Raw genomic sequence first — 144,179 nt, 5'->3', positions numbered from 1 at the left:
GCCATAACGCTTGTTAAAAAATTATCATGTGGTATTTGACCTTACATGACCGGTGCACTTAGACCGTGTCATGAGGGCCACGCCCTACAATTATTTTTCCATATTCTTCTTTTTAAATAATTTGTTATAGAGTCTACCTATTTATTCATTCTTAATTTAAACTAGTGCTGTGCTTTGTAAATCATGCAAATACTTTCACCTTCATCACTTGCATTCAGATTACATTTTGTTAGCTGTAATTATGATTTGTCACGCTGCCTAGGCTGCCTCATCTCGATGCTATCTAGTGCTTGATCACTGCTTTCCATCTAGTTAGGTAGTGAGTAAGTGGAAATCGGGATGTTGCAGTCGTGGCTGGATATAACCGGACCGTAACTAAGACGGAACGTAACGGACATTCCAGGGTTCAAGTACCTGACTACCTCCAGTGCACCTACCGTAGTGCACCTACCCTAAGTGCACCTACCTACGCACCTGTCTACCTACGCGCCTGTCTACCTACGTGCCTGTGTCTACCTACGTGCCTGTGTCTACCTACGTGCCTGTGTCTACCTACGTGCCGCGCCTATCTACGTGTCCTGCATCTACCTACGCGTCCGGCATCTACTAGCGCGCTGCACACCTACCCCGCCTGACCGCTGCCGAGCTGCCTGACTATACAGGGTAGTAGTGTTCTATAGCGGGCCAGAACTTAACGCGAGCTCGATTATTCTAAACCCACTCCCGGCTCTGCCGATCTTTTTGTAATACATAACTTATACCATTTTCTAAATTACTCTTTTTATTTCCTCACCTAGTAGACTACCTACCACTAAACCAAAACGTTACAGTGGATTCATCCACGTTATGATATCTCCGCTAGTCATTTAGTTCTCCATGACATCTACTGAATGTGTATGAGTCTCACTCCCGTGTGTGAGTGTGTGAATGTGCAAATGAGTTGTTGACACAAATGGTTTGTCTACGCAAGTTGAGCAAATTACTGTTCTAGTTAAATGTAACTGATATTTGCTTATCTTCGAGCTTCATTTCCGCGGGACGAAAGGGATAGTCCAACAAATGTAATTCGAACAAATTGAATTGGAGCTGCTAATATGGTAATGTGAAAGTTTGTTTTAACAGATGGAGTATTTGTTACATTTTCACGTCGTTAACGGATTTGCAATTTGGCACATTTTACATGCATAATTATTGGTTCGAGCGTAATTGAAATATTAATGTGTTAGATCATGTGGGTTATTTTACTGTTTTCGTGGGAACACTTTGAGGTAAAGTTTGCAGCTATTTCGAACAAATATTCATGCGTCCATGCCCATTGTTGGTTATGGTGACTATTCTCTCTAAGGAGATCAGCCAGTTTCGCACCATATATTTGTATTCCACTTTAGTATTTACCTGAATAGGGAGTAGCCCTATACAGGTAAACACTGTATTTAATGAAATTGTATAAATTGTATAATTGTGAAATTGTGTTTATACATCATTGCAAGAAAATTATTCTTACTACTGTCAAACTGTTGACCACACCTTTTTTTACACTAAAAAAACATTCATGAAAAACACAAATGTTTTTGCCATAGTCATATTTTCATGTCTGTAACAATGTCGGAAAACAACCCCAGACGCAATTAAAATCCAAATGTTCGTACATATGTTAGTTACCTACGAACTAGCAATTAAGTGCAATGTGTCTGCTACTCTCAAAGGAGTAATCCTATTAAAATCAAAGCTTTTGCTTAATGATATGTATAATTAAGGTTTTGGGTATTTCTAACGGTCCGTTTTCCGACAGCTAAATTTTCATGTTTACGGTTTGAATTTAACCTAAGCTCATTTCAGTTACTGTATGGAGATTTTAGCAGTTTTTTTTAGTCTCTATAATGTTTTCAATTACAGCAAGGATAAAATATTTATTATCTTGAATTTTCAAAATTTTGTGGCTAGAATTTTGTGACTCCTAAAATCACCAAAGAATACTACGAACGTAAAATTCACTTCAATACAGTAATACAAATATTCATTTTCAAAAACCGAAAGCATAAAAGCAAAAAACTTCGCTCCCGATAAAATGAAGATAACCAAACATTTATAACGGCGTATATCTTCCAAAAAAAGATAAGAAAAGAAAACTTCCCCTTAAACTCGGTAGCCGCTTTGAACAATTCATTAACCGCGAGAAATATTAGCATATATACTCGACGCCACTAAAATTCAAACGTTATTCATAAAAAAATATACCAAAGTGGGTTTTAGTCGGAAATTTGCATGCCTGCTTTGGTGTTTGGTACACGTATGAGAAAGGAGCGATTTGCCGGCAGCGTTTTTGTTATAATTGATCACTCACTCTTTTGATTATGTCGTCTGTTTTGAATTCTTTCGTATCATTATGAGTGCGGCATGTAATTGGCTAAATAAGACGTGACAGAATTTTCCTTATATCACTTGTGACGTCGGTTTTGTAACAAAAGGATGACTATAGCCACGTCATCATCATTACCTCTTAGCCTAGCCTTTTAGCTACTTTTTTTGGGTCGGCTTCCAGCCTAAATGCATGTAGCTGAGTACCAGTGTTTTACATGGAGCAACTGCCTATCTGACCTCCTCAACCCAGTTACCCTACCAACCCAACAACTATATCCCGCTTTTATTTTATCACTTGGACTGTTTTTCCGTACACAGTGCGAGTGTAAGTTATTACTCGTAATTTACCGTTACAATTCTGCATATGACCCGACACTGTGAGCCGTTAAATAATGTCAAAAACATAGAATTTATATTAAATTTAATAACTTTGCAGAGCAGTCGTGTAAATTGAAGTAGCTAGCTATTTTGGGAGGTGAAATTGTACTTCGAAAAGAACCTTTCGTTGGCCAAAATTTTTACACATTTTTTGTGTGATTGTTAGGAAAAAAGGATTATATGTTTACTGATATATTGTGTTTTTTTGAAAGTAAATGAGAACTTGCCTAAGGGCAGTACACCTGCCTTTTTACTAAAGGTTATTGAAAACATGTTTAGAGTATTTTTGTTTATTTTATTTGACTGGCAACAAGATGCTTGCCCGATTGCCAAAATTCTCTTGTAGAAATGAATTCTGAAGCTCAATTTAGATGCGCCATATTATGGCAAATACTAAAATGCCCATGGTGTCTTGTTTTTTACAGACGCCAACCTACCCGACTCTGACAAATTTTGCCAATCGAACATTAATCTTCCACTATTGTGACAAGGTTGAAAATCTATTGAAGAAATTTGACAGATCTGGGTAGGTTGATGTGCTGTCTGACTTAACCCTTAGACTATTCGTACTTTTTTTCAACAACATATTTTGGACGCACAATATTTTTTGTTAGCCGTTCATTTTCATTTCTATATATTATGAATTCTAATGAAAATAAGCAACATACACATACCAAGTCCATATTTGAGATTTATACTACTATCAAATGTATCCTTTGTCAAGATACAATATTTATACAGGTAACATATCCCTTTGTTTTATCATTCACTACAGATACATTTTTTATCACAGCGTTTGTTGTTATTTTTTCATTTGCCGTTTTTGCCTGAAGCTCAGTTGAGTGAGGATGTTTTTCCGTTGCCATGGTGATATGGTCTGTTGTACGAGTTTTACGACTTGTGGTGAGATTAGTTTCGTGGGCAGACTTCGGCTTGGATGAAAGGCAATTTGCTGTTCTGTAGGCTTCATAAGGTTTGCGAACAACGCTGTAGTTTTGTTAAAGTTATAATAAAGTTTTGGTCAAATAAGAACCAACATAGGCTTGACAAGGAATAAGTTTCTAAAACGAATAATGAAAATTAAACTAAGATCTTCTTAATTGACTGAAAGAAAAAGTAGTCGGTTTTTAATAATATATAACTTTTAAAATCATATCCTTTTCTTTCATCATTGCGGTACTTGAGTAAACAAAAAAACTTTTTTGTGTTAAATTACCGCAACCGTGAATTTTTTGCTTTAATTTATTTAACACGTTTATATTAAATTATTAGGAAGGCTGTAGACCCGAGCCGGTAAGTAATTAAGTTATGGTGTTGCCATGTGCGATTTATATTTAGCCATACAACCCGTGTGTGAATCGGACCTTTAAGGTCGGTTAATATAATTAATTAAATGAAGTGATTTTGGATGGTGGTAAAAATAAATTCATGAAAATTGTTTGGTTGCCTTGTAAGAAAAAATAAATTTATGTAATCAAATGATAACCAGATCAATAAAATAATGTTTTTTATTGAATTAATTAAAACAAAATATTTACAGTAATTTAAAAAAGTAAAAATAAACTTATATATATACAACTTAAAACTAATACAGTGCATCAAAAAATTGCTCCTCATCGCTGTCACTGGGTGATGATCAATAAAATTGTATTTTCTAAGCACTTAGATCCCAATTAGAAATAAAAATCTTTATATACCAAAGAAAAAGTGATCAAATAAAACTGTAAATGTCGAAACAATTAATAGAAATAATCACATGAAATGATACAAATTTTCATTATTTCTAAATATTCATTTTGGCAGACATACGTACCTATCGTAGTTTTGACTTACATATGTATAAATCACATTTAACATACTATTAATTTTTTTTAAAAGATAATGTAGGTAAAGGTTTGAAATTGTAAATAAATAATAAAACATTAGGCACACATAATATATTATAAATATATTTTTCAGCAGTGGGAGGGAAACCAGAGCCTTGATTGTGTAGTCTCTATTCAAACACCTGATATAGAAACTATTGTTGCTGTTTGCTGCAGAATATTAATATAATGTAGTGGGTGAACAATGCATCTATCTACCACAGAGTATAATGCAAATGGAGTATCACTTTCTTATTATGATTTGTATAACGTCTGACAGAGTATTCGCAGTACAGCAAGCCTTTAAAGACGGGTTTATAACTACTGGTAAACCATTCAAGAAATTGAACTCTTAGCTAAAGAATAATATTTTTTTGTGTGTAATATATAATTTTGGCATTAGTCATTAAAAATATACACCTACTACGTATAACAAAAATAAAGGTATTCAGAAACGCTAAATAACTCTGTCACCTATAATCTTGAATACTCATCAAACACAAACCAATCTTTGTAAGTAAACCCGTTACGAACCACCACTAATCAAAAATTGATGACTACCAAACTGAGTTAAGCACTCCATTTACTCTATGCTCTGTATCCTCATTGTAATTTACGAAATAATGGATACCGCAGTATGTGGTGGGGTAGCTAAAAGAGTAATTAACGCTAAAATTCTACGGTCCTAAATAAATTGATAGTGTTTTCCTATCGAGGGTAATTAGGAAGAATCAATTTACAGGGAATTGGGGCGCTGTAGTTTGTTATTATAGACCTTGAAGCGATATAGATGTTATGATCTTGTTTTGTTTGGGATCGAGTTCATTTGAAATTAACTAGTGGTTTGAAGCTGAATATTTAAAAAAAACCGAAACAAATATATCGTCCTGTGTGAATTCGATGATTAGTTGTTAATGTATGAATAATTTGTTCTTATGTCTTTAGCTTTGAAGAGAACACAGTGTAGTACGATCAAATATATAGACAGCTTGATGAAATGAGATTGGTTTTGCAAATGATTATTTTGGTGATTATCGTGGCTAGTCTTCCTTGTACCTACTACAAATGCTACATCTCAGGTGTATTTGAGGAACACTCTAAGACATCTTAGAAGTGAAACCGTAGACACAGTTAGTGATGTCCAAATAACGCTTTCCCACTGAGGAAAGAAAGATACCGGAGATACCATAAGGCAGGTAGGTCAGGCCTTGTAGGTCAAGTAACATACTATAGCCGTGATCAGTTACTAAAACTAACAAGGCGATTCACTCCGACTAGCTTATCCTTTAATCTGGTCTGAATTCCAACTGTACTAGATCTGGATAGTCGTATGGAAGTTTTATTTCTTTCTTTCTCTGATTAACTTAGCCAACTGTTACATGGACTTTCAATTAAGTGATCAACGACTTTAAACGGTCGCCCTGTATTTTTCTAGTCTTCGTTTTAAGAGTCGATCTGATTGAAATTGGGGTTCCAATAGTGACTTTTGCAGTTGGTGTTTTAAAACAAACAGCTCTCTTATAACTGAATTAATAGGTACATATTTGGTCAAGGAAGCTTTTAATAGATTTGTGACTAGTAATTTTCCCGCAGTTTCACCCGTGAAAACTACTGCCCATACCGAGATAAAATATAGCCTTTGCTACTCGCAGATAATGTAGCTTTCTCACGGTGAATGAATTTTTAAAATCGGTCCAGCAGTTTTAGAGCCTTAAAACAAAGAAACATAAAAAGTTCCGTCATTATTTTATTAGTACATAAATAACATTTTTATAAAAGTAAGGTTTTCTTCTGTTCAAGGGGTATTGGGTGTAAAACGCCATACTGTTAAGAAGTAGAACATGATTGAGTGTTTTCAGAAAATGGAATATAGCTTTACGAAGAAAGAATGTTGCGATGACAACTTAAAAAGATGGATGAAAGAATGAAACGCCTTGACGCGCATAAATCCTTACAAATACTTATTGTAAAAGTGACTCAGTTTGTCTGTAAAAGTATATGCATACATGATAAAGTGAAATATAGAATTTTGTTAAGCTACTAACATAAACAAATCCGTAAAATTAGTTTTATTTAAATGTCTAATATTAGCGTAAGTGACAGAAATCAATATAAACATTGTTTTTCAAATCTACTGAAAATGAGAGCCTAAACCACGAAAGAGAGAATAATGGTAGCGGAGATGCCATAAGGAAGGTATCTCAGGACCCTTCTTGAAGGCAAATGTAACGTTCTGCAGGCGTGATCAGTTACTAGAACTAACGAGCCGTTCGGTTTTCCTGTCAAATGATTGATTGTTGATTTTATTTTGAAAATAATGGGCAGATTCTAAACAAGGCGTATAAGGGTGGAGCTATTAACATTCCTCGTACTCGAACACCGCAATTTGTCGCGCTACTTTCTTAGAAGATTTTGTGTTATAACAGCTCCGCTAGTCATTTGGTTCTCCATGACTAAAACACACGCAAATCCGTTCAGCAGCGTTTGCATGAAAGAGCAGCAAATCCTATCCTGACAAACTTTAACATTTACGATATTAGTAGGATATAAAGTCTTAAAGACATCATAAGACACTTTGTAGAGACCTTTTACTTTCAAAGTAGCTCAACTTGAAATATGAAAGTCAAGATCTCACTCGTTATTCGAAACTTAAGTTATTATATGAAGACTTTGTATGACAATGTCTGTGCTGTAACTTGGATGAAATTAAAAAAATAGAGCTGACTTTGTTAGCGATTTATTTGCTGAACTATTTAATGTTTAACTACTAAAGTTATAGTGACGATAAAGGACTTTTGATAATATGTCTATCTCTGAGATTTTTTGTTTTAGTTTTGCTTAGGATCAATGCAAGGTCACATTTTTGCAGTCGTTCGATACGGGTACTCAAAAGCCAGTAAGTCTGACAACCAGTCTCCTTGTAAAACACTGGTACTCAGCTGCATCCGATTAGACTGGAAACCGAACCCAGCATAGTTGAGAAAAGGCTACACAGATGACGGCGAAAGGAGAAGTAAGGGTATCAAAACATCCTAATCCCTCATGAAAAGCCATATTAAATGAAGCAATAAACAAGCAATTGTGATGATGATGATAAAGGCATTAACCCAATAGGGACGAACACAATTTCCAACGATACTAGTTACGAACAGTTGGGATAGTAATTAAAAGTTACAATAGCATCTCTAGTGTGGCGTGGTTGCAGTTTAGTGGTTGTAGAACGGCTGCAAACTATTGAACCTCATGTTCTGAGCTGGAATTTATTTGATTTTAGCCGGATTATGAGTATTTATTGGGAATCTGAATTCATTGTTTGCTGGGTATTATGCAAAACTTATTGTTAGATTGGGTTAGGTTTTATGAATTTCATATATAATTTCATAAACCATAGACATAGTTGTAGTGTTCAAAACATCATATAGTATTTAGATTAAAAACAGTACTATTTGACGGATAGTTGATAAATAAATCAAATCAAATAAGAAAAACATATTTATTCAAAGTAGGCTGAAAAACGGCACTTTTCTAACGTCAGGATTGCATGAGACAGCCCCAAAACGCCCGCCCTTCACTCACCACTTCCTATGTGTTATTACTGGGCAGAAGAAGTGGCGCAAGAAACTCCCCAGTAACACATGTCAGTCGTGGATAGACTTGAATTTGCAGTTTGACTATTTCAACACTTGATCGCGTCATACAGAGTTTTCAATATCACCTAATACAATAAGAGGTATATTTCAAAGGAGGTCATACACAAATGGAAGATCTTTGAAAATAATGGATTGAATCCAGATATCATACTCTAATAGCACATAGCTCTATAATCCCTGAATATTTTTTATATGAATAAAATAAGGCTTATAAAATATACAGGAATTATTTTCGACTAGCTTCTGCCCGCGACTTCGTACGCGGATCCTGTCCCTTATGCCAGCGACTACGGGGTCAGCAAAATCAAAGATCTGAATAGTCTCAATAGACGTGACCATAGGGATAAAAGTAGCGATTCTAATTAGTCCGCATTTAAGTTGTGTGAGGCAAAAATATTACACGTATTATTACGTAAAAAAACATTAAATAGATGACAAAGTCGTGGTGACTTAGTGGAATTCGTGGTGGTTTAGTGGGTAGAGAACCAATCTCTCAAGTATGAGCGTGCGTCTTTGATTCCAGGTCTGGCAAGTGCCTGCCAATGCAACTTTTCTAAGTTCGTATGTACTTTCTACGTATATTTTGGATACCAATGACCGTTATTTGGAGGGGATGTTAAACTGTAGGTTCCGACTGTCATTGAACATTCTTGGCAGTCGTTATGGGTAGTCAGAAGCCAGTAAGTCTTACCAAGGGGTGTTGGGTTGAGCGGGTAACCGGGTTGTGGAGGTCAGATAAGCAGTCGCTCCTTGTAAAACACTGGTACTCAGTTGCATCGTGACTGGATGTCGACCCTAACATAATTGGGACAAAGGCCCTTGAGATAATAACGACAATAATAATGAGATATAGGCACCGCACGACATCTGAGGCTGATGACGGGGAGTAGCGACCCCGCGGGGCTATATATACTGAGTTCTCCAGGGAGTGTATACTGTCCCCCATCTCCGACCGGCCGGAGTGAACCATGACGGGGGTAGGTCTCACGCCTCTGGCTTGGCTTGGCCGTCCAGAGTGGAGTCGCTAGAGCAGGATTAGTAGCCCTGATCGGAGGGTAGGTGCCTCATGGTAAGCACAGGGAGCGCGTAATCTGCATTTAAAGTCCGCCGAGGTATCCTCACCCTTCAGCCGCTCATGTCCCTGTTGCCTTCTTGTTGCTATTCAGTGACTGGTTCCTGGGGGCCCAGTAAGTGAGGTGGCGAGTCTCCACCTGCCGTTTTTACATGTACCTAATACATTGTCATCCACTAACATCCCATCACAATAGCCCAAGTAGTTTTCGTCCATAGTTAGCAATAGTTTAGCTCAGACCCGGGCCCGGAAAACGACGTCCACCGGGGATTGTCCTTAGGTTCATTTCTATAGTGTTTAAAGGGATAATCGTCGGTTTTGTGTCACCATTTCATTAAAGTTGTCTCAAAAGGGCTTCAGCGTGTTGGCTTCGGCCCCACGTTTGCTAAAACGTCATATCTTCATATGCTTCATATAGTCTAGCAGGGCTCCTGGAGTTCCACATCAGGTATTTTACATCTTCAATTTTTATAAGTCAACAGAGAATGCTTATCAGATTGAACAACTTTTGCTAAAACGTCATACCTCTATATGCTATAGTCTAGCTGGGCCCCTGGAGTTCCACATCAGGTGTTTTAGATCTTCAATTTGTATAAGTCAATAGAAAGTGCTTATCAAATTGAACAACTTTTGCTAAAACGTCATACCTGTATATGGTACAGAGAAGCTGGGCTCTTGGGGTTCCACATCAGGTGTTCCAGATCTTAAAATTTATTATCTCAGCTGAAAATGCTCATCAAATGAAACAATTTTTGCCATGGCACCATATTTGTATCTCTTATAGTTTTATTGGTCTGTTGGAGTTCTGCACCAGGTCTTCAAGTTTCGAAGATAAATTATAGCCTATATGTTGACCAGGCTTAATACTGATACAACAAAGAAAAAATCATTGAAATCCGTCCAGTAGTTCCGAAGATTAGCGTGTACAAACAAACAGACATACAGACAAACAGACAGAATTTTTTTTTTGGATTTGTGCTCCACTACTGATTCTAAACCCCACCCAATTATTATTTTTTAAATATATTCAATGTACAGACACAGATTTTTTACAGATTTATTATATGTATAGATAGATATACTTGTACAAAAAACATGAATACATTATAATGCAAAACTATTAATACCGAAATAATGTTATCATGCTACAATACGGAATATTGTGTGTAGCTCAAAATATAAAAATGCAAATAAATAATGAAAACAAATATTGTATTGCATATTTGAATATTGATGCCATAAAGGTATTTAAATAGCAATGCAGATCAGCGAAAGATAAGCTCCTGGCTTTTTTGGTCATCATTTTTTCAGAGACTTTTAGAAAATACGATACACATAACATATATATGTTTACCTTTATAGACTTTCTTATAAATAACTTCTAAAGGTTTGTACTGAGCATGACAACGTAACAGACAAACATGTGTTGCTGGGAAGTTTGTTGCGCCACTTCTTCTTCCAAGCAAAAACACACAGGAAGTGGTGAAGGGCAAAGTGCTGATTTATCAGCCTAATTTGAATAAACGTTTTTGAGTTTGATCATAAGTGTCATTTATTTCGCTTATTTGTCTATACTATCCTGTAGAGGTACTATCTTGTACTATCTTTGATATAATGTAGCCTATCTCCACTATCCTATTTCTGTTCATTGTAATGTTCACGCTTGATTTTAAAAATCTAAGTTATATTAGTATTTTACAGTATATATATATGTACTGAAATGCTTCTCTCATAAACATATTCATAACAGTAGCAAAACAAACGAGACCACACACAGCGTAACTTTTTAACTGTTACAAAACAATTTTGTTCCAACATGGTTTATTTTAGACTCAATTTTGTCTGAAAACTGTTAGATATTAGCTTCAGCAAAGCAGTAAAATTTTTGTGTTCGTAAACTACTTAAATTTCATTAGGCCCTGTTTGGGCGCCAGTAGCATCGTATTGGCACCCAACGTGGGACCGGCTAGGGAATTTTTAATTCAATTTTCAACCTAGAACATGTTGGTATTTGAACGTTTGTTGATGGGTTGAAGTTTTAACCGGTATAAAAAAAAAACAAAACTCATTTATTCAAACTTGGCTGCAAAACAGCACTTTTCGAACGTCAAAAAAGAAATTACAAAAGACAGCCCCCAAAACGCCCACTCTTCACCACTTCCTATGTGTTTTTGCTGGGAAGAAGAAGTGATAACTTACTGCATCGTGATTGTTCTATCTATCCATCGTGACAACATAAAAAATAAACTAAATCTAACATTTAAAATATTAGGCTGAATTGACTGAATTGGAAAGGTATTAAGCCTTTCAAAAAGCATCAGTTAGCTAAATTAGTACAATAGTTTGCAAACAAAAACAAAACAAAACAACAAAAATACTCGACATAGCACATCAAAAAAATATATATCATATTACCATTTTTTCAGCCTACATTCAATCCGAGAGTATCAACAGCAAAATAATTAAACATAATATTTTGATTGTTGAAACCAATAATTTGTAACAGACCAAAAAACAGTTAATCCAGTATACTGTTGAGAGCTTATAGGGTCGCAATTTTAAACGGATCGGCGACCCAGAAAATTAATGTTACGTCGACAGTAAAAACAACTGTCAACTGATCTCCTTAGCTTTCTTTGTAAATGCTTTTATGTTTCTGGGGCATTCAAGAAGAATGGAATCTAAGTGTGTTGAATGGAGGGTAGTTTGAAGTTGTTTATGTTATACTTATCCGATATCGAATGGCAGTCAAAATATTGTTTCAATCGCTGAAAAGTAACCTTCATTAACCAATCCTGATGAATATATTTTTCTGTATTTTTTATATTTACATTATATAAAAAACAAAAACTACTATTTTTGTCATCAAAAGTAATTTTAACATGCAGTACCTATACAATTTATTTGTCATTAAAAGTAATTTTAATATGCAGCGTAATTTTATATATTTTATATAGTATATAAACACAATTGTTATATTTCTACTAAAGTCTATTAAAAGTGATGTATCAGAAATCGATTCAACACGTCAATAGAAACTCTAGTTACATAGTAGTGTACTAACTTTGTCCTGGCACTAAAAGTATGGCAATTAAACGTATCGTAACATGTAATAAAGGAATTCTTCGAGCCTCATATCGGTAGCAACTAAACGTATTTTATGTGAGAGAAAATGTTATTATGTAAAGCTACGTAGTAATAGAATATCATGTTTGATATTTTCTGAGGTTCATGAGACTTTGTATACTCAAACTCAACTGTGTCGAAAGGAGGGTTTAAAAAGTCTTAGAGCTTCGATAATCCTGAGTTAGGTTGAAATCACTTTGTGGAGAATTTAAAAAACCGGCCAAGTGCGAGTCGGACTCGTGCACGAAGGGTTCCGTACCATTATTTAAAATCACGTTTGTTGTTTGGGAGCCCCCCAAAATAATAATTTAATTCTAGTTTTCAGAAATACATCATCTGTGAAAATTTAAACTCACTAACTATCACGGTTCATGAGATACGGCTTGGTGATAGACGGACGGATGGAAGGACAGAGGAGCGAAAACAATAGGGTCCTATTTTATCCTTTTTGTACGGAACCCTAAAAAGCAATCCAAATCCAACCTACTTCTGTAGATAGTTCACTTTGAGCTATCTTTCCTTGCGATTCTAATTTCTACTTTGGTAGCACTTATTTCTACAATTCTTAGTCAGAGGAAGAGTTGTGTGCTTAAGAAATGTCTGACCTCGACTGAGTTACCAAATCTCTAACCCACATTATAAGAAAAATACATTCCCCCATTTAAATAATGATGATAAAGCCCCCGAAAACTCCTTGTCCAACTTTTACGACATGCAAAGCAATTTGGCTAATAACATTTATGTATTTTTCTCATGTTACCCAATCCTGGCTCACAAGAAAATAATTTAAAACATTCTCCCCCATTACCATGCCAATTCGGGTATGTTTTAGCCACTTCGTACCCATAAATGGCTATTATTAGGGATTTGTTCTTCAATAACGATAGCTTAGGAAGATATGTCTATACGGGAACATATTGAGCCAATTTCTTCTTATGTGTAGGAAATTTTATCTGGTTCGAAGAAATTCGAATGTCTTTTCGGATGGTATGTTTTTGGATTTTTGAGCTCCTATGTTTCACGAAGACCGATGAATTCTATATAGCATATATTACTTGCACTTTTATGCTAGTTGACGTGATTTGACGTTTTGGTTTTTATTTCTTCATTCAAAACTGTAAAAATTATCCTCTTGAAAGTGTTAACTAAGTTTTAAAAATCTATGAAGAATGATAAAGTCTGCTAACCCAGTGTAATTGAACATTTATAGCATACATAAATTAAATACATAAAACGAAAACAATCATAAGTATTGTTATGTTATATTTAATCATGTTAATGCCATTCATGCATTATTAATACATATTTTGTGTAAGCGCTCATTTCAATTAACTAGCATTGTAAATATAACAATACGGTTTGTTAGAAAAATGCCAATACTTTGGGAGTTTAATTAACTAAATAATGTTATGAAAAGAAAATAATTTCTTCGTAACAATAAAACGTAACAATAAAACGTAACAAAAGATTGGAAACTAATCTTTAACCTTTAACTAATCTTTTATTTTATTTTTAGTTTTGTATAAAGATAAGTAGTTTAAGTTTGTATATATTATGTATAGTGTGTACATTGTAGAAAATAAATGATCTTTTACCTAGTACTAATACTTACGAAAATATTATACCTGATTTATTTGATTAGCAAATTAATAGTAGGTGTACATTATACTTAGACATTCATACTTTTTTTTCTATTCTATGTGTGGTCAAATTCCAGGTACTGAATCCCCGACTCCCAGCAACCATATTGCGTCAAACGATCTATCTATAATCTATAACAATATTATAAAGAGGAAAACTTTGTTTGTTTGGTTGTAATGGATAAACTCAAAAACTACTGGACCGATTTTAAATATTCTTTCACCATTAAAAAGCTATATTATCTGCGAGTAACATAGGCTATATTTTATCCAGGTTCGGGCAGTAGCTCCCACGGAACGCGGGTGAAACCGCGGGAAAGCGGCTAGTATACAATAAAATCCAACAGTACATTAGCAATACGTATTTACATACATGAATTACAAATTATACAAAACCACCCCACCTTCCCCTAAAAATATTACCACCAACCATCAGTTACCCAGTAAGACAAGATAACCTCGACAATTTATCAAAACGCACTATCTCGAAGGAATCAGAGCTAAGATTAATACTCCGAAATTTGCTCTAATTAAAATCGGTTTCCTTCGAACAAAAGCTGGGGTAACCACAATTTATGCCGGCCGACTGGACCGAGAAATTAATCGATGCTTGTAAACAACCGCAGAGCGTTTGCTTTGGGAGAACAAAAACTGCAGTGGATTATAGCTCTGTGTTGCATTTGGATAATGCATCGGTTTTGGGAATGATACTTTACAAAAAACTGGTCCTTTTTGGGATTTGGCTCTTGGAGACGGCTGAACTGATAGAACAGAATATAATTTTATTTTGCAAATATGGGTAAATACAGAGGTGTTAAAATATTACTAAAGCTCAGACACATTTTGCCGTTCGGCATGCAAACATTAACATTATTTAATGTTTGAATGGCAAAATGCAATGATTTTCTCTACTGACCATATCACCTTCTCCTTCCGCGTTTCTCTTAACAATATTTAAAGAAAGGAGCAAAACTTACCATGGGACCCACTATTGGCCGACATTTTAGTTTACAGTGTGCTGTGCTCTCATTTCAGTTCCCAGAATTGCAAGTTTGCAAGGAAATAATTATGATGTAAAGGAAACTTCAACAAACTATCTACTTGTAAAGATCTTATTACTGAAAACATGAACTCAGACGCTGGATAAGTTTATTTGCTTAACGTGTGGTCACCTATTTACAAACTAATGTTACTTTGTAGGGACCTTGTAATCATTTATCTATTTTACTAATCTGTTTGTTTTTGTTAGTAACTAAGAACAAAAATATCCTTTATATCCCAATACTTATGTAGGTTTTATAAAAATGAGAAAATAAGAATCGATTTACGTAAATTTTCATGTGGAATCAGCTTGAACTTTAGAGCACCCACTTCCCGAAGGAACTACTGCCCGTACCGACATAAAATATAGTAAATGTTGTTTGGGAAGAGTGTAGCTTTCCAACAATGAAATATTTTTCAAATCGGTTCAGTAATTTCGGAGCCTTATGAGTTTATGTCACCTACAAAATGTTACTCTTTATAAAATTAGTATAGATTGTAGAAACACATATGTACATAGATCTTCAAACAACCCAACACATCGTTCAACACATTTTAACCCAGCCAAAGAGAATTCCCGAAATAAATTAACAAATGTCAACGATGGTAATTAGGTAACGAACGAACCCCAGTTCCCTGATAGACGTGAAGTTGAGGTGTCGTGTTTCTAATTGCCCGCAAGGTCGAGGAAATGCTAACAAACTAGAGTAAATATTCCCGATTTGTTTAAGGGAAGTTTATGAAAGTGGAAATTTTTTGGCCTTGATATTTTAGATGGGCTGGTGGCTCGTGGCTCATCGATCTATAATAAGGTGAAAAGGGATGGGTCATCATGGTCATCTTGTCATGACGAGTTCTCCCGTGTTTCTAAAGGCACAAGAAACTGGTGGGTCTCGGCTGTTCTTTGGATATCTGACAAGCAGTATCAAGTGGTATCAAATTGCCCAGGCTGAGGTGACCAGTAAAGCAGTTACAGCTTACGAGTAGATTATAATCAATACGCATCTTATTAAGAGGAAGGTGTTGAGATGAACACTGAGAAAGACAACGACCAAAGGAATGATTAATGGTCTTTGCGAAAGATGATATAACTGCAAAGAATGTTACATGTAAGATGTCACATAGAAAGGTATAGAAATTATATAGGTTATGCTTTTGTTATCCCCTAATAAATAAATTGGGATAAGGATACGAGATTGATAAGGTACGTATAGTTTAGAATTCGAAGTAAACAAAAATCGATACGCAGATACAAATACCGGCAAAAACACACAAAATCGAGCACCAAAAAGCGATATCGGTAAACAATTAGTACTTTAATAATACACAAATTAAACCACAACACATATGAAAGTTACAAGAAGATAAAACCGACCACTGACGCTGTCAGCCAATGGCCCAGTAATTGCATTGCGTTCTGTGGCTTAGTGATAAATATTCAACTACCTACATTTCGCATTTAAGGCTGCTGTCACACTAGCGTTCGAAAGTTGGTGTCAAAGCGTTCGAACGTTGCTGTGAAAGCGCCCTCACGAATACGTTCTTTTTTCATTGCATAGGTAGGTATGTTCGGATGGCATGTTAAACTGTAGGTCCCGGCTGTCATTGAATATCCTTGGCAGTTGTTACGGGTAGTCAGAAGCTAGTAAGTTTGACACCAGTCTAACCAAGAGGTATTGGGTTGCCCGGGCAACTGGGTTGAGGAGGTCAGATAGGGCAGTTGCTCCTTGTAAAGCACTGGTACTCAGCTAGGTTAGACTGGAAGCCGACCCAACATAGTTGGTAAAAGGTTCGGAGGGTGATGATTCGTAGGTAAGTCTTGGCATATGCATTTCATTTCATGCTTCGAAACAAATGACGTGCGTATTTTTGATATAACTAATAGTGGTGAGTTGTAGAGGCTTGAAGTTAAACGTATTGATCTCGCCAAACTTTATGGCGGTTCAGAAGTTCGTGCAAGACGCTTCGCAGAAGCATCTTATGTTATTCAGCGAGCAGCAGAGGTAAGCAAGGAGATCGAATGAGTGGTCTTGTGCTTAAGTTTGGGGAAGTAATTGGATGTTCCATTGTTTATGAAAACGTCCTATTATTGTGAAAGAGAACAAGCTTTTAATAAATATGGCAACATTTTGTATTTTTAATGTTGCCACATTGTACGATAAAAAAAAAACTCGTTTGGCAAATGAAACGCCTCGACGTGCTTTCGAATACGAGTTTATTCGAGCGTACAAAACGCTAGTCTGACACAGCTCTTAACGGTGCGTGTGTCAAGGCTGGTCGTCATGTATTATTCAGGGCTTTTGTTGTTCCCCTACTTAATTCTTTTTGTGTTTGAAACGCTTGTTGGTTCTAAAAGTGTATATTTTCCTTTCCTTTGCACGTGTGTGCAAAGGTTCTTTATTAGCGGACTTTCTAAACGATAAAAGATAAAGATAAACCGTCGTACCACAATAACTTTTAAACGTCTGTTGAACACTTGTCATACTCGAGAGGTTGGTTCTTTACCCACTAGGCCACCACGACTTTTTAACTACTGTGTCTTTAAAACAAACAGTTTTTTTGTGCAAATATATAAACAGAATATGTTAACCTATTTCGAATATCAATACGAGCCACAAAATAAACAAAGAAAATAATAAAATATTGTTCAAAGATGATCCGCGGAAATACACCATTATTTCTTAAGAGTATCATAATTTCCTTACGAGATAAGACACTTCTGAAAGTCGATAGGCTCTCCAATTATACGCATGAATGTATGAAGGATTTATTAACAGAAGGCCGAAAAGATTTATTGGTTTCACGAGTAATCTTGTACTTAACACTGCTTTCTTTGATTCTTATTCATACTCATATTTATATAAGGTCAATATGTCAATATATAATATGTCAAGACACCTTTTTCACACACGGTCGGTTAGCCCCATGGTAAGTTATTAATTAACTTGTGTTATGGGTGCTAACACAACTGATAAACTACATATAGTTACATATATACATATTTATGAATACATATTGTAACACCCAGACCACGGCCAACGCTCTGAAATAAATATTTGACTTAATATAATAATAGGCTAGTATTGTTCTGGTATGGACATATAAGACTATGTAGAACTGCATGAAAATTGTCTCAGCAGTTTTAACTAGATAGCAGTTTTAAATATAATTTTGTTGGATCACATTTGTTCCACATGTTATCATGCCAAAAGTGTGTTGATTTTAAAATCCACGGGAGATTAAGCATAAAATTGTATTTAAGTAGTTCATAAATAGAGGACTTTTTCATTCTACGAATATTAGCCAAGTTATTTTTTTCTGCCTCTTTATAATCTAAATACCTATTTATATTCCTCCTTCTCCGATAAGGAACTTAACATAAATTATTCAAATAATATTGCTAAATAAAAAACCTATTAAAGGCTTCATTAAAAATTCTTTGTAGAGCAAAAAGTACGTCTCAAGCCATAAGTTCCATACTTAATCAAAATTCATAACCGCTTTCTATTGAAAAAGCTTTAGATTTTTGCAGACACAGCGAAAAACTGCAAATGTCCGCTCAGAAAATGTTTTTTAAATGTTAAAATCTTTTAAGATTCGAATCGTAGTTATGCGAGTTCCTTTTTTAAATGGTGTGACAGTTAGAAATGGGTTCTGTTATATCATGCTTTTTGAGTTTTTTGTTTTTTTATATCATCTAGGCCTAGGCTCTGCTCAACTATGTTGGGGTTGGCTTTCCTTCTAATCGAATGCAGCTGAGTACCAGTGATTAACATTGAATGACTACCTATCTTACCTTCTCAACCTGTTAACACGGTTAGGACAACCCTTGGTAATACTGGCAAGAAAGTCCGACAGACTTTTTGACTTCTGAATACGCATAACGACTGCCATATAGAGCTGTTCTATTGACAGCCGGAATCCACTTCAGCGTGCATTCCAAAACACGGAGGGACTAGTGACGACAAGATCACATATCCTTGGACCAACCGCGCCAAGCGTTGCTTAACCTTATGATCGATTCACCCGTGCAGCTGCAATGCAGCCACGGGGTCCTCGAATTGTAATTACGACCAAAAACTATAAAATTAAAAATGATACAAGTGTCATATCACAAAGTGCGAAACTTTATCTAGAATCAGTCATTTTATATTTCAGTGTGCTTCTGTAGGGGACCTAACTAAAGGTACTTAAATGAAAAGTGGACTGTAACACTAAATATGTATAATGGTTCACTGGACAGTACAAAATGTTGGAAAACTAAGATAAGTTAAGTATGCGCGCGCGTCGTCGGCTGTGTCCGGTGATGGAGTGCGGCGGCGCGGTGCGGTCCGCTGCTGCTGGCAGCCGTCCCCCCCGCCTCGGTGACGCGACGCCCTCTGTCGGGCCCTGGTGCGCCAGCTATGAATCACGCCTTGTGTGCGTGAACAGCTTCGTTAGTTTTGTCTTGCTTTCTCGTAGTTATAAGTTAGTTGTAGTTACTTAGGAAGGGTGAGTACAGTCTGCGAACAAACTTGATGTAGATATCAGATACTGAAACTTAATTTTCTCTTAATATGAGTCATGTTTTTTATATTCAATTTTAAAATGATAGATTTATTTCGGACTTTTAAAATAACTTTTTTGTTCTTTTAGATTTTCTAAAATCTGTGATTTTTAACATGAAGAACAAATTAAAAATATAAAAGTGTTCATTCAGTTTTGAAATATATCCTTTTTCATTCTCGTTGAAAATAAATAGAAACCCAATTTAAAAAAAAAAAACAGGTCTTGAGCCTAATACTGTTATTTATACAAAGTAATATTACTATGTAATTTTACCACAAACGAACCACAGCCGACATTTCTGAGAACCATAGATAAAGTAGCGTTCACCAGTCATAGACCGGATTTCTCAATATGGCCGCCGGAAATTGGCTGTGCAGTGGTTATGGCCGAACAGGAAGTGACGATTTCGGCTGGATCAACCGCCATAAGCGATTATATTGTTTCTTTAATAGCTCTGTTAGTGCTTTTTAGGGTGAATGGGTTCAAGTTAGTAAATAACAATTAAGTCAGTATTAGTTAAGAGATATAGTTATTTGAAGAATTTCGAATAATGAGCATGAAATTAATAAAATTTTTTGAGTTAAGGATTTGATGGGTGCCATCATTGTCACAACGAGTTTTCCTGTGTGTTTGCTTCATTTCATATATGTAGGCAATGATATTATACGTAGGTACCTATGTCAAGAACTCGATTTAATAAAAAATATAGGTAATTATGTAGGAATTAACATAACAAAAGGTTTAAACTCAATCGTAAACAGAATGATTATTTTAAAACCGTGGTCCAAACTAATAATTAAACCTGAAATATCAAATTAAATATTTCATATGAAGTAATCCATGTGTGAAATTGTTTACACCATCCATCGCAAGATTAAAACGGTTAAAATAATTTACACATGCACGGTGCACAAACTTTGCAAAACGAATTTGTTTACCGGAACAGAATTAAGTAATTACATAATTGCAATTCGATTTATCGATAGTAATTAAGTATTGCATTTATGTTCCACTAGCTACTGCTAGCTGTTTTACTTGCTTTTTGAGGGACCACTTCGCCCAAAAAGTCGTGGTGGCCTTGTGGGTAAAGAACCAACTTCTCGAGTATGAGGGTGTGGGTTCGATTCCAGTTCAAACGAGTAAAGTAGACAACGTAGACAATGCAACTTTTCTAAGTTTGTATGTATTTTTTAAGTTTATCTTAGACACCAATGACTGATAAAAAGGTGAAGGAAAACATCTTGAGGAAACTATATATATAGTCTGAAATCTGAAATCAACAACCCGCACTGAGCAATCCTTCTCCGTCTGAGAGGAGGCCTGTGCCCAGCAGTGAGACTGTCAAGTTCTATCAAAATTGCGTTCAGCCGTTTGGGTCTGAGGAAGTTGCAAACATACACACACTCGTAAAATTTCGCCTTCATAATACTTACTAGCGCGGTTTCACCCGTCCCGTAGAAACTACTGCCCGTACCGGGATTAAATAAACCCTATGTTACTCGGGAAGAGTGTAGTTTTTCAACAGTTAAAGTTTTTTTTAATTGGTTCAATAGTTTTAGATGTTCAGACAAACAAAAAAAATCCACTTTATTATATCAGTATTGATAGTAGGTATAAATTACAGTGAATAACTAAATATGTTCGGTTTTTCTTTTTAAACTAAACGATTCATTTTGCTTATAATCGGCAACTTTTGACATTTATCCTATGAAGTTAATGCACCAAGCACAAAGTTTTTTCCAACAGATACATCATAATTATCATTCAAGGCAGTCCGTTGGAGTTTTAGTTCATCCAAACTAATGTTATGAATGCAAATTTGAGTTTGTTTGTTTGATAAATTTTTAAAGTAAAAGTGCTGACTTGATTGAGGTAAAACGCGTCCCGAGGGAACTACTGTTGCATATGGTTAATAAAAAAGTAACCCAATGTACGAATTGTTCTTTGAAGCTATAACATTACTGCCGAAGTCTATCAAAATCAACACACTCACAAAATTTTGTCTTCATCCTCCGAGCCCTTTTCCCAAATATGTTGGAGTCGGCTTCCAGTCTAACCAGATGTAGCTGAGTACCTGTGCTTTACAAGAAACGACTGCCCTATCTGACCCCCTCAACCCAGTTAACCGGGCAACCCAATACCCCTTGGTTAGACTGGTGTCAGACTTACTGGCTTCTGACTACCCGTAACGACTGCCAAGGATGTTCATTGACAGCCGGGACCTGCAGTTTAACGTGCCAGAACTCACAAGATTCAGTATTTATAATATTAAAGTCATTTGAAATAGTTCCTTAGATGCGTGGGTGAAACAGAGTGTACCAAATGTTCGATATAAATGTAAGAAGATTAAGGTATCAGTATATGTTCAGACTTCTTGGTCGTTTCCTCATTTCTTTATTTTTAATTTTTCCTGCCATGACGGGTTTCGCTTTTGTTTTCACCTTTTCTTTGGGAAAGTCAAAAAATTGGTATCGCCCGCGGTTCGTCGCGCGATAAAAATAAGAAAAACCCATAAAAGCCTCGCTAGAAGTGCTGTTCGTTAGTACCTCGACCATCCGGACTCGTTGAAAAGGCAGTACGAAACAAGTGCAGAGAAAGTGTCCCGCTGGCCGGCCGGCATTCGAGTGTCCCGTCGTCGGCAGACGCCTTCCTGTCCACTTCCCTGTTTCCCGGGTAAGTTTGCCTTTTTCACCTACATTGAGGGTCACGGGGTTTCAACGAGGACTTCAACGGAGTTTGCAGTAACGCCAGCTATTTCTCCAGCGAGGCCCATCCATTCTTCTTTTGGTGCCTCCTGTGAGGAACGAGTTTCCTCACAAAATCTCGTAAATATTAATATTTCTTAGTAATATTTTCTCAAAATAATATTTCCTATCGAGTTTTCGATCTGTTCCACTCGCAAAACTTCTTATACCTAAGAGTATTGTTGCTGCATTCGCCGTTGATCTCTTATAAGTAGTTCGTAGTGACAGTTGTGCTCGAAGGATTTTATTTTACTTATAAACCAATCAGTTAACTTTTTCTTTCTTCATTCAGTAGTCTCTGAGCAAGATGGAAGTAGAATTGAAATCGTTGATTAAAGAACGCGAGTATGCGTTCAAAAACATGCAAATTATTTACGACTTAGTTAAAAGTTGCCAAGAAAGTAAAGCAAAAATATCTACTTTCAAGGCCAGATATAAGTCAATAGAAAAAAATCGCGATACTTATGTTGAAGTCTGTAAAGAAATTGATAAAATACAATTAAAAATTAATCCGAAGTTCGTAATTGATAATCTCACCTTGTTGTCGTTTGACGAGTTATATTACGCGGCCGTTGAGTTTGCCGATTCGCTAGACTCTAGTTCGTGTGCGTCACTGGCAGTAGCATCTTGTACACAATCATCGATTGCTGCTGTAAAGCTACCTAAGTTGCAAATTCCAAAATTCGATGGCCAGATTGAAAACTGGCAGACGTTTAAAGATAGTTACGAGCCATTAGTGCATAATAACGCCTCGTTATCCGATATAGAAAAATTTCATTATCTAATTCCATGCTTGTCTGGCAGTGCGTTGTCGCTCACGAAAGGCGTTCCTATTACATCAGCGAATTACGCTGTCGTATATAACGCGCTCATCGATAGGTTCGACAGCAAGCGCATTCTCGCGACAACTTATTTAGAGAAATTATTTAAATTATTCCCAATTCAGAAACCATCGTTATCGAATCTATCCGAGTTAACCAATACACTGTATGAAAGTGTCAATGCACTTCGTGCTCTAAATATTAATGATTTAAGTGAATTTATTTTATTTTACATTGCGTCTCGACCTCTTGACTTTGACACTAGGCGAAGGTTCGAGTTAGAGAATAAGGACGAACTTCCCACGTTCAATAACTTTCTGGCTTATTTACAAAATTATATAAAAGTTCTGGAAGTAAGTCAGCCACCCGCGTTAGCTTGCTCTTCTAATTTTAATAAATCTAACGTTCGGATTAATAAGGTCGAAAATCATGATCGTCCGCGAACGTCATTAATTTCCTTAAATATTAAGCAACCTACCTCAAATAATACCAAGTCAGACCAGATAATATGCGCTTGTTGCAATGAGAGTCATTCTGTGTACCGTTGCGGAAAGATGCATTCAATGTCGGTTGATCAACGCAGAACATTAGTTAAAGATTTGCGTCTGTGTACTAACTGTTTGCGTCCTGGTCACGATAGTGTTAATTGCAAATCAAAGTTGTCTTGCTATATTTGTAAGGAGAGACATAATACACTGCTGCATATCGAACGTCAAAGTAAAGAAACACAGGCGGGTGATTCAAAGGTGACTGTGAGAGCGGGTACAAGCACCACGCTTACCTGCTCATCTACAACAGCTGAACCGTTCAAGAGTACAAAGATCTTAGGTACTGCTGTAGTGCGCTTGCGTCACTCAGATGGTTCTATGCAGTATGCTCGTGCGCTCATCGACAGCGGGTCGATGGATTCGTTGATCACAAATGAGTGCGCACGCAGATTAGGTTTGCGGATTAGAAAATGCAACTTAACCGTGTCTGGGCTTGGTCAAAATTTCGTTAATATCAAGGGTCACACTGTTGGTTCGATAATAACTCGGTTGAGTGAGTCACCACAGTTTGACATCTCTTTGGTAGTTTTACCAAAGATTGCGGGAATGATGCCTTCGTCATCGCTGCCGATGTACGTCAAGGATCATTTCGCACACTTAGATCTCGCCGACTGCGATTTCTATAAATCGGGTCCGATCGATCTTTTATTAGGAGTTGAGTGTTTTGACCAGATATATACTGGCTCTCGTTACACTCCCGGTCCCGGGTTACCTTGCGCGTTATCGAGTGTATTCGGCTGGGTGATAACAGGTCAGTTTCTTCATAACACGACAACTCATACGCCAGATCAATCCGTTACGTCACTCGTCGCGTCATCCAGTGCGCTCGACGATACCGTTCAATGGTTCTGGGTGTCTGAGGAGCCGCCGAAATGTAGAATTTCCGGCCCTGAAGACGACGTTCACGAAGCTTGTGAACAAATATATAAATCCGGTACATATCGTACTCCGGAGGATAAGTGTGTAGTTCCTTTGATGTTAAAGGATGATGCCCCTTCCCGTGGTGAGTCTTATCGCCACGCTTTAAATCGATTTCTCAATCTAGAGAAACGTTTATGTACTCAACCTGAGTTAAAAACGGAATATCAGGATGTCATGAAACAGTACAAAGACTTGGGACATATGCAGCCTATTGACTCTTTGTCTACTGGTCGGTACCATATTCCGCATCACTGCGTCGTGCGTCCAGAAAATACTACGACACGACTGCGTGTAGTCTTCGACGCCAGTAGTCGAGCTACAAATAATTACTCGTTTAACAATATTGTTCATGTAGGACCTAAACTTCAAATCGATATAGTCGATTTAGTTACAAAGTTTCGTCTTTATAAAATTATTCTTACTGCTGAAGTTTCTCCTGTTTGTAGCATTTACAGGCAGATTCCGATCAGGCCTGAAGAAAGGTGCTATCAACATATTTTATGGCGAGACAGCCCTACCGAAGCTCTCGTAGAATATGAGTGCAACACAGCAGTTGCTTATGAAGTAACCAGTTCGCGTTATTTAGCGATTCGTATTTCTCAACATTTAGCCAAACAATGGCATTTGCCTGCCGCGAATCTATTAAGTTTGAAAAGTATAATCTTACCGCGGCTAGTCATACCTCCTGATCTTATTGATATCTACTTAGTAGGATTTTGCGACGGTTCGTTAAAAGAATATGAATGCTACGTGTATTTATGCGCTGTTACATGTACGAATTCTACTGTAACGCATCTATTGATAGGAAAGTCTAGAGTGGCTCCTTTAAAGCCGTCTACAGTGAATAGGCTCGAGCTAAGTGCTGCGGTGCTTCTAGCGCGTGTGCTGTCTCACATGTATAATCTGTTAAAGGATAAAATTCCTATTCGTTCTATTCGTGCTTATACGGATAGCAGTACTACACTCTCTTGGATTAATACTGATCCTCATTTACTAAAAATGTACGTAGCTAATCGTGAAATCGTTATCACGGAAAACTTACATTCTCGTCAAGTTCAAGATGTAATTGCAACTTTAATTTCTAGACATTCCAATTCTATAAAACTTCAAGGAACCTTAGTCTGGTGTTTTCGCATTATTTCTAATTTTAAACGTCCCAAACAAAATTGGGACACTTCTCCTCGTTCTAGCGCTGAACTTAATAAGTTATTGAGAACTCTGGTTCAGTACACTCAAAGTCAATATATGACAACGGAATTTAATCCAGTGCTTGATAAGCAACAAGGTTACAAATCTATGCAAAACCTTTCACCGTTTATAAATGAGGACGGTTTGTTGCGAGTGGGGGGACGCATTGGTGAGGTTTACTTACTCACATCTACGTTACACCCTCTGCTTTTACCTAAACTAAGTCCACTGTCTCCAATGATAGTTAAACATTTTCATTTAAAGTATCTTCACTGCGGTCCTAGAACATCGCGATCGTTGATTCAACGTAAATTCTGGATAATCGGATTTGTTTTTCATCGCGGTATGTGTTATTATGTTCTAACCGCTTGTCGTAAGAATTTCTTAGGCGCGAATAAATGTCTTAAAGAGATCGTTAATGAACTTCATAAAAATAAATCTGCTATATACGATGGCTTAGCTTGTCATCAAATCGTCTTTTGGCGAGCTTGGCAACGTGATTATCTTCACACACTTCAACAAAAGAACAAATTGTTTCAAACCGCGCCTATTTTAAAAGTTCACGATTTAGTCATCGTCAACGAACCAAATCTTCCACCTTTGCTCTGGAGATTGGCTCATATAGAACAAGAGCACCCATGTGCCGATAATGTTGGTAGAGTTGTTATTCTCCGAGCTGCTAACGGCAAGACGCTTCGACGACCTATCGTCAAGGTCTGCCTTGTACTAATTCATTAATCTATACTAGATATATCTTGAGCAATATCGATCTCAGTATTTCATGTCGTATTGCTCATTCTTAGAAGTTAAGTTTTAGTTTAACGTATATTTTTCGAGCATAGCTTTCGTTGCGTTCGACTTATCCGTGAAACCCATGTGGCTTTCAAGTGGGGGGAAATGTTCAGACTTCTTGGTCGTTTCCTCATTTCTTTATTTTTAATTTTTCCTGCCATGACGGGTTTCGCTTTTGTTTTCACCTTTTCTTTGGGAAAGTCAAAAAATTGGTATCGCCCGCGGTTCGTCGCGCGATAAAAATAAGAAAAACCCATAAAAGCCTCGCTAGAAGTGCTGTTCGTTAGTACCTCGACCATCCGGACTCGTTGAAAAGGCAGTACGAAACAAGTGCAGAGAAAGTGTCCCGCTGGCCGGCCGGCATTCGAGTGTCCCGTCGTCGGCAGACGCCTTCCTGTCCACTTCCCTGTTTCCCGGGTAAGTTTGCCTTTTTCACCTACATTGAGGGTCACGGGGTTTCAACGAGGACTTCAACGGAGTTTGCAGTAACGCCAGCTATTTCTCCAGCGAGGCCCATCCAGTATAATTATTTTTAAACCGACTTTGTTAGGAATTGTCTTGTCCTTGACATTACTGGTTGTCTAAAAATAAAGATTTGAGAAGTCAATTTTTGATTCCAAGAGGAAAAGCCTCTTAGCAATAAGATTATATTTGTATGATTGTAATATAAATAAATAATTATACAATTTCTCGAACAAATCAGCCGTAATTTGATTTTTGTAATTATAAAATCGATCGTATGACCTACAAAATAGGGTTCAAAATATTTACCTTTTATTCATGAATGCATTTGTCTTGTTTCAGATCATTGGCGCAGAAATATACAGAAGTAAGTAGGAATCCAATTAGTGAGAATTTATCTTAAGCAGACTTTATTAATAACTTTCTGAGTGGCAATATCGTTAATTCGCCAATTAACTTTATTGGCGCCCAAATGGGACTCAATGGAAATGTCATGACAATACGAGGTGTGTTTGTAGTCAACATTATGCTTTCAGGTTTTATGTCATTCAATTATTTTTATACTACCTGTTTTTTTTTGCTTTTGAATACCTATGTATGAATTTCAGAAACTGATGAAGTATGGATATCTTTTTTTTTATTCAGCATAGGCTCGCGTTTGACCACTTTTTTCTTTAATATAGATATTTGAACTGAACCAAGAAGCACACCAGTATTTTTTATATATTTTTTTGCAAACACAGCCAAACTCTCACACCCTAAAAGCCTTAAAAAAAGAAACACCTCGACCATTCACTATTTATTAAAGCCTATGACTGCTTGCCGCGTAAAATGGAACGTGACTTTTCAAACATACCGGTCAAAAACCCACCAATCCTGAACTAACAGGGGAATTTCCAGAAAAATCCTTGCAGGAAACGAAAAAAAACTAGAAAAAAAAATGTCACACGAAATATCAGGGAAAAATCAGGCGCTACCGTATGAATAGTTCTTCAGGCTGCCGAAGTGTCATTGAGAGCGAATGAGACCCGTCCAATTCGAAAATGAACTGTATGCTGATAGTGATAGGGTTGGTTTTCGTATGGTGATGACAACTAATTATCACGACCGTCTGGCTTGAAAGAAAGAAGTGGAAGAAGCCAGTGAAATCATGCGCGACGATAACCTATAATTATAAGGAGACGATTAGTGGAGGGCTTCTTTAGTGATGTGCTAGTGGTGATATCGATATTATCGTTTTAATTAATTGTTGGTGTTGATGAATTAATTATAACTGAATAATGACTCAAAAATTGCTCGTTTTAGAAAAAAACAAAAAATTGACACATTCATATTTCATTCATAGATCTTCGATTTATGGACTGCTTCTTAAGCAGTCAGACTTAAATATATTAATTTTATGTTACTTATTAGAGGTATAACAAACTATTTACTATACTAAAAGTGTTAAAAACAAACTTTCAGTTAACACAATTAAAGATTTTGACAATCAACCTAATTTTACCTTATTTCTATTTTAGATCATCGTAGTGTTGTTCTTTTTTCCTCACACAAAATTATCACAAATCTATCGATATAGTCATGAGTGACGTGCTCTATCGATGTTCCATTGAACGGCCACTGACGAAGCTTGTTACATGAATACAAGTAGTACTATTGTAGCCCCGCTCTATTGATCTCGAACTTTGATTTCTATGATCTATTCAGAAGTTATTATGTTCTAATAGTTCAGTCTTCGGTATTATGCACGAAGTTCTTGGTATGGAGTATGTGGGTTCAAATGATAATTGATTTGTATTGTCTGTATGAAGGTTGATAGATAAAGGTATTTTAGAATTTGCTTCTCCTCTTAATGTCTTATCAATTATGTTACAGCAGACAAAGTTAAATGTTAATAAAATATTGATATTTGTCACTACGTAGCATATCTTTAATTATACTACCTTGCCATAACCTATGAAATAAACAAAAAATGGTCTTGTCAGACAGAAAGATCATACAGCGATCCGTTTTTTTTTTTCGGTAAACAGAATATGTCTAAGAAACGACATCATATCAAAAACTTGTATCAAATCCAAAACTATCAGTTCCAACCTAGTTTCAAAACACTTCATTTCCATTCGCCATCTTCGTTCAAGCAACATTGTACGAATTTAGCTTTTAGAACAACAAATTAATTTCGACTGGCAAGACCAAATTGGCAACCGAAAAGCGAATGCAAGATAAACTGCCGTTTGCAGTCAAACTTCCAATGTCGATTGGCAGGATTGTTCTAGAATTCTTAGGCTGTGTCCAGACTAGGCGTTTTGCTTACTGGTAATAGACGCCTATTCATAAGCAGAATTAATTTTATTTCGTTGGTTGTTGTTGACCGTTTAGGGTCCGTTCAGATAGACCGGCTCGGAGACAAATTTTTGACACGTTGAAAATCGAGTTCTGAGTATTTGTAGTAAGGTTTATTTTTGCATGTGCACTGCGTTTGACATTAAGAATGCCCGAAGGCGCTTGGTGTGAAATAATAAGAGCAGCTGACCGGCTCCGAACGCGTACTTTTTCTCGGTCACGCAGACGTTTGGCTCCGATTGCATTTCATGCAGCCGATCGGAGCCGATTAGAGCCGACTCCGGTCTGTGTGAAAAGAAAAATGCGCGCCGATGCTCTCCGAGCCGGTCTGGTCGACCCTTAATGGTAACTGAAAAAGGTAAATTTTGTATTGGTACACTGATATTGTCAATTTAATAGTATTAGTAGTATTAGGAGATATTTTCATTTTACCGTGTTAAGTAATTCTCTTAACTCCATGTCGATACCAGGAAAAACATTAATAACCCATATTGATACAATTTTGTACATACAATTGTGGAACAATTCATAATCAAATGATAATGTACTGATTTGTGGTAACTGATTTTAATATGTTATGACTTAATTGTTGTGTAAACAGAATTCGATAAAGGTTTGTCATTTAATAATATTGTGGTTTTTCTGTTCAGTGTTAATGACGTAAAGTGAATTTAATATGACTGTGGATTCATTTATTTGTCGATATGTTATTTGATTCCTTTAAATATTTATAAACAAGTCACAAGTATTGGATCGAAAATTATATATTAATAGCAATATGAATTAGCTACAATGTGATTAATAAAGGTCATGTCTAGCAATGAAATGGACTAGGTATTTAATCAACTAAAAGCGATAATAATTTATTCTAGAACGTAGGTGTTAGTAACAATTAGATATTGACATATTAACCTTTCTCACAATGAAGTTTACGATATAATGTAGTTAGTAATTAATTATAGTTTACCTTCAAACGAAGGGTTGAACTGGGCCATAAATTGTATACAGTCCCAGCATGGGTGCCAATAAGCCTATTGGCGCCCACCGTGGGACCTAAGTTGTAAGTGAAACCATTAATCATAGTAAACCATTACTTTGAATTAGTTGATACAACAAACCTTGCCAATAGTTGACCTTATTATGACTCCTTTATCGAACTTTTTGATAACGTTAAAAAAGTTTCTCTATTGTTGGTATTTTCTTTGTATTAGGTGACAGATATTAATTGGCATACACCTGCATAATTAATCTAGCAAGTATAATAAAAACCAAATAATAATGATTGTAGTTTCCAAATTAGCAGATATATTTTTGGTATCCCCAAAAAGACAAATCTAACTTCTCCTACACAAAATTCACCTAATCCATCAGACTTATCCTATTCATAACTATTTCAACAAACATCAAAATACCTATACATCACTCAAGGGATGCTAAATCCTTACTCACAAACAATATATCAAACAAACCAGCATTAATGTAATCTCAAGATAACATTATACGGCATCAATTATGACTAAACGCTAAGATACAAGATAACGTATTTACCTCACGTTATCTAATATATAAATCTGTATACTCTACACAGACTTATCTGGCTTAACCTGAGAAAGCAAACAGGATTTTCGAAATACAGAATAAAAAATTCTGAATATAATAATCTGGTCTATCATTTGAAAGTCTTTGGCACTAGTTATGGGTAGTCAGAACCCTGGCTCCAGTCTTATCTAGGGGTATTGCGTTGCCCAGGTAACTGGGTTGAGGAGGTCAGATAGGCAGTCACGCCTTGTAAAACACTGGTACTCAGCTGGATCCGGTTAGACTGGAAGCCGACCCCAACATAGTTGGGAAAAGGCTCGGCGTATGATATCTAACGTCTAATACATAATCTGTATACACTATATACAGACTTATCTGGCTTTACCTCAGAAAGTAAACAGCATTAGATCCGAAATTCGGAATTAGAAATCAGGTCTGAAGGTAATAATCTAGAGTGTTCTTTTAGGCAAAAATTGGATTTTTGGCACTACAGAAAATAGGGCTTCGATACCTAATGATATTTGATGTAGGCTTTAAGTAAGTATTGATAAATCTAATAATGTAATGGATTTAGCAAAGCTCAGATTTTTTTCATTCACCCTTGTCTCGAAGGTACTGTTTTCCTAGCCAAGATCAAAATTGTAGCATATTGTTTTTATTTCATTTATACTTTATTGCACTTAGAATACTTAGATACAATGTTTCATACACATTTAAGAAAGTTGATGAGCATATAACGGTCTTGAGGATAGATCCTATCTTTTCAAGTAATATTTTACCTATCGGTTCAGGCATTTTGATTTGTAAGCGTTGAATAAACAAACAAAATTACTTTAAAATTAGCACTAAGAATTTGTAGAAGTTATTTATGAATAATTTTATTCAGAGGAAAAGATGGATGGTCGTCCTAAATATAGGGCGAGGACCTTGTGTATGGTCTTGTGGTTGTAATTTACTAAGCAAGTTACTGGATAGTGATATAGTTCTAAACAGTGAAGTTTCAGCTTTTAACTGTAAAAGTTAAAAATTTCGCTCTGAAGGTTTCAGATTAGAGTATAATTAGAACAGACTCCATTTATCATCATCCTGATGACCTATTTAATATTTTATCTTTATTGGGCCTTATTTACTCATCACCATCAACCTCTGTCTCTTACATTGAGCCCCTGATGGTCATAGTTCTTGTAAAATGGCAAACCTTCTAAGGCTCTTGTCAAATAACTTTGCCGCTCTGAAGTTAACTACAAGAGACTGCGCAATAGGCAAAATGTCTGAACACTCATTATTTGACGAGTTCTCTAGTGTTTTGTTTGTACCTTTGAATAGTATTGTGAAAAAATATTACCTAACTTTGGACCAACAAAGTAATTTGACGGTTCCAATAAAAATACCTATTTACGTACACGTAACCTAACTCTGCGGTAAAACCAAGCTAAAATTTCACCAATTCTTCAACTCTTCATTATTCAAACAGGAACCCAAAAAAAGCCAACTTTAAAAATTGCCCGAACTCCAAAATGCAATCTGCAGTTAGTGCATCGGATAGACATTGTAATTACGGACAAACTAATGCATCCAACTGCATTGGAACTGCGACAGTCGAGTGACATCGCCCGAGTTCAGTAACTAACCTAATTACAATATCTGTTCGTGGATTTGGTGGTTTTCCAAGCTTTCCCGTTAAGTTTTACTAAGATTTTTTTATGTTTAAATAGTTATGAATTATGTCTTGTTCTAAATTAAAATTGTATTATAGTCTGGTACTGTTTGTTTAATGTTTCTTAAACGTTCAAACAAATTCCACGAATATTCGTTTATTCTTTGCTACTAGACATAATGTCTAAACTGTGACTAATTAAACAAAAGAGCAAATATTTATTTTATTCCAACTATAATTTTATCTTAGACTAGCCGTTTGCCCGCGGTTTCACCCGCGCCCCGTGAGAGCTACTGCCCGCACAGGGATAAAATATAGCCTATGTTACTCGCAGATAATATAGCTTTCTAATGGTAAAAGAATATTTAAAATCGGTCCAGTAGGTTTTGAGTTTATCCATTACAACCAAACAAACAAACATAGTTTTATTAGTATAGATAACATTTTTAGTTCTTTATTTAATTAGTACAAACGCCTAAGATCCACTACAATATATTGCCAAAATAAAAGCCTACAAAAATATATTATCCGCACTTTGTCTTCTATCAGTATAAGACGCAAAGGTCATCGTCTATTCAACCTATTTTCCCGAGCCTATTAACCTGCTGTAATTGCCCTACTAAGCCCAAAACAAGATAGAATATTCAGGTACACACACTAACACAACCTACACGTTTATATATTACTTTGTTGTATGTGTGTGTGTTTTAGGAGTTATTACAGCGTTTTTCTATCTATTCTAATATAGGAAAGACATGTTTTGTTTCTGTCTTTACACCATAAAGGCTCCGAAAGTACAGGACCACGAAGGAGAAAAGACTAGTACAGGACCGATTTGAAAAATCAATTTACTAGTGGACTCTTCTTGAGTAGTATAGCCTATATTTTATCCATGTATGGGCAGTAGTTCCTACGGGACGCGGGAAATCGGCTGGTGTCTTATAAGCTTACTTCTTTTGAGGCTTTATTACAGTGAGTTGCATCATTTAACTAAACCGTTTTCAGTTGTCAAATCGGCAAATTGACCGGCGGCAAGCAATCGGCTTTTGTTTAGTTATCGTTATAGTTAAATGATGCAACCAGGGCTTAGTTTTTTGACTACTAAGCACCTATTGTGCGATAAAAAAAATCGACCGTTAGGTCAGATTAAGTCAAGTTGTTGAGTGCTAAATACTGGAAAATTTAAACAAGACGGTAATAATAGCGGAACGGAATACAATAGCTGTTTAGTTTGGTATTCAAACTATGGCCCAGTGGGTTCAACTCAAGATATTAGTTTCGTAAACTTTGCCGTCATTGGTCACCACCAGTTGATGGGGTAAGACATATAGCTTTCGGTTTAAATTGCAAACGTACTTTGTGTGTAAAATTGAGTATAACTACTTAGTGTTGTATTTTTGAAAGTACATTTAATAGCTGTCTATTCAAATAAATAATGCATAGCCTTCTGGTTGTATTCTTGAAATTAAAATAATATTTGTGTATCTTTAAAAAAAACATACAATTCTTCTTCTGCCTATCTTCCTATGTATGTATCTATCAATAAAACCTATATGAAAGGTGAGTATAGACTACAACATTTTCTGGAGCGTTTCTGTGTAATGTAACGTTCTAGCGAATGGTACAATACAGGCAAAAGCTCAGTCTCCAAAGCATTTTCATGTAATGTACCGTTCGTGCGAATGCTCGGCTTTATGTTACGGGTACCTAAATGCTCACAACGAGTGTGCATTTACCAACATTTACCAACCGTGCATCGCCCGCACTTGGCTCGACGCAATGTTACACCAATATGCTCGTTGGTTTGTAACAAACAGGCGAGCGTGCTCAACGTTTTTTTCGTAAAAGTTACAAGTAAATGTTGTAGTCTATACTCAACTTTACGTCAATATTCAAAAAAATTATCAAAAAATTCCACCAGGGTTAAAACTAAAACTACACAGACATTCTACAACAGAACAAACCTTGAAACTAAATAGTTCTCCAAGTTTCACTAACAGAACAAACATTGACATCATCGTCGTACAATTTTCCCCAGCCGCCCGTGCATGAGACTTGTCTGTTAATATTTACGCACTGCCAACAGAGGGGAGTTCAAAACAACAGGAGAGACATGACGCCGTTTTACAAGCATCTCACACTGGATGTAATCATGTACTTGTAAAAGTAGGTATTAAAATGAACTTTTTAAAAAACCTGAAATTTAAAATGATCGATAAAAAAAACAAGAATAATAAATATACCTAATTATTACTAGTTTTTTAATCATTGATTATTCTAGAAGAAGGGCGACCAATAACTTAAAACTAAATTTTTTTGTTTTGTTGTTCCCTACTTGCCTCTTCTCAATCAGACAAGAAATGAGGTAATCGCCACTCTTGTTCATGGTGGTTTGGCGACTTCAGACTTTAAGTCCAGGTTTCCACTTGATATGTAGCTATTCCTTCACCTGTACTCAGTCTTAGATATACTTAGAACGTACATAATTATAACTTAAAGTTACATTAGTTCTTGCCTGATCAGGTATCGAACCCATATACTTGTGCTTGAGAGGTTGTCTGTTCCTCTATCGCGGTTTGCCACCCTGAAAACGGTGCCACACATTAGCACTCTCTAACTATTGACGTGGAAAATGAACCTTAAGGTACTTCTAAGCGGGTGGTAGTGTGAGACACCTCATATTCAGCAAACACGTCATCGCATCTTCACTGCTATGTACTCTAAGAGTAGCCCCACACTGCAAACTTTTAGTCGGCCGATAGTTCATTTAAGCTCCTAAATCAGTATGAAGATGAATGGTAGTACGCCCATTACAAAGATCAGGTATTTAGTTGGTATTAGGCTGATTTGAATAAAGATTTACTTTAAAAAGACTTCGTGGCTATGTAAAGGTCGCGCATCGTTCGATCATAAGGTTAAGCAACATCATAAGGATGAGTTACCATCTTGTCATACTGAGTTCTTCCATGTTTCAGAAAGCACGATAAACTGTAGCTCCCGGCTGTCATTTCAACATCTTTGTCGATACAGTTAGTCAGAAGACAGTATATCTTACACCCAGTCCTACCCAATACCTGTAGTATTTAGTTACCCGGGTAACTGGGTTGAGGACGTCAGATAGGCAGTCGCTCCTTGTAAAACATCCTGTTAGACTGGAAGCCGACCCCCAACATAGATAGGAAAAGATAACGCAGATGATGATTTACTTTTAAAACTGCCTATCATCTTCGTCAACTGTCGGCCGACTATTTAGTCTTCAGTCTGCAGCTTATAAGACTAGCAGAGATGCTGCTAGTGTGGTTAATTGGCACGTCTCTAGTTTGTAGCGAATGTTTTCAGTGTGAACTTTCGTTTGGTGTCTAACTTGAACCCGGCGGCGTTTTTTGTGTTGACTTGTCGCGAAATGGTCATAGCCTTTGGGATTAACGAAGCGTGCTCTTTGAGAAGTTTTTGATCAGTGAGAAGTTGCAAAATCTTTAACGTTTATAACAAGGTGTTAGTATTGGAGTTAAAAAAGACATCATTATTGGTTCTGCTAATAGTTTTATAGTGATGATGTGTATTAATTGTTATAATACTAATTGCGATTCTAAGAACTGTAATACTAGTTGTTTCCCGCAGTTTTAACCACGTCCAGTGGATAATACTTTCTATGTCCGATTAACATATAGCCCATGTCATTCGGGACTAGCATACCTTCCCAAGGGAGAAAGTTTCAGGGATTGGAGCATACAAACAATAATATAGATACAAACACATATATCCTACAGAATTTATCAATCTGTAGGATATGTATGTATATTTCAATAAAACATTTAAAATTTAACATCTACTTATTTCAATATTACTTGAAACTTTCACTATTTCAATTTAAGAACACTTAAAAGAATATTCTACCCAAGCATTATTTACACAAAAAATTACGAAACTAACAACACACACACACACATAAATGAATATAATAATGATTTAACAAGCGCCACGAAGTTTGGAATATTAACAAAGTTTGAGTAAGCACGTAAGTACCTACAGGCTTTGTTTTAAATGAATCAGCGGGGATAAAATTTATGAAATTATTTAGGGATGGAGTAGACTTAAGTAGGATTTATGAATGGGATGCATGTGAAAGAGTTAATTAAATAACTGTACTTAACGCGGTCATTTTGTTGATGGGTGACCGACCATTTTCATTATTGAATTGATTGACCAAACATTATTGAAGTCTTAGTAAATCCTTACGAGTAAAAGCCTAAAATACTGACAAACAAATCAATTTATAAGGAGACTCGTCCTTATTGGGGCTGCTCGATTGTTCAAAGAGAAACCACGACTCTGATACACAGGGCTTTAGAAGAGACAAGTGAATTCCACCAGGAGTTTTACTTGTATCCTGTGGGAAAGACTGCTAACTCAGATAAAAAGTAACCTCCCTCGATAAATGGGCTATCTAACACTGAAGGAATTCCCTCATTCCCTGAATTAATAGTTATTATAGGAATACTATTACAGATTAAAAATAAATCAATAAATCTACCGGTCAAACAATTGTACCAATTCATTACCTTTTATTCAATTAAATATTTACACAACTTACATTTATATCATCCATATCTACCATATTACATTGGTATATTAAGACAAGTCCCTGCAGTAAGCAATCTATAGTTTGCACAACCATTTCTATATTTGTCATGACATGTTTGCTGACGATATTGGCCCTTCAGACAGAATTTCAAATAGAAGGGACATATCAAATTATTGGACATGGAGACTGGACAAATATTAATAATTGACAAGAGAAGAGCAGGGATAGATTAAGTATCCTGGGAATGCAATAAGCTGTAGTAGGAGGGTTGTTAACACAGTCTATTTCATCACCTTTTTACATAAATGTGTTATAAACTTGACTGCTACATATGTGTTTGTCTATGGCACCGTAGCTCTTAAATATATGATCCGATTTGCATGCGCCTTTTTTCAAATTAAAAGCTTGTTGGTCACTGGTTCTTAATTACGTTTTATGACAATCGGCTCAGTCGTTTTAAAGTTATTACCTGTTAGCAGTTGCAGGAATCTTATGCCCGTTTTCACCAACCATCTCTTAACATTTCCCAAACTAAGTGTCACTTAGAATAAGGGCTCCCTCAATAATATAGGCACTTTTTTGGTGAAAACTAAATTCGTATTAAGTGTTCTCTCAATGCTCTTAGGGGATCAATAAATTAAGGTATTTGTTGGTGAAAATGGGCAGTAGTTACAAGATGGCACATATACATATATCCTGTTTGAATTGGTATTAGGGTATTACCAATATCTATAATCTCCTTTATGCATAGCACGGGTGCATTACACTATGGTCAGTTAGTTGAAAGCTGTCAATGGTAAGACGTTGTGCATAGCAAGCGAGCCGATATTCACTTCATTTACATGGCATTATCTACCATCTACCGTTCGAAATGCTTGGTATTATTAATAGAAGGTACATTAAAGGAAAGTCCAAAAGTATTTATTAACAATCGTACTAATATTACAAATGAAGTCTGTCATTGAACATCCTCCAACAGGTATCTGTGGAGATCTAAAAGGGAGGCCTATGTTCAGCAGTGGACGTCCTATGGCTGAGATGATGATGATGAATGACTGTGTTTCGGATGGCACATTAAACTGTAGGTCACGGCCGTTATTGATCATCCTTGACGGTCGTTACCGGTAGTTAGAAGCCGGTAACCAGTCTAACCAAGGGGTATCGGGTTGCCCGGGTAACTGGGTTGAGGAGGTCAGATAGGCAGTAGCTCCTTGTAAGACACTGGTACTCAGCTGAATCGGGTTAGACTGGAAGCCGACCCCAACATAGTTGGGAAAAGGCTCGGAGGATGATGATAATATTACAAATGAAGGTAACTAATTTTGACTGTTAGTCCTTACGTCAGGGGCTGCGGGTTGTTCGAAAGAGATACCGCGGCCCTGGCACATAAAAGGCCTATGACGGAACACGACTGTTTTTAGTCAGTAAGAGTCTGACACTCCCTCACCGCTGCTAACCCCACAGCGGGAGGGGTCATTTGATGATTTTTGACGTCGTTAAAAAAAAATCCTTACGTCAAAACTGTCAACTTTTGTCCAGCTCCTAGAAATAGTCCCCATGGGAGCATGGGTAGAATTGCGAGGAATAGGTCGTAGAGCACTTAAAATTTTCTCCAAAAAGTCAAAAAAAACAGGAATTTTGATTTCAAAAAACGAGGACAGAAAAGAATGCTAACCAGAATTTTTCACAGAACAACGAGTGTAAACTAGTGTTGTGGGGTTAACATTAACAGAGAGGGGGGGAGGGGTGATGAACCTGGGTGCAGAATTATCTGCCAAAAAAAACTAACGTGGATAGTATCTATAAACGTTAGTTTACTTCAATGTTGTAGTAAAGTTTATTTTGTTACGTTTATTTATTCGCTAAGTATGGGTGCTGGTTATGCTGGTCAATTAATGAACTTTTATTGTAAATATATTTAATTTCAATTATGGACCCTGGAGAGCTCAGCAAGATAGGGAAGAGGAAATCATTTTGTGTAAGTTATTTACTTAGTTAATGGTTCTGTTATGTATTTCAAATTGTTTGTTCCGTGTCAATCCGACTACTCCTGAAAAAAACAAATAATCTAATAATGAGGCACATATCCTTTATTCCAATTAGGTCATTTTATAATTCTATGCTAGATGATTTCCATTCCAAGGTTTTCTCCCGCGATCCTAGGGCACTACTTCCCTTACCTTACCTTGATAAATTTATAGTCTATTACCTACTTTCACGAACTTTTAGCTTTCTGATTCGTTACCCCCTATAACGCCACAAAAATATACACATTTGTGTAATATTTTTACTTAGTAATATTACTAACTAAAAATATTAAATGAAAAAAAAAAACAAAATTAAAATAACTGCAATCCAGAATGCTAGAACGTTCCAAAAAGAATTCCATTTCATGTAGCAAACGATGCACATAACTGCAGTCAGTCCGATGAAACCAGCGAATTTATCTAACCGACCCCACCCTGTATATCCTTGTTCTAAACTGTATAAAATCATCCAAGCAAAAATAAACCTTATCTACATTGGCATTTACGACCTTCTGTCTACATAATCTAAAGTAAACTTATACGATTTGCACTTTTGACCAACTAAGGGACCATTGACGATAAGGTTCTTTTTCCTTTGGCGCGTTGCATATGCCATTGTAAAGCGTTCGTTGCAAGCAATAACTTACGTTTTATCTAGACCAACTGTTGGTGCTTTTCAATTGCTCTGTTGCTTTTCGTTGCTTGGTAATTATGTGTTGGTTCAAACTAAAGATAGGCTTTAGGTACGTCTGAGCTTTAATGGGTTAATTTTCTAATGTGTAGGTAACCATGGCTTTTTCCTATGTTTATCTCTTTCATGATCAACTAACCAATACTTCCTATAAATGCGAAAGTAACTATGTCCGTCTGTCTGTCTCACTTTGACGTCAAAACTACTGAAGCGATTTAAATGTTTTGTACCTAAAAAACCCAGAGTCGAAAAAGTACATAGGCTACTTTCTATCCAGATGCAGAAGTTTTTTTTTATTCACAAAACACAGCTATCACTACAAGAATATCCTAAGGCGTGTATACCTCAATTCGCGGGTAGAACCACGGGATATGTGTGTTTTATCTATTAAATAATGTAAGAAAAAAAACCACATAACTGAACTGTATTTTTACAATAAACTGTCATTATACCACTGTCCCACTTCACCTACATATCTGAACCACAGCTATAAGCGGATCAGTTACTAACCGAATCCAATATTAACCATTTGCGGCTTAACTTATAAAGCTATAATTAATTACTATAAAGTAATTGCTGCTATTCATACGACCACAATACAAAGCTATCTGATACGTGATTCGTCGCTTTGTTTGCGAAATAAAGGTATTTTTCGGTCCAGTGTTCTTCAATAGAATAACTATAAGTACATAATATCATTACAGTTTTTTTATCATCCCACTACGGGCACAGGCCTCCTCTCACACAAAGAAGGATTGAGCATTAATCACCACGCCTGCTCAATGCGGGTGGAGATTTCAGACCTTATAATCTACATGTTCTACAAGGTAAGTATGTATTGGTGCTAATTTCACAAAAGCGGGTGAGAAATACTAGTATGTGTAAATGTACATGCGTATTGTCTTTTTTCTTAGCTTTTTTCCCAACTCAGTTGGGGTCGGCTTCCAGTCTAACCGGATTCAGCTGAGTACCAGTACTTTACAAGAAGCGAATGCCTATCTGACCTCCTCAACCCAGTTACCCGGGCTTCTGACTACCCGCAACGACCGCCTAGGATGTTCAATGACAGCCGGGACCTACAGTTTAACGTGCTATCCGAAACACAGTCACTGGTGTCTAAGATGTACTTAGAAAGTACGTACAAACTTAGAAAAGTTGCATTGGTACTTGCCTGACCTGGAATCGAACCCGCGCCTTCATACTTGGGAGGTTGGTTCTTTGCCCACTAGACCACCACGAAGGATCAAAAATATATATCTGTTTTAAAAATCTTCTCCTGAAAAGTATACGACACGACCATCTTTAATTTGTAACAGCTTAAAAGCAATTAAAACAAGTGTGATCATTCATTATTCAGGATTTAAATACTTATTTGCTTAATTCGCTTGTTATAAAAATGCAAATAAACAAAGTTAAATACACGCACGTATTTAAATGCTCTTTCTCTTCATTTAAAAATGGACTTTATTTTCATACTTATAAGGTCGAAAATTGAATGAACAGGTTCAACATTTTCAATCCACAAGTGAAGAATCTTCACTCATTTTAAATTGGCTTATCCAATTATAGATTGCAAATAACATTGTTTTTAAATACTCGTAGAGTGCCACTTAATTTTCAGCCTTAATGTATTGACACAGAGTTTAAATTTAAATGTGTGGTCTATTCAATGATGATTTCACTCGTCATAGTATTGCTATTACTACAGCTGATGACGGAATAATTATATTGCCTAGCTATATCAATAATTACAAAGTTAAAGAGTTTGTTTTAGGTACCAAAGGACCCATTTAAAAAACCGGCCAAGTGCGAGTCGGAATCGCGCATGCAGGGGTTTCGTACCATTATTTAGAAAAAGAACAAAAAAATCACGTTTGTTGCACGGGAGCCAAAATATTTATTTTATTCTAGTTTTCAGTATTTGTTGTTATAACAGCAACAGAAATACATCATCTGTGAAAATTTCAACTCTCAACTATCACAGTTCATGAGATACAGCCTGGTTACAGACGGACGGACAGAGGAGCGAAAACACGGACACTTTGGGTACCAAGTTTTTCGAAATTAAATGAAACCAGTAACAACAAAATATTTATTCCTTACATTGTAAAGTTATTATCGAACAGACATACAAAGCGATGTCTGTTATTGAAATCGAGATATCGGATAAAATACCTTTTGTAAAACACCCGAAACGGTTTCCATTAAAATATCAATTAGTTGTTGATGGGCTGAGTTTTAATAAGATTACAATATTATATTTATTTTCAGTTTATCTGGGATGTTTACTTATTGTTCGAGTTTTTATTTGACTGTGTTCTGTTTTATATAAGTTGGTGTTATGTACTTTTACTAACAGGTTTTTCTATATCAGTTTTAACTCTTTTCACAATGTTTTCCATACTCACGACGTCTTCTTCTCGAGTCGTTTGCAGGTTTCTAATGATCTAACTAGCACTGTGCCAGACTTTTCTAAAATCCACCTGACGGCCTCTGACATGAAATTGAAACAACTGCCACTGAGTAGCATTCAGGAACGGATAGAATAGAATAGAATAGAATAGAATAGAATAGAATAAACGTTTATTGTCTCCAGTACTACAGCTAGGAGTGCCCTCCCATGCTCGAGGGTGTACCACCACGAATTTCCAGACTCTAGGCTGCTTTGTGAAAGTTTCTAAAACCCACAAAGCGATTTCGGACCCACCAAGGACTCGAACCACCGCGTAGTGCAGTCGTACTAACTTTATAGTCATTCATTGTGTATGATGATTTTTAGCATTACTTAATTAGCTGTGTTGTGCAAAATGAAAAACAAAAATAAATGAAAAATTACTTCAAAGGAATCTGGCAACCCTATAAATTATATTATTATTCAACTAAATAAACTTGCAAGTCACTAATCAAAGGAGATAGTGTACAACAAAATAAACTAGAAATCTCTTCAAGATGACAGAACAAAAATAAAGTTATTTTCATTTTGAAATAATTTCAGTCTAGAATGAAACCTCATTGGAAATACAATTAGTACTTTCAAGACTTCATGACACTTTCAATTTCGTTTCAAACTAGCCGTTTTCCTGCGGTTTTACCCGCTTCCCGTGGGAACTGCTGCCCGTACCGGGATAAAATATAGGTAGCATTAGCACTACGCATAATAAAAACCTAATTTGTCAATTAGCCTATTAGTTTTACTTTTATAACAACAAAAGTTTTATTTATTTATTTATAGTTAACAAAATCTATCGACAATTGCTACAGAGAAGCTTTATGGAAAATACCAGTCTCCTTTTCCTCAATGTTGAAAATTGAGTACCCCTTAACAAGCAGCTTGTAGCTACTTAACTAGCAAGGCTAAATATAGAACACCATCCACAATACAGGTACTTAACATGTGCTAGAAACATTTAAAAAATGAATGGTACTGAGTATCTCGAGATTGCTATAAAGCCTTATATCTTTACTACCGCTATTCAGATTTAGATGTAATTTGGCAAAGAGCTTCTTCAAAAAGGATTCAGGAAGTTTATCCCGTGAAAGTTTTAATACACGTTGTCGCTCAGAGGTTTAATGCATTTTGAGCATGAACGCTGCGGTTTGCGGTTTCAGTAGATATAAAATGTATGAAAAATATAGCTATTTGTGGCATTTTTGAGGCAGGACTGCGGTGTTTTGTAATTCATCCGTCATTGATCAAAAGTTTTGCAATTCTGACAATGTTACAAGGCATTGATTGCCTCTCTTTTAATAACACACGCTCAATGTTCAATATTTGTTAACTTATTTATTTTTTAATAATATACACATGTTTACAATTCGTAATAAATGTTATGTTCTATATTGGTTCTTAAACGTATTCTCTTCCCCGCCTTTCTAAGTACCTACAGCACTGTTAATCTTAACGTTTTGGGAGATCTTTCCATAATCCGAAAGCATTTAAATCAGGATTTAAATTACGTGGCTTTATAACGGCCCACAACCATTCTTCCCAAGAGTGGCACGTCTTGTTACTCGTGTGTTACCATCCATATTCCCCTGAAACTTTACCGTAACGAAGACCTCGTTAACCACATACAAAAATTTTAGCTCCAAAAGAATATAAAACTAGTGCTAGGTTTAATAATCACGAAACAGCTTTCAAACATTTGGCGTGTGGATTGTAGATAACATCTAGATTAAAAGCACTTGTGCTATACAGCAGTTTATAGGTATGCTCTGTTTTGATACACATCTGTATTTTAACAGTACTTCAAATTGTGTTTGTATTTTTGTGTCGTTTTTAGGAGCTATTGTGTATGTAGAAACTGTAGTTTTTAATTTACAATTTCTGCTTATGGATTTGTCCATATAACTTTTGTAAAAAATTACTGACAATAGTTATTTTTATTTGTTGGATAAGGGCTTATCATTTACTAGATCACTTATGAGACAAACGGCCGCCGATAGACAGGCCCTTTATGGCCGTTTCCAACATTATATCTATCTGTTGATTTGCTTACAAAAGACAGAATTTTGACATTAACCCCATACAATATTAGCAACCCGTGCATCGGAGAGCACGTAAATGTCGGTCCTGCTTGTGACCTCTCTCCGGTGTTGTCGGATTGCCGTGCCATTCGGCTGAGAGAGAAGAAACAGTGAGTGCACCTCTGTGTCTGCGCAAATGCTTCTGCACTATAATATGTCCCACTTGGATAATCTCCTTACATGAGAACAGACACAGTTGCCGATAATCGGGTACGAGGACATCATCATCATCATATACAAGATCATAATGAGTATAAACATTAAGCTATCAAAACATTATTAATTTCAGCACATCCCTTCAAGAAAAAAGGTCGCAATTATTCATAAAACTTACACAAGTATTACAGAGTCTTGCTGCTAAACTTTTTATCTCTTACGAAGCTTGTTTACTGTTTATGCCGGGAATCTTTGATAAAACTTCGTTAATATTCCCCGGGAATCTGTTAACAAGTTCCAAGGTTAACCTGGTACGTCATTGTGATGACGTCACTACATAATTAACGTATTTGTTAGTTATTCAAGCTCAGCTTGTCGGTGGAAGTTTCTGGAACACGAGGGATGGAATTATCATGGAGAATATAATGGGTAGAGGAGATGTCATAACGCAGTCTACTAAGAATGTAGCGCGCCAAAATGCGGGTGTTCGAGGGACGACGGACGTTACTAGCTAAAATAAAATCGATCAAGAAAAATCTTTGAGGGACTGCGGGATTGTTCGAAAGAGTTACCGCGGCCCTGGTACATAAAAGGCCTACGACGGAACACGACGGTTTTTAGTCTGTAAGAGTCTGACACTCCCTCACCGCTCCTAACCCATAGCGGGAGGTCATTTGATGATTTTTGACGTCGTTAAAAAAAATGCGGGTTTCAGGGGACGAGGAACGTTACTAGCTCCGCCGTTACAAGCCTTCTTTGAAACCCGCCCATTCAATCGAGACCAATTATTGTCAGAATGGGTTTGACTTGACAAAGTAAGTTAGTTCTAGTAACTGTTCACGCTGACCAAACGTTGCTTGACCTACAAGAAGGCGCCTAACCTACTTACCTTATGGCATCTCCGCTCTTTCCTTCCTCTGTGGAAATTACCTATCTATATGAAATTGTTTGAGGTATGTTCGTTTATAAGTTGCAAAGTATCTGTATGTTGTGAAGTTACGTTAAGCGGATTATTGTTACGTATTGTTGGGGGCTGTTGGTTTTGTGTCTGGTTGTCGATTCCTGTGCGGTGTAAATGTTCGAGAGATATTTAGGGAGAGTGAAAGAATGTTTGTATATTTTGCGTGTATAAAAATATTTCTCAAGGCCACTATAAGCCGGTAGATTTTATAAACAAAATCGTGATTGGCAATTGTTTATTTATAGAACGAGAGAAAGAACTAAACGAGGAAATGCTCATTCTATACCTATTTATCAAATTCATATAGAGAGTATAACGAAAGAATATTCTGCGTCTTTAACATAAAATAATTTAATAGAGAAGTGATATTAATGTGGTGAAAAATAATGTCCTGGTTTGCTTAAGCTCTTTGTTCGTTTGATCAAAATTCCTAAATATTACTAAATTCACTTCGCATCTACGATTATATTGTGAAATTAGAATCGTATTTATCGCCAAAATACCATTTCCACATTGAAATAAATCCGCCATATTATTTGACAGAATCTGCCCAATGCTGCTGATAATTAGTTAGGCCTAAGTTTATAACCGAAGCATGTACAGGGTGATACAAAATGGATGCAGCGCATTGCGGTACCCTAGTTTACGCTTTAGTTAAATTTTTTCTATTAATCAGTTCCACCAAAATTCTAATTTCACATCGGAAAAAATCCGTCACATTTTTGACAGAATTTTGAATTTATCGGACGTGGCCAGGACGTCCGATAAATCGGTGACCGACTTTTTGTAGGAGAAAAATGGAACACTAATAGCAATGGTGCAACGCATATAATAAAAAGTTGGTCACAAAATTCTAGTCGGAGTCCTACAAAAATCGGTCCGATTATCTGTCCGACAAAATAACTGATTTGATTAGTCTAATTAGTTAGGCCTAAGTTTATAACCGAAGCATGTACAGGGTGATACAAAATGAGCGGCGCATTGCAGTACCATGCGGTTTCAGTTTACGCTTTACTTGAAAATTTTCTGCTAATGCAGTAAAATATAGTTCAGTATTTCATTCGGTAATTTAATTTCTGTGATAGAAAGTTTGATATCAAAATTTTGTTGGACATTTTTGCGATTTATGATATTAAATATTGAAGTTATATTTATTTTTCACGAGAATACATTTATAAAACAGATTTTTGCTGAGTGTTAAAAATACTCTTAAAAGAGAGAACATACTAGATTAGTCCAACACGCTTTCTCAAAGGTCCAGTTAACATTTACGTACCCGTACTAAAGTATCATACAGCTGAAGAGATGGTTTGAATGTGCTAATCTCAAGAACAACTGGACCGATTTGAAACATTTTTTCAGTGTCAGATAGCCCATTATCTAAAAAGCTTATACATAGTTGGCGCACAGTGTAGTTTTCACGTTTCACAGGTAAAACCGCAGGCATGAACTATTATTATTTACTCCCCACCAAAAACAAGTTTATTTCCAAGTTAACATCATTCATTTCATAAAGGGATCGTTACGTAAACTAAAAGGGAGTTATTGCGCTGACAAGGGACTGATCCAATCAGCTTTGATCACACTGAACATAAGTACTGATTTGTATGAACACTTCGTAATTTATTTGGAGTTTGTGTTAGAATGGTTATGGGTCTCGTTGGAAATATAAGTTTACGTTTCCAAATACTGTATTTTTTTGTATATGTATAAAAGCTACGCATACTTAACTGCAAAAGAACATTCTGCAGTTAAGAACATTCATCTCAATACTTAGCCCAATCAAATTTCCGGCCTACTAAAAGTTTTGTCATGTCCAAAATAGAATACATAAAACGAAGATAAATCGCAGATAAAATGTAGCTAATAACTATCACCACTATCCCAATTCCTTTATTATCCCTGAACAGAAACAAACGAACTTCATCATTTAGATGGTTCAGTGATTTCACTGTAAAACTGCATGATAACAAACTCACACTAACATCAAAATTTATGTACATTCACTATTTATTGTTATTCAACAAAATGTATGGTTCATGGTAGTGTGAGATCCACCTTAATGAATATAAAATGGTAGCCAGTACAATAAATAAATAAAGAAAGAAAGCTTCTTCATTTCCTCAAACAAAGGCAGGTACAAACTAAATATTTAATTTAATGCCCATTTCATAAAATTCTAAAACGATGCACACCTTCTATCTCTTTTAAACCTGTGGTAAAGTCTGTCTATCTTGCTCTTCTATACCATATACTAATATCATAAAGATGATTTTTTAATTTTTTTACAAACAACAAAAACTCAAAATCTACTAAACCGATTTTAAAAATTCTTTCACTGTTGGAAAGCTCCACTCTTCCCAAGTAACATAGGCTATATTTTATCCTGGTATAGGCAGTAGTTCCCACGGGACGCGGGTAAAACGGCTAGTTTCTATGTATACAGAAATTGTTACACTGGACTGCAGTGATGCTACGTCGTAGCCGACATAATCGTGTCAAGGCTACGCCGCTACGCGCGTAGCTCGTAGCAGATAACGTACATGTAGACTTAACTTTGATATGTGGTACAATTTACTGCGTATTTTTTTTTGTTAAAAGGTTGCGCTCAGATGACCACGGTTATTTATTTTTTTTGCTTTTAAATGGTGAATTTATTGTTCTGTTGTGGAGGTATGAAAATTATAAATTTTCAATTATAAAGTTATATTTATCATAAAATTTTTAAGTTATGAAAATTATACATTTTCATAAGTTTTTATTACACAGTTTCTTCGCGGCCACAATCATACATTATTTCCATAATATAAATGACTACCCTTTTTACATAGACTATACTTATTTCACTCATAACATAAAACCTACATAGTACAAATTAACTTTCATTCAAAAGATGTCACATTCTAACCGAATTCCATTCAAATCTTCAGTATCCAGCATTGTACTAAATATATTCCGTTTGAAGCCCATAAAATATAGCTAAACCCACAACGATTGCTCTTGACCACTTTGAATCTATTCCCGTGGAAACCTCCCCGGATCACATTGCATTATTGAACAGCTTATATGCACAGTTCCGATATCGGAACGGCTATTTTTAGTAACAAATCACTGTTCCGACGTGATTTTTTAATGAAGGTTAGATTAATTTTTTATTGGTAGGAAAGTTGGCCATATTTTTATTTGATTTACTATCCATGTTTTGTGTAGATTTATTTTTAATGGAAATTACAGAATTATCCATTTATTATATACAACTACATATTTAAGTACTGCGTTTGAAGCTATCTTTAATATTAATGAATATCATTTTTAACGCTCTAAATATGGAATTATTTGAAGCGGAGTTTCCTCAGTCAACCTACGCTAATAATCTTGATACTTGAAGTACTCAAGAAAGTGGATAACAGCTAATAATAGTTACATTACTATTTCAAGTCCTTTGAAACACAAATATTTCCGTCCTCGAATTGACTAGGCATATAACGGCTATTTCCGTACTCCAATCCTGTTCCTTTTGGTGTGGTCACACATACAAATCACCGTTCCAACTAGTGATTTTTTGAACAAATAAAGTTTTGCTCAAACTGTGTCAGGCAGTTTTGTTGGCAACTGCCGAAGCTCAATTTTAGTATAAAATTTTTAGACTGTTATTTTTAACTGTTAGTTAAGGTTCGGCTGCTGGTATTTTTCTAGCCCACATAGCAGCCTGAGGGTTATGATTTTAGAAATTTAGATGAACGTTCTCTAGATTGGCTGTGGTTGTATCATGTTTTAGGTACATTTAAAATATGAATGGCCTAAGGCTAGTTTTTGATGTAGGCTTTTCTAGAAATGAATAAACTCCTTTCATTTTATTGAAATGGGGTGGGAGTGGGTTCTATTGGAGTTTATCACGAAAATCTCATTTTGAAGCAAAATGAGATTAAACCCGTTTTATGTTCATGTTATGTGTAATTAAATATATCATTATTTCGTATACTATAAGTATACAAACAACATTATTTTGTATACTATAAGTATACCTACATGAAGTATTCACAGATTCTTATACATTGTGATTTCATGTTTTTAGTATTTTTTTCACTGAATCACCACAAACAGGAAAACACTACAGTTTGAAATTTGTAAGTACGGACGTTATTCTCTGAACAACATAATCCGGTTTCAAACAAAAAAAAATATTCCATTGATTATTCAAGCTTTTTCATTACTGTTTTATGATGATATTTGGCTTAAAAATTAAAGCTATTTCATTGTTATAAATTACTGGAATTTGTTTAAATCTACATTTGGGTCAAAATTTTTCCAAGTACTACATTTTGTAGTTTAATGAGCTTTCCAACTATTTAAATTTCGAAGAATAAGGTTACTTGCACACTCCAGACTAAATAGTCGGCCGACAGTTGACCCGATGTTTGACAAAATGATTTTTTAACGAAAATCTTGATTGCAATCAGTTTTCATTCGGTCTTATACACCTAAATGAAATCGTTAGTTTTGCAAGGTAGACATAACATCACTTTTAAGCGTCATTTTAAGAACGCTGGGGTCGGCATTTTCTAACTGACTGCTCCCTGAGAAGAAACGCCGAAACAAACTCAAGGGTCATAGTCTCTTTTAAAGTCCAAACATGTTACGAATCATATAATATTGTGTGAGTGTCACCGTGTACGCAGCGATGCGGTGGCAAATACTTGATTTTTTAACGTACGTACTACACAAATTCATGTTCATACTGATTTATGAGCCCAAACTAACTATCGGCCGACTAAAAGTTTCCACTGTGCGGGTATTTTAAGGCTTTATTTCATCTGACAAATGGAGATTTAAATTAATGAATTCACAAAATTTTCAGTTACAAGGCTTTAATCCAATTAAAGTTTCTGAAGGTAATACATATTATATGAACAAAATACTGTAGGCTTCAATTACCAATATTATCAGTTTTGAAATTCAATATATTTCAGTCTAGTTTTGTTATTGTTATGTAGGCAGAGGATATATGTGTTCAAGGATAGTAGTTATTTAATAAATGAAAAGCAGTGCCCACGTATAATATGTAAATGTATTAACTAATATTAATTAACCTTTTCAATATTGATTTATTGTCTTATCAACATTAACAAATTAACCTTTACCGTTATTACTGAAATGACAGGCTGAGGATGACTTTTGTTCCTCAGTTATTGTGAAATTCACCGAATAATATAATTTCAAAGTTTTCTTTTAAATAAATGGACATAGTCAGAAGACTCTAATAGGTATCATTTATTATATAGCCTACAATACTTAGGTACATGTTATATACTAAGAGAACCCACACCAAACAGTCGGTGGACACGACGGTAGCCATTTTTTTAAATCTTGATTCTAATCTAAGTTTTCAGTCGGTCTGATACCGGCTAAATAGCTAATCTTTGCAATGTGCGTACTACTATTCATCTTCATACTGATCTACGAGCCCAATCAAACTATCGGCCGACTAAAAGTTTGCATTGCGCGGGTACTCTAAAAGTCTGCATTACACGTTCAACGTTCATGCAATATTTTTGGGACACAATATTTCACCATTGATATTCAAAACACACCGGTGTAGATAAACAAATATTGGCTGAATTTGATTAATTTTTCATGTAACATGCACTCTATAACGTTATTTGCCAATTTTATGGGATACAGTTTGCGACTGCGCTGAAAATATTACTATTGTTTCATTTGCTCAGTTTTACTAACAGGGTGTGAACAAAATGCGAGTTTTTATTTTTATATGTCCGTTTTACTGTGAAAATATTCTGAAGTAGGTATAGTATACAGGGTTACTGGTAAGTAGACCGCATCCTTTCAGGAGGTGATAGTATAGGTCAATACGGACAAATTTGACCCTGGGATACACTGGGCAAAAGTTAACCCGTTTCAAGATAATCGAATTTCAAGATCAGTCGTCTAGGTACACGTATAAATTTTCATTATTAGTCAAAAGTCTCGTTTTTGTGGATTTTTGTGTGTTTTTGGATAGAAGATGAATCATTTCATAATAACAAACCATAAAACTGTACAAATCACAGAGGAAATTATAGCGAACAGCAATTACTTTTTTAGTAGATATTTTCTCAAAAATATTACTCTTCATTTTTTTGTGCAGAATAGTTAAAAACATCTACATTTATCTAGCTATCCAAAAAGCCACAAAACACACAAAAATCCGCAAAAACGAGACTTTTAACTAGTAATAAAAATGTATACGTGTACCTAGACGACTTGTAAAGAAAAGATCTTAAAATTCGATTATCTTGAAACGGGTTAACTTTTGCCCAGTGTATCCCGGGGTCAAATTTGTCCGTATTGACCTATACTATCACCTCCTGAAAGGATGCGGTCTACTTACCAGTAACCCTGTATGTAGATTTGGGAGGAACTATGAAAAAAAAACAAAGGTATTCTTTGCTTACAGTTTCTAAAGGTCAAGAAACTGATTTAATTGAAATGGCTAATTTCTAAACGAGCACCAAAAATAATTATCTTTCTGATACTCTAAAGGTCAGATCAGTTGTATTTTTTCCTTTTCAGAGCAACTACTTTGACTTATAAAGCGTAGGAAGGACCTATTAATAAATAAAATACCAGCAAACATACGAGTAGCTTAACTCTACCAAAAAAAAAAACAATTTGTTTTTATTGAAACACCAGCTATTAATTCGCAATACATCAAACGATTCCAAAACCAATTATAGGAGATTACACAATTTTATATAAATATAACGATGAATTGTTTATTTCCTCTCAAACCTATAGCTTTATAATATATTTTCAACGTTTGAACAGATTTAGGCAAAACATTTTATCGACAATAATAACATTTACAGTAGTTCACTGCAGACTAAAATGTCGGCCAACAGTTCACTTGATTTGATTCCAATCAAAGTTTCAGTCGCTCTGATACCGGCTTAATACCTGATCTTTGTAATGTGCGTACTACCATTCATCTTCATACTGATTTATGAGCCCAAAATAACTCATCATCTCCCGAGCCTTTTCCCAACTATTTTGGGGTTATAACCGGAATCAGCTGAGTACCAGTGTTTTACAAGGATCGACTGCCTATCTGACTTCCCCAAACGAACTCGGGCGACTAAAAGTTTGCAGTGTGTAAGTCTTTGGCAAAATATTTTATCGATAATAATAACAGTTATTGTTCAATTATGTATTTGGAACATTTATACGTGGAATACACTAAAGCTTTTAACACTCATTAGCATGTATTTTAGTTAAATTATTATAATTGTTTGATTTTCAAAACTAAGTCAACTGACATCACAGTAATTACCTATTATTATAAACGTTTAGTATAGAATCTATATTCGTTACATAATTAGCCCGTCGTTTAATTGATTTCAAAATAGGAAGAAAATCAACTAAATACGCATGTAATTTAATTTCAACCGGCTTGCCGAAGATGCATACATATTTTAAACTGAACTATTATTAAAATTAACATATAATTTCAATAAAATAAAAATTTCCACTGATGATAGAAATTACCTACATTTTTGTTATCCCAAGCGTACTTATTGAGATACCCGCACTTTATAGCAGGGATCCCCCAAGGCATTACCTTTGGTCCAATTACATTAAGATGGGCGTATCATCATCACCTGTCTAGCCTTTTCACAACTATGTTGGGGTCGGCTTCCAGTCTTACCGGATACAGCTGAGTACCAAAGTTTGATAAGGAGCGACTGCCCATCTACCACCTCAACCCAGTTACCCGGGCGACCCAATACCCCTAGGTAAGACTGGTTATAAGATTTACTGGCTGCTGACTACCCGTAACGACTGCCATAGATGTTCCGATTGCCGTGTACATTAACATTTTAATGCATAATTCCCACATAAAAATCAGAAACCGTTTTCTTAAAGCAAGATGCATTAGGAGTGAGATAACAGAATAATTTAAAAGAAAACACACCGAAGCGAGGATTAAGATCAGGGAAACAAATCTTATTGTTTCATAAATCCACAATTTCATACGCAGTTTTTGGTACTTTCTTCAGACGAAACTGAGAGTGGCGTAAGTCAAAGGGCTTAGCTATTTACTTGTCAAAATTCAAAGCTCTTTATTCTGTGAACATAGGTAGGTTACATGGTGTCAGTATATAATGTTGAGTTTCACTATGCCCTGCTCGTAGAGCGTACAGATATAATAAGTAGCTATACTATTTTGCGTCAAAGGTAGACTAAACTACAAACAAGATGTCGGTAATGTTAATGTCCAATATAGAAAAGGGGTGTAATAGCCAAACCATGGAAATAAAACTTGTAGATACTGGCAGACTTAGAATCAAAGTCAAGACTGCTCGAGCAATCAACTTATAAGAAAAATGAAGTCAGTCAGAAGACTCAGACACTTTCCCTGAGATGAAAGTGTTCAAATTATCAGCATGATTTGAAAAAAAAAATATTCACTTTTGAGACGCTATATTATCACATAGAAAGGGATACGTGTGAAACTGTGTAAGCTAGTATCTTATAACTTGCACTCCACATCCATCAGGAATAAAGTGGCCACAACAGGCACGGCTCAGCAATATACGTAAGATATTTCGCTAACATTCCCCACCTGACATTAAAGCATAAATTCCAAAAGCAGGCAATAACGTATTCCTTTATAAATTCTATAAAACTTCGCCTTTCGTATGCTTGAGATTTGATATTAATAGCAACTTGGTACTGATCGATATTTTATTTGAAATTGGTTTCTATTTGCAATGTGTGGTTCTAGGAAAATAATCTACTCTATATCCTGAGGTATGGTTAGCTTTATGCATATTTGCTAGCTTTGCCGTATATTCAGCGGCATCAGATAGACTATAACATGACTTAATTCTTCCATTTAATCTCTACTATATTGCAAACCGTGAATATTTTACGTTTAACTGAGCCTTTAGAATACCCTCACATTGCAAACTTTTAGTCAGCCGACAGTTTGTTTGGGCTCATAAATCAGTATGAAGATGAATGGTAGTACGCACATTACAAAGATCAGTTATTTAGCCGTTATCAGAGCGACTGAAAACTTTGATTGAAATCAAGAGTTTCTTTAAAAAAAATGGTAACAAGCGGGTCAACTGTCGGTTAGTGTTTAGTCTACAAGTCTAAAGTTGTTTTAAGAAGGTATTTTCTAACGATTTCTTCATTTCTACGATGAGAATCAATATAGTATAACAATATACTACATTGATACACTTCCCAACATGAAAACAGGACAGTAGCAGACTGTCTGTTTGTTCATAAATAGTTGCAAGTCAGATACAGAATGTTGAGAGCGTGCCTCTTCATATCACGGTCGGCTTAGAAGCCGCGCTCAATCGTATAAGTTGTATTAAATTAGGATAAAACACATCGGGTGCGGGACTTACATAGAAAATAGTGTTTCGTTTTGTCAGTGTGTAGGAGATCAGCAGAAGGGTAACTTTTCATCATTCAGATAAGTAAAAATTACCATAGATTTTTTTTTAAGTTATTGTAAGACTAACTCCCATTTCTGTCAAAATTATTGTCGCCATATTCATCAGCTTGTTAGCTTTCTCAATTTTGATGTAATTTTTGTCGTCAACAGCTAAGTGATACTGCTATTAAAAATATAAATGTAATAAAAATAAGAAAAATCTAGTTTTTCTAATTAAATCTTTATTTAGGCTCACAGCAATATAAAAAAGTACAAAATTCATTACACATTTTTCAAAATGTGTTTTCTCTGAAGACCCTAATCAAGTCTAATTTAGGTACCTATACCTACTATATTTTGTTATGCAAAAAATAGATTGAACCCAAATGAACTTCAGGCCGGCTAGTAATAACTTTAGATTTTCATAATAACCTGAGACAGATCAGATAGCCGTTCTTGAAATTAAAATTTTCTGTGAACGGATTTTAATTACTGAAGTTATTTCATAAATTAATTTAATTTCGTATCTCTTTAATTGATCTCAGTAATTTTATAAATATTCACTACAACGTTTTAATTTGGTTAATTAAAATTCAAATATGATTACTTATTTTGTTTGGAAAGTTTTTGATAAATTAGTTTGAAAATTGGAGTGTAAGTATGAGTGTGCTTTTTGAGATATTAAGGCTTATATTTCGATGGGATATGGTTATTAGTTTTAAATAACGAAGGAATAAAAGAACATTTATCATTTCACAAGATTATGAGAAACAAAAGAGATATATAATAACGTAATTAATCCTGGTACGATGGCATTTTGCATGAAGCCAATTAACATGGACGAACTCTTTAAAACATAAACCGTCGTACCACAAAAACTTTTAAACGTCTGTTGAACACTTGTCTAAAAAATACAGATTATGACGATGTAATAAGGTCCGTTTTTGCAGCCACACGTTTCGTTTAGACAAGTGTTCAACATATGTTTAAGTTTTTGTAGTAAGGCTGAGAGTCACTCACAGACCGACAGCGCCAAGAGTTGCTTAACCCGTGATATTGTGAATCAACCCCAATCTTTTCTCTCACGCAGCACGACAATTTTATTAAAAAACCTATACAAAAGTAAAAACAAAGGCTCACTTCAACCGCGGAATATTTCATTCGGCATCCAGTACCCTGATACCGAGTATTGGCGATTGACAAAGATTGACAGCGATCGGATTTCTCAATCCATCGATTGTTCGAATGGTGCAGCGTTTATTGGAATAAGCGATTCGTAGCAATACAATTTACTTATCGATATAATTTGGTTGCTATTCAGATAGTGATCGCTTTATTCGAAGTAAATGGGACTGAGGTCTGTATTTCGATTCCGGGAATATTTTTTTTTAGTATTTTTTTTGTATGGGCTCTTTGCCTTACATATACCACTTTTGACACTTGGAGTAGAGTCTTCTCTACTTAATTTGTATAAAGAAAGTTGACACTTTCACTGACTGCATCGTACTAATTTATCGACATAGCATTAGGGTAAAATAGTAAAAAAACCTTAGAGTGTGCATGATATCTTAGATAATGTCATCTCCTAATTATGATATCATCCTCCAAGAGTCGTCCTATCTATTGTCTGTCTTCTATCGTCGTCCAAGAGTTTCACTACTTGAACGTTTGTTTGGTTAAACAAGCTAATGTCTGGAACATATTTTCTGATTTTCATTTATTTATTTATTTTGCGACTTTTCATATAGTTGCGCGAGGTAGTTTCCAAAATGGGTGTTATTATGTCTAACGATGTTTGAATTAACCCTTAGTGCTAAACAAAACAGCACCCTACCTGGTACCCTACCCATAAGTACCCTACCTGGGTTGCAAATACCAAACAGCAAGAACCTTTGAGGTTATTTTATGTGACTCTTTATCCTACTAGCCAACTAGTACTTCTGCCAACCATCCACCATTTGCTATAACGCGACAATTCAATTCAGGGCACGCACGCACAACTTGATCTCGTTCTATTATAGGGTCTACGGGGAAATCGGTCGCAGGTACATAAACAACACAATCGGGCATTGTTCGGGCTATTGGAGGCCTGTTGGAGGCCTGTTGGAGGTCAGTTTTATTTTTGCCGTGCTGTACTGATGGACTAGGCAAAAGTACAAAGCTTGAATGTTCAAATTGCGGTTGGTATGAGGTCTGTCTTCGTAAGGTGTGTGTTGACCTGTGCCACAATATCATGTTTCGGAAAAAAATGAGGATCCAAATGTTTTTCATATTATTACATACCGTAATTAAACCTTGCCTAGATTTTACAAAATTCGTCCATTTCTTTTTGATAAACGTGATTAAACTTTTTAGAATCTATTTTTGTGGCTGTAAGATTCAAATAATTTGCTATCTTATCCTTTATCATCTGAAGTCATAATAATATTTTTGGTTCTTCAGCTCTTACGAATACTCTGTTAAACATACTTTTCCATCCATACAATTTTTCCTCTTAATTTTCAGAAAAAAAAACATTCTTCAAAAACCATAATAGAAAGAAAGTCAGAAAGAAATATGGAAAGTTATCAACGCTATGCTACTTGTAACCACCTGTGTCTTCGTCGTTCATACCGGGAGCGGTATTATTTATGACTTGCAGTTTCTCCGCTTTGTTCCTTTTAAAGATCGCGTTATTACAAACGAGTAATGTGAGGAAAACGTCCTGAATTTGCTGAGACATCCGTGAAATTGGAGTTCTTGCGTGAACTTACATTTGTGCGTGTACAACTATGACTATTACCTAACCTAAATATGTATAAGAAATATTGCAGAAAAGAGGAAGCTTTTTGCGATCAATAGGATATTAAATTCTGCGAACAACATGTATTTTACGAATGTTTACTTTCATTGAGACATTAATCGAAATCAAAAATCATTTATTCAAACTTGGCTGCAAGACAACACTTTTTGAACGTCAGGAATTTACAATAGACAGCCCCCAAAACGCCCACCCTTCACCACTTCCTATGTGTTTTGGCTGGGAAGAAGTGGCGCAACAAACTCCCCAGCAACACATGCGTGTCAATGTCTAACCTATCTTTTTATGATTGTAGATTTTTTTAATAATGTTAATTAAATCAATACTTCGGACGTTTAAAAAGCCCATTAACTTTTATAGGTACGACTACGATCTACAAAATTCAATGTTACCGAAAATGGAGGACACATAATTTAACAAGTTATTCAACAAAAATTCTTGTGTGGACCACAAAAGAACCTCACCTTTGGAGGCTCAAACAGGCCCTATTAAATTAATACCATGTTCCAATATCATCTTCGAATGTCATATCTCCAAATCTTTCAAAACACTGGCCACATATTCGCACGCCTAGCAACATAAAATTAGTGGCCAAAAGAGCACTAGTGAATTCCCGTCGGCTCTGCTCTAATTAAATGGCAAAAATCGACTCGACTCCGCTTGACCCAGTTGTGGCACAATTGAGTAGACGAGAAATGGTTGGGCCAACTCGCCCAGCTGGGTGGGCAAGTTAGGAGATGCAGCGATTTTTGAGTGGTTAATTAGGTGGGCTAAAACAAAATCTAGAAAGGCGACGAGCAGTTATTATAGGATTTTAAAAGGAAAAGCGGACTATAAAAATTTTCTTAGAACTAAGGGAATTTTAAAAAGACAAACTAATCACCAGTAATAACTAAACATGGATGATAAGCAATCACAAGGGGAATTGGAATGCTAAGGTGGATTTGATTCATGGGTCGAGCTGAAATCCTCCTAAAGCTGGTTTTCGAAACTTTCATATAGCAGTCTGCTCGAAGTCCAAAGTTGGTGGTGTTACATATCCGTGCCTGCAAAACGTATGATTTTAGTTTTTACAATTTTATTCCCCGTCAGAGGCTCTTAGATTGATTTGACATAACTCTGACACTAGAGTTAGTTAGGCAATTAATCCTGCAGCTCACTCGATTAGACAAAGAAGAAGACTGCAATGGGCAATCCTTGCCTTACTTACAGTACCTACTGTTTGCTCTACTCATTAACGAAATCGCTAGTCGCTTACACTTAGGCCATACACTAAAGTGAAACGTGCAGTTGTAGGCAATCTGTAACACGTAGTAATTAGCTAGATTTTAATACCTTGTTGCAGCTGCTGAACTTATGCTTTGCCGGGTTTAAATTTATTAACATCGTTGCGTATGTGGGATTATTTTATATTGGGATTTTAAGCTTTGAAGTTTGGAACTCCTGACAATGAATCGATCTAAATGCGGCTGATTTCGGATCAGCAGAGATATTTGAAGTTAGTATTTAGGGAGCTCGTAAACAAATAATTCTGATCAAGTTCCGACGCGTATTTTTAAGAAATTGAAAGGTTCTACTAAACAGACTTTCGTCACAAGTGTCTTAACGGCACTTAAGACGCTTGTTAAAGCATCATTTATGCATTATGCAGGAAAGGTTGTGGTGCGTGAAGGATGAAGTTTGTGTATAAACTACAACATTTCTCACAATGTCTGAGTTTTATTTCCACCAGCATTAGTGTGGTTTCCAATTACTTCGTTTGTCGTGTTTTTCTTTAGTGAAACCTACATACAGCATACATTGAACACAAACTCGGATTGAAGTCCAAAGAAATACTTAAGCTAGTAACTGGAGTAGCCTGAACTTCGCTGGTACACTGCATTTAAAGCAGTTGGTAATAAGAAACTTCGGACAACTTCGGGCGAATTCGTGCTTCTTCGTCGTTTTTGAAGCTACAGAATGCAGCAGTCATTTTCTTTTCTCGTCAATTAAAGTAAAGAATTGTCCTTTTGAGCAATTAAGACTAACCAAATTGGGAGTCGGCGAGACTTTTGTTGCGAAGTATATTTTAGTTTTTATGATTTGTTGGTTTTAAACTTTAAAAGGAACATCTTTTAGCGTTGATTGTCCTACTGTATGGTAGACCGAAGTTTTGAAGAAGGTGGCGAGCAGTGAATGGGTGCTCAAGACACCTATGCTTGGGGCTCATTGAAGGCTTGCATTCAGCAGTAGCCGACAATAGGGTGATATCTTAAAGATGATGATTCCGAGATAACCAGTTTATTGTAAGCATGCAACAGTTAGAAATAATATAAGATCTCTTTGTACAAGTTCGTCTAAAAGCGAGTGACGCATAACCACGCGTGACAAATGTTTCTTCTGGTCTTTTCACAGTAATAAATTGCAAAATAACATTTCTTAAACTGCAATCTTTATGCGTAAACACATACCTACACAATATATTTTAATTCGCATATGTACGCGAATCACTGGTGGAATCTTGTCATAAGATACTATGTAGTAATTTGATAATATGTAAAGCCATGTATTCACTGAGAAACAATTGTTTATAAACACTGTGTCAGAAACAAAATCTACGTGTTTCTGAAACAAATAATTTTGTTTCAGAAACATATAATTTTGTTTCTGTAAACACTACGTGTTTATCGAATGTTTCTGTGTTCCCCACCCGTGGCGGGGAGCACAGAAACAAATCAGCTGCGCAACATGTGCATACAAGTGTGGGCGCGTAATTCATCTGTTTATAAACGCCAAATAAATGTCTTCATAGCAAGTAATTTCTCTTTTCTTTTTCTTTTTCTTTTCTTTTTACTAGAAAGGGCTAATACAAATAAATGTAGGCACCACACAGCAACACTACTTCATCGGGCGACATATTGTAAACATCTGACGGTGTGGACGGCAGTTTCCGAAACATTGTTGCTGTAAACATCTACGTGATGTTTCAGAAACTGTGTATCTGAAACATTGTTTCCCAGTGAATACGTGGCTTCAACTATTTCTGCAACCAAAATAGCGTTGCTAAGCAACAGTTTGAAGGGTATGTGGATGTAATTACGTTACGAGCTCCTGAGATATTTTCACTTTGAATGACGGGTGGGTGCAAATTATGTGTATGTGTATGTAGTTGCCTTTTGTTATGACAAATGTTATAAGTTTATGGTGATTCTTAACTTAGATATGACATGTATAAAGGTGAAAATAATGTATCATTTGTTACTAGCCAAAGTTAATAGGATAGAAAAATGTTTGTAAAAAATATCACTCTTTTGTCGCAGAAGGGTAAAAAGCTAATGTTTCGTTGATAGAACATACCCAGAAATTATCTTTTTAAAATGGTTTTGAAAGATCATTATATTTGATTGTGTTTTGTCTGAATGAATACAGGAACTTTTTGTATAAAAATAACAGCTTCATCTTACCTTCCACATTTTAATTTACAAAAACCTTCAAACCGTGCTTAAGGTTAAAAGCTTTTTAAAAAGGTAAACCTTAAAAATAAACAGCTCGGCTAACTAACTAGTAAATCTCTGAAGCAAGCTAAACTTTAGTTCGAGAGTTTTCATAAAATTTATGTTTTAATGAATAAGGTAAATACTTCGCTCGGTACACTAAGTTTTAATGGAACTTAGCTCCTTCACTGTCGTGTTCCCAGATTTATATTGCAGTTCCCAGTTTATAATTTTGCGATATTTATTTGTTAACAAGATTGTTATGTTTACGAGTTGCGACTTAGTGACTTATGAATAATTATGTGTTTATGTAAGTTATTAACACTTCATCATCTTAATTAATGCCCTTATGCCAATTTTATTTGAAGTCGGCGGTGCATAGCTTCACCTTCAATACTCTTCCATCTGCCGTCATCTCGCAAGTAACATTCTTTGTAATCATATTGACTTTCACACAATCTATCGATCATTTCTTTGGTCGTACTCTTCCCCTAGATACTAGTTATTAACACTTGCCGTATTTATAAATTGATGAACTTTAAAAACTTGAAGTATCCACTTTTTGTGCTGGTTCTTTACTGCATAGTGATCTAGCTTTCCCACGTGCTTTCTGTACTGATTTCAAAATAAATCGTATTTTTTACGCTGAGTCGTTTAAGAAGATATTGTAGCCTAGAACTTTAGACAAATGCACAGAATACTTTTCAACTGACTTCCTAAAAAGGAGGAGGTTCAAATTCTCATCGTCTTTTGGTCTGGAGTATCAAGAAGTACCCGCTAGAAGTGTTTAACCAAGTTATATGACACGAAGCAGAAATAGGACGTCAAAAAAAGACTTGACCGAAATACAACAATGAATACAAACACGACCGTACTACACCACAAAAACTGTTCTAAATTAGAAAGAATAACCGTTACCGTTACATAAGTCATATTCTTTCCAAATCCGTTCATAATTGCATACGAAAGAACAAAAAACAATCTATGAAAAACAAGGGAGAGTGTAAAACTACGTACTACGTAAATGATCGCGACGTTTACGTGCTATTGTTTGAACGTTAACGTTTTTACCCGTAAACGGCAAACTTTTAGTCGGCCGATAGTTTGTTTGGACTCATAAATCAGTATGAAGATGGTAGTACCTACATAACAAAGATCTGGTATTAAGCTGGTATCTGACCGCCTCGTTGGACTAGTCGCTGATAACGCGACTGCTGTGCAAGAGGTCTCGGGTTTGATTCCCGGGACAGGACGAAATCGCTTTGTGGGTTTTAAATACTTTTATAAAGCAGCCCGGAGTCTGGAAGTTGGCGGTGTTACACCCTATTGCCCTGCCGTCCCCGAATGCTCCTCAGTAGCAGCCGTGGATACGATTCCACGTCAGAGGCCGTCAGGCGGATTTGAGAAAACTCTGATACCAGGGCTTGCTAATGCTAGGTGATTAAACCTGCAGCTCACTCGATAAGAAGTAGAAGAAGCCGGTATCAGACCGACTGAACTTTGATTAGATTTCAGTCAATCAAGATTATCTTTGAAAAAACATTGCCACCCATCAGGTCAACTGTCGGCCGACGATTTAGTCTTCAGTGTGCGCGTTGACTACCGCTTTACGTAACGTAATGAAAGCCCAGCTTTGTGGTAGAATGTTTTCATATTTATATAAAATACTATTATTTTTTATGGTGTGTTCTTATGTTGTTTTTGGATTGGCTTACCTACTTGTTTCTGTACGTTATTTTGTTTTTTTATATAGACACTTATATTTCCAAAATAGATTTAACATTATTTGATGAATATTGTTAGTGAAACTGAGCATGTGAATTAGTCAATTATTCAACTATAAGGTGGTTAACGAAAAATTCATGTTCAGATTAGAGCTGACAAGAAAAATATAGCATGACTTCTTCAGGCATCTATTTTCCTTGCCATTTAAATATCTGAACCAACTTTGTATGTACAAATTAATTATTTATAACACAATCGAAAAGAACCTAAGACCTCACGTTTAGCAGAACATTCAACCATTCACCACATCATTACACGTACTTCACTACAATAACATATTCCACACAGGACGAAAACCTCAATAAAAAAAAAATCTGTACGTACAAAAAACAGTCCCTAACAAAAATAGACTGAACTGTTACTAGCAATAATAACATTTACAGATAATAAAACGATCTAGCCTGAATCTAGGCAATGGCTAGAAACTTAACTTTCATTTGAACGCGAGGACAGTGCAAACTACTGAATGGAATGGCAAAGCAATATAGCTCGGATGGCCCCGAAACGAGCGGGTAAACAGCTTATGGAAATTTAATTCGGGGTCTATTGGCTAGACTGCAGTTTTGGGCGTTTGAGTTTCTGGTGGTAGAATTAAAATGTTTAATTTATAGTAAGTGTACATTACAGGTTATAAGTTAGATAATAAGTGTATATAATGTAATCTATGAAGAATTTGCACTACCTCAAATGTCCTTACATTATTATCTTTTACAGATAAATGTGTATTTTGTTGAGCTTTGCTGTAATTGATAGTTAATTTATTCTACGTCTTGCACCTTCCGTATTACATTTTATCTGCATCTCTTGTATCTATTTGATTGATCATTTGATCATCATCATAATCTGCCTAGCTAGCTAGCACATAATGGCGTTCTTGGATAAAGTCGAAGTACCTATTGTGCAACAGTATTGTTAATAAGCCTGTTTGGAGTATTATGAGAATGTTTTATCAATTTTTAATACTTTCTTATATCTGTCATTTTCAATCTCTTTCCAGCCTTACAAACCTTCGACTTTCAATTTAAAAAAATGGTCATCTTTACAAAACGCGGTTTCTAAAGCCCCCTACCTATTATAAAGGGTAAATACACATGTATTTGTTCGCGAACACGTTGGCATGCCCTCAGTGAATGTACTGCGGGTCGCTGCCAATACTTTTCCGATACATTTAACCCTGTAAGCTGTAGTTTTACATGTTGATTTGTTTGTTAGGGCTGCAATGATTTCGGGATTGTAAGGGTTAAGTCTTTTAGTTTGGAGCTTTTTTGTTTTTCTTGGTCATTTCATTTTGGGAAAGCATCTTTTTTTATGAGCTATAAACCATGCTGAAAGTTGGCAGTCATTTGAATGTTAAAATATTATTATTACAAAGACAGTCCCCAAAATACCCATACCCAGTCCCCAAGTTCCCATTCACCACTTGGGAACTTGGTGGGAACCACTGCCTGTACCGGGATAATATGTGCTCGGGAAAAGTGTAGCTTTCCAACAGTGACATATTTTTTCAAATCGCTTCAGTGGTTTCAAAGCCTTAAGGTTTACAAACAAACAAATAAACAAAAATAAAATTCTCTTTATTATTTTAGTATAGAGGTAGATAGAAGAATTGGTGTAAGAAACTCTTCTTCAACACATATTGCGTATGTTTGTATTGAAAAACCTTTACTTATAGATTTTTACCTGTTAAGATACAATTTTACTTTTTAACTTTATGTAGATCAGTATTTATATATTTTATACCACAGATTAACCTTAAAACCCAACCAACATTTTAACAACCCAGTTCTAGTTCAAACTGAAAATAAAGATACATGAATATGCGATGTTTTGCAAGCAAGTAACGTGTTATGACAGTGAAGCAACTTAGCGTGAATGTTTGTACACTATGGCCTAGTAATAGTCATTATGCATGACCCGCGCCCCTTTAACCTCAAATGAGTTTCTTTAGCATTTCCATAAAAACTATTTTAGAACCGTATCAACAATGATGGTGTTTTCATAAGGTCTAGTCCTTTTGGGGTCAAAAGTGGAGCAATATTCTGCTAGAATCTATCTTTTCTCATTACATATGAGAGGGTCGTCTTCCAGTCTAAATAAATGCAGTTGATTACCAGTGCCTTCTCAACACACACCTAGGCAACGCTTTGGACAGACCAAAAATGTTGTCAGACTCTCTAACTACATACCTTCAGAACTGACGTTTGATGTTCAAATGACACCTGGGACATAATTTTAATGGGCCTTCCGAAACATGGAAGATTTTTATAAGAATGAATAGGCCTTATACTTAACCGTATGATCGATCGACCCATGTGGCTGCTTCTTAGCCACAAGCTTCTAACCTTTACAATGAGCATATAATAATAAAAAAACCTGAAAACCATTACCCTTCTTCCCACAGTCGGATAAACAAATACAACCTTAGTACAAAACCTTAAACATCTGTTGAACACTTGTCTAAAGACTGTGACTGAGCGGACCTTATTTCAACGTCATTTTTTTAGACAAATGTTCAACAGACATTTAAAAGTTTTTGTAGCACGACGGATAAAATATATTCCACCTCAGGATTATACGTTTGGAAAACAATTAAACTTAGTGGCAACATAATGCACGTAATTTGGCACGTATTCCGTATAGAGTCGGGAGCGTTCCGTACGTGATCCGTGCGGGCAACCCACGTGGTGAGTACGTGACGTCACCGTGTTCTACTTATTGACACTCAGTGTAAGCTAATACGAGTGTGTTGAGTGTTTTCGGTATTTTGCACTTAGGTGTAAAAATAACGTGAGGACTCTTTTTTTGTAATAGGTACTGTTACCGTATATTTCTCAAATCTATACTAATATTATAAAGAGGAAAACTTTGATTGTTTGGTTGTAATGGATAAACTCAAAAACTACTGCACCGATTTTAAACATTCTTTCACCATTAAGGCTCGAGCAGACCGGATGCGTATGCGTAACCACGCGCGTAGTCACGCGCGTAGTTACGGCGTAACCATGAGTTGTAATGTATGGAAATGTATGAGACAGGCCACACCGCTTGCGTAACGTAGACACGCGCGTCGTTACGCAAGCGGTGTGGCCTGTCTCATACATTTCCATACATTACAACTCATGGTTACGCCGTAACTACGCGCGTGACTACGCGCGTGGTTACGCATACGCATCCGGTCTGCTCGAGCCTTTAGAAAGCTATATTATCTGCGAGTAGGGCTGCCATCCGTCCGGGTTTCCCCGGATTTGTCCTCGTTTGGAGGCCGTCCGGGGGACGTCCGGGCGGGGTTTCAAGAAGTGTCCGGGGAAAACCCGGACATTTTTCTTACGAGTTGAATTACAATCGACACACAGGCTGCAGAAGTCGAAGTGTCCCAAAACTCAAAAATTTTCGCGCTCGCTTCGCTCGCGGCTTCCTTTCTTGACACTATCTTTTTTTACGTTTAGCTACTTTAATATCCCAATATTCAAAAAATTTTGCGCTCGCTTCGCTCGCGGCTTCTTCACTTTGCGGATTTTTTTTATTATACAAATTTAGGTGCTTTAGTAACCCAAAACTCAAAAATTTTCGGCGACTTCACTTTACGGTTGTTTGTATTTTTCAACATTTTTTTGTCTAACCTATCAAAAAGGTAGCGCCGTTTTAAGTCCTATTACTAACAAGAAGCTAACTCCTAGTTTCCATATGAGCTTTCTTATTTATGACCTTCGAAATATTAAGTCATAATCTTTCAATACTAGGTACCTACTACTTGAGCTAGATATGGCCCTGACGTTCCATGTAAGGAAGCAAAGCACCTCATTGAATTTAAGTATATACATAATAGTAGTAATAGTAATATTAAAAACTAGGTCTTGTTTTGTTAAAAAAAATTCGGACTCGTCCGGGGTAAAAATGCGATTTACGCCAAATGTCCGGGTTTTTTTAATATTTGTCCGGGTTTGGCGAAATTCGAAATGGCAGCCCTATCTGCGAGTAACATAGGTTATATTTTATCCCGGTACGGGCAGTAGATCAAACGGGACGCGGGTGAAACCGCGGGAAAACGGCTAGCAATAAATATTTTTAAAGTAAAGTAATTAATACATTTTTAAAATAAACAAAGTTTTTAATTTAGAAAGATTGTGAAAATATCTGTTACGTTTGACATTTGATTTGTTATCCGCACTACGTAATGAAACGAAAAGATGACTTAAAAAAAATGTGGAGAGTTGGGAATTCCAAAAAAGAACGCAGAAAATAGAACCTCCATCTAATTTGAAGTCGGGTTAAATAAAGAACTAGATTATTTAAGATAATTTTTTTCTGCTGAAATAAGTTTCTAATAACATGTCGTTTCAAAGATAACTAGTACCTACATAATTGTTTGAGAACAAATGACGGTAGCTCTGTGTAAATAGAAATCATCATCAATCAATTCCTGTCCATGATTATGCAATGTGTGCTTTGCCTGAGGCATAGATTAAGTATACAACAGACGCGATACATCAAATAAACTCACTGTGGTAGTAGTATTGTGGCAATGTTATTGTTAAATGTTTGCGGACACGAAACGTTGTAATTGGTAACTAAAAATATTTTTGTTGAACTTTTTTCAATATTTTTATCATCAGCAAAATTTTTTTTACGTAACATTTTATATCAGTTTAGTTTTCTGTTTGAATAAGAATGTCACTCGACATGACAGCAGACAGAAGAGTATGGAAGAAGAAAACCCCTAAACAAAATTGGGGTTAGGGCAGGAGAATGATGATGAGTAGTTTTTTGTTTGTACCCTAAAGGCTTCAAAACTACTAAACCGATTGCTATGTAACACGGTACGGGAAAAGGTCCCCGGAACGCGTGTGAAATAAGAAGACAGCTGGTACAGAAGTCATTACAAAATAACTCATTTGAAAGCTTAAATAAATTAATCTAAAAAATAAACAAGCAACCAAAGATTAAGCTCAAAACAGACGACAACTTTTCCATATATTCCTTCAATCACCTATTGACAACTTCACCTACGAGTACCTCAAGTTTTTTATTCCGCCAAAAAAAACGTATTGCAAATGGCAAGAGCTTTCGTTTCTCCATCGCTGGCTGTAATAGCGGGATTGACTGCTTTATTGAGATCCCCTAGATCCGCTTGTCAATATCATCTGACATCCCCCCATATACATACAACGCGGGATCTTGTGGTGCCCATAATTCTGTGTTTCGATGGGATAAGGGCTTTACGGCGGGAAAAATGTATGTAGTTTTTTTTTGTGGGAAAAAATTGAGGGTGGAATTTTTGCGGTGTTTTTATTTGAGTCTCATTTGTTTTTAGAACGCACGCAAAAATGTAAGTGTTATTAAAATTGTATACAAAATAGGTTATGTGTCAGAATCCGTATTGAAATTGAGTATTTTTTATGTTTTCAGTTATTATTTTATTAGTTTAGTTTTAAAATAAGTAGCAAAAGACAACAATGTGTACTGACAACAAGGTAAAAACAAAGATACATAGTCATCATTTAAAAAATAGGTATTAAAAAGCGAGCACCAAATCAAAAAGTTTTTATTCCGGACACAATAAAACAAAATTTCACGAACAAAAACAAGAAAGTACATCTAAGCCGAATATTCTTACCGTTACTTCCCAATACAAATAATATAAGAAATGTCGTCACGTCTCCAATGGAAGAACAAGCTTCTTAGGCAAATTGAAACAAATTCCTTTAAGAAAATAACGGTACTCTGTGAAAACAGATAAACGAAAATTGTACGCAAGTCTTTTTACTCCCATTTTCTAGGAACATTTTATGCTAAAGGGTTACTTTCGAAAAGGAAGTGGCAATTGCACTTTATACTTAAATATTTATATATTTTGGGGTTTCTACCGACTTTTAGGAAGTCAAGACCTATAGAAAATTCTCTTTTATGAGGATATTATAATTAAGGTGTAATTATGATTATAATAATGAGCTCGTTCGAGTCTGACTCTTGATATTTGGTGTACGCTTCCACCTACCAAAGAAATGGAAAATTACACTTCAATTTTCATATTTATTAACATAAGAAATATACTCTGTTCTAACATTTTCCTTAAACGTCATCTAAAATTTGACGTATACTAATATACATTAATAATTTATTTGATTTGGCTGTCAATATGGAACGTGTATTAAATGTTAACAGAAGCATTGACGTATTCGATTTCAATTGTGTTATTTATCCGTAGTAACACTAGAGTGACCATTATTTATATCTGTCATCATCTGTATATTAACTGCTTCTTTTTCTATTTGCGAAATTACTTCATCATGTAACTAGTGGCCTGGTCTAGATCCACCCTCCGATATGAACCCTATATATATCCTTACCTAAACCTTCCTTAAAAATCACTCTATAAAAAGGAGAACTCTAGCTAAAAATCTCCAGTCAAAAATTTCTAGTTAAAAAGTAAAACTCAAACGCTATATGTAGTTTGTTTTTCAATAAAGCTAAAAACACAGTATCTCAAAACCCCTATTTCTTAAACCTTCACGACATTTACTTAAATATCTCATTCTAACTTAACACTCCCACCAATCAAACAAGCCCTCATAACCTGACAAATTCAAGACAAATCTCCCAAAATACATAATCCATGGGCACATTAGCGTACCCAGTGATCTCGTTGATTGAAAATGATCCGAACTGTGCGTGCCACGCAAGAACGAATATCAGTCGAATTCAATCAACCGACCAAAGTTATCGCTGGTCGACCGTGTTATTGTATTCAGTACATTATATACGTATAATAATAAATATGACGATCGGTGTGTGAAATACTGATTCAATGAGGTGGTTTCTGGTAGTTGTTTCTGAGGACCCACTTTTTAAGATGGGCTACTGATGAACCTCCGTGGGTGCAGCGCGAGGGAGTGGCAGATTTTTCCTGACCGGATCCCATCTTTGAGTATAGTTATCGGCACGAATCTTGAGCTCTGACCTACATCTGCGCAGAAGTGGTTTATTTTCAAAGAACCAATCCCGAGTGACGGCTATGATGCGATGCGCTGCGGGCCAATCACCGCTTTAGCCCGCCCCCGCGCCTCACTTCATACCACAAAAGAGACCCAATAAATTACTTCTGCGTAGGTGAAGGTCAGGGCTCAAGATTCGTGCCGATAACTATACTAGGGCCGGGGTAACTCTCTCTCGAAAAGCAAAAAGTTTGATGCCAATTTTTCGAGTGCATTGTAAGCTTCATATAACAAATCGTATTATTAGAATTTTCTCAAATCCAACGCCTGCCGACCTCTGCTGGTTAATTTAATTTTGGCTGAACACTGCGAACACTGCATGTTCTCATGTCTATACGGTAGTGAAAACTGGATTTCTCAGCATGCGGGTGCAACCACGGAAAACGGCCAGTATTTCTCTTGCCCGAGGCTTATCTCTTTAATTACAGTTTCAAAACGAAATGTATTTAATTTTCTAAAAGTATTTTAGTTAGTTCCACTAATTTCGTGTTCCCATAATTAAGTAAAAGCACCAACAACAACGGTTTTCAAAGAAAACATCGGACTAAAAGCCATGCTTCCAAACTCCATTTAATTTTATAACCACGTGTAAAGTTTCGTACTTGCTTCGGTGGCTTAGAAACCCAAAACCGTGGCAGCTATTTAGAAATTGGGGTACAAAGGGATTCTTAACAATCGTCATTTTGTCGAAAGTGGGACTATTCTCACTATCGAGATAATTTGAATTTCTTGTCCCTTTGAAACTTTCGAGTGTTTTGTTGTGAGCGTACGGGGAGATATTTACCAAGGGTTTGGAATAAAATAAAAATATACTAAATAAAGTGTAATATTGTAAAGTTGTTTTTCGAAAAGTATTAGGTTAAGCCAGAAAATTGTCACTTCCAAATTATTTATATTTATATTATTTTTCCAAAAAGGCTGAGTTTCTTATTCGAATGTTTGTATTTATTTTTATTTCACATAGGTATTAAGACCTAATATATGTAGGTTGCTACGTGCACCGTGCATGTTTCTGAGAGGTGGATCTAATGCAGAACTGCCAAGAAACTACATACACACTTTTTCCAAAACGGATATGTGTATACGATATAGATATATATCTTAAGAACAGTAAAATATTGTTCCTCTGCTAAAAGCTAGTATTTCTAATTGCTTGTCCACCAGTTGTTTTGTACCTTATTCCTTTACCGTTGAATAGTAACTGTATTTCCTTTATTAGAGCAAAGCGAGCGATATTTGATTCAATTGGAGACCATCTTGAACATTTTGTAAACTTGCTTGGGAGAATGGTTGCTATGAATTTTGCAGTCAAAAATAATTGCTGTTTGCTTTATTCAAATACTGTTTCAATTTGACTTTGTTGACTTATTTTATTGTTGAAGAAATTAGTTTTTATTTTTTGGAATGAAAATAAAATCAATTAAATTTTTTTGTACTTAGTCGACCATTTAAAAAAAAATTGTAAGTAATATTATTATTTAAATTGATATATTTTTTAAATGTTATTTTTGCATTGATATATTTTTTTATTTAATGTATTGGCTAAGGTACGTGTGCAACATAATAACATATTTTAAAAATAATTTTAAAATATTTAATTGAACATTTTTTTCTATGAAACAATTAAGAATATGTACCTAACAAAACACTTTTTTTATAACAAACGCTTCATACTTCACTCCAATAACTGATAGTTTTTCCTTTTTTCTGGTTTCTATATACGATTCTACATTCCGTTCTCCAATACGCTTTGAAGTCGCGAACGAAAGGGCGCTCGCACTGCGCACTATATTGTGTTTGAAGAATGCAATTGAAGGCGCACTACTGAAATGAAATTGGTTTTATATTGATTGTTATATACAGTAGATCATATATACCGTAGATATTTCAAAAGTTACAGACAACGACAATTTGGGAAATACAACTAAATCTATATAAAAGAAAGTTCCGTTGGATGCACTACTTATAACTGAAGAATACCTGAAACGTTTGAACTAAAAATTAGGGGGAAGGTAACTTAGACCCGGGAGAAGGTAATTTTTTTCAGCATTCAACTACGGAAAGAAGTTATCTCGGGACGCGGGTTAAACCGCGTAAAATTTTGATGAAACGGTTATATGTTTTCATAAATTAATCTCTTATATAATATTTTTTGAAAATAAAGAAAAATGAACATTAAGTCAGTCCAAAAAAAAAATGTTGACTTGAATGAAAACTTAAAAAAAAACTTTTCTAGAGATACGATAGTAAAGTGCAAATCGAAATAAAGTTTCACTAAGACTAGAAACCTGTTTGAACACTGTAATTTTTCGCGGTCTTCAGCCTTAGATCCGGCTATAAAACACGCGATTTTCTCATTGAGATATCTAGTTCACCTATTTGAAATTCCACACAACGAATATCTCGAATACTCGATATTCTAAAAGTACTCGATATATTTCACACGCGATCGATCCTGGGGTAAAAACCTATAAATAAATCTAGAAAAGGCTCATATAAATAATGTTTAGAGTACTACTTGCTTGAAATGAGAAGTGTGATCGAAAAAATTTCTCCTCAACTGTGCCATTTCGTATAAAACTGGCGAATTCACGAGCTGTATCGAGCCTTCTGTCTGTGTTTCTCAAATATTGAACTCTGAAGATTTTCGGTTTCATAAATCATTATTGAACGTCAGCTGAAAGTTTTGTAATAATTCTAATATTATGTCATTGACTTGAAACTTATATTAAATTAAACTACATTTTAAAGTAAAAACTGTCATACTTTATCATACTCTAAAAACTTTTCGTTAAATTAATAAGTATTGCATATGTCAATTATATTGTAAAAGAAAATTCAGCAAAGTGGTTAAGTATTTTTCATAAATTTTTTGGTAGATCAAAGAAGCTCTGCCAGTTCATAAAAAACAAAATTCATCACACATAATATCAACCATCTTTAGGAACCTTTTTTCCCAGGCACAAGGTGCAACTACCCAAAAAGTTTGAGAACCTCAGAGACTGCAGTACCTTTTATTGAAATACATTATGCTGGAAAGGCCTCAGTACTTTCTGGTTTACGAACGTTTGCGGGGGAATTTTCAAAAATGTTTATTAACATTTGGGTAACACTGGCTGTCTTGAATGGGAATTGGGCCATAGTTACCGTGCAAGCCAAATTGAATTTTGGTGAGCGGAAATTTTGGCCAACTTAGACAAAGGTTCGTACTTGCCCCTGAGTGGTTGTAAAGATATAGGTTTTAAAGCTTAGTTTGCTGGTAAAATACTAAATGGAGTAAGCGAACCTTTTTGGTGGTCTAAAAAATATAAGTTGATTTTGTGATGCTATCTTATGTAAATAACAGATCTTTTTTTACTTTGCTTAAAAAATATGAATTGGGATAAATGACTCGATTCAATTTTTTCAACGTACTTTTCAAAATCTAGGACCAAATTATTCGAAGATGTTTTTTCTTTAGCTTCTATTTATATTCTGGGTGTTATTTTGACAAGCTTCCGCCCGCAGCTTCACCCTCGTGAAGGTCGGTTACATCGCGTTTCCAAGAGAACTCTTCAAAAGTCCGGGATAAAAACTATCCTATGTTCTTTCTCAAGGTCAACTCTATCTCTGTACAAAATATTAAAATGAATTCAGTGGTTTAGACTTGAAAGCGTAACAGATAGACAGACAGACAGACAGAGTTGCTTTCGCATTTATATAAAAACACATATCCAGCCAAAATGGTCGCCATTGCCTAAAGAACTTATCTATATTAACAAAGTTCTCAGATACTTCGTCAATCTCAAAGATAATTGAAACGTCTGTGTGTCTGTAATTACAATCTAACTGAAACAAAGGTGAGCTATTTCGTAAGAGAAATACGTATGTTAGCATTTACTAGGAAGAAGTGAACCACAAAGGGCCTTTAGAACATCTTCACAATTAGTTTTACTCATTGACATTTATTCTAGCGATAGACAAGAACATCCATACAAATAATTTACCCGCTTATGTCGTCTGTTGACATCTCGTTGACGTATTGTGACATGTAGTCATCCTCATTGATGTTAATTGCTGAAGTGTCGCTCGTATTTTGCCTACATTTTTCATTACTCAAAAAGTTTATATCTAAGTGAATTCAAAATCATGTAATATATCAAAAAGTTTATTTATATCTAATTGAATGCAAAATCATGTAATATATTAAAACCAGGAACTTATTTTTAGAGTTTTTAATATTAATTACGATGTTTTTTTAGGGTTCCGTAGCCAAAATGGCAAAAACGGAACCCTTATAGTTTCGTCATGTCCGTCTGTCCGTCTGTCCGTCTGTCCGTCTGTCCGTCTGTCACAGCCGATTTACTCGGAAACTATAAGTACTACAGTGATGAAATTTGATGGGAATATGTGTTGTATGAACCGCTACAAAAATATGACACTAAATAGTAAAAAAAAGAATTGGGGGTGGGGCCCCCCATACATGTAACTGAGGGATGAAATTTTTTTTTTCGATGTACATACCCGTGTGGGGTATCAATGGAAAGGTCTTTTAAAATGATATAAAGTTTTCTAAAAAACATTTTTCTTAAAGTGAACGGTTTTTGAGATATCAGCTCTCAAAGTCGTAAAAAGTATGTCCCCCCCCCTCTATTTTTATAACTACGGGGTATAAAATTCTAAAAAAAATAGAGGTGATGCATGCTAATTAACTCTTTCAACGATTTTTGGTTTGATCAAAGTATCTCTTATAGTTTTTGAGATAGGTTGATTTAACTGTAATTTACGGAACCCTTCGTGCACGAGTCCGACTCGCACTTGGCCGGTTTTTCTTAAGACAAATTTTCGCGTTATTTTATTATAATTTATTATAATTCGCGCAATTATTTTTTCTTGAAAGTAAGAACATACCATGACAAAGTGAAGTCTGTTTTCATTGATATTTTACCTACTGCCAGTTTTATGGCACATCTGTTTCTGCACGATTTTCTTAATCCATAATTTAAGATGGCGGGCGGGAACAAATTAATGCATATTTGTAAAATTGAATTATAAATGAAAAGTATGATATACAAGCGTTGTAATAGCATGAACAGCGTGTAATTTTACTAACTTGACTCTCGAATAGTTTATATGTGTAAGTTTATACCTTGATATGTATTTTCTATTTTATAATTGTCGTTTCATAGACATCCATCTGACGCAGGCGTCAAAATCGCTCTGATTTGCCATTTTGGGCACTGCATAGTCTGCACTGCAGTTCAGTGTGGTAAGCTTTTTGTTCGGAACGTTCTATCTAGTACGTAGTACATATATATCGATGGTTTTACTGTTAGGTAATAGGCACAATAATATAATCATAGTTTTCAACCTCCATATATACATGCAATAGTACCTATACTATGATGTGTCTGACTAGATTTCACACAAAACTACTGAACCTATTAAAATGTCATTTGAAACACAGACTTACACAGATAGTCAAGAGCCCAAGAAAGGATATATGTATACTACTTTTTATCCGGATATAAGTAGTTCTCATTGAGATGCGGATGCGGGTAACAGCTAGTACAAAATAAAAGCTTGAAAACTTATATTTGAAATTTTCACTCCTCAAATGATTATTCCCGTTGTACCATCTACACAAAAAACCGCTTTAGGTTTTGATCTTACTTATATAACCAAATAAAAGAAGCAGCCTTTCTTTTGTCAACCCCGTGCAGTAATAATGGGTTTTTCATATAAAAATATGTGTTTACCTACCAACTGTGTCACACCATCGAACACAAAACAGACTTAGCAACATGATCTTGTTAGCACTCCTTCACACACGGAACCCCACAAACCTTCTATCTAATGACACTATACTGAACCCAATAAAGGGTAATATACAGCAAACAAAGGGGAATATTTACAAACAGCTGCAAGGGCTCAATGGGTCGGAAATAACCACAAAGTAGGCTAGAGCGGTTTCAAACTAGCGGGTTTTATGCGCGTGCACGCTCGTCGATCAGACTGGGAAATATTGGGGCCTATGTTTAGCAGTGGATGTCCTATGACTGAGATTGAAAAGGCAGTCGTTACGGGTGGTCAGAAGCCAGTAAGTCTGACACCAGTCTAACCAAGGGCATTGCGTTGACCGGGTAACTGGGTTGAGGAGGTCAGACAGGCAGTCGCTCCTTGTAAAACACTGGTACGCAGCTGCATCTGGTTAGACAGGAAAGTCACCCCAATATAATTGGGAAAAGGCTCGGCAGATGATGATGAGGATTTACCCTATATGGGCGGAAATACACGCTAGTCTGAAATATCTCTTAATGATAGTAACTGAAATAGGGCAAGATTTGCTAACTCATCGTTTGCTGGCGTCAATCAACAAAAACGAAGGATATATAAGGTAATGGAATACTTAGTGTTAAGTAGCTTTATGGGGTAGTAGCATGTGTTGGAAGAAACCCGTTTATTTTAGGCCATCTTCTATATTAAGAAGTTTTTCTTTACATGAATTGAACCATTCATTGTTTGTGATGCAGACACAATAGATTAACAAATAGATGATATGGCTGTGAATGGACCAAATGAGGTCACGGTAAAATAAGTAGGTAACTGTAAATAATAACCTAGATATCATGTAGTTGGACGATTGAAAACGGGATGCATGCTTCGGTAAAATCATTTTTTGTGTATTTGGAGTTCAAGATAATATCTTATTAGATATTTTTATTTTATTTGAAAACTAAAAGACAACTTTATATAATCTGAAAAATACACACAATCGCTTCAATTTTCATACAATCTTACTAAATCCCTAATTATTCCAAGCAAAGCAAAAAATTAAGACCAGCACTCAATAAGTAGACGCAGAGCCGTCATCCCCCTACCTCCCTTAATTATATTTTCTAAAACATTTCTCCTCTAATTAGAATTAACGATCGGGAGTGATGCGTCAGTTCCCATCAAGGCCGTAAATGTGTCTTATGGACGCCAGCTAGTGTTGAACTCCTGGCTCTACTTTTATTTTTAACCCGCGACACAAAAAGGGTCGAGTCGTGGTGGCCTAGTGGGTAAAGAACTAACCTCTCAAGTATGAGTGCGCGGGTTCGATTCCAGGTTAAGGAAGTATCAATGAAACTTTACTAAGTTCGTATATAGGTACTTTTTAAGTATATCTTGGACACCAATGACTGGGTTTCGGAGAGCACGTTAAACTGTAGGTCCCAGCTGTCATTTAACATCTTTGGATGTGGTTTTTTGTTGAATCTATATATGTATGCCTTATAGTTTCAGTAGTACCTAACTATATATCTTTACTAATAATATTGAATTCGGAAGAGTTTGTTTCTTTGTAAGGTTGTCACGCTAAACCTGTTGAAATTCTGCAGATTTCTTCATCAATTTTATTTGGCTACTTTTAAGACGGGTATTGAGAGCTACTAAAAGACAAAATGAAAACCTTAACCGACATGATCAAGCTAATTTTACTTTTTGTTCAGGAATTTTATCTCAAAGCTCAAACAAAGACACTAACGTTCATATTATTAGAAGGAAACAAGAATAGGCCCCTATTATATTAAATTGATACTCCATTTGCGAAATTACAACGGAATTTCCGAGTTTTGTACGAAATAATTATTGTACGAGCACCTTCGCACATTTTGATAAAACGAACAGCTATCCATTGGTGAATTAATTAATCACTTATAATACCACAAGTCGTCAAGTTTTTCAGGAAAAATCACTCGCGCTTCGCGCTCGTGATTTTTTAACCTGAAAAACTTGACTCCTTCATTTGTTTGCAACGAACCTATCGGGAAATACCCGATAATTTTGAAGCTCGTGTGGTATTCGGGAGATTATTTTTCCGTCCCAAATGTCGGCCACAACCTGTCAGTTTGACGTAGCAACGACCAGAGAAAATATTCAAAAAATTTTCAGTATAATACCATGTAGGTTGTACCACGTGACGTCGAATGGTGCAATTCTATTGGTCGATATTTGGGTCGGAAAAATAATCCAGATAATTATATTAATGTGAAAAATTTATGAATCTCATAATTAATTTTGGTAACAAACTGTTTTAAATATGGCATTAATAAATATTTATTTATGTATTTGGTTATTAAAAGTAGCTTTTGGATATTGGTCTTCGGTCGACAATTCGGCACATAATATTTTCACAGAATTACTAAGAAAATATTTTACTTTTGTACACTTGAAGCGACTGTCTGTATGACTGTCGCCTACATATCAGTAACCGGGTAAGACTGGTTTTCAGATTTAGTAGCTTTCACCAGTATGAACTGATAATTAAAATGTCAGATGGGAAAGCTTTCTATGACCAAGTTCTAAGTTTTGGGGTAACCCATCAAGCAAGCCGCGTCCTGCACCTAAGAGTACCAGCACAATGCAAATTACTGAACAGTTGGCCCTATGGTAGGCAATTATTTTTTCAAAGAAAATTTTGATTCTAATGTTTTCAGTCAGACTTATAGGTACCGGTTAAATACCTGTTATTTTTTTTGTAATACTATTCATCTTCATACTCATCAAGCGCCCGTCAAACTATAGACCGACTAAAAAGAAGTACAGGATAACTAAAAATAACCATGGGTCAACTAAAAAAAACCGACCGAAAAACCGAAAGGCCGACTAAATATTTGTTGTCCTTTAACCTTGAGTTATGGACCACTGTTTCAATAACCAATTTATATGGTTATTAGTTTATACTCAGAATAGGTATCCTCTCGTCTATTACTGAGAGAACGTTATTACACTAAACCTAGATTATGTTATAAACTACAAACTATGTTCAAGATCTAACAGACGTTTGCTCTTACGTCTGGTTATGTTACTCGGTAGTTGTAACTTTGATAATAATTTAACCTATTATGATGTAGGGCATAACAATATGAACAACCACATTTGAAGTAGTTAACAGTGAGTACTATAAAACATCTTATCTAGCCTTTTTCTCAACTATATTGGGGTCGGCTTCCAGTTTAACTGGATGCAGCTGAGTACCAGTGTTTTACAAGGAGCGACTGCCTATCTGACCTCCTTAACCCAGCTACCCGGGCAACCCAATACCCCTAGGTAAGACTGGTTATCGGACTTACCGACTTCTGAATACCAAAGATATTCAAATGATAGCCGGGACCTACAACTGTAGGTATAGGGTAAGTAGCGTATCCAAGATATACTTTAAATTGATTGAAAATTGAGTATTGAGTATTAAACACAAACAAATAAAAAATATATAACAAACTTACTTCCTTACCAAACACACACTTACGCACAAATCCAATTCATATGCACGCTCGTAAAAAAAATGTGTATGAACGAATATACCAGGGCCGTCACTTTATCGTTCCAAATATTCAAACAAGTTTCACAAAGCTGACAAGGTAGCATAATAAACAAACTTTTTGTAGTAACGATAAAAACGAAGCCACGCCAGGGTTGAGCGTCGCAGAAACGGTCGATCGCTTTCATCAAGATTGTTTGAAAACTATCGGACTTTTGTTGGTTACTCGACTCTGGAAAATTGTTATAGAGAGAATTTTTACTCAGTTTTGTTTTTAAACAAAGGCATTGGTAAAGTTTAATTGTGCTTTCGCGGGCTCTTTGATCGAGATAAAGTCGATGCTCGCTTGAGCGGCTTCGTAAATTTGTTTTTTTTTTTTACTCTTGTTTGTTCTTGTTGGAATTCACACAAATCTTTGTATTACTTGAATGGAAGTTTTCTTATTAGTTGAACTTGGAAAATGTTTTTAGATACCTTTGTTCTAACTTCATTAGTTTTATAGCTTTTTGTGGGTTTTAGATTATGTTTCGTTACAAAGCCTTTGTGGTTTTTATTTTGATTTTAGAATTTTAATAGTCTAGGTATTTGTTTCAATTTGCAAAAAAATAACATTATAGTTAGTAGTATATTATAGTTATGTTTCACTATGTGAATTAGTTTCCTAATTAATTAGTACTAATATCTACTACCAAGGAATGTAATTGAATAGGTACTTTTTATCCAGGTGCGCGGAGTAGTTCTCACGGGGGGCTGCTGGCGGATGCTAGTGTATGTATAGAATCTCTCAAAAAGCGTTTGTATCCATGATAAACAGCTATATTAGTACCGCTTGCTACAGTATATCTTTTTTTTTTAACGACGTCAAAAATCATCAAATGACCCCTCCCGCTGTGGGTTAGCAGCGGTGAGGGAGTGTCAGACTCTTACTGACTAAAAAACCGTCGTGTTCCGTCATAGGCCTTTTATGTACCAGGGCCGCGGTATCTCTTTCGAACAACCCGCAGCTGCTACAGTATATCTTAGTACAATGTTGTGTGTATAATAACAGTCACGTATTACAGCCATATTATTTCAAAGTGAGTTTCCTCACAGTATCCCATGGGATCGCATGGTGTAACTAACATAACAACGGAATGACGAATAGCTGTACAACCCTTATTAATAATAGATGTACTGGATAATTAGTTATTAATCATGTTATGTTGCTTGTGAGATGACGGCAGATAAAAGGGTGTGGATAGCAACAAAATGCGTCGACAACAAGTAAAATTAAGATAAAGAAAGAAGGTTGTTTTACCCTCATTGTTACTAATCATTCATCAATAGTGTATTTCAGAAAACACTTATTTTTCAGCAGTAGCTATTACTACATTTGCGAAGTTTTTTTTTTCATATAGAAGATGAAAAAAAATTAACCAACCCGACGCAGATTTTAAAATACGACTGTGGATTAACTTAGATAATATAGCTCTGAAAATGTGAGTAGGTATATCTTTATTTATTTACTTACATTATAAAGGCGAGGAAGGCCATAGACTACTTCTGTACGGGTGCGTGCAGTAGTTCTTATTTTACACGGGCAAAATCGCTGGGGGAAGCTAGCTAGTCAAGATGCATATGATATGTTGAATATTGTTATTAATTCATACCCCATTATACGGTAATATATAAAAAGCTCTTTCAACCGTAACATTTTCTAAATAATTTCCACAATGACACCTTTGTACCTAAATTGTATTAAGTATTCACGAATGCGAAACTTTCTTAATAAGAGCAACAAAGTTGATTATTTGGACTTAAGTAGCCAATAAATTTTGTTTCGTGTACCTGTAGGCACCTGACATTTATTATAGACCTTTGAATAAACGCTACATTGCACAATGTTTTTAAAACTATGAATACTCAGCTTATACATTGATGTGTATATAGGTACAGTTACTGTGATGCTTTTTATACCAAAATGAAATATAAAAGCATCTGTTCAAAGTAAGCTGAGAAACAGCACTTTTCGAATGTTAAAATAACGTGAGACAGTCCCCAAAACGCCCGTCCTTCACCACATCCTAGTGTTATGGCTGAAAAGAAGAAACAGTGATGAACAAACTTCCCAGCAAAATAGCTTTCAGTTTCTATGAGCCTAGCATATAAAGACGATGGAACAATGAGAATAGACCTTAGTAAGACTTTGACACAAAAAAAAAAACTAAAAATACAAGGCGTGTTTTCACTTTATTGACATTTCCAAAAAAAATATTTCTACATTTTTATTGATATTGCGAAAAGCCTTGACTTTTACAGTTTTGTTTACATTGAAAAAACATAGTAGCAAAAGAGCCGATTTTGTTTTTTTTTTTAAGCGAAAACATCGCTTATTTTTATATTTAAACACTAAAGCAAACCTTCTCCTTGTGTGAGGAGGCCTGTGGCCAGCAGTGGGACGATAAAAAGGCTGTAATGTAATGTTAAATACTAAAGCGGGTGACAGCCTGTAATCTAATTTATATAGTTCTTAGTTACCTATACTCCTACCTACGTTTTATATAAAGTAATAACCGGTAATATTATGATAACCTTTGATCAAAAATATTGTGACCAAAACTCGACTTTACACTACCTACGTAGTAGACAAATATTGAACTTACATTATACTAATTCGATTTAAAACTTTATCCTAAGAGCTACTACACTAGTTGACATTTTTGTAGGAAAGGTGTAGGTTTGTTTATGTAGCTGTCATATTTTTTTTCAGGTATGTTTGATATCTTCATGACGTAGTAACAGGTCTATTTTTAATACTTATAGCTTTTTTATCGATCATATTTATTTTATCTAAATATGAAAATTAAAATATCATATTAGGAATATAGAAAAGTAATTAATTTCAACGATAAATAATAATAAATTAGGGTAGGTAACATTATTTTTGAAAACATACTTTTAAATTCCAAAATATTATATGCTTGTAAATGTGGTAGTATTTATGATACATTTGTAATAAAACAAATGAATTAAAATCATACCTACTTCACTCTCTAAAACTTCTGCTCACATACACCAAATTCATATTAAAAAAAAAACTTTGCCTGATGAAAATACCCTACCTTACCATAACAAACGCATCCCTTGCATACTAATGTCGCCCCGCGTACACGCCCGGGATGAATAACGAGCCAAACTTCATTCATTTTGCTTAAACGCATTGAGAAATATCAACTTTGGCCTTAACATATTTCCTGACGAAAATTTTCGAGACATATTCTGTTATGCTTCTAATTTTGTGTGTAAAATAATTGTCGTAATTTAAGACACTTATGCCCATTTTCACCAACAAATACCTAAATTTAGGGATCCCCTAAGCGCATTTAGGGAACACTTAGTACGAATTTCGTTTTCACCAAAGTTTAAGTGTCCCTTATAACCTTTATTATTGGGGGAGCCCAATAATAAAGGTATTATTATTCTAAGTGACACTTAGTTAGGAAAACCTTAAGAGATTGTTGGTGAAAACGGGCATTAGATTATCGAGATGCACCTAATAAGGTACACTAAATCATCATCATCAAGAATTAATATACTAACTAATTATACCTGATTACTAAGCCTAATAGTAAGTTATTCCTTACTAGGAATACCTAGGAATATCTAGTAAGGAATAATTAGGTATTCGTAGTAAGGAATATCTAGGTATTCCTAGTAATTACAAATTAGGCTTAGAATCAGGTTGAAAAATTGATTGTAATAGCAATAACTCTTTGCACAAAGAAACAGGAGATAAACTTTTTAAATTAAATGTTATTACAATTTCCTTACCTTGGAATCGAACCCAGAACTCAACGAAGAGCAATCTACTCTACACTACAGAATAATTTAGTTACATAATAGCATAATGTACTTCCATTACTTGCTTGACCTTGCCCTTTAAATTATTTGTTCGAAAAATTCTTATTCTTTTAACATCATTCAAATTATAAGACTCGGAAAAAGTTACTCAATCAAAAAAATCCTACCTGAGCTGACGAAGCAATTTCTCAAATCTCGTAAAACAAATGAACTTCTAAAAATAACGAGTCGAGTTCGAGTCACATATTTATGAAAGAAAAACTTGTATCAAAATCTTTTCCTTTTCTACAATCGGAAAAAAGGAATTTCTCATCCTACTAATGTTATAAATGCGAAAGTTTGTACGTATGGATATATTATTATGGACGTTTGTTCCTGTTTCACGATAAACCTTGCAGACTACTAAACCTGCTGAGTACTACTTGAAACTACAAGGTTTTCATGAAAATTGGTAGCTAACAGTATTTTGGAATGTCTTATAGAGAAACTACACTTTCTCAACCCAGTATGCCGCCACAGCGAGAGCACGGCCGGATGCGCTCACTATAAGACATGTCATCGACACGAAAGAAGAAGAAGTATTTTGGAAAATATAGTATAGGCTACTTTTTACCTATGTACGGAAAGCAGTTCTTTCGGGACGCTGATTAAACCACAAGCAGTTTCGAGCTAGTAAAATATTGTAAGTTGTTAACCTATAATTTTCACCCACATAAATTGAGTCCTGCTCAACAAAAGTATGAATGTACTCCATTCTGAAAACTCAAAAAAAGGGTCAAAATTAAAATGAGGAACAAAGTTTTACCCTTTTTTGTGACGGAGGTTTTTACCTGTACCCCAGGTTAAGTGAACCGTGATTCTCTGTAACCCCCAGAGGGTTACTTTTTACTTTTGGGTTACAGGAGTTTACTTTTTATTACTTAATGGATGTAGTTTAGTGGTGGAAAGCAATGGTTAGGGGTTACAAAATGACAATGCAAATTCAGTTCTTGTTCTAAACAATGCTTACTAAAATAAACCTTTGAAAGCATTTTTGTCTGTGTGTGACTCATGCACTGTAAGAGTGGATAGCTATAATTTTGACGAGATGTGAACACTGGAGACATAATTTACTTTTTTTCCGAGTGATGGGAGCGGGACGGGGTGACGCAAGTGAAACCGCAGGCAGAAGAAATGCGAGTTTTCCCAAATTCATAATACTAACACATGTTTATGAGGACATCGATATAACAAACTAGTTCCAGCACACGCCCATGAAGTATTATATTATTCTGACTTATAAGCTGTATCCCTGGCAAGTTTAATAAAAAATCCACTCATAAAAGCATGAAAGAGGAACAAACTTCCTTACACATATTAGTAAGAAGACAAAACACATCTCTCATCAAACTTCGTAATTTTCTCTCAAATTAATTGCAGCCCAGCACAGCATTAAATTAAAATAAAACAGTTGCAATCTGCTCATAATTATATAGGAACAATTGTGCAATTACACCAGGAGCCGTGAGGTTAAAGGAAGTATACAGTCATTGTTTCACTCCCGTCTTACTCGCTCGGTTTTGTTATGCAAAATAATGAATTCGTCAGCCGAATGGCCTTGCATTATGCTGGGAAATATCACACTTTGCATTTAGGTTGGGGTTGTAGAGGAAGAGAGGCGAATGCGGTACTATTTTTTATTAATGTTGTTACTTTCTGACCTATGTCTGGTTTTATGTTAATATGTAGTTATATATAATGACTTTTCGACACTGATTCAAGATTTTATGAGCAGATGTATCAGCCACGTCATATTAGTGACTAATTAGCTATTGCCCGTGGTTTTACCCGTATACCGAGGCAACTGCTTTTCGCCTTCGGATAAAAAGGTATGTAACATCTGTGCACAAAAAAATCGGTTCAGTAGTTTTAGTGTGAAAGCGCGACAGATAAAGTTTCTTGTGCATTTATAATATTAGTAAGGATTTCGTAATTTAAGTTTTACACCTGCAAGACATTTTTGCAAGGTAACACGACACTAAACTCGAGTTACCCCACGTTTAGTGTTTCAACCATTCGTTGCTTGCCATTTTGTCAGCAAGAAGACACCGTACACAAGTTCCTGCAACTTATAAATTATGCATGTAAGTTGTTCTAAAAGTAACAAAATAAAATTACTACTTCTCTGTCCAAGAATAAAAGTCTGAATTTAAACTCGACACTGGAAGAATTAAGTTTCAGAACTAGGACCCATTCAAAAGAAAGTATTTAAGTAACTTCGCTTCGAAATTTCTTTTTAAAACTGTTCAAACTGAAATTGTGAAAGCGGGGAACATTTGTTCAGACACTATGAAATTTGACATACGGAACTTAAATTAGGAAAAATATACTTTTCTCGTGTTCGAAACGGCATAGAAACCGATTTTTTTTTCTTTCTTTTTCAAATCAAATTAAATATTAAGTCAAATGACTTATTTACTTAATCTCCAGCTGAAAATTTTCTTCCCAAAATTATACAATAATTTTCAAATTCAAAAGCTGTTTTTTCTAAAAATAAATCTATCGCTCCGTCGGTGCGCACAATCTTAATTCAGGCAAAAGGAAGTTCATTAATTCACGGCAGCCTATTTTGGACGAGGCGAGCAAAAACCTCCGGCAGCGGTCAGAATTATGAATGTTTTCATAAAGAAAATTAAGCACATTGAATAATAAGAATAAAAGCCTTATGTGTGCTTAAATGTTTGAGTAAATTTTCAAACTTGAGCGTATATTTTGTATCATGATTTTTTAGCAACCAGCTTTACCGCGAAACATTTTTAATCGACCTTCTAAAAAGGAGGAGGTTCCCAATTCAATCGTTTGCATTTTTAACTATCTACCATATGACTGAATTATTTAAATGCCTCGTCAAAAAACAAGTATCAAGATTCACCTGTCATTGTAAGTTTTATGTGAAAAAAGGGGAAGAAAATATAGTAACTTTATCTTTGATGGCAATCATTTATGGTGGAGTAATTATTCACCTGGTTTATTTCCATAAGACCCCACAAAAGAGCCCGTAATGGTTTATTTTGAGCGAAACAATTAAGTTTGTATATTTTGAGTTTGAAAATGTTGATACTTGGGCACACCATTATTTTGGCGATTGCCACCAATTAATTTTAGACAGGCTTGCATCGCTGCTTGTTAAATGAAAATTCTGTTGAGATTTTTAATATAAGTTTGATCAATCATTTTGTTTTCTATTGATGTATTTAAATCTGCTCAATGACTTAGACTAATTTTCACCAAGTATGAACAGTTTAAGGAAATCTACTGTTTGTCAATTATAAAAAATAATAGTATCCACTCACTACAGAATTTTCAGACAGCCGATAGTTGGCCGACAGTTGTTTTTTTTTTTAGAAAATTGCAAATCAATCAAAGTTTGCAGTCGGTCTGATACCAGCTAAATACCAGGTGTTGGTAGTTTGCGTATTACTATTCATGTTTATAGTGATTTATGAGCCCAAATAAACTATCGGCAGACTTAAAATAATAGTCTGCGGGTACTCTTACTATTAATTAGGATTTTAATTCCTAAATCGATTGATTATCAAAACAAGGATATATTAATTACCAAGAACTATGTAGGTTTCACAAAAAAGCTGAACACAAATAGCTACGTATATAGAGCATCAATAGTCATCAACAATCATAATTGCAATTTGTCAATCCTTGTGCTGAAAATGTACTGACAATAGAATTGATACAATAGTATTGTGCACCAGTCAGAGTAATCATGTGGAGTGCAGCAATTGTGTTCCAAATGACAATTAATTGGACGTAAAATACTATTATTTTATTTCTGCTGTTCATTTTGCATAGTGGCAGAAAAGCTTGACATACTATGAGTGGCTTTAATTTGTAACCAGTAGCTATATCGTTTAGATATCCAAAAGATAAAAATATACACTCATGTGCTCGTAAGAATGTCTTGAATTTTAATGAAATACACAGGTATGTGTCACTCAGGCATTTCTTTAAATAATTACAAGCTATACGCCTAATACATTTTTATCCTGGTAACAAATACCTTAATCTCACTAAAACCCCTTTGGTATTGGGTTGCCTGGGTAACTGGGTTGAGGAGGTCAGATAGGGCAGTCGCTCCTTGTAAAACACAGCTGCATCCAGTTAGACTGGAAGCCGACCCAACATTATTGGCAAAAGGCTTAGGAGATGATGAGACCAAAACCCCTTAAAAAATTCTTCGCTTAACTTTCATACAACATTTCCTCAATTGTCATTCACCTAACGAAACAAAATTGAACAAAATGCACTATTCTACCAGAAAACAATAAACACTAGAAGAGCTAGGTAACTGGTATATTCCATTTTACCGACGATCGCTTCCAGTAACCCAATTCTGTATGACTGAGTAACGAAATAAGTTGCAAGCAGAATATGAGTGGAGTCTCGTATAAGCAAACTGGTGAACAAATCGTTGGATTTACACCTTCCAGTGTATTTTATGTGATATACTGCTTTAAAATTTGAGTGACAATGTTGTATTTTGGATTTTTATGGCGTGAAGATATCGTTGATGTAAGCTGCGGATATTGTGAGTTTAAAGTTGTGAGTGACTTGTACTAAGAAAAACAGGTCAACTGTGTGTTGATCTCGCGCTCTAGAGGTTTCTGAGCTTAGGCATTTATAAAACCGAGTCAATTTATTTAGTTTCTAAATTGATTTCTCGTCTCCTCTCTCTCTCAGACTTTATTGGCAATACGAAAGGCTCAAAAGTTAGTTTTCCTCAAAAAGGAACGATGGTGACAACACCTTTAATTTGCTGTAAGTATGTCTTTGATTATAAAAACAATAGAAAATCAATTGTGTCTCGCGTCAATATACGCGGGTTAAATAAGCCAAATACGCCGATAAAATCGTTATCTTTCACACGAAACTACCCCGAAAAACACATACCTACCTAATTCTAAAATTCTTTTCGATCACTTTTACCACATCATTCCAACACATTTTCCTACTAAAACATTCCACTAAAATACACACACCCGTCTAGTACAAAAAAAAAAACAAAACAAAACCGAATCGCCGCTGTCCACTTTCCCCGTCAATGTGTCAGACATGACACATAAAGTTGCCCAACACATGTGTATGTAAATGTCACTGCATACATATGTCTAAATGCACACGGAATTTTGTCACAAATGATGTTTGTGCAAAGCTTTGGCGTGTCTGCCATGACCGTTCATATCCAGACCTTTTAATCTCGGATGGGAGATTAAAATGATATGTGTGTAGTATGTGTTTTAGACGTATAGGTTTTGAATTTGTTTGAGTATGAGTACTTTATTGATGTAATATTCAATGTTATGCTGTTGTCGTTAGGGTATAGCTCTTGCATAACTCGTAGGTTAAATTGATAGCCTAATTGTTGTCGTGGCTGATACTCCTACTGCATGTGGTACAACGTTAAAGTGACGTTTTAAAACAGAAACATGATTTATTATTATATAAAATGGTGGGTCCCGGCTGTCATTTGGACATCTTTGGCAGTCGTTACACAAGCCAGAAGTATAAGTCTGACAACCAGTCTTATCTAGAGGTATCGGTTTGCTTGTGTGACCGGGTTGATGAGGCAGTGGCTCCATTTAAAACACTAGTCCTCAGCTGCATCTAGTTAGACTGGAAGCCGACCCCAACAGTTGGGAAAAGGCTAGACAGATCATGACATTATTATCAACCAAAATCGAACATAATTCCGACTTCATTCATTAACATCCTACATAACACAAGTAAACTATAAATACATAGAGTTACATAAGTAGAAGACCCGTCAAGGTTGACCGCAGTCAGTAATCTGAGGAACGGTGTCAGATGAAGGCATATGATACTCCTTGGAACATAACCTTTGTGGCTTCACCCCTTGGGCCTAGTTACTGGAAGATACAGTTTTCCGTATTCCTTGTTAAGATAGTGTTTTTTTATGGAATTAGTGGTAAACTTGATGGTTAATAAATTGCTAATGTGCCCAGTGTTATTGTGAAATAAAAAATAAAAAACTTTCTTCAGTAATATACCTAAAACCTCCTAAGTCTGACAAATATTATGCTGAAAACAGCATCAGCCAAAAAATCTATCTTGTGCAATCATATAAATACGGATGACACTAAGGACATCCTTTTTTTAGGTAGGTTAACAAAGGTTCTCAATTTCGATGTGGCAACTTTTCACGATCTTCGGTGACTTTTCAATATCCTGCATCATACTTCTGCCTGCAGTTCGTATAAAGTGGATTATAATAAATATTTCAAAATAACTTATAAAGGTCTTTCACACCTAACTAAAAACTAGAAAAAAGTCATCATGTAAATAAACGCACACGACATACAAAGCACCTTTAGCAAAATAAAAGCAATACATATAAAAGATAGCGTTATTTTCTTTGCAACAACAGCAAAACAGAACTAAAGATAACAATATCTTTTTCACATCGTTAAAACACAAAAGTCGGGTATACAACACATCAAAAGAATATATTCACCCCACTTTGTTAGACTGGCGAAACGTTCAACGTTTTGATCCATTCTGCCTTAGACTGTGACATTACAAAGAATGGACGGCCCTTTGAACTAAATACCTAATTGTATGTGAATTTTAAATATTTACCGTTCTTGGTATTTTGTGTGTAGCTAGGTATGTAGAATTGTATTTTTAGACACACGTTTGAGAGTCTAGAACAGGCTTTTAATAAATCGTTTTTGCATAGGGTACATCTACATGGGCAGGAGCTAGTTACATAATGATCCTTCAGCAAAATCAATTTCATGTGTAGTATCCTCAAAAAAAATCGTTCATCGTTTCATAAAAATCCATCCTGTAGTTTTTGCTTGAAAGATCCATACTGACATATACATCTTTACACGCATTTTACATAATTAGTACCTACCTACCTAGTAGAAGAAAGTAGAAAAAGAAAAAAAGAAAGTAGAAGAAGTTGGATTTGACATACTGACATACATCTTAATTAACACGCATGATTAATTAGTGGGAAGAAGTTGAATTTGAAATTATCCATGAATTTTCGTTTGTGTTTTCTATTTTTTCTCGTGTCAATAATTTTCAAACAAAATCTAAACAGTTGTCTAACTTGCCATAGACAAAATTGTAACAGTTACCGCAGAGTTTTGGACAGGCCTTTTAAGCCATCAAATTATTTCGCGGTTAATTTAACTTTGGCCATTTACCGGCAACGGAAGCTCTGTTATCTGGGCTTGAGATGGTTTTGAGACAAAAACAGAAATTCTGTTTTGTTCAAACACATTGAAAGTCATTGTCGTCTTAATTTGAGCTGTGCTTGGAGAACTCAATTATTTTAACATCGATTATTATCATAAGTAATATATTAATTGGGGTTTGATTCCTATTGTAACGAATATTTTTTTTCAATATTTTTTCTAGCATTTATCTAAATGGTCTCTTATCTATTATTTGAGCAATCTCTCCTTTTACGGTTTTAAACGCGTCTGAAACATAATTATAATGGCAATCCTTAGGTAGTTAGTTAATCCACTAGTAGTAGGTAAGAGGCCACATAATGTAGCTTTTTCATTATAATTGCCTGTATTTTTTATCATCAGCAGTGACGCCCATCACTTTACTACAAGTTATTTTTTATTTTTTTTCCTTAACCCTATCTGTCCCACTGCTGGGCAAAAGCTTCCCGATTTTGTCTCCACACCTCTTAATCCTTCGATTATTCCCACCATCGGGGTTGTGTTATTTATTTTACACGCCACAAAATATACCCTTTAAAACAGCAAAAATCACTTAAAATTGTCTCTACCCATTCATTATCAAGTCTTTCCCAAAATACTAGTAACAGAAAAAAATCACTTGCCTTTTTAAATCTCTAGCCAGCTCGAAAACTAGAATTCCCAGTACTGTAAAAAAACTATGAGAAGTAAAAAGTCATTGGCTCATAAATATCCGAAACTGCTTCCAAAGTCTTTAAATAAATCTAGCGTGTGACATTCACCCAGTATTTGTTCGAACAAATAATGTTTTGTAATAGACCTTTTGGATCGCTTTTTAATCTTTAAAATTACTCTTGCAAATTGGGGATTTTTTATTTTATTGTTTAGGAGATATAGTGATGGCATTTGTTTGCGAAATGCGGGCGTAAACTATTTAGATTAGTTAGACTAGTTTTTTTTACGAGGTTAAACAACACTTGTTGAGGTTAGTCATTGGATGGGTGGCCACCTTTATTAGCTAGACACTTCTGAGCATAGAAGTGCAAGTGAATTGGTTGCCTAAGATGTACAATTTATTTCAAACTGGGTGTGTATGGTATAGTCAATATTTTATCAAAAAGGCTAAAAGGGGATGATGGGTAAAAAGTCAGTTACTACAAAATACATGATTTCTTTATAACCAATTCCACAATGTAGCTTATAAGCTTATATTATTTTTATGTTTATTTAGTTATTAGGAAATAATCAATAAATAATAATCATTCTTCATAAAATAAATAGTAATGCCACAAATAAAACCCCAACTAATCGTATATTTATATTTACTCCGGTCCATTCAACAAATTGTGAGCAAGAAATAACATGTGTAATATCGTAAGGAAAGCATAAAACTAAAGTGTAATTGGGGGTCCGTAACGACCGTAGATCATTGAACGAACTGGAGAAGCCATCACCTTCTTATCTGCTAAATTAAAAAAAAACTACCAGCTATCTATTTTAATATGTATAGTAAAGAGGAAACATTTTTAGTTTGTTTATACCCTTAAAGTTCCGAAACTACTGAACCGATTTGAAAAAAATATTTCAATGTTGGATAGCTACACCCTTCCCGAGTATCTTAGGATATTTTTTACCCCGGTACGGGCGTACTGCACGTGGGAAGCGGGTAAAACTACGGGAAAACGGCCAGTAGTGTCATTTTCGTAGAGACGTCAAAATAGGTACGGCTAGGTCAAAATGTATTACACACTGTAAAGGTAATCTTTGATTTTTGGCTACTTTAAGCGATTTTTAGTCTACGGGTGTCACACATATCTTAGGCTGATTTCAAGTTTATGCTTGTATTTGTAAATTTTGTCTTGTGTGTGCGTAACAATGTGATCGAAAATACATGAGTAAGCTATCACTATTTGTTGCATTGCCTCGCGCGTGAATTGGTGGATTTTTTCGCGTACAAAGTTGTGTTCATGGTGCTTCCAGTTGGTTTAATGCTCGAAGGTATCTGCGCTAAAAAAACCTTTTCTGGGATATTGGGTACGGCTAATAAATTTATTGTATGTTTTATTTTATGCTCAAATAATCTACGCTGGGCTTAGATCAGTGCTGGGTTTTTAATATGGATGGCAAAATTTATAATTTTATTAAGTGAACTAAACTTTATTAAAATTAAAACGTTACAGAGAAATTAAAGATCTTTAAAATGAAAGATTGATCAACAGTACCTATTCCGGAACATAGAAGAACTCGTCATGATAAAATGGTCACCCATCTACAGACCGACCGCCTAACACGTTACTTAACCTTAAGATCGATCAAACAGCCACAAGCAGGTTAGCTTAAATAAAACCTCCCAAATCCAGTTCACTATTTTCAAAGTACTAGAAAACTCTCGCGAATTACCTGAATCCAAAACCACAGCCGCTTTCATTAAAGTTGGTTTAACTCATCAATACACTTTAAACGCTAGATAGGTACTTAAGTACTCTCACCCAAGTAATTGTCAGTTGAAATATTTATTGTGGGTTCGAATCCCGGGTTGGTCCCGTGATTTATTGTGACCTCCGAGGCGTCTGGGCTTTTTGGACACTTTGTTTTTACAGGAAAAGAATGAATTGGTAACACGAAAAGGCTTTTTTGTTGTATTTTTATTGCTATTTTAGAATTGCAGATTTTTTTTTTTATCTGGTCACATTTGATGCTATTTGTCCTTTTTATATAAAAAACTAGACGTTTTCCCGCGGTTTCACCCGCGCCCCGTGAGGACTACTGCCCGCACTAGGATATAATATAACCTATGTTACTCAAGAAGAAAGTAGGTAGCTTTTCAGCTGTGAAACAATTTGTCAAATCGGCTCAGTAGTTTCGGAGCCTTTAGGCTGCAAACAAACAAACAAAATATGTTTCCAATTTATTATATTAGAATAGATCTGTGATATATAGAAATGTATCTAATGTCTTTCGATAGTTTGTTTGGGCTCATAAATCAGTATGAATATGAATGGTACTACGCACATTATAAAGATCAGGCATTTAGCTGTATCAGACCGACTGAAAACTTTGATCGGAATCAAGATTTTCTTGAAAAAAAATGCCATCCATTTGGTCAACTATCGGCTGACTGTCTAGTATGCAGTATGTGACTACTCTAAACCAAATTGGTACTAAAACATTCATAGTTCCAATTAACTACCATTCGTTCCACGTTAGTTTAAACCATTCGTTAAACTATTACTAGCGTGGTGAACGGATTGCGAGGCGTTTACGAAATCGACTGGTTATATTTAATGACCTGACGTTTAGTTCGTTACCTGTTGCCTGGATTTTAGGAAATTAGTGCAGGATTTGTGGTGGAAAGTCATTTTGTATTTATAGGTTTAGTCGACTAAAGAAGGGTTGGATGGATTGTGTAACCCGACTATTACGACTTGATGCTCTTTTGAGATGATGGAAGATAAAAGTATGGAAGTAGAAGACACGAAAAAATATAGGGCCCGTTCAGACAGACCGGCTCGGAAAGGAGAGCAAATTCTTAACGCATTGAAAATCGGGTACTAAGTATTTGAAGTAAGGTTTATTTTTACACGTGCATTGCTTTTGTCATTAACATTACTCGAAGGCGCTCGGTGTGAAATAATAAGAGGAGCCCACCGGCTCCGATCGCGTACTTTTTCTCGGTCTTGCAGACGTTTGGCTCTGATTGCATCTCACTCAGCCGATTGGAGCCGATTCTGGTCTGTGTGGAAGGAAAAATGTACGCCGATGCTCTCCGAGCCGGTCTGTCTGAACGGACCCATATGGTCTGAGGGAAAGAAGGTATGTTTTCAAAGAAGGTTACTTATGAGATGACATTAGACAGAAGTATGGAAGAAGAACGCCAAATAGTATTGGGATAATGGCAGAAAGATAGTGATGATGAGGTTGAGAATCACTTTCCCCAGCCAGGTATAAAGTAGCCTATAGGCCCAAGCTCTCATGTAGGTATCTCAAGTTCTAAACTACTTGTGTACCCATTTGCATCCAGCATCGGGTCAATAGTTTTGGCATGAAAGCCTGTCAGACATACAGAATTACAGACATATAATATTAGTTAAGATTATCTTGAATCCTCTCAATTGAATCCGGACTTTGAGTAATTTGTGCATCCACACACTGCAGACTAAACAGTCGGCCGACAGTTGGACCGATAGTTGTTTTTTTTTTTAAGATTTCAATCAATGTCTTAGGCGGTCTGATCGTTATTTTGTGCGTACTAACTACCATTCATCTTCATTTTGATTTACGAGCTTAAACAAACTATCGGCCGACTAAAAGTTTGCTGTGCGCAAGTACTCTTACAGCCAGTTTCTTCATCAAAAGTTAAAGCCAAAGCAAAAGTAAAAGTAATGTCTAAAGTAAAAGTAACGGTCAAATTCAATTGTTCTATTAGTTTTGCTGTCGTGGTGGACTAGTGGGCAAAGAACCAACCTCTCGAGTATGAGGGCGCGGGTTCGATCCCAGGTCAGGCAAGTACCAATGCAACTTTTCTAAGTTTGTATGTACTTTCTAAGTATATCTTAGACACCAATGACTATGTTTCGGATGGCACGTTAAACTGTAGGTCCCGGCTGTCATTGAACATCCTTGGCAGTCGTTACGGGTAGTCAGAAGCCAGTAAGTCTGACACCAGTCTAACCAAGGGGTATCGGGTTGCCCGGGCAACTGGGTTGAGGAGGTCAGATAGGCAGTCACTTCTTGTAAAGCACGGTACTCAGCTGAATCCGGTTAGACTGGAAGCCGACCCCAACATAGTTCGGGAAAAAGGCTCGGAGGATGAGTTTTGCTGTCACTTTAGCCTTGAAAAAACGAATTTGATCGTTACTTTTACTTTAGACATTACTTTTACTTTTACTTTTGATGAAGAAACTGGCCGTTAAAAGGAGAAATTAAGATTCCATGATTTTCTTACATACATAGAAGCTAAGTTTAAGCGTATTCAAATAGGGAACTATATTTTTTGTCACCAAAATTTATATTTGTCATCAAGTTGTATCACCTAATAAATAGATCTATCGCCACGAAATATTTTCGTTCTCAGATAAACAAAGAGTGTTCCCAGGTATGAATTACCAAATTATTGTTAATATAACGTGTAAAATATGAGATTGATTACCAATAAAATTGTGGTGCATTACATGAATATAAACTTCGTTCTTATATTAATAGTTTTATTACTGAAATAATAGCTTGGTGCTCAAAATGGTAGATCTGTCACCAAATAAATCGATTAATCGATCCCTGACTACGACTCCTTTTTATTTGTTATTTTGTCACCAATACAGTTGTTATATTTTATTTCGTTCAGTTATTAAAATAATGTATTCGTTACCAATTTAATACATCAGTTTATAATTTTAATGAAAATATGTTCAAAGGGAAGAGAAAGGGAAGGGAGACAAATTGGCGCGCTTTCGGGCCTCAACCAATGGGTTGTAGGTTGCTTGTAGGTACGATCATACGATGCGCGGCGCGGGCAGCGAGATGCAAGTTTACTTCATTCGCGATGATTACCGGATTACCAATACGCTGGCCAACCCCCACCAGAAGCAAAAAAATTACTTATCGGCCAGAAAAGAAAAAGGGGGCGCCCTTCAAAATCCAAACCAGCGCTGATTACTCAGTGATTGTTATTTTTAACAATAAATATTGATTATTTTGACTTTAATTAAGTGTTTTATTTACTATTCAGCTAGAAATTTAATTTAAATATATTTATACTACCTGTGAAAATTAAGACCCTTGGGGGAGGCACATCGCCAGTTAAGTAGTAGACTCTTTTGGTTGAAAGGATGATGACGACCACCCTACATTTTTAGACCTTCATGAAATTTATATATGACTAGCTTTTGCCCGCAACTTCGTTCGCGTGGAATAGTGACTACCAGCAGATTTTTGATTTGACCAATAGATGGCGCTATATGTCCGGAATAATTTTATTTTTATTTTTTTTGTAATAAAAACTATCCTATGTCCTTTCTCAAGTTTCAAACTATGTCTGTACCAAATTTCACACAAATCGGTTCAGTAGTTTAGGCGTGAAGAAAAGACAGACAGACAGACAGAAAGACAGACAGACAGAGAGAAAGACAGACAGACAGACAGACAGAGTTACTTTCGCATTTATAATATTAGTGTAATAAAAACTATCCTATGTCCTTTCTCAAGTTTCAAACTATGTCTGTACCAAATTTCACACAAATCGGTTCAGTAGTTTAGGCGTGAAGAAAAGACAGACAGACAGACAGAAAGACAGACAGACAGAGAGAAAGACAGACAGACAGACAGACAGAGTTACTTTCGCATTTATAATATTAGTTTGGATTTATTGGTGATCTCTTTAAATTAGTTTGCTTAAATACTATTAGGACAAACCTATTATAATACATACAAAACCATTTATTTGGTACTTGACCCCATATCTCCATGATTTTCGGTAATTTATTGTGGAATTGATTTTATATTGTTTGGTGACTACATTTGGTGACAAATCTACTATTTTGACGGCAAACCCTATTATTTAGGAAACACAAAATGAATTAAATTGGTGACAGCTTAAATCATACCCATTAAAATATAGGTAGGTAGGAAGGTATCCTTTCTTTTGTCGTTAAAAAATTGTCTTCATCTACTACATTATTCAAGTTATTACCCACAGTCATTAAACCCGTTTGATCCCTATCTATGTTATCAGCACCAGTTATCAGGGGTGGCTTTCCAAATATATTATCATCTCTACTTAGTCTTGCTTCATGGGTCAAGATAATTAAATTAATGGTAATGGCCTTAACTCTGACGATCTTAGGATGAGCCACAGATGTAGTTGTAGCTAGAAAAGTTTTATTTAGCCTTGTTGAAAATTAGAAGGGGTGTTATAAGTTAAACGCATGTATGGTCCCACATGTAGGTTTGCGGTTTCTGTTTCTCCGAAACATAGAGTTTGTTTAATGACGATTAATAGTTTAGAGTGTTCATGTCTTATTTAGCTAGTTTTATTAAAAGTCTATAACCATGACATACATAAATCACGAATTCATTTATAAATACTTGGGACCAAAAATCATAATACGCATGCTATTTACACACACTATTAAATTATAATTTAAAAACCCTATCGATTGATTGACATCAAAATACCCTATTTTCAGACATTCATATTTAACCAAGCGTAAAATATCATTCCGGTTTGCACCATCCAAATTTTCTATATTCAACATCCATGTCACACGAAACCTATTCGGGATAGTTTGACGGCTATAAACGCAATAATTCATATGGGTTCTATTTATGCATAGGTGAACGAACTCCATCCGGACCTACCCATTATTTATCCCGGATAAGTAAGGATGAAGGTCGTAGGTTACCCGGCCATACGACAGGTTTATCCGGGATTCAGATGTGTGAAATCGTTGGCGATTTTTCTGTCCTAAATTCGGTCTAGTTTCTGTCTTAGTAGTAATGAAGGTAGGCTATCTATCTTTGTGAATGAAGGTATTTGGACTAGATTTTTGTTAGGATACCTGGGACTGGGTTTTAAATGTAAGTGTAGGTAATGCGGGATTTATTTTATTGTTATTGTACACTACATACCTCTTAGCTGACAACCAGTGTTAACTAGGGGTATTGGGTTGTCTGGGTTACTGGGTTGAGGAGGTTAGATAGGCAGTCGCTCTTTGTAAGACACTCAGCTGCCTTCAGTTAGACTGGAAGCCGACCCCAACATAGTTGGAAAGAGGCTAGGCAGATGATGACTATTAGGCTGTTCCCCTCGTGTGAAGTATTTCTCTCAAGATGAACATAAAACCGCTAACAAAAGCTTGGAATTTTCATATTGCATATGTCGTAAGTAAATGGCACGTGTAATACCCATATTTAGTTACAAAGCAAATAATCACTTCGCGTTACGAAATCCTAGCAGGGCTATCAGAATTCTCAATACACAAGATACTTGTAATAATCAGAGGTATAATTATGGCTGTGCAAATGAAACAGAAGCCATTTTCCTTGGGGTTGACATGTGATTAAATAAATCCCTACCATAAAGGAAAGAGCCGTTATGTTGAATGAGCCAAAAAACGGAAATTGCAAGTTACACGCAGGTATGGAGGGTTCTGCAGGTTTTTGAGAAAATCTTTTTTGATAAAACATGTATTTTTAGCTAAGGATAGATCACTTTGTTTGATAGGACCTGCATCCCAAGAGATCGAATCCACTTCTCGCACTCGGATAAAAAATATCCTGTAACCGTCTTAAATATATGTCAATATCTTTCCATGCCTTTTGTCTCATTGGTTCAGCAGTTCCAGCTCAGTTCAGTTGAAAAAAGCGAAAACAGTCAATTTCACATTTGTAAAAATTGAAGTAAATGCTACCTGGTGTCCCTAATATTTGGCCCTTACAAAACGATCCGGATTCTTAAAAACAATGACATTAAGAGTTCCGTTTTTCATTTCAACGTACGGAACTCTAAAACCGGACGGCTACCGTAAACGGGCCTTGAATAACACATTACCGATAATGATACCCAAAACACTTAGCACGCTTCAAAATGACCAAAATTAAAAGCATTTTATATTGAATTAAGATGCCTTTTAGGTGCCTAACAAAATGGGGATTATTCATTTACGTATAATCTCAGGAAAGTGATAAATGTCAATATGCTTTAGGGATTTTATTAGGTGATTATTTATCAGTGTAAAGAGCGTACCTTTATTTTGAAAATTCGAAGTTATGCCTCTTTTTATGGTTAGTTTTCATATTTTATCAAGCGACTTTCAAGTCTGTAACCGCCGTTCCCTGAGCAAGCGTGGTGATTGATGTTAGGTCCTTCTCTGTATGAGAAGCGGTCGGTGCCCTACAGTGGGTTAGTAAAAAGGCTGATGATGATAATGGATGTTTGTTCATATGTCACACAGAAATTACCGAATTAATTCTGATAAACATTAGGAGTGACTAATCTTATAAATGCGAAAGTAACTCTGTCTGTCTGTCTGTCTGTTACGCTTTCACGTCTAAACCCCTGAACTGATTTTAATAAAATTGGGTACACAGATAGAGTTGACCTTGAGAAAGAACATAGGATAGTTTTTATCCCAGACTTTTGAAGAATTCTCTTGGAAACGCGATACAACCGAACTCTACGCGGGCGAAGCCGCGGGCGGGAGCTAGTAGATTATAAATCACAATAATTTATAGTCTATTTTATCACTGTCCAGGAAGAAGATTCCTCAGTAACCATGTAAAACCACTGTCAGAAGCTAGCACAATATAAATTAAACTGAGTTTCAACTGAAAATCCTCGACTCAATTTATATCAGTTAGCAGTTATTACTGTAAGCTGGGATTACGTACTCTAACGCCCCATTAAATGAGGAAACCGAACCGGGGCTTAAGACTAGCTTGTTCTGGGGTAAGCACAGATTAAGGTAACAGCAGTTTCTTGGCGGTTTTCTTTTGAGTTTTACTTTGAAGGTATTTAGGCGTTTTGTGTGTGAGAATTTTAAGATTTTGGGTGTAAAGGTGTGTTTTGATTTCAGGTGACAAAGATATTGACAACTGTTTAAATAATGATTTAAAAGAAATACTAATGACTTAAATTGTAGCTATTCTTCACGGTCCCACCCGTGTCCAAAGGAAACTCCTTCCGGTACCCGGGTGAAAAGTAGGTATATTATGTCCTTTTCCAGGCTGTAGACTGTCTATGCATCAGACATATAAATCAGTTCAGTAGTTTTAGCATGAAAGCGTGACAAACCAACATTGAAATCACAGGGAACAGTTAGTATATACCAAAAGTACGTCATTACAAAATACCTTCCTGTAATATGAAGCCTTAGATCATGCAACATGCGAGCAAAATGTATATAATATATGTATATAAATGAAAATGTGCTATAAATATATTCTGCTTGTAGCTACACTTTCCGAAGCTTATATCTTGTAAGCCGGAGTTTAGAGGTAAGGGGAACACGTTTGTGAAGTTATTTTAGTACTAAAATGTATTTTTAGATAACGTTCATGTTACTTTAGTTTTATTTTCGAAATCTTGAGGTCGGTTTACGAGTAAGACAAACTTTGAGTGATTCAAATAGTGATTCGAGGCAATGATTTCATTTAACGAGAGAAACAACCTTATGGAATTCCTGTAAATAATAAAAATCATGATTTTGTTTTAAGACTTAAAAATAAAATTCGTGAGTCCCATTAACCATCAATTTATAATGAACGAACTTAGCCAAAGGCGTTTTGTAAAACCATGATTCTCCCAGCATAATCCCTTCTCTAATTGCTACCAAGCGCAGAACTTATTAAAACAAGAAATTAATTGCCCGCAGACGAAAAGAACCAAAAATTTTCTTCACAAAATATTGCAATACGAACTGAAGCCAGTAATAAATAGAAATAAAAGATATAATTTAGCAGGAAACCATCAAAATGTCGGTCAAAGCTAAAGTTGGCGGAATCCGGGCCCGCTGCCGTGTCGACGCGAAATTACAATGACTACTAAAATGAAACAGCCCCACAGTTTTACAGTGTGGATATTTATTTTTTGTAGTACTAGATGTGGCTGTGTTTTTGTGTGAAATAATGTGAGATTTTGTCTTTATATATAGGCAAAATAACCTATTTTGGATGAGGGGTGATAACCATGAGTGAATGTTGAGAGGTACACAAGTAGTCAAAACTATCTTCTCGTACTACGAATTTCTTCCTGTATTCTGATAAAATATCGCCTACAAGTTGTTTCTCCGCGGTTTCATTCACGTCCTGGGGTAACTTCTTGCCATATCCGAACAAAATATAGCCGATGTTACACTAGCGGATATTGTAACTTCCCTACAGTAAAATAATTTTTCAAATTGGTCTAGTAGTTTCGGAGCATTTACAGCAGAAACAATAAAAAACCTATAAGGCAGAGAACGCCTAAGGTTTTAAATAAATAAAAAAACCTAATGGTCTTAGTTTGGATTATCAAAACCAATTCCCCGAAATAAAACATCCAAAAACAATTCTCACTGCCCTATCTAGAACACTAGATCTGTACAACATTCACAATTTTCGCTTTGTGCGACTGCGACAAAGGCAACCACTATCTATTGTTAAATTTTTAACAGCCTTCAGCCGTTTTAGTCTGTATTGTACGCCTTTTTGTGCAAAAGCGTTATAATCTGACTTGACCATGGAAAACAAAATCACTACCAGAGATGTCATAACGCAAAATCTTCTAAGAAAGCGTCGCCAAAATGCGGGACGTTACTAGCTCCACCGTTACACGTCTTCTTTGGAACCCACCATGTACTTCCAAAATAAAATCACCAATCAATCAAGACCAATCTTCGACAGATTGGTTTTGATTTGACAAGGAGTCCGAACGCTTCGTTAGTTCTAGTAACTGATCACGCCTACAGTACGTTGCTTGACCCACAAGAAGGCGCCTGACCTGCCTTCCGTATGGCATCTCCGCTATCTTTCCTTCCTCCGTGGACTTGACCCTAATCTGCTTGTAATTTTGGTCTCTGACATGTTGTTTAGGTCCTTTGAAATTGCCTTTTTGTAGGGTTAAGGGAATTATGAGCTAGCCCCTATGTTGTTAGATAAGGTCCTTGTATTATCTAGAAGTCGTAAGTAAAATGAGAAAGGTAAGATATTTTCCAGGTCCCACTTAATATTTTAAATCACAAAGTTTTTCATATACGGATGTTTATTTGCCTTCCACAAAAATCTGAATTAATTTGATAAAACTGTATTATTTATTTTTTTATTTATTATTGCTTACAAGGTACATAATATATTTTAAAAGGTACAAAATGTCCAACAAAACTGTATACAACAGTTTGTCTGTTGGATCAGACTTTTTAAAACTATTGACTTAGGTACATTGGTATTTACTATAGCTATTAAGTTTAAAATTAATTACATGTAGTATTAGTACTATGTTGATAATTTTATTTATTATTTCTAAATATAATATATTTGTAGGTATTATATAATGTTATGTATATAAGTAGTATTAGAAGGTTATAATATTAAGTACGTAAGTATGAAAGTCGAAAATTATATAGTAAAATTAGTATAGATATAGCTTAAGTAAGAAAAGTAGTCGGTAGGTGCAGTATTAGTAGTAGTTAGTAGGATATTTAATACAATAAAACGTTAAGGCAGTGTACACAGTAGGTATTTTTTTAGATTATGCTTAAATTTATTTTTCTTTTTTTCGTCCCTGATGTCGTCTGGTAAGCTATTGAGTACGTATGGGACACGCTTTTCTAGCGTTCGGTCACCATAAACGTTATTGACTCTGGGTACTACATATTTACCAGACGACATCGTTCGGGTGTTGTATTTGTTAGATACATTTATTAATAATGATGAATTATGCTCCTGATTACCATGGTTATTAGTTGCGAGTAGGTACTTATGTTTAATGCTTACCGGTAATACCTTGCAAAGTTTATATAGTTTATAATAATCTGTTTTATATTTATTTTTAGTTTTTTTATCCACCAAGAGTTTTAGGAACCTTACTTGTATATTTTCTATTTTTCTATGTAAGATTTGAATGTAAGTCCATAGCAATCAAGAGCATAGTCTATTATAGATTCTACCATACATGAGTACAGTATTTTTAGAGTACTAGTAGGAACTCGATAACTTAGGTGGTAAAATTTACTTAGTATGGTTTTAAGTTTATTGCACAAGAAATCTATATGCTCTTTCCAAGTGAAATGCTCGTCTACTTTAACTCCTAGATAAGTTACGCAATTAACTCTCTGGATAGGTTTACAGCTACAATTGACAAGGTTACCATGAATGCAATCAAAAGTATGAGTGTATAGTGGCAGAGGATTTTCCTTTAGTGGTAAGTATGGTGAATGAATGATGATATATTGCGTTTTATCCGTATTTAATACTATGCCATTATCATGAGACCATTTAACTACGGCGTCCACGTCTTGCTGTACTAGGCGACACGTTTCAGCGAGGTCCGTGCCGGCTCGCAAGGCGCAAAGGTCGTCCGCGAACATATGCGCCGAGCAGTGCTTTAGCACATTACATAGACTGTTTACATGCATTAAGTAGCATACGGGACCACTTCCTGAGCCCTGCGGTACCCCGCAACGGACCATTTATATCAGAAATAATATAGATTACGTTTTATCTATGTTCGGAGAAAAGTTCTCTCGGGACATGTTTGAAACCGTGGGTGGAAGCACATGAGTCTTTTGTGTTAAAATGCGGGAACATAAACATTTGTTAATATGAAGTTTTCTTTTGTTTCAGATAAAATATGACGCTGATGAAGCAGATGTCGGAACTCAGTAGCAGATCATAATATTATTTTGGTGAGTACAAACATACCTACTAATTAGGTACGTCAAGTAGATTCAAACACCTTTTCTTTCTTTATGATTTCTGAAATATTTAATTCAGGACGCGGGTGAAACCGCGGATAACAGCTAGTATATACTTACTATAAAACTATTTTAACCACCACAAACTATTAACTTGCACGACTTAACCACCTTAACCAAAGTTCAATGACCTTTCGTGACAAAACGAACAGACCAGTGTTGCCACTGTCAAAATAGTATTAAATGACGTTGATTGATGCTGGCAACACAGTCGGTTTGAGTTTAACAATTGTAACTATTGTTTGGCCTTTCAAAGCTGTCGTTTGAACTCCAATTTGTTGAATGAAAAGCCTCGTTGGCTGCTAATTAGCTGGTAATAGGAACGCATGTACTGATAGAAATGGATTTAGACATTACATTATTACGTATGAACGATTAGCTTCGGCCTGAGTCCTGTGGGTACGACTCTACTACCCGGATAAATGGGTTTTGTAATACTGAAATAATTTTTCGAATTAAGTCTTGAGATTAGTGCGTTCAAGCAAACAAGGAAAGTCGACATGCTATAAATTTATCGGCATAGAGAAAAGGTTAATTTTAGGCTGTTTGACATAACCCGTTAAGACTGCCACGGATGTTCAATGACAGCCGGGACTACAGTTTAACGTGCCATCCGAAACACAGTCATTCGTGTAAAAGATATAGCTACTTAGAAAGATTTATATATAGACGACGCAAATTGCCAAGTGAAAATCACGAAAATCGCTCAAACATCTTCGATAAAATTTTGCGAGGTCCAGTCAATGAGTTACTATTATCGTTCGTCGACTTCCCTCATAATTCGAGTAACCACGCAGTATCCACCTACACAATGATAAAAATAGCGACTGCCCTACGTGAGTGGGTAGACAGCACTCGAAGTGGCATGTTCCAGTAAGTGATGAATAATACGGGAGCGACAGTGATCGATGACAGATAATTGAACGGTTACCAATACCATCTGAATAAAGAACTGTTGTTTTTTAAAACAATAGTGCATTGTATTTTTGAGGTATTTTGCTTTTTTTTTAAGCTGGTTGTATAAATTGTAGTAATTGCCTCGTTAGCATGGCGCGATGGTTCGTCGTAGTAATAGAGCCTGTAGGAGCCTCAAGCTCGATTCCCGGGTTAGGCGAAACTCGCAGTCTGTCTGAGGTCTGAAAGTTGGAGATTGATAGAGCTATGCATCGGAGTGCACGTGAATGTAGGTCCTGCCCCTCATGTCTCTTCAGTTGTGTCGGATTGAAGTCCCATTGTGCTAGTGAGAGTGAAGAAATAGTGAGTGCACTAGTGTCTGCGCAAATGCTTGTGCAGTTGTATTATGTTCTGCGCAGCTGGCTCTATAGAAAGAATTAAAGACGTAGGTACTAACTTGAACAAACCTATACTTTTCGCTAATAAGGGCAGTTTACCTTAGTATAGGTAAAAGTCGTGGTGGCCTAGTGGGCAAAGAACCAACCTGATTGCCCAAAGAACTGGGTTGAGGAGGTCAGATAGGCAGTCGCTTCTTGTAAGCACTGGTACTCAGCTGAATCCGGTTATACTGGAAGCCGACCCCAACATAGTTGGGAAAAAGGCTCGGAGGATGATGACCCTAGTATAGGTAGTTGAAAAACACCAACCAACTAGTTTCACTACTAACTATACCTAAGTTATAAAACCCACCATCACGTGCTATTCCCCCATAACGGTGCCACGACACTCCCATGATAAAATTGTTAATATTTATGTCGCCATAAAAGCTTATAGTTTGTGCCACATGTCAGTATGACCTTGGACGAACTTGAACCTGTTAGTTTTACGTAAAATATTGTAGGAGAAAAATAGATTTTGTAGGCAGTGTCTATATTTTTCTAACTTTATTTCAAACAGAAGTACGTAAATAGCTGCCTCTTCGGATCCCTTCGAATATTTTCGGAACACTTCGAGCGAATTTGGTCTTTGGCTTTCAAGATTCATATAACATAGATTTGCATTTATGGCTTGTAAGTCTTTGGGTACAAATTGTATGAATCAAAATGTGTAAAGGAGGAATGCACACCCATTACCAATTAAATACTCATGGATCTCAAGTACTTTGTCGAAAGCAATGTCTATACATGCACCCAAAATTACCTACATATTTTTTTTAAGATAGGATATAAAAACTTGACCACAATTATAGCAACCATTCCACCAATGTTTCTATGTTATTATGTTAAACCTTAACAGCTGTGTCATGGTTGAAATCACTTACTTTCAGAAATCAATTGTCAGTATCCTACAGCCATCAAAACTTAGCTCATAAGACCATAGTCATGAATGTAAATTAAATTATTTCACAATTCCCAAGTATGTTAAGCTTTCGGAATTACAATAACCACGTTTTGGAGTTTCAGACTGAGTATGTCTTTCTGACCTTGAAATTTTGAATAACGTTACTGAAAGCCGGAGGCTTATGCCCGTTTTCACCAACAACCTCTTACCGTTTCCCTATCTAAATGCTACTTTTAGTAAGGATCCCTCCCAATTTGACACCTACCTAAATTCATTTTCACCACACTTGTACATGGATCCCTTAAGTAAGTGACAGATTACTAGTTCGACAAACGATAATGCAAAGTCGATATTTTATCGATACAATGATTTTTCTGTACTTCTTAAGAAATAAACGTCTATCGAGTATATATTACTAAAGCCTGTGAGTTTTTTTTCTTGTGATGTTATTTTAATTTAACTTAAACTACATTACGCTATGTTTTATGCAATAAAACAGTAAAGAGGTTTTCTATAGGTGAATTTTTACCTATGTCATTCGCGCGTTTGTCAAATTGACTGATGTGTATATGTACATAGAGTGAGGTTAATTTTGGGTTTATTATTGTTGAATAGATAAGTTTATTTTGGCAGAGAAGAGAAAACGAGGATAAACCTTTCTTGCAGAAGAAAAAGACAAGCTAGTGAAATTGCTGACGTCTCATAGAGACACAATATTAAACAAAAACCGGATGGGACCACGAACGAAGCCAAAAACAAAGCTTGGATCCAGTCACAAATAGTTTTAATGCGACAGGAACCCTTTACAGGTAAATGTGAATAATATCTGTGTATAATAATATAGTGTATTAAGATATTGCCGTACAACTGTGTTCCTTGTTTTACTGTCGGCTTCATTGTATTTTTGTTCTCCATGAGTTGATGGATTTAAGTATGGGGTTACAATTATATATTTATTTAGTTTCAGGTGGTGCGAGAAATTGGAAAGACGTGTAAAAACATGCTGCGCCCAGCCCACCTCAAATTGAATTGGTGCAGGAGGATGATGATAATGTTTGGTACATCATATGAGGAATAATATTAAAATATTTGTTTACTATCTTTGTTTTAATTTACATAATTTATTATGTTCAATGTTAGCCTACTTCTTACCTCCAGAGGGTATCCCCTATCACCTAGGAGATAGGCTCCTCCATATTCACCATTTTCGAATCATTGGTATCTACTGCAGTTTTGGTATTTAAGGCCTATTCAAACCTGAGCGATATTCGCTGCCGCTGTGGGTAGAGGTAGATACCGCGCCGGTTTCGCTCAGGTATTTAGTATCAAGTATAGTTACCGGCACGGATATTGAGCTCTCGGCGGAAGAGTGGGGATCGCTTTGCGCACTGTACACAAGGCAATAAACCAATAAATGGCTTCTGCGCAGGTGAAGGTCAGGGCTCAATATCCGTGCCGATAACTATACCGCGGCTAGAGCGACCTGAGCGATATCCACTGCCGCTGTGGGTAGAAGTACATACCGCGCGGCAGCAGTGGCATGCATCCCGAACATCAACAGTAATATTAACGCATACCCACTGGGTTTTCTCTGTCGCAGGTGGTAGCGAATACCGCTTAGGTCTGAACAGTCATATTACCGCATACCCACAGGGTTTTCTCTGCCGTAGACGGTAGCGAATACCGCATAGGTCTGAATAGGCCTATAGTTGTCCCGGCCACCGCGAAACTACATCAGTGATTACCAGATTTGCATCTGTTATGGTCTGTATATTTATGGACATGCAGGACTTCCTATTTTTGAATAATTCAGCGACATCACGACCTAGCAAGTGCATTCATAGCAAGTGATAACCTATAATCTTATAAAAAAGTCATGATCATCGTACTTTTTTCTCAGACATCTGCTCTTTCACGTAAGATAGGTACGTGGTCTTCTAATGATTATTATTTTACATATCCACAACCTCCACAGCTTCTAAACTTTCTAAAAGTTTACGTTTCATTTTTTTTTTTGCTTTTTAAACATGGTATTTTTTTGTTACATAACATATAAAGGTACATTTCACTATCCATCGCCAGAAACGGTTCAAAATATGTTTGTATTCTGTAATGATAATGATAGGAGTTGTTTAAGCAGGCATCAATCGGGCTCCCAAGTTCAAGTGAAATTTGTAGGTTAAAATTGACACCTAGGCTTTGGTGAAAATGAAATTCTTATTAAGTGTTCCGTAAATGCTCCCTAAATTTAGGTATTCGTTGGTGAAAACGGGCATTAGTCTCTTTTACGCACACTGAAAACTTTTAGTCGGCCGATAGTTTGTTTGGGCTCAGAAAACAGTATGAAGATTATAGGTAGTACGCACATTACAGAGATCAAGTATTTAGCCAGTATTAGGGTAAGAACTCACGAAGCGATTTTCACCCGCGACCGCCGCGGCTGCGGGCCCGTAGCTTCTGTAGAATGCAGATATACATGTAAAAAATTAAAGCACATTTCACGACGCGTTTTACGCCCGCAGTCTGCGCGTTTGTTTGCGGGTCCCGCTGCACCGGCGGGCAACTAGTAGAATCGCGCGGGCCGCGGTCACCCGCAGACTCGGCGGGTTGCGCCCGCGCGCTCCGCGGTCGATTGGCCGGCGATCGCAGTAGCGCAGAGGCTGCTCGTCTTGCGTCTTGCGATCATTGCCCGCCACGTTTGCGGGCGATAATCTCAACCGCTACGGCTGTGTAACCGCGCAAATAACCGGTCTCGTGAGTTTGGAAATAAAAACGCAGTTCCGCCACCGCGGCGGGCACGGTTCAAAATCGCTCCGTGAGTTTTTAGCCTTAGACAGACTGATGTTCTCCTAAAAAAAATTTTTCCTACCATCGGATCAACTGTCGGCCGACTTTTAGTTTGCAGTTTACTCTAAATGTTCGTCCAAAGACGTCAACTTGAAATGACTAATTGTTTTAGAAATGGTATGAAATTGTAATTGTATTTTATTTATGTTGAACGGCCTCGAGATGAATTTTAGCGAAGATTTGCTGAATAATGTTGAATTAAATGGAATTGATATAACGCTTTTGTGGAGTTAGTAATAAATAGTTACAACTTTGCAATTGTATTTTTGAAGTAGTAGTTATACCTACACAAAATTCAAATTCTTATACAAAAAGCATCGAAACACTTTTTCGGACAGACATCGAATTCCAAAAAATCACTTCTTGAGAGAAGTAAAGTAAATGAAAAAATATTATTCAGAAACGAAAAAAACTAGAACTATAAACACCCGTAGCAACAAGACAAAAAAGCTCCTATATCAACTGCCAAAGATGTCATTAAATACATAAATATGTAAACACATATTTATATAAAAAAAACTGTCTTCATATTTATGTGTTTGTTGATTACAAATAATATGATACGAAACTTCAAAAGCCGTTTGAAGGTACCTTATTGCTACATATAAAATTATTTATTACCTTTCCATACATAAATACATCTTAATTACTCTGTACTGCAAACACGGAGTTGATTGCAAAATGTTGTTATAATAATATCGTTACAGATACATACTAAAATCTCATTAAAAGTACAGTTTCAGAGATGGCAAAAGTAAATTAAAAATTTAACTGATTCAATCCACGTTTTATCCCTACTATCCCTACTAATGTTACAAATGCGAAAGTAACTCTGTCTGTCTGTCTGTCTGTTACGCTTTCACGTCTAAAACACTGGACTGATTTTAATAAAATTTGGTACAGAGATAGAGTGGACCTTGAGAAAGAAAAAAAACATAGGATAATTTTTAACCCGGACTTTTGAAGAGTTCTCTTGGAAACGCGATATAACCGAACTTGACGCGGGCAAAGCCGCGGGCGAAAGCTAGTACGACATAATTCGTCTATACTAATAAAATAAAGGCAAAACATAATTCTGTCTATTTGTACCCAAAGGCTCCAAAACCAATTAGAAAATTCTGTCACTGTTGGAAAGCTACACTCTTCCCGAGTAACATAGGCTATATTTTATCGCGGTACGAGCTGTAATTCCCACAAGTATTGCTCACCTGCCGTCAACCCAACTGTGAATATTTATTTTCAAACTAACACTTTTAAATAACACCAACTAAATTCACACCTCGCCAAAATTAAAAAAATCACAGCAAAAATATTTCACCACAAAGTCAGCTTTTAGCCACGCATGACCTACTACCGTCACTCGGCCTACATCTAGCAAAAATATTTACATTACACATTTCCTACATAACAATCTTACTTTGTAAAAATCATCTCTTCTAACTTTTCTCAAAAATATGTTGGGCAGCGGAGTACCTAACAGTGTTTTAATTATCAAGACTTGTAACTGTAGTTCCCGGCAGTCATTTGAACATCTATGGCGATCGTAACGGGTAGTCAGATGTCAGTAAGTCTGACAACCAGTCAAGAGTAACTGGGTTGAAGAGGTCAGATAGGCAGTCTTCTTCTTCTTCTTCTTAGCGTTTATCCCGTCTTGTGACGGGATCCGCTTTCCGTATCTTCTTCTTCCACTTCGCTCTATCCTGGTCAGATAGGCAGTTGCTCTTTGTAAAACACTGGTACATACTTAGCTGCATTCAATTAGGCTGAAAGCCGACCCCAACATAGTTGGGCAAAAGCCAAGAAGATGAGGCAGATGGTAAGACCTGCTGTTAGAATTTTTGGTTTCTGATTACCCAAGGATATAATTATACATAATGTCAGCCGAGACCCTCAATTTCACGCGCTTTCCTAAACATGGAAGAACTCATAATGACATAGTTGGACAGTGCCGCATACCGTTTTACCTGTTACAGCCTTTTTATCGTCCCACTGCTGGGCACAGGCCCCCTCTCACACGGAGAAGGATTGAGCATTAATCACCACGCTTGCTCAATGCGGGTTGGTGATTTCAGGTTTCCTCAAGATGTTTTCCTTCACCGTTTTACCTACTTAACACGAATTACATACTAACATACAAACCTTTTATTACAACAGGAACTTATAAATAAAAAGAAATAAGGAACTCGCGTGTGAAAAAATATATTCTTGACCCAATTGTTAATCACTTTGTTAATGGTTTTTGATAATATAAACACACATTCGTGTTTTCGTCGTCAACAAAGATTTTTAACCGACTTGAAAGGGGGAGTGTGTATATATTTTTTTCTGTTACCATTTTCAGTAAATATTTCAATCAAGTGATGTGAAAAATATAAAATATTGTGTACTGTTGAAAATTTAATTTCAGGAACTACTGAATTCATTATAATGTACCCTGAAATAAAAAAAAGGTTATATTTCGGAGATGAGACATGCGTTTGAGTTTATTGAAAATAATTTAATTTACTTTATTAACTGACTAACCTATGCCTTGGGTGTCTTAGAGGGAATTATTCCGTGCAGCCGGACTTTAAATTATTCAGTTCAGTTGGACAGTTCAGTTGTTCTTGAGATTAGCGCATAGAAGCAAAAAAAAATTTTTGCTTTACAATTTTAGTATAGAAGTACATAATGATAATCATGAACATTACAGGAATGGTTAAGATTCTTCCTCAGAAATTAAAAATAGGTGAATCAATACTTTGACCCAATATTATCATGAAAACAATATAAGGGTTAAACTAACTTTAACCAGTTAATTGGCACATACCACGTGTGCCCTTTATTCCGTAGGTCAAGCTAATCAATAATTTACCAAATAAAGCGGTTTTCCTGTGGTGACGAAATTCAGTAGAACACGCGATATAACGATTTTGACGGCCAACTAAATTGTACCGTTTTAGTGGAGTTGGTTATGAATAACGTAGATCGTAGAACACGCGAATGTGTGAAGCTAATATGAAGGTGTTTCTTTAGCTTGTATGTAAAACAGATGTAGTGTAAGAGTGGCCTTAAATTAAATTAAAGAAAAATAAAATGATTCAAGGTCTGTGTTGGTTTTAGGTCTAGTTGCTAGTAATATTTTTTCCAAATCTAATAATAAAAAGCTGAATAAATTGTTTGATTGAGAGACTTAATTTCAGGAACTACTGATCCGATTTGAGAAATTTTTCATCGTTTGATAGTTTATGTATTAAGAGAGCCCAAATACTTTTTTTAAATAGTTTTCGTGAAGTAAGTAACAGTGAAGTAACAATTTAAAATTGAAACAACACCTACTTCACGAATATTAATTGCAGACTAACGATAATTAATTGCAGATCATAGTTTCGGAGTTCTCTATAGTAAAATGTAATAAGTCCGTATAGAATGAGCATTCGTTTGTTAAGCTTAAAAGCACCTGAATACACTGCATCAGAACTAAGGTAATGAGGTATAATATCTAAGAAAATATGTTATGAAAAAGTATTGTTTATCGAAACTAAAGCAACGGCTATTTCCACTATACACAATGTACACAAAGTTTCTCTGTGTGCTAGAATTTTTCACAAGTTTTTCTCCCGCGTTGTATTCGCTACCTATATGAGCCGAGAATAAAAATATTAAAAAACTTCGCATATAATATTCATGATAGGCGATTTTGCTGTGATGCCTTTTTTATAACAAAATTATTTTTATCGGGCCTCAAATTGACAGTTTTGAAATGGATTTTAGTAAACCGTTTTAGTATCTTAAATTTCCCTAATTTCAGAGCTTAAAATAAATATGATTTACCATTTAACGCTGGCCATTTAACTTGGACACTGATTCCGCCCACCTGGATGAAAAAAACAGCCTTCCTCAGTAATTTCCTCAGATAGTGCATTCAACCTAACAAACAGTTAATCAAAATCTCATCATCATCATCATCATCTTAGCCATAGGACGTCCACTGCTGGACATAGGTCTCCCCCTTAGATCTCCACAGATATCCGTTAGAGTCGACCTGCATCCAGCGTCTTCCGGCGACCTTTATAAATATCAAAAAACCTTTCAATAACTTAAACAACTATTTTCACAAATCTTCAGTACAGATTAGGGCTTTCAAATACCGGATTTTTTCATTACCGGTATCAATACCGGTATTAGAAATTTCAATACCGTGATCACGTGATCACGGTATTGTCGGTCATGCAAATATTGCAATACTCCAGATAGCTCGTTTATGCATCTTCGAAGTGCTTTTGCAAGATTTTGGCTTAAGTCATTAGCTTGACCATCTTCGTCAACATAAATAGCGCAATATCCGCTTTTAGTAAATAGGCGTCCCGTTTACAAATTTCTATAGATAGTTCAACTCAGATTTGCGCGCGGCCCTATGTGTGCGTCGGCTTGTAAATATACAACTTTCATTCGTGTGACAGTGACGTCGTCCGAGCATGACGTGTTCTTATCACTTTTTCTTATGGGTACAGTCGTTTACGAAAATACTAGTTATTCGCGGAGAAATTATTAAGGAGTCAGATAAAGCGTTTCAAAAAATAAAACGACATTCAAAGCTTTTTATTATTAAATATAGTTTTTCATTATTTTTTCATACGTCTTTTTAAATTGACATTGACAGTATCTAAGAATTGAATACTCCTTAAGTACATATTTTCTAGCTCGGGGTACGTGGACAATAAATAAAAGTGTGGACTAAGAATGTAAAAAGAGGTATAATCTAGTATAATAATGTAAACAAAATGTGTGGGGAATTTTAAAAAGTTATATCGCTTCGCATAATGTCGACCAAAATAACAAAATAATGAAACTCATAAATGAACGTTTAAGTCAAATTGATGAAGGGATGTGGCGTAATACTTGTCGACATGTAGAAAAGAAAAAAGAAGAATACTATAGACATTTTGACATTGGAGTCAGAATTTATAATTCTCCTTGGAGAGTAGCAATTCAAATAGCGATTCATAATCATTATAAATAAATAAACATTAAATTACGTAATAACTGTTTTTCTTTAAACCCCCGTATACAACCCCTAAATAACTGTATTGTACCCGACTGTACCTCTTGTCACGCACACAAAGTTACTGTATATGTACAAGGGTTACCCACACATAAGGCCGCGCGCACAACTGAGTTGAACTTACTATAATACAGTTACTTTGACTACAGAAAAGCTGTTGTAAATATTTTTTAATATTGTCAAATCGAATTCGTCTAAGTCGAAATCGGAGTTTAATTTTAGATCGATTAAAACTTTTAAAACACAATCCTTTAGTTTCAAAAAGCGTTCAATCATAGCACCGACACTATGACTAAAAATGAGATTGACTTCATCATGACGAACAAGAAGCACATAGTCTGAGACGTCTCCGTGATCAATAGGTTTAATACCGACTAAGACACTTGTCCGAGGCTCTCTGAATATCAACTTCAAGGCCGAACTTTCCGTCTGATGAAGGCCAGGCTCCGACAAACACTGCTCCAAACCATTTCAGGATCTGAAACGTTCCAGTCAAATTTGGAGAACCGATTTGCCGCTGTGGAAACCACAGCAGACGTTAACCAGAACCACGAATATGTGGTTCGGATCCTCAGGGAGGAAGGTTCGAGATTCTGTAACATGCAGCGTAAGGGCAAGAAATCAAAGCTGTCGGAAGAGACATTAGGGCTTATGAAGAAACGACGTGAAAACCCGCCTGTCACTTCGTCAGCTAAGCGGGCTCTAAACCAAGAGACCAACAAGCACGTACGATGCGACCTCCGGTGCTCCAATACTCTTGAAATTGAAAGAGCAATTGAGCTGAATCGGGGCTCAGAGGTGCTCGTACAATCTCTTGGAAGAAGCCACTTGACGAAGCTGACCACAACAAGTGGAGAAGTCATTTCTTCGGTGCCGGCAGTCCTTTCGGAAGTGGAAAACTTCTATGGCCGGTTATACGCATCGCATGCATCTCGACCTGATCCCGGAAATGAGGATTCTAGAGGCACATTAACGCGCCATTTCACCGAAGACTTGCTAGAAGTCAGCAGTGGTGAAATCGAGATCGCTCTGAGACAGCTCAAAAATGGAAAAGCCCTTGGCGAAGATGGCATTACAACAGAGAAATTAAAAGCAGGAGGTAAGCCCGTACTGGGGGAGCTCCAGAAGCTTTTTAATGCCGTCCTGTTTGAAGGGAGAACTCCAGAGGCGTTGAGTAGGAGTGTTGTCGTCCTGTTCTTCAAAAAGGGAGACAAAACCCTGCTGAAGAACTATCGGTCCATTTCCCTCCTAAGCCACGTATATAAGCTGTTCGCAAGAGTGATCACGAACCGACTTGCGCGAAGACTCGACGAATTCCAACCACCGGAGCAGGCTGGGTTTCGGAGCGGATACGGCACCATAGATAACATCCACACAGTGCGGCAGACTATACAGAAGACCGTAAAGTATAATCAGCCCCTGTGTCTAGCATTTGTGGACTATGAGTAGGCCTTTGACTCGGTTGAAATCTGGTCTGTTCTGGAGTCCCTGCAGCGTTGCCAAGTAGATTGGCGGAAAAAGGCTCGGAGGATGATGATGACATCTTACGAGAACGCAGTCTTTATTTATCTTATTTAATACTACTTCCTGCTACTTATTACAACTAACCACAATAATTAAAATTATAAAAAAATTGTAATACCGTAATCACGGTATTGGCTCGTCCATACCGGTATTGAAAAAAGACCAAAATATATCCGTGATCACGGTATTACGGGATCCCGTAATACCGGTATTGAAAGCCCTAGTACAGATAAAACTTTAACTTTTAACAAAAAAAAAAATTATCTCTCAAATGATAAGTGCGTTTTTTCACAGCCTCCCTTTTAAAGCTGGCGTTAGGCCGCTTCAAAAAAGCCGCTATGCTTTGACTAAAGCCAACGTGCTGAATACAAACACAAAGCCACAACTGCCTCTACTGGTGTAGTGGAATATTTCAAATTCTACGTACCTATACGGGGGAAATATATTTAAAGTTGTACTGTAGTGGATTTTGTAGTATAGTAGTGGAGGTTAATGCTCAATCCTTCTCCGTGTGAGAGGAGACCTGTGCCCAGCAGTGGGACGATAAAAAAACTGTAACTGTATTAGAAGAAGAAAGGAAGAAGAAAGAAAATCCATTTATTTCAGATTATTTCGAGATTATACATGTAGCGACTGCTTATAAATCTGACCTCCTCGAAACAGTAATTTGGGCACTTCCGCTTTCTCCCGGTTTTGACTTAACCACAGGATCTTCAATTTTACATTCAAATCTATAATATATAAAAATGAATCGCAAAATGTGTTGGTAAGCGCATAACTCAACAACACCTGGACCAATTTGGCTAATTCTTTTTTTGTTGTGTTTGTTATTGTCAGGAGAAGGTTCTTATGAAAAAAAAATAGGGTAAAGTAGAGAAGTCAGTTGACGGGAGCGAAGCCGCGGGCAAAAGCTAGTCTAATAATAAAAACATTGATTTGTGATCGCGACGATAGCTCAATGTGATGATTATATGATGATTCGGATGATAAATTATTAACTTGGTGGACTGTATAAAATGGTATAATAAGACAAAGGACTGTTACAATATTAACGCGACGGAAAATAAGAAAAGCGTAAGCGCAGCCGTGCTCGGAGCGGTGCAACAGCTGACTGATGTGACGGGCGCGCGGGGCAGCCGGCGCTCGTCGCTCGTGCAGTCGCCGGTGGCTCCACCCGGCGCGATGGTATTGAGTATGTGACTCAACAATTTGTGTAGAAATTCGCATAGATAATTTGCCTGTATGTATTTCGTTGGTTTTGAACCCAACAAAAGAAATTCAAGTTAAGTTATTTTAATACTACTAATCTTAAAGTTCTCAGAAGTAAGAACTTCTCAGAACAAATAAGTCTCAGGACTGTACTAACTGCAAACTTTACTCTAGCAATAAATGATTGACCAATCGCTAACCATTATTAAAACGAATACATCAAATCGGTACCTATTCCACTTTATCCACATTCTAGACATCTTTATTATATCATCACTTCAACAAGCGATTTTCTTTCCAACTAAACATTGTCAGACTTTCATAGGGCGGTCCTCTTATTAATGTCCCTCCTTATCTGAGGTCAGTCTGACCTCACATTCTGACAGTGACTAAAGAAAGTATATCCGATAATTTATTAGATAAATCTTATGATACAGTGAGGCAATTTCTTTTATCTAATAATGTTATTATTAATCCTTTGTTTTGTTGTTCGGTTATGTGGTACATTGTTTTTCTCACCATATTTATTATGTTTATTTAGTACAATATTTTCTCTATATGAACCCGTGAGAACTACTCTGTTTGCACTCGGATAAAAAAGTGACCTTTAACTTAACTCGATAATGATGTATGTGATGTAACAATAAACTTTTCCACAAATCAATCCAGTAATTCCTGACATTTGATTGAGACTTCAGCTTTGTAATAAATCCCTACAATATTATAAATGCGAAAGTAACTCTGTTACGCTTTCACGTCTAAACCGCTGAACCGATTTTAATAAAATTTGGTACAGAGATAGAGTTGACCTTGAGAAAGAACATAGGATAGTTTTTATACCGGACTTTTAAAGAATTTCCTTGGAATGCGATATAACCGAACTCTACGAGGGCGAAACCGCGGGCGGAAGCTAGTAGCATATATTTTCATTCGGACTTTTTATCAATTCTGGAAAATTGCCTACTAGTAAATTAACAGCCTTCTAATAAAGTAAACAATGACATTTACAATATATCATTACAAGTCTCAGAAATAAAACGCGCCTCAATTTAGTGTCACCAGCAATTAACGTATACGTGGGTAGAAATAAAAAATATTAGCCCAAGGTTACATACAACCTTGTCACACTAAATTAGGGTGTAATTCCCCGAAAAGGGTAATGTACTCTTTTTATTTCTGTTCTGGGATTTTAGAGGTTTTTGTGACCGTTAAAATGTTAGGTTAGACTGAGTGGAAAATCTAATATTATCAGTGTTTGAGATTGTACGTTTAAGAGAATTTTCAAACAAGCTGATAATCCGCTCGGTTACATACGCGCTAATATATATATTCGGGCTATTTCTAATCCGAGTTCATGAAGAAGCTCCCTCGGGACGCAGGTGAAACCGCTAGCAGGAGTAATGGCTGATTTACATTGAGTCAGTAATTGACGTCAGTCCACTGACAAGTCAGTGCTGACCCGGCACTGCCATCGTGTAAATTGATTTGAAGTCAGTACAGTACTACTGACGAAACACTGACACTACACTGACTTCGTGTAAATAGCACGCGTCAGTTTTCGGCGCCTACACTGACGTCAGTTACTGACTCAATGTAAATCAGCCATTAGTATGTATAACACAAGTCCTAAGCTCACCGCTGGTACAAGCGAAAACCGCGATAAACGTAGGCCAAACCTTGAATTAAATACTTGTTAGTGTGAAAACGCTCTAACCTTATTTATATCACAGATTTAAAATAATCGTCTGTATAACATATAACTATTATATACATACACAAAAGATAGTAGACATATTTCTTTCGTGCATTATAATAAATCCTTTCACTACGTCACACGCCCAAAAAATTCAATAACACCCAAGACAATTACAAGAACCGTAAACCAGCAAAAATCATGGTCACCCTAGTCGTTCACCCATTACGAGCGTGCGTGGCATCTGAAAAACCATCCTCCCCCCTCCCCCCCTTTGCGGTAAAGATGGTGGGTTAGGTCGTAATGTCTTCTTTGCTTTGTACGATATTGGCCCTAAAATTTGCTATATATCTTTTATGGTCACCCTACTAACGTATGTGATGCGCAGTAATTTTTTTAAGTGTGATAACTTTTTTTGGGTTTTCGAGTTTATAATCTTTTGTGTGCGGCTTTCTAGGGGATTTATTGCTGTCATTTTAAATGAGCGCCAATAATTTAGAACAGATCTTAGGAAAAAATATCGAATATTTCGAGGTGCATCTTCAACGATCTATTTTCTACCGTGGGACATGGTTAAATGTTTCCCAAGTTTCAGAAGATTCTTGATAACCTATCTATTTAATCTTACCAATCCTACTAATATTATAAACGCGAAAGTTTGTATGTATGGATGTATGGATGTTTGTTACTCTTTCACGCAAAAACTACTGAATGGATTTTAATGAAACTTTACAATAATATAGCTTATACATCAGAATAACACATAGGCTACAATTTGTAAACATATTGTTCGAAATACTAAACCTGCGCAGACGAAGTCGCGGGCACCAGCTAGTATCATATAATATGCAAAAGTTCCTCTCTATGCCCATTCCATGACATATGGTTTTCACATAATTTATCGGTTACAGGTGACACTGTCAACCTTCCTTTTGTCATACTTAATTTAGGTATATGCTCTTAATTCTATCTAGTCTCCTAACACCACATATTCCTTTTAACATTCTCATCACTGCTGTGTCATGCCTATTTCACTATACCAGTTTCCTCAAAACATCCCATTTCAATGCTCCACGAAAATCTTAGCTGCAAAAAAGATCTTTCAAACTTGAGCTTCCATTCGATATGACACGAAGCGACGCGTAAAAATGTAACATATCCTTATCCAGTTGTTGATATAAACTTAGTAGAAGTTTGCCTATAACAGGTTTTTATGTTTTACAAGGATTTCGGCGGGTACCGAAGTTTTTTTGGAGTTACTCTTTTGGCCGAGTTCCCCTTCATAATCGTTTGAGAAGTTATAAACGATTCTTGGAGTAATGTTGGGGATTTTGAGTTTATTTTCGCTTGCTGGTTGATGAAAATTGAATGTGAAATTATTTTGGATTTTCAGTTTTATGGGTAAACAAATAACTTTGCTCAAAAATTTCTGAAGTTAGCTATGGAGGCCTTACATATGCGTTCATAGTTTTTGACTAGATTCTGAAGTCAATAGTTGTTCGGACGAGCAAAGCTACTTAACAAAATCTCGCGATCTGGGGAATCTATGCAATGGTGAATCTCACAATTGCTAAGTTATTTGACGCGTACCTACTATAAAATCGTTGATTTTCAGAGTACCAGCAGAATCTCAGATCGTCCGTGCTAACTGCACGGTACTAACTTATTAATAATTTCTTAAGTAGTTCTTGAGTGTAACGCAATTAGACATATGCGACTGCGTCCTATAGTTATATGCTTGCATATAAACAGCAATTTGATACCTGTAACACTGGATTCAAAGCAGGAATGTCAGTTGTATTTCTAATTACTACGACGGCAATCATACATTTTTATGTAAGCGAACCTGCTTATGGAAACTAGTGTATTACATCATGTCCTTACTCAGAAAATGGTTTACCGAACTAAAGCTTTAATCTAACCTGAGAAACGAAACTACTTTTTATCCAACTGTAAAAAATATTTAATAAAAAAAAATAACTATTATTAAAATAATGACATACAATTACTATTAGAGCTTCATACAGTAATTAAGCCGTACATAATAGACTATCACTCGTAATTAAGTCATAAATACAGGCAGTGATATTAGTTCTAAATTCCAGCCTATTTCAACTTTAATTTGTGACCTATTTCGGATTACATAGGTCATAGATTGTAGCTTCGTAATGATTATACTGAAATATTATGACGAATGACGTCAATACCAACATTTGTTTGATATTTAGACTTATGAGACATACATTTAAAATTTTAAGTGAGACCTATATTTACAAACGTATTTATTTTTAGATGCCTGGTTCCAATAAAAAGAAACTTCACGTCAAAAGTAACCCTTCCTAAGCAAAATAAATCGATGAATCGATCGGGTATTAATCAGAGTTCTACTCTTCCAAATATGCATTTTATATGCGAAAGTGAAGTTGTTTATTTAAGCTTTCTCGGTAAAACGGCTGAACCAATTGAGATAAAAATTTTGTAGGGAGATACTCCATGTCACTCTTGGAGATATTTATTAGCCACGAAAAAAACGGTATACAGAAACTATTTTATTTGCTATATAATCTCAAACTCAAACTCAAAATCGTTTCAAATTAAGCACTTTTCGAACGTCAAAAACAAAAGACAGCCCCCAAAACGCCCGCCCTTCACCACTTCCTATGTGTTTTTGCTGGGAAGAAGTGGCGCAACAAACTCCCCAGCAAAAATTAAGTTAGTTTAATATTTTTAGGCCCATTTATTTCGTAAGTAAAAAATTGACATACAAACTCAAGCGAAGCCAGGTACTAGACTAGTAGTTACAATATGAAATGATTAATAACATGAAGTGAACTGCGAAAATATTTGCATACTGTCGGTATGTTAGATTAATTAACTTTGACTTAAGTATACATTGGGAACGTCAATCTAGGTACGTGTGTTTTAGGTTCCTATCTACCTAACGTATGATATACTTGTTTCTGTATCTACGTACACTATGTATCGTAGAAGTTAGCTCTTTATAAAATCAATTATCAGACAATTTACTAAATACTTACCTAGTTTTGCCAGAAAGTCATAATAAGTCATGATATTTTTATACACTTTTAAATAGCAAGAGAACATTACGGAATCATTTTATACACTGAATTATTTACTTAATTTTCTACAGGTCTTTTACTCAGCAAACTGCTATTTAAATTCGGTTACAAAATTATAACAATGAATTGCTATATTTATATACTTCCTGCCAGTACCGCAAAGCTTAAAGAATTCGTGAAAGTTAAAATAACATTACAAGTGTCCTTTTTGCAATTAAAAACTCCATTGTTCAACCAAACTCAATAATTCGAATAAATACTGAAAGCTTTTACTGAAATTCAATTTTCTCTTTTGTTGCAGAGACCAATGCGTCGACTGACGACCACGCTCCAGGTATGCTACGGCACGAAGAAATGACCAACATCACAGCAAAATGGACCATAAGTACTGGACGACATGGATGAGAATCGCGTGCATACCACTCGCGCTGCTCACCACCACGGTAGCAGACTTCACAACCGAATGCCAGAGGCCTTGTGACTGCAGATGGCAGTCTGGGAATAAAGCCGCTATTTGCTCAAACTCAAGTCTTAAAGTCATACCAGCCAACCTCAGCAACGACATTCAAATACTAGACCTATCAAATAATAATCTACAACAACTGCATCAGGAAGCGTTCAGAAAAGTCGGCCTAAGTAATCTTAAGAAACTCTTCCTCAAAGAGTGCTCCATCGAAGTAGTACACAAAACTGCGTTCGTAACTCTCGCAATCATGATAGAACTAGATTTGTCGAAGAACAGGATCCGATCACTGCACCCCGATACGTTCAAAGGCACAGAGAAACTGAGATTAATAAACTTAAGCAACAACTTTATCGATAAGTTGGAGGACGGTATATTTCGCAATTTGAAGTTTCTTCAGAAAGTAGAGGCGAGCAACAATAGGATACATCGTATAGGAACTAAAGCATTTGTCAACTTGCCCCAGTTGAAAATATTGAGGTTCAATGGGAATAATTTGAATCATATGAAGCCGGAGACTTTGATGGGTTTGAGAAACTTATCCGGGTTGGATTTGCACAACAATCCATGGCGTTGTGATTGCAACCTCCAAACGTTCCGTGATTGGGTGATAAGCCACAACCTATACACCCCTCCCACGTCGTGCGCGGAACCAGCATCTGTACAAGACAAACTTTGGAATGAATTAGACTCGTCTAACTTTGCGTGCCGGCCTACAATCCTCGAGCCGGTACCAGACGCGACGGTCAAAAGTTACGATGAAAACGTGACTCTGACTTGCAAAGTAGTAGGGAACCCACCACCTGAAGTTGGCTGGCGGTTTAACGGTAAAACTATTGAGATGAAGGCCTTTGGAGAGATTAGATACGCAGTCGCGGAAAATACTATGGATTTGATCAGATGGGTGAATTTGACTATAATATATGCTCGATATAGTGATAGAGGTAACTATACTTGTGTGGCTGAGAACCCTGGCGGTCGTGACGAGAAGACTTTAACGCTAGTGCTTTCAAGATATGGAGGAGTAGGTACCATAGCTGGTATGGACACAGACTCCTTCGCAATTTTAGTTGGTTGCCTAACAGCTATAGTTATTATTTTTGGGGCCGCCTTAGTGATTTGTTATTTTACAACCCAAAACACTGAAATCAAAAGACTGATTAAGAACGATGCTCGTTCTTCGAATGGAGATGTGTTGATAGAGGGTTCAGAAGCTTCTGAAACTGAGAAGGGAATGAAGATGGAGGTGAATCCTGTGTCGAAGCCGCCTAGAAAGTATGAAGCTCCGCAGTCCTTCACCAGTGAGGCTACAGAGATGTCTGAACTGAATAGAACTTTACTAGACAACGAATCTGTATTAGGTGAGTAACTTATTAATTTATTCACGGCTGTAATTTGTCCGTGGTCTAAGAGAATTCTTCCCGCACTCATATGAAAAGAAGCCTGTCTTTTCTGTGTTTACTTTCGAAATTATAGTAAGGAAGGATCAGGCTACAACTTCAAGTTTAGGTTATAATTAGATCTGAAGTTCAACATATTATTATTTAGAACAAGTATTTTTTTAAGCATTGATTTTTCTTACATCTTTCTTCAGCTTAAGTGAGAAAGATGTACGGACCCCTTTTTTTAGGTGGGTAATCATGACTCTCCCTGTCTAGGGCAGTAAGAGGAAGTGTCAGACTTTTACTGACTTTTTCACCAACAAATACCTAAATTTAGGGATCCCCTAAGAGCATTTAGGGAAACTAGACACTTAATACGAATTTTTTCTTCACCAAAGTCTAAGTGTCCCTTTGTTTGTGTTTAAGTTAACCTTTGTTATTGGGGAGCCCTTATTCTAAGTGACACTTAATTAGGAAAACGTTAAGAGATTGTTGCTGAAAAGGGGCATAAAACTCACATGTTCCCTCTGAAGCCCTTTATGTACCAGGGCAGCGGTAACTGCCACGAACAGTTCCGCAGCTGACTTGGACTTGGCACATATTACATTTTTCTTTAACATGAATGTTTTCTACATAAAATTTCCACTAGCTTAAATATTCTGCTGATTCCTAAGTGAAACTTACTACAGATATGTGAAGCAGTAGATAGGAACTATCGTGGGGCGAGAGCTATTAGAGACCAAATGGTTGAAGAATAAAGATTTTTTTTTTTTGTAATTTTTGTTTGATGTCGAATTATTAACTTTGTGTTGTAATTATGAACCTCATTTTCCTAATCATTATTCACTCAAATTGGGATGAGGAGAGTATTATCAATTTTATTCATAAAATAAATTCATTATAGAGGGAAACAAGCATTATTTTTCGGTATTTTTCGTACCAAATTACGGTGAATTATCAAATTTTCCTGTATGCATAAGCACGGTTACACGGTAGCCACAGCTATTTATACCGCACTAAACACCCGAAATACATAGGTGCACTTACGCTATCTAAAACAACATATATCTATGGTCAGCACCCTCTATTCCGCACGTATAGTGTCACGTATGTCCAGGTGGGCACTTTGTTCGAAAGTAATTTCCACAGTACATGTAGACAATGCTTTTGTTTGTTAACCGACCAAAGAAGAAAGAGGTCCGATAGGTATTTTACTTATAAAAAAGTGCGATAGTAGGTTTGAAAGACGTTAATGGGCAATAGGGTGAAAAAAAATTACTATAATACCAATATGGTACTACGATCTGCCAGCGGTTTCACCCGTATGCTGGGGAAAGTACATACCGCACCCAGATAAAAAGTAGCCTACATGCTACTCTGATGCGTAAGCAATATTACTGCTAAGTTGCTAAGATTAATCAAAATCCATTCCGTTCTCTTTGCGTAACAGTGAAACAAACATGCATTCAAACAAACTTTAGCATTTATATTAGTGGGAAGTAGGATTTCTTATAAAAAACAATGGGCAGTTATAATAAGGGAAGACCAATTTATTTTCGAGTAGATATCTCGAATCCTTCTATTTATTTATAATGCTTATTAGAAATTTAACTAATTCCAACTCTTCAGGAACTGATTTAGTTCCTATTATAAGTTTTAATTAAATTTTAAAGTCAATGCCTTACGGACATCGAATTATAAAGTTATCAAACTAAGTTAAATTTCAACGTACTGAAACCAAATTTCTATAATTTTATTATTATATCCGAAACACGATACAAAAGTTATGCTTTACTTAGATTTCAAAATTAATGATCCAAACAATTATTTTGGAAATTCGTGTGTATTTTATAATTTGACAGCACAGTTCACCCTGTCATGTCAGTAGTTCAGTTTGGCTGTTGTGCTGAAGTGGGTTCGATTCCCGCATGGAGAAATATTTTTTAAGCGGAGTCAATTCAAATGAAGAAATACAGAGTGCACCCGTATCTAGGCAAATGCTTTTGCACTATAATATGTCTTACACAGCTGGCTGATATCCTTATATGATCAGCAGCCGCAGCCGACAATCGGCCTGAACGCTAACAACAACAATTTTATAGCTATCCATCTATCCCTTTGTAAATAGTTTAACCACCAATTTAACATCATCAGATACCGGTAGTTAAGAAACGGTCACCCATCCATTAACTGACCTCATTCAGCGCAGCTTAACCCCAGGATCCAATTAATCAGCACATCTATTGTTCTACGATCCCCTTCTATCAGAGATCCGGGCGTAGATTAAAAAGGGCGCAACCGCCTACCCAGATAACAATTTGGTAGTACTTTGGTCTTAGAGCAAGTAACCAACGGGAGACGCCATTCCCTCTGCCAAAGGTGAATTCAAACCACAGGTGATTCTCATATTCAGTCAAGTTTATGCTTGTGATTGACAATTTTGTCGTGTGTGTGAAAGGATGTGAATGAAAATGCAATAACAAGCTATCACTCTTTGTAACATTGCCTCGTCCTCAAATAGGCATTTGTTATCAAACAGAGTCCGATTGAATTTTTGTGTTACACTTTAAAGCATCATAATCTACATATAAGTAGTGTCCAATTTTTTGTTCATCAAAAGGAAAAAGATCCCAACGAATTGAGAACTTTTTGGGAAGTCGGTTAAAAAGATTGCCTGTGGCGGTTCCAATTAGTTACATGCTCTCAAACTTTAGTAATACAAATTACTCGTTAAGGTCCGTTGGTTAAACCTTTTGTTTATTATACCCTTAATTTCTCTCGTTGCCCAGTAAACAAATTAAAGCATCAACTGATAAAATTATTCCGAATAAACTTTTTGTTGAGAAATTCTGATGAATTCTCGGACTTTAATTCACTTTGAACTCGTGTTTTGTGAAATCAAAGTTATTTTCCTTGAAACTGAAAAGCTAGGCAGTTGCTGTCTTGAAAAATAACTTCACTGTAGATTGGAAGTTTGAGCTTACTAAGTTCGAAAAATTTTTGGTAACACATAGACCAGAGCCTAAGAAAGGACATAGGCTACTTTTTAACCGGGTGCAGCCAGTAGTTGCCTCGGGACGTGGGTGAACCCGCGGGGCACAAATAGTTTTATATATACGATTTTATTTACATATCTCTCTGTAAATTAATAACAATTTGAGAGCGTTACACGTTTTTCAAAAGATTGTTGGACAAACATTAAAACCTGCTCATTTGGGATGATTTTCTAGGGATGCTACATAAATAAATAAATACATCCTTAAACAATTCCCAAAAATTGATAAAACAATAAACAAAGATAAATATTCGAGTAGGTGTTTCGCATAAAAGCCAATTCTCAAAAGTTATTCAAGCAAAAGTAAACTATTGACTTTCTTCAATAAATTCAATATTGTTTTCATAGTTCAAGCTTGGTGAGCCTTCAAAAAAAAATCTTACAAAACAAGCTTATAAATGCACAAACTTTAACTACCCATTAGATAAGTACTTAATAGATCAGTCACATAGCACTTTTCAATAAGCACTATAAGTATCAGAATCAAAGATACGCAAAATGTAAACGTACAAAGCTCCTTTGTCATCTATACTTTATCTAATGTTTACAAAGACAATAGCAAACACAATATAATGAATAAGCACAGATGTGCTCGTGGAGAACCAAATGACTAGTGGAGATGGTCATAACGCAATATCTCCTAGGAAAGTATCGCGTTAAAATGGGTATTCGGGGTACGAGGAACACCCTGAATGAAATCTACCCATTAGTTTTCAAAATAGAATCACGAATCAATCAAGACCAATCTTTATATTCGGCTCTCGCTGAAAATCAGCGCTGAGGCTTTTGTCTCGTACAGGGTCTCAACATTATGCTGAGCGAGGGCCGTTTCACGCGGGTGTGACACATATTTCCCGTTATGTACCTTCTTCTCGTGTCGTGTCTCTTGCTGTAGTTTCCGTACTAATACGTATTTTTTTCCGTACGTGTAATTCGTATTTTTTTATATCTATTTTTTTTATTGTTGTTTTGTTTTGTATTTTTCTTTTTTTCCTTGTGTCACTCGCGTGAATAAAACGCTTTCTTCTTTCCTTACCAGATTAGTTTTGATTTAACAAGAAATCGGAACCCCTTGTTAGTTCTAGTAACTGATCACGCCTACCCTACGTTGCTTGACCTACAAGAAGCGCTACCTACCATCCTCATGGCATCTCCGCTATCTTTCCTTCCTCCGTGGATGTACCCCTTTCTTTCATATTCCTTTGTTTTGTTCCCAGGTTTACACAGCTTGATAATAAATTCAACACAGCGCGCTTTCACATTTCCGATTCTAACAATCACACAGAGATTCGAATATTTTCAAACGGAACGGTCCTGTATTTACTTTGTTCTATTGTAAATTTTATATTCAAGAAGTATGTGAGTTTGTAGGTACTAATATTATAAAGGTGAAGAGTTTGTTTGTTTGTTTGCTTGAACGCGCTAATCTCTCGCTGGTCCGATTTGAAAAAATATTTTTTAGGATAACCAAAAGGTTTTTATCCGAGTACGTGAAATAGTGGTTGTTTAAAAACATGCGAGTTTCATAAGAGATACTTATTTTTGAAGCCTACATAATATGAAGTTCTTTGTATCATTGTTAGTTTCGAAATTTAATGACTACCCAGCACAGACTTTGTCGAGACAATTGTAGGAAATTTTAATTCGGGGAGTCGGGGACCCTCAAATGTCAACAGCTTTGACTTGTTTTTGAGATTATACCGTTATGGTAATGATGGCGAGGGTCCAGCAAAAAATATTTGTTTGAAGCTTTGTCTGAGTTATTTTCCTTCTGATTTTGATGCGAAAATGTTCGGATTTTGTTGTTTATTGTACAAGTTTGGTTGTCTGTATTGTTGGGTTAAGGTCAATTATTTGCTTGAAGAATTATCAATAGCACTATCAGGAAATGTGTGGCCAAAGTTTTGTTTAGGACAACAACAACTAGTTGCGGGTTGAATAAAATTCTATTAGCCAATAGAACTTTTATTGCCTCCATAATTACAATAATGATCTTTCCTTTTGTTCACAGCATCAACTGAGGACAACAGCAGGCACCAGCAAGTGGAACTCCCAAAAATATCCCATGAGGCATTGCTCATGGACCGCCTAGCGCAAGAACATCAGGCGTACCCACCAGACCTCCTCGCATTCCCTCTTAGAGGAACCCAAGTATCCCCAGCAGGAGGTTCTTCGCAAGACACAGACAGTCCCATAAAATCCCCAGTGTACGGAGTAACAGCCATCAACCCTGCCCTTTACAGCAGGTTTCAAGGTCAAAGCTTACAAGGATCGATTCCCCTCATCAGCTCCAAGGGCTACGTCACATTACCCAGAAGACCGAGAATGGTTCCTGATAGCAGTCTTCGTCCCCAAGTGTTCTCCACCCTCAATGGTGTCATACCTTATTACGACACTTTCAATATGAGGTTCTTCAACCACGGTGGGAATTACTACAGCTTGAACAAAAGCGAGATAGATTTGGGTCCTATAGCGAAGATGCCTACGTACCCTGATGATGAAGAGCCTGCCCCGTCTCCTGCACCTGGTACTCCTCATGCAACGATACCTAGAAATAGCTTGAGTTCTCCAAACATTCACAATCAGCTCCAAATTTTGCAAGCGATGTCTGTCAACCAATTCGTGAAATCCGAACAGAGGCCATTAAAAGTGACCATTGCTGAACACGAGGGTCTGTTGAAGAATCGTGACTTTAAATCAGGTTATTCAGTGAATGTTGTTAGTGGGACCTTAGGTAGGTCCAGGACTGCCCCCAAGCCACCTCCTAAACCTAGAAAGAAGAACAGTGAAGTGAAGGAACCATTTTTGATGAACGCTGCTGAAAATGCAACGCAGGTGTAGATTATAGAAAAGTGATGTACGAAAGAAAAATATGTATAAAATAAATATTTCTTTAGAAGGACAATCGAATTTGGTTTTAAAGTGCTACTTTCTCACGGGTCAGCATTTAGAGATTAAAATTACTTAATTAAAATTTCAGCGGATGTAGACAGTTTTTAATTTTCATTTTGGCCTTATTTAAAATTATATTGCGTTAGCAGATTCCAAAAATAGATTATTCAAAGCGACAATGAAGGTAGCTTGGCTGTTGAAAATTAAGTTAATTAGTATTAATTAGCTATATTACGCTCAGTCTTGTGTTAATTATAGATATATTCCCGTTACCTTATTTATATAAATGTCTTCTGTTCATAATATAATATTATATTGGGCTTTGATGCTCTCGTTCTTTAAATAGTTTCCGTAATAATGACAAAGATTTTCAGTGCCATTGCTCAGATGGTTTAGGACATCAAAAAGATATAATATTAAATTTTTATTCCTGTGACTTAATGACTATGATAATTTGGTATACATATTTTTTATTATTTTGTTAGTATGACAAAAAAGACTTATTGTAATGAGTTACAAAATTACTGTTCTTATTTTGTTCGATTCGTTTAAAAGCAACAGAAATTACCGTACAAAACAAAAAGATCTGGTGACGTTATTATAATGTAGAACAAAATAGAAAACCTTTAGTCTGGAATTATGCCAAAGTTCATGACAAAATTGACTGCGGATTTTCACAATGAACAACAGTCATATCGTAAAAACTAGGTTATAATCTTTCAAAAACTAAATTAAATATTCTAATGAAAGAAGTTAAAAAACTTTACAACGGCCGACTTAGTTATTTTTTTTTTCAGCTTAAAGACTCCTTGGCAATGTTTAAAAAATAAAGTTAGTATGACTTGGAATTCTGACTGTCTCATAAAAATAAATGGTACGATGTCATTTTGAAACCAAATTCGATTCAACTATAATAGTTTTTATGTTTTTTACTATGTTGCTATTTTAAATATTATTATTATTTTATAAAAATACATTCTAAATTACTATTAGTGTTTACTAAACAAACGCACTCAGAGAGTTCAATTAATGGAACATGAATGTGGTTAATTGATGATTCTGAATGCGGCTGTTAAAATATTACCTATGTATATGCAATAATGAAGTTCTAAGTTATATTGATGGTACATAATTTAATTAAGTTTTTTTAGAGTCTATTTCGTTGACCTGTATTTTAAAATATGTTAACCCTGGACAACTAACCTTCGTCAAATCGACGAATACGCGACACAAAATAGGCTATATCTTTTTAAAGCGGGCGCCGGTGATCGTGTCGCGACTTGTCAACTCAGTGCCTCTCGCGCTCTTTCAGAAAGCAGTTGTGTGCGGCAGGTAAGTTTTAAAGTTTTTGAGATATTCAATATTTAGTCGTCGTTTCGACGAATGGTTAGTGTTTGTGTCACTTTTCATATTTAAATTGAATATTTTATTTCGCAGTTTTCTTTGTGATGGCTTCAAAACAACCACTATCGGAAGAAAATATTACTATAATGTGTCAACTCTGGGACAAAAGATAATAAGCCGTCGTAGTTATATGAAAGAATTGCATTCCCAACTTGTAAAACCGTGGCTCGAAACACGACTGCAAATGCCCACAATGCCCACGCATACAAAAACGAAAATACAAAATGTATTAGGGATTGGTACTGATGTTGAAGGTGGTGATCGTGACGAAGTGCAGTCAACGTCGAGAAATGAGTCTGTATCGACAGGTCAAAATATAAGAAAAAGGAAAATTTGCGGTATATGTTCCTATAAGAACACACAGAGAACTCACAGTGCAGCATCGCAATCTGCGGTGAACATAAGATTGATTTCTGCACTGGTTGCGCAGACAAAAAATAGCTTTTATATATTTTTTTATATTACTTAGATCTCGTTCTATAAGTAATTAAGAGAAAAATATGATTTTTTTTTGTTTAAATATTTTTGTTAATTTTCCAAAAAATAACGTTTTTTTGATCTCATGAAAACCAAGTGCTTTACTAAAAATATTAAGTTTGAATAAATATTTCTCATTACTTTATTTTTTGTAGTTTTATTTGTAAATGTAACCTATGTTATTTAATTGTTCAGAAGAATTTAGATAAAAAACAGCATAATTCACCTAAAAATACCGCGTTAAAAACATGTTCGTCGAAACGACGAATGGTTAGTTTTAATAGGGTACTCTGGAAGGTTAGTGGTCTAGGGTTAATGTCTTGTACTTGTACACTTAAGTTTCTATGTATTATGTTTATTTTAAAACTATAATTATTACAAACATTATAATAATTTAATTATTTACGTACTGACGAAAATACAATGGAAAAAAGTTGTCTCCCACAAGTACATAAAAACTTTGTTTGAAATACTGATTGAATTAAATATTTTTGTTACAAAGCAATACCTAAAAGCATACCTTTAAAATACCCAGTAACTGCTGATCTGATGATTCATGTTCAAATTGACCAATAGTTAACACATGCAAAGCATTTTTAAACAACAAAATAATAATTAATTGCTCAAAATCAACAAAACAAATTCAGTTTATTTCATCTGCGTTCACTATTTGATTTATTACCTACATGAAGAATTTCAGGCATTTTAATTGAAAAACACATGACGTTACAAATTGGGATTCAATATTAACGGGTAAATATCGAGCGATGGCATTTGAACTCATGCTGTGTCAGAAAAAAGAAAAATTCAGAAGGTTAAGTGCACCATCATTCATCTGTTTACTACCCCACTGTATGGTAACAAACACATAGGACGGTATGAGCATGGATTACAGTCAAGGTAAATTATTTAGATATTATGGTCGTGAATTTTGGTTCATCTGCCATTAATGTCCATTCTGTCCAAAATTTTAAATCTAGCTGTCATTATGTTCACCTTTTGACAGCACTTTTGTGATTTTGAATCAGTTACTGAAATAAAACAGCCAGATCTTCTATAATAAAAAAAACATCCATACTGAGAACCTCCTCTTTTGAGAAGTTGGTTTACAAAGTAACATGTCAAAAAGAGGTAAATGGTTCCGTACATAAAATAGTAAACTATTCCGACATTACTATAAAATGACTTCCTTGTTTTTCATGTCAACAATACAAACTCAATTTGAAAAATGACTTAGTTACGACATTTTGATAGCTTCTACCGGGTCCCTTAATCAATTAAGCATGATTGTTCCAAGTTGTACAAACATGACACAAACGTAGTTAAGTTGGTACTATTAATTATTCAAAGAACACAAGACTCGTTTGTAAGTTTGTATGTATTGGTTAACCATTGAGTAGTAGGTACTGAATGATATAAGCTGATAGGAATCGTCTCCGACGAAAGTTTTACAAGTTCATACTAGAAAAAGTAGGTATATTCTAGTGAAAATTTTTTAAAAAGTCAGAAATCAAAGCTCCTTAAATATCATAAAAAGTTGACTTTGCCCCTCTTAACTGCATAACAATCAAATCCTAAGCTAAAAGGATAACGTGTCAGTCATCAAATTACTAAAAGCAGACAGTTTTATTTTTTGACAGATCGAATTAAATCACAAGTTGACAACTTTACTGCGTGAAAATTATCCGATGAGTAACTTTAACTTTACTCTTATGATTTTTTTCTCAGGTACTATAAACAGACCAACAAACTGATACAAATTATTGCACACTCTGAAGATATTTCCATTTTTAACTTCTGTGTTAATTTCCTTTGTGGCAGAAGTCCGCGAGAGCGCTCCCAAATGTCAATATTTGATACGTTGGAAATAAGCCTACACCGAGGCGAGATGGTTTTTGCTAAGCCTTTTTCAACGTCATTCTGTATGTGAATAATTAAAATACTCTTTTTTTCCTCCTGAGTTGGTTGGTGATAAACTGTATTTGTATGTGGATTTTGTGGTGAAATCAATTAGTACAGGTTTTTTTTGGATATTGTTTAAATTTTGTATTTATAGAGTCTTATTTACGTTCTACTATCGTATCAATAAATAAATACGTCTAGTTTATTTATTATAAAAAACAAATATGCATTGGCCCGAAATATTTGGTATCATTTATAAAACGCAGGTTTTACCTCTATTTATACAAAAATGGGTTAAATTATACTTGGAAATGTAATATTCTTAAAATATTATTTCAACTCACATTACACTGTGGTATAAAATAATTTGCATGAATGCGTTTAAAAATTAAAACTTGTTATTTCATAGCCAAAGCTTTTATAGTTACATATTTTTATTTTTGACCAAGTTGTTTGAAACGAAACTTTTTCTATTAAAAACATTTAAATTCTAAGAAAATGGATGATAATCTAAAAGAAATATTATTTGAATACCTAAAAAATAATAATTTTATCAACAATCTCAAAAATTACTGTACAATATTTGTTCATATAAAATTACTAGATTTACCTATCCTACCTACTTACAAATCAGAATTGTAAAACTATGCAATTCTCTTTCACTCTAACACAAAACTTAAAAAACGTCTATCAAGCTAAAATTCCCACAATTCGAACATTCCAAAAAACTGCTCGTTTAAACCTATTGGAACTATTAAAGGCAGGTATCAGACAGTTCTCAGTAAAGCGGATCAGTCCCTAACATAATAGGACTAAGTGAGAAGTGCCCACAAACGGGCTTCTAGCTGTCCCACTTACTATCAATTGGAGATTTCAAGTTCCCAGTATCTATTCACTGGTTTAGTTCATCCAGCATTCCTTTTGTGAGATCTAGGAGTACTTTTTGTGTCTTTTTTTTTGAGTAATTAATGGATGTTGGTTTTTTTGTCTTGTCAGGTATTTTGTAAATTTTCAGGTTACATTTAGATTTCCTATTATTGTTGGATATAACTTAAAGCCATTGTGAACGCCTATAAGGTGCTAGCAAAGCGGTTATTAGTAGCTTAAATAATATTAATGAAAACTTGTTTTGACGTTTTCTCAAACGAAAAGCTTCTAAAATCGTTGACCCCGTAATGTCGTTTTAAATTAGTAATTGTTGGTGAAATATCAAAATGAATAAAAGACTTGTTGAATAAACTTCAAAGTTTATTTAAATAAAAATCCTGCTTAGGAAAACATTTGTCAAACTAATAGACACTTTATAACATTGTACTTCCGTCAGTACACTTAAGTTTTCTTTTATAATCGTTTCTCTAATTTATAATACGAAAGATTATTTTGAATTGTATTTTATTTTAATGACTTGACATTTCATAAGTATTTTCTAAGCATGAAATTATAAAATTGTTTTCTATATTTCTATTCTAAGTTATAACTGATTGATATAATATTATAATAACTATGCTTTGTTATAAAAATCTGTTAAATATTTAATCAGTTTATTAATGTAGGTATTAATTGGTGCTTGCGTAATTAATAAAATAAATTGCGTAAATATAACCTTCCAGGCTTTCTTTTGTAGATGGATTGTAAAGGTTCACTGAATAAACCCTTTATAAGCCTAAATGTATGGTGATGAGCGGTAGCGATTAGCGATTTAAAACAAACTATTCATTCTAGACGTTTTATAATAATTTATTTAACTGAACTGTTCTAAAGTTACAGTAATACTTATAAGTTTTACTTTTATAAGTTACCTACTTATTACAACGAATATTGACCAGTCAAAGCTTGTTTATATGAAACTTGTATCGTTTAAATGATCTACAGCATGTTGTTTTTTTGAATTCCAAGTTTAAATATTGTTTTTATGTATTGGCCAAAATTGAGGAAATCCATTGTTTGACAAAATATATTAGAACAACGTTACGTTTCACACAAAAAAAATCTTCAGCTAATATACACGCAACCTTACTCTTAGCACCTTCGTCATATGATTAATGTTTTTCGAAGGTGCGGATGGTATAAATGGGACTGAATTTGATGGTTATCTGCTCATAAAAGTTACAGGTTATCTGAAGTGAAGAAATGGAATGTCATGATGCTATTATTCCGAATCGGCCTTTGTTTAAATGATGAAGGAATTTTCCATAGCTGAAATATTATATAAAGTGAGTGGAGAAAACATAATCCTCCTTCTAGCGCGATCGAGTAAAATGACCAAGCATTATTTTGTCAAAAGAAACAAAATAGGTATAATTACTTTCCATTAAGTACAGAGAAAATGTAATTAGACTACTGTTTAATTTCACATAAAAATTACACAACATTTTTGTCTCGCTTATCACATTAGCTTACATAATTTTTCATGTAATTTTGAGATCCGACCTCATAAAATTTTCAAGCAGAATCTCATAAGCACACACTGAGGCCTAAAATGTACAAAAATGTGAGCAAATACGGTCATGATTTTTAAACCTTTTTTTATTAAAGTAGGGGAATTCCGGCAATAAACCATCTCATTACCATAATATCAAGTTTATGACGAACCTTCACAATCTGTTAGCATTTATCATAAAATATAGCTTGTATATATTAAAATATATTATATAGTATAAGCTGTATAAAAACTATAAATATTTCAAGTTTTTTCTTATACATACAAGAATAATAATAATATTATATTAACGAAATTTTAAATAGTTACAAAATTGTTTATGACAGTTCAGTAAGTTTATAATGCTGTTTATGATAGATACAGGCTGTTTAAAAATATTTAAGTTATATTTTAACAAAATGACGCTTTAAAAGCCTTTTTTCTCATATATCCTTTTTGCTAAGATCTCGTTCCTTCTAAGTTCGAAGGCAATTCTTTTCTCGACACCTTCCCTGTTATTAATGGCCTAGTTACATTTCATATTAATGCGGAAATAAATTGTCGTAGAACTTCGAAGGAACTGGAATCATTTTTGTCAGCGATATTTATCTAGTTAATATTAAAGTCAGGAGCAAAAACGTTTATGATGAAATATGATAGCATAAATGAAACAGCCTGTATGTATCATAAATGACAGTTCTATAGATAAAATAAAAATTTCTAAATTGTTTATTGAATGTAAAAATGTAAATAATATAAGTTAATTCGGAATAATTTGTAAATTAATGATGAAAGTATAAGGTGTGTTGTGTAATTATGGACGGACCAATAGTGTGGAGTGCGATGCGAATGGTTTAATATAATAATGACGAAAATAAATACAATTTGAAATAAAATCTTTTGTGTTTTATTTATTATTTAATTTTATTATTATATTTTTCCGTAATTCTATCAAAATCTTACTAGGTAGGTACTATTAGAAACAACTTCCAATCTGACCTGTAAAAATACCGAACTATTTCTTATGTATGGCTGTTTGTTCATATTTCACGCTATATGGATGTACCTACATACTACTATTTATCCAGTGGGTATTAAAAACCCGTTTCTGAAATCTTCACAATCTTACAAAATTCTGAACAATACTATAGGCTTCTTTTAATCCGTGTAGTTTCCTATAGACGCGTCTAAAACCATGACTGAAATCTAGTAAGAAATATTAAAGTACCGAAACATTAAGCCCCAGTTACTGAAAACTTGAGAAACTTACAAAATGTTTGTTAAGCACGCGATAAAGTAATTATAGCACTTAAACTCTAACTGAGCGAGACGTCAATTGAATTTAATGAAGCACTAAAAACTGTGGACTTTGATAAATCACGAAATGTAATACAAATGCATAATTGTTTTTGTTTAAAAGTGGTAATGGAATATAATAACTTGTCTCGGAATTAGTATTTCTGCGAGCGTTCAAGCGGTCACTTTTGCGTTCGAGCTCTGCTACTACTACCACAGATTACGCTTACCATTTCTACTTGACCGACGCGGTCAGAATGCCTCCTGTATGAGTATATCTATGTAACGTAATATGACACATAGAACGCAAAATTGACCGCTTGGACGCTTGACCGCGTGACCGCTCCCTGCCTGATAGATCTCTTACACAGGTCGGAAGATTCAAGGACAACCTATCTAGGTGGGGCTACATTGACACCAGCAATGCCTTCTATGCTGCCCATCGTGAACCAAAACCTGCACATTGAAGGACCTTTTAAGATTGATTGCCGATGATTGCTGATCGACTCTCCAACAACAAGAAGACTTAATAGCATTTATGTGTCCTAATATTATAAAGCTGAAGCGTTTGTCCAGATTTTTTTAGTTTTATACAGTCCATGAAAAAAGGACGTAGGTTCCTTTTCATCCGGATCACTGAATACGACTGAAACCGCTGGAAGAGATAGTTAAATTAACCATAAAATATAAATATTAATTTCTTGTTTAAAATGAGTATCCATAATAATACCACAATTTAGATTAATATCCATGATCACATAAAAAACTGGCCTAACAAAGTAATATACAAAACAAAACAAGAGAGTCATCATCAAAATATGATACGCATAAAAAATTCATAGTCACCACCATTATTTCGGGCAGTCTAATTAGAGTGGCAACAAAGGTGACCGGCTATGGTAACATAATACCCTAAGGGACGGTGTTGCCAGCGTGAATCGAAAAATATCCCCGAAATGAAAAGCACATAATGCCATATTATTTCCCCCGGGGTTCGGTTAGAATTAGTGCAACATTTTCAGGTTAGAATTTTGTTTATTACAAAATATGTTTGCGGTATTTTACAGTGTATGTCGAAATTGTTAGTTATTGTACGTTGGATAATTAGGAATGTTATGACGTTGATTATTATTTTGAACTGTAATGAGGGGAGAATGTTTAGAAATGTTTTAAAACTATTCATCAATTATTTACGTACAAAATATGTATATGTATGATAATCTATACTAATATTATAAAGAGGAAATACTGGACCGTTTTTAAAAATTCTTTCACCATTCGAAAGCTACATTATCCACGAGTAACAAATGCTATATTTTATCACGGTACGGGCAGTAGTTACCACGGGACACGGGTAAAACCGCGGGAAAACGGCTAGTCTCTAATACGATGTGAACTGATCTCATATTTTTAAAACCTGAAGAGCTTTTTTGTTTTCAATGTCTATGAAATATTTCTCTTCTATTTTTTTAAATAAAATAAACTGAAGCAAATCCCATGTATGTATAACAAAAAATAACACGACATTTTAACTGAATACCTAATTTCCGGGCAAATAATTCAGCTGGCAACACTACACGTCGCATTAGGCCCATGAATCACATTTATGTCAGCGATATAATTAACTTATGTTATCATAACACATGGCCATGTTAGATTGCATGTAATTTGCTATTAATTTGTTTTACATAGTAATTGTATATCATCGCTTATACTGATGTTGTAAATGTGAAGGTTTGGATGTTGACAAATTTTGATGAAAACAGTCATATAGCTTATACATAGGGAAGCATGTAACAGTGCAGGTGGAAAATTGTAATACGATTTTCAAAAATAAACTGAACTGATTCAGTATACTATTTTTAAAACAGAATACTGTATCTCATGAATCATGAATTGAAAATCGTGAGCCAAACGCCCTTGGATTGCAGATCCCTTCCACAATAGATACCCATAAGTAAGGGAAAATCCTTTATTTACATAAGACCCTTAACCCCGGTTATAACGAGACTGCAATGGACTCTTCACCATTAGTTCGTTGACCGTACCTAATAACGATGGGGGTCAATGACCTCTAAGTAAATTATGTGTTTTTCCATATCTCATCTTGATAAACCCCTGCCATTATGGATTTTAAAGTATGACACGAAAGATGATTACATTTACGGGAAAAAAATCGGAGCCATCGCAAAGTATCATTTTTCAACGTGATGTTAAATAATATAATGTACAAAATTTTAGAGTAAAGAACGGTAAAATAAAATTAAAGATGATGATAAATAATAATGTTCTAGAATACATTGAAAAGTTCTTTCAAAAACAAAACAAAGAACACCCATGACAAAAACTCGAAACAAAACAGAAAACGAAAAACAAACGACGATTCAAACCTAACATTAATTTTAATTTCGTAATTCTTAACAAAAACTCTGTTTTAATTCCGACCTGCTCATTTTCTGAACGAATTAGTCCGTCGTCCCAAATTGCCTATTCTTTTGTCGACCAAAACTGTCGGCTGTCGCGAGAATAATCATATCTGTCAGGCCTTTGATAAATAACGATCTACAACATTTTCTACGTAATTTAGAAGATTTTTGGTGTCATCCTTGTTTTTAGTATGGTAGGTGCTATTTAGCAGATACCGCGGCCCTGGTACATAAAAGGCCTGTGACGGAACACGACGGTTTTTAGTCAGTAAGAGTCTGACACTCCCTCACCGCTGCTAACCCACAGCGGGAGGGGTCATTTGATGATTTTTGACGTCGTTAAAAAAAAGGTGCTATTTAGCCCATTAACTAGTTGTTTATTAGTTGTTATTAGTAGTTACCAGGCGTTGTCCCCTGTTTCTCTTAGGAACTTCTGTCCGTACCTTGACAATATATAACCTACGTTACTCGGAGAAAGTGTATCTTCCCAGCAGTGAAAGATTTTTTTCAAATTGGTTCAATAGTTTCGCAGCTTTTAGGGTAAAAACAAAGAAACATGTAGGTCAATATAATATTGAAAGGTTTATTATTCAAAGATACCACAACAAAAATAATTTGCTGCAAAGGAATCTAACTCCTATAACTGCTGATCCAATTCAGATTAAAATTAGGATATAAGTACGAGTATCATATCCACCACATAAAGTCCAATTTTCCGCCCGTTTTTAGCTAAACAAAACCCACATTCAAAAGACACGCCAATTGGTTACTTACGTCCAATTAGCTCAAAACAATGACAATACATTGTCCGTAACACGTAAAAAATACCCCAAATCAATATAGCTTTTCAATTGACCAGAAACGCAACAAAAGTCCCTACGGTATGCCGTGGCCTCAGTCAAATGTTGCGTACAAAACGTCACGCTAATGTTGGTATTACAATATCTAACCTCGTCTATCTATATAGAAAATCGTAATGCATTCCTAATGTTCCCGTAAAGTATGCTGATCAGGGTGTAAAAAGGATTCAGTAGATTTATCTCGAAATTCGGATGTAATGGAGATATGGTGTCGAAGGTCTTTGGCTGTCGATGTTTTGGTTAACAGTTCCCAAGGTATATCTTGGTTGAATTTGAGTTGTTTTTGGTGTGTCTAGAAGTGGTCAGTATTTGTGCAAGTAAGTGTAAATGAAAATAAGTATAGTAAGTTCAACTCAGTCGTGCGCGCGGCCTTATGTGTGGGTAACCCTTGTACATATACAGTGACTTTGTGTGCGTGACAAGAGGTACAGTCGGGTATACGGCTGTTTAAAGCAAAACAGTTATTACGTAATTTAATGTTTATTTATTTATTAATGATTCTGAATCGCTACTTGAAAAATCAAATGATGAATTTTCGGATTCGCTACTCTCCAAGGTGAATTATAAATTCTGACTCCATGTCAAAATGTCTATAGTATTCTTCTTTTTTCTTTTGTACATGTCGACAAGTATTACCACATATCATCAATTTCACTTAAACGTTCATTTATGAGTTTCAGAAAAACTATATTTAATAATAAAAAGCTTTGAATGTTGTTTCATTTTTTGAAACGCTTTACCTGACTCCTTAATAATTTCTGTACCCATAACAAAAAACGATAAGAACACGTCATCCTCGGACGACGTCACTGTCACACGAATGAAAGTTGTATATTTACAAGCCTACGCACACATAGGATCGCGCGCAAATCTGAGTTGAACTATCTATATAAAGGTAGGATTGTCTCATTCATTTTAGATCCTTTTAAGAAAAAAAAAAACATCTATGACATTATGAGAAATTGAGATTTGACAGTAGAATTGGTAATGTATTGAAAACGATTGATAAAACCATGAATTTAAAACTCCAATTTAATAAACTTAATCCTCAAACAAACTGAAAATTTTTCGAGGTCCTTAAAAAATTATGGCCCAGATAAGTCAATTGAAGGTCACGACTTACGGCCAAATAATTAAAAACCTTCCCATAAACTGAACGTTTCTTCAGACAGTAATTTATTAGCCATAAAAGTTTACGAGGTGAGAATAGCCAAATAAAAAAATGTCAGCGTCAAATAAAAGTTTTCTTAATTAAAGGAGGCTGTCAAAATTTTACTGACAACTTAATTTTGACTCGTTACTCTTATTTATTGGGTGGTAAAGACCTCATTTCAACTATAATCCCGAAGCCATTTAATAAAATCTGCCAACCATATTTATATAGTTTTGAACGTAGGACGAAATGTAGTAGAGGTCACATACTCACGCTAGAATTCTTGCCCGAGATATTGTGTAACAGCAAAAAGGACATACTAATCTGCCTTAAACAAACTAAAACTTATAAGGTATTCAAGCTTGGCTGCATAACTGCAATTTTTGAACTAACTAACTATGGCCTGATAACATCTATAAAAGATGATTAAAGCTGCATCCGTTTCAGGTGGTTTGGCTTTGGCACTTGCGCTGATGGCTAACAAGGCCTATACGGGAGCGACATCGCCGGTCGCAACGTCCGCAGACAAATTGAGTTCCTGGTGATGTTGGAGGCTGTGCCATTCGTTGGTGACGTAGATCGCGTTTTTTGGAGAGCAGATCGAACCAGGCACTGTCATGCGCGACCACTCCATCGGACAATTTTTTCCTCCAACTATCACGGTCATCAGAGGGTTTTTCCCAGATGTTCGGGTCGATTTTAAACGATACCATGTCACGTTTAACGCTATCTTTAAATCGCAACAATGGCCGCCCAACTGGTCGCTTGGCATCTGATATTTGGCCGAGGAGAGTTTGTCTTGGCAAACGAGAAGGTTCCATCCGCTGCACATGCCCTAGCCAGCGCAATCTTCTTTGTTTAAGAAGTGCGGTTATGCTAGGTATGCACGCCATACTAAGCACCTTCTCGTTTGTTACTCGATCCTTCCAAGAAATATCCAATATGCGCCGGAGACAGCGCATATGGAAGTTGTTTAATCTCCGCTCCTGTTTAGCATACGATGTCCAGGTCTCCGCGCCATACAAGAGTATGGATAAGATGCATGTCTGGTAGTCCTTTGCAAAAGACAGCCCGCAAAACAACCGCCCTTCACCACTTTCAATATTTTATTACTGGGAAGAAGAAATGGCGCAACAAACTCCCCATCAACACATGTTTGTCTGTAGGTTAGAAGAACCTTGATAGAACCTATATATGACTTATCCTACTAATATTATAAACGCGAAAGTTTGTATGTATGGATGTATGGATGTTTGTTACTCATTCACGCAAAAACTACTGAATGGATTTTAATGAAACTTTACAATAATATAGCTTATACATCAGAATAACACATAGGCTACAATTTGTAAACATATTGTTCGAAATACTAAACCTGCGCAGACGAAGTCGCGGGCACCAGCTAGTATAATGATAACTTCAGTGATGCATGAAGTGATCCAGTTTTTATTAAGTCAGATACCAGCCAGATCGTTGTAATGAGCGCTCTACCATTCATCTCAACACTGATTCATGAGCACCATCAAACTATCTTCCAACAAAAAGCAGTTTCGGGGCTCACAACATTCAAAAACATTTCAGATACCTATGTAATAATTTTCAAAAACTTGGCTTTCGAATTCCACTGCAATAACTACGAAGTTCGCAAGTTATCCTCCGTTTATTAAGAACAAACTTTAGTTAGAGCTTAATGTTACAATTGTTGTGAATTCAGGTAATGTATAAGTTTGAAAGCTGAACTGTTCGACTGCTAGTTAGGCGGAGCACACACTGTGTCAAACGAAGTTGGTATATGGTATGCATATGCATGCAATTAATAAATAAAATTTGTATAGAATTATGTATTCAATTGGAAGAAAAAAGTGTGTGTGTTCTCAGTGAGTTCTTTGACGGTTCAAGCAACTGTCATAAATCTTTGGTGGATTTTTCAGTATAGATACTCCAGAGAAGATTTTGGTCAAAGAAACAACACATCGTGGCGCATGGTAGGTCCGCTCTTTTGAATCAAACAAAGTCGATGCAGTTACATAGGTGCTTATCCAAATTGACAATCAAATGGGAGTCCGGAAAATATAATGCTAAACATTATAGTGGTATGGAACTGAATGAAATACAGATCATACTATTTCGACTTTTGATGGGGCTGTTAGAATAAAATAGCTGTATTTATGGAGTAGTGTGTGTATACGCCTGGTAGTGTGTTCTCTGCCTTACTCTAGTATGATACTTGAGAATTGATGCCATTTCGTTTATGAAGTTTGACGATCTGTTTGCTGTTGAATATAAAATGAGACACTTCGTAGTCTTATATGAATGTTTATTGCTGAAGCTATTTTGAAAGCTGAAATCTGTACACTCACACAGTTAATGTCTAGTAGAATAAACGATGAAATCTTATAGACAACGAAAACGATAAATTGTGGATTCAAGCTGTCATTTGCACATCATTGGCTGTTGGCAGTCATTGCGGTTCTAGCCTAAAATAATGACAACTGCTCAAAGTAGGCAGTCGCTTCATTGTAAAACACTGGTAGCTAACTACAAAATGGTTTCCAGAATTGGATGCTGAACCTAACACAACTGGGAAAAGGAAAAATGATGACTATTTATAGTAGACAGTAAAACTACTGGATGCAGGTTTTTATGTTGGATAACTAAAAAAAAAACTATTAGCATTTTGTCTTACAGGAAAAAAACCTGACTTTTTCCTAAGATTAATGACATACTTGGTAAAATATTATGTAACATCATTGTACCCGTATTTGGAAAAATGAATATCTTATATTGTCTTTATACTTAAACAGTTTCAAAATTTTGTTACAACACTTTCTTGAATTTATTTTTTTCCTCACATCAAAATTTCCAACATTC

The 144,179-nt window shown here is 35.6% G+C and overlaps 1 protein-coding gene and 1 long non-coding RNA gene across 3 annotated transcripts; both read left to right on the top strand.

Moving 5' to 3' along the window:
• Positions 1-27,499: 27,499 nt before the first annotated feature.
• Positions 27,500-129,738, top strand: LOC110373549 (uncharacterized). The gene is made up of 4 exons (XM_064039434.1): positions 27,500-27,524; positions 103,817-103,878; positions 121,881-123,403; positions 128,491-129,738. Exons 3-4 carry the CDS (start codon positions 121,954-121,956, stop codon positions 129,318-129,320), a joined length of 2,280 nt encoding a protein of 759 aa, XP_063895504.1. The 5' UTR covers positions 27,500-27,524; positions 103,817-103,878; positions 121,881-121,953; the 3' UTR covers positions 129,321-129,738.
• Positions 106,362-108,460, top strand: LOC135118228 (uncharacterized). Of its 2 annotated transcripts, none has more exons than XR_010277445.1 (3): positions 106,362-106,487; positions 106,798-106,991; positions 107,144-108,460. It is a non-coding gene; the product is annotated as an uncharacterized LOC135118228 (long non-coding RNA). The 2 variants fall into 2 exon arrangements; XR_010277444.1 differs by lacking the exon at positions 106,362-106,487 and having other exon boundaries at positions 106,556-106,991; positions 107,144-107,803; positions 107,874-108,459.
• Positions 129,739-144,179: the final 14,441 nt, after the last annotated feature.

The sequence above is a fragment of the Helicoverpa armigera genome, chromosome 19 (genome assembly GCF_030705265.1).
Source record: "Helicoverpa armigera isolate CAAS_96S chromosome 19, ASM3070526v1, whole genome shotgun sequence".
Lineage (NCBI taxonomy): Eukaryota > Metazoa > Arthropoda > Insecta > Lepidoptera > Noctuidae > Helicoverpa > Helicoverpa armigera.
Note: the sequence above shows the minus strand (reverse complement) of the source record. Positions and strands in the feature narration are given on the sequence as shown.

Coding starts and splice junctions, on each gene's coding strand:
- LOC110373549 (XM_064039434.1), top strand. CDS start 121,954: ATGGACCATAAGTACTGGACGACATGGATGAGAATCGCGTGCATACCA. Junction 123,404..128,490: donor AGACAACGAATCTGTATTAG/GTGAGTAACTTA, acceptor TTTTGTTCACAG/CATCAACTGAGGACAACAGC.